The 144,179-nt window shown below is 41.0% G+C and overlaps 2 protein-coding genes across 6 annotated transcripts in view; both read left to right on the top strand.

The window, feature by feature from the left end:
* The first annotated feature begins 1,846 nt into the window (after window positions 1-1,846).
* Window positions 1,847-120,506, top strand: LOC126189012 (uncharacterized). 5 transcript variants are annotated; one of them, XM_049930828.1, is made up of 3 exons: window positions 105,810-105,849; window positions 120,095-120,245; window positions 120,294-120,506. In XM_049930828.1, exons 1-3 carry the CDS (start codon window positions 105,835-105,837, stop codon window positions 120,401-120,403), a joined length of 276 nt encoding a protein of 91 aa, XP_049786785.1. In that variant the 5' UTR covers window positions 105,810-105,834; the 3' UTR covers window positions 120,404-120,506. The 5 variants fall into 5 exon arrangements, with proteins under 5 accessions (XP_049786784.1, XP_049786783.1, XP_049786785.1 ...); XM_049930827.1 differs by lacking the exon at window positions 105,810-105,849 and adding an exon at window positions 1,847-1,863 and having other exon boundaries at window positions 120,095-120,506; XM_049930826.1 differs by lacking the exon at window positions 105,810-105,849 and adding an exon at window positions 46,476-46,497 and having other exon boundaries at window positions 120,095-120,506.
* A 17,663-nt stretch (window positions 120,507-138,169) lies between these two features.
* The window catches only part of LOC126189013 (uncharacterized), a 14,043-nt gene continuing 8,033 nt past the window's right edge, over window positions 138,170-144,179 (top strand). The window contains exon 1 of the mRNA XM_049930829.1: window positions 138,170-138,190. Coding sequence (XP_049786786.1) covers window positions 138,176-138,190 — 15 coding nt within the window. The 5' untranslated portion in view covers window positions 138,170-138,175. The remainder of the gene's footprint in view (window positions 138,191-144,179) is intronic.

The following is a 144,179-nucleotide window of genomic DNA, read 5'->3' on the forward strand; positions in this document are numbered from 1 at the left end:
TATGGTAAGAAAACGAAAATAATAATAAATGTTCAAAAACCATCCCTGGGGTATCCAACCCAAATTTAATAGAAATCATTCAAAGTAAAGTGTTTTAAATATTGCCACAGTCAACGTACCTGCAGCAGTGCTAAGAGAAAGTTTTATTATTATATCCGGCTGCCCACAGCTAATGTTATAAGTGAGGACCAAGTATGGAACACTATCGGGTACCCCAATAAACTCTTATCATACACGGCAGACACAAAAATTATCAGTCATATGTACAGCATACTCTCGAAGTAAGGTGTAGATGACAATAAAATGAAAAATAATTGGGAAATACTCATGGTGGAATAGACTGTCGTCATTTTCCGAAATACGGCAGGTGTCAATGTGCCGTTCCTGTTCGCCAGACTGTGTACTAATATTCAGAATTAAAATCTAAATTTATCTGCATGACCGTGTCGTTTGGAGCCATGCGTCACTGCTGATAATGATCAGAGTCTAGGATGGAGATGATAGTTCGGTTGCCTCCGTGTCACTAAATGCTAGTTGTTTCAGTACCAAATTTCTCCCTTTCTATCAAAACAACTCCGCCTTGTACTCTCATAGACAGAATTAACGATTACACATAAAACACAACACTTATGCAAATATAGAGAAGGATGCTAATATACAGTCTGTCAAGTATCATCGTGGTCGGGTCAATCAGAAGGGAAATGTATTTGACAACAAACTAAATCATATCCATACGTAATATAAGAACGCAAGAATGATGCAATTACAATTAATAATACGTCCAGTCATCAGCAATCCCAGGCATGCCCTAAAACAAGTTTTCCGCGTATTTACATGAAAGAGACCTTCAAATGCCTCGAATTTGCGTTGACAACTCTTTCAAACTGAATTTTGCTTGCGCTTGCGTTTTCTCCAAAAAGGTTAACAATCATGTTTCCGCTATTCAAGTCAATTTATCGATTGAGACACGTTCTTCAAAGACGTACACGTTTTAAATCAAGTTATGGCGTACTACCCTCTTTTGTACAAATGACTTCGACTTCCCCATATATTCTGACTCTCCGGCGTGACTCATTTTCGGACCTTTGGGGTGGCTGCAGAGCATTGCAGCCCCAAAACGCTACGCGTAATCTGTACTCATGTCTCTTCTTGTGTATCTCAGCAAAAAATTCAAAGTAAACTAATGCTTTTATGGACAATTCATGAAGGACAAAAGTTCCCCCTACTGGGCTGGGAAGAACTAAGGCGATATCTTTTACCATCGGTGTGTAATTCCAATCACGCTCTTACTTAACAGAGTGTAAAAGAAGAAAGAAAATCAGCCTGCATACGCGGCCGCATACTATAATTTTTGCGTTCTCCAAACTGGAGATGAACTTTAGAATGTGGAGCACCATTCACTTTCCTAAACTGAGTGAACCCCGTCACAAACTTTGCGCAACACTCGAAGAACTAGAATTTTAAACGCGTCTGCTCTAGCTGTTGTAGGCCAATTAAATATTTCATTATAATATCTATATATTTAATTTGTTACAGAAGATGTTTTATCTCGAAGATCATAAATTTCGGGGTCCGCTAGCCTCAAGGAATTAGCTCACAAGAACGCATATCAAACATGCCAGTGGAAATGTCTGCTTTTCCACAAGACAATGAGACTCTTCTTTGACACCTGTAGCCTCCCGAAAGCACCACGGCTAGGAAATCCCCGCTGAAGTCGCGAAAACAATCCACCCGGTACACTGTTTGGACAGTTAATATTTACTAAACAGCCTACAAGGTTACGATACTGTATATAAGCCACGTTCGGCCGCTAAACGCCACACGGTGTTGCTAGCTGCGAACCACGCCATGGCTAAACTGCTGGTGAGTGCCTCTCCGTCTTCGCCACGCATATACGAATAAATTTTCGTTGCCGTGATTGTCAACACTTCACTTGGAGATACTTACTGACCGTTGCTACAGGCTTTAGTGGAGACGAATCTAGTGTGGCTTTTCGCGTCGGCAGATGACATGTCACCATCTGACCGTTTCAAGAGCGTTAAAATTATCGTTTCATTATGATGAACTTATTTTTAGATTTGCTTTGTAGCTGTCTGACGCTACTGTTGAGTGTCTGCTGCTGCTGCTGCTTAGTTGCTGATCATCTGCTCACAATAGTTACTGTCCTGAACCACATTATATCGTACAACAAGAAAACTTTATCCTCTTAATACCTGAACAAATTTCGGATTGCAAGAAGAAATAGAAAAATCATTTTCCGTAACTAGTAACAGATAGTTACAGGGTACATATAGTCAGATCTAAGATATGTTATACCTGTCAGGTGTAATTATGTATTTCGCATATTTGAAACCATTGGCATTTGAGAAATTAAACACTGACAACACTTCAATTGTTAAAAGGAAACGTATTTAACATTTTGATAATACATTGATAGGACTCACATTATTAAAAATAATAACACATGGTATCATACATATTAAATCATTATGTATAACAAAAATAGCAGTATTCGTGAAATACTTGGAATCGGTTTATTCTCATGTTTTGACGTAGACGAACGTCAGTTACACTTATTGCGTACGAATATTGTGCGTCCTTTACAATTTGGCTGTAATGTGAGGCCAATGACGTACTGCACCAATTTGTGCGGAACGGATCTTCTGGGACCTGATGCTTCTTGCGTAGTAGTTATGGCTCTGTACTGGCTGAAGGCCTATCTCTCTTCATTTTTGATTTCTTTTCCCTATTTACTAACTGGTACTGCTATTCAGAATCTTAATTATAACAGACTATTGTTTTCATTAAGGTGAATTTTGGAACTGCCACATCTCTCTCCGCATGTGGTACCTACCTTTGAAATTTCCATCTCAATTTCGTGGAGCACAAAATCTGGGGATCCATCGCTATTAAAATAAAAGCTTCAGAGTATTAGTAGTTGATTAGAATTTACACATCACAATAAAGGTGACAATATCATGAATGAAACCAAGGAGCTTTACAATGAGAAGAATAGAGGGTTGTAGTCAACTATAACTTTTGGGTTGCATTCAAAATGTATTGATATAATCAATTAACCTTAAATAGAATAAGAAGCGAAATATTGCAGTCAGTTTCGACCTGAAAGTAATCACTCAAAAGAGTGTTGAGATCGAATATTGAAACGGATTATTAGAAACTTTTAATAAATTGAAGTATATGGTGGTACAAATAAACCAAGATATTTGATTTCACTTCACATCATTTCATCTCTTTCACGCGCTGACGAAGGCACATAAGCACCCACTGGTGCGTATTTTAAACATAAAGTTTTTCTCGTGTTTATTTACACGTGCAACTAGTTTGTTATATCAAAATTTGATTCACTTTGTGTGTGTGTGTGTGTGTGTGTGTGTGTGTGTTTGTGTGCGTGTAGCGAACAATGGCGCGAACGGCAAGTCGCTCAAGGAGTTCCCAAAACACTCAGGAGACCATAACACAGATCCGTTGGTAACATCGCGTAGAAACTGCAGATACACTCATTGGCACTCAAAAACAATTTACCTTCCATTCATTAGCGTCGCTTCGGTATGATGCGGATTCGCGACGCACGTCATTAAGGGATTAAGCATCAGCTGATACTGCAAAATGTAACTGTACTACAACGTACCTCCGCGTCAGTACAATTATTAGTAAGGGCACCAACCATCATTTGCGGAGAATATGAGGGACATTTTGTCGGTGCTTAGGAAGGAAATCTTTTGTGGCAGTGCGGAAAGAGAAAATACTGTTGCATAGGTGAATAAGACCAAGAGTTAACAGCCTAGAATTTTCTTAGATTTTTCTTGATGTTTATTTGGAACAGATAGTGAATACATTTTGAGACTACATTTTTACACGTTGGCCCATCAATGGGAAGCACTTTTCGAATGACTGTCTCAGTAGTCACATCGCGTTATAAAGTGCAGGTGTGTGTGTGTGTGTGTGTGTGTGTGTGTGTGTGTGTGTGTGCGTGTGTGTGTTTTTGTGAATGTAGTAGGTACGAAGAGACAGTCTCATTTTGTGAATGAACACGCGTGAAACCACAAATGCAGAGCGTTTCGGATATTCTTGATTATGTTTATGGTCAGTGTTCTTGAATGTTGTCTTCAATATCACAGACGATCTATAATGTATATTGACTTCAGCGCCACTCGGCAACCTGAAGATGTTCAAAGAAACGAAACCGTTCACAAAACGACGGAGCGAGGTGGTGCAATGGTTAGCACACTGGCCTCGCATTCGGAAGGAATAAGGTTCAAAGCTGCGTCCGGCCATCCTGATTTAAGTTTTCCGTGATTTCCCTAAATCGATCCAGGAAAATGCCAAGATGGTTCCTTTTCAAGGGAACAGTTGATTTCCTTCCTCTCTTCGACACAATCCGAGCATGTGCTCCGTCTCTGATGACCTCGATGTCGACGGGACGATAAATCCAATGTTCCTTCCATCTTCTCTTCGGTCGTAACACAATAAATGTGTAAAAATACAGCAAATTTTGTTTTCATTAATCATTAACAAAATGTTTCGGATGCGGCATTTTTGTCACTAACTTACAAAATAATAAGTAAAAGGAATATTTATTTAGATAGGTAAAAGTAAGCAAAGTTACTTTATCTGCAGAGTTGCGAACATAGCTTAAAATGTTATTTTCCACGGCATTACACCAACGAGCTTAGATTTTTAAAAAAATAGAGCATTACTGTTTCCCAAAATGCATTTGGCGTATTGGAAACGCATACACATCAATTTAATCCAAATTACTGTCAATGTGTGGAGATAGAAACATTCGAAGTTGTAAGAGTGGTTGCAACATGCTGTACATAACTGCTGTTTCCAGAAGGATGCTCCGATGTTGAAATTTTCATTAAAGTGAGATGTAAACACGAGTGCCCATTTTCCTTAATGCAGTACTCACTACTCCTTCTAAACGACCTACGGGCGAGATGCGACATTGCTGGTGCCAGGAGCGACAAGCTCCGTCGATGAGCTTTTCGAAGTAATCTAGGGTTGATTATTCCACGTGGCAGACAGAACCTTGTTTGTCCATGCATTCCGACGTGCGTTATGTACAGTAGTGTAAGGATACATTCTGCAATCTAACTGATTTCAAGCAGCTCATCGAGCTTATTATTTTGTATTGTACGTTACAGAGGAAAACACCTTACCTGAAACATCTTGGAGACACGTATCACACACAACAAGAATTGCAGCCGGAGAACAGTGGCGCTCTTAGCGAACAGTCGTGGGATTATTACTTCCTATTTTTTGTTCACTAAAATTTTTCTGAATAATTCTCAGGATGTCGTCCACTCCAATAGCCTTTTTTAGGACTTTGGCCTCTCAGTGCTGTTTCAAATCCTTCTGCAGTACCATATCTCCCGCGCCAACTTCACTACTTTCTCTTCCCTTTCCATAATAAATGTTCGCTTCATTTGTATAACCATTCTATTTATTCTTTCCACCTCTCAATCTTACATTATCTGCTTGATACAGGGTTGCCACCTGAATTCTTTAATACCGATATTGGTACAGCTGCTTCTCCTTTTTCTAAAGATTTGTTTTATTTCCCTGTAGGCTTCATCTGTGTTTCCCAAAGACAAGCATTTTCATCTACCTATTTCTGCTGTGCGGCTTTGCATTGCCAGCCTAATTTTGAAACGTATGTATTCCCTTTTGCCTGCTTTACTTGACAGGATTTTACATTTTCTCCTTTCATAAATTAAATTAACTGTCTTGTGCGTTTTCATAGGATTTCTATTGAGTCTTGTCTCTTTATAAAGGTGTTTCTCTACTCTCTTCACTATCCATATCTCAAAGCTACTCGTTCGTCGTCTTCTGTATGCCTTTTCAAAGTTGCAGTGAGTTGTTTTCTAATGCTCTCTCCAGAAATCTCAGCTACACTCTGTTGGTTTGACTTACACAGCCCATATCTTTAATTTCCTATTCAGCAATTTCTTCAGTTTCAAAGTTCACTTCACAACCAATAAAGCGTGGTCAGATGTTTTGTAGTTTAAAATGTGGTTTCGAAATCTCTTTCTAATCCTTTTACCGAGTGATTCCGTGACTATGTTAAAAACTTTCAGGGATGATAGAAAAGGGCAAATGTATCAATTTGAGGTAAGGGATCCTGGTTCGGAAACGACCGAACAGGAAGTTACAAGCGATACTCGTGCTGATAACTCTGATAGTGGACCTATTCTGCTCGAAGTTCTTTGCTTTCCATGTTTTGGGAAGAGGTATTACGGGTCAAAACAAGGAAGAATTATCTATCACACATGAGTTCGAAAATGAATGCCCTAAGAGCTGTGAGCACTTGTTCTGTAGAAGAGATAAGTTTCGCAGTAATAAAGTTGGATGAGTGCTCTGAGCTCTTAACTTATGCACTTTAGAGGCCATGTTTACAGGACATTTCTTGTTTTGGTCCATACTCCCTCCTCCCCAAATGTGGTAAGCAAAGAGCTTGTATTAGAAGAGATGCACTGTCAGAGTCATTAGAACAACTATTCCTGCAACTTTCGACATCGCTGACATTTTGTTATATCATAACTGAATCATCCTGTACAATCTATTAAAAGCTTCCGGTGTCCCCAGGTGTTTTCTCCATAATTGCCCTCATTTGATGATTCTTAAACTATCAATTGTCATTTAACTCTTCTCCGTACCCGCCAGGTTAGCCGAGAGCGGTAATGCGCAGCTTCCTGGACTCGGGTAGGCGCGCCAGCCCCAGATCGAATCCACCCAACGGGTTAACGACGAGGGCCAGTCTGCCTGCCAGCGTGGATGTGGTTTTTAGGCGGTGTTACACATCCGAATAGGTGAATAGTTGGCTAGTCCCCACGTCCCGCCACAGTTCCACGACTCGCAGACATTTGAAAAAACGTTGGCAGTATTTCATGGCTTGCACTAGACGCAGACAGTTGGGGTACTGGGGTACGCTAATTCCGTCCCGGGGGGGGGGGGGGGGTATGGGTTGGCGACAGAATAGGCATCCAGCCACCCTGCGACACTAGCGTCGCCAAATCCATAGTAACAAGGTCGACCCCGTGTTGCAGTGGGACAAAGGCCCCAGCAAACGATGATGATTTAACTTTTCTCCATGCATAATTCTACTACACTGTTTCCCCTTTCACTCCCTTCTCCCAGTCCATTTGTTCCTACTATGTTGCTTCCTTTTTCTGCTATTGAATGATAGTCCTCCATCAGTATTAAAATGTCGTCTCCCTCAAAAATCTACACAATAAATTACCTCATATATTATTTCAATTTCTTCATGATCTGTGGACCTAGTAGGGATATAAACTTGTGCTATAAGGAATGGTGCTGCCTTTGTACCTAACTTCGCTACAGTAATCCATTCACAATGCTGATTATTTCCTTATTCATTATTAATCCACTCCTGCATTACCCTTATTTGATTTTGTAAACATAATCCCGTACTCACCTGTTCAGATGCCCACTTCGTCGTGTCAACAACACACACTAATTCCTACTGTGGTGTCACCGCCAGACACCACACTTGCTAGGTGGTAGCCTTTAAATCGGCCGCGGTCCGTTAGTATACGTCGGAGCCGCGTGTCGCCACTATCAGTTATTGCAGACCGAGCGCCGCCACACGGCAGGTCTAAGAGAGACTCCCTAGCACTCGCACCAGTTGTACAGCCGACTTTACTAGCGATGGTTCACTGTCAACATACGCTCTCATTTGCAGAGACGACAGTTTAGCATAGCCTTCAGTTACATTTGCTACGACCTAGCAAGGCGCCATATTCTGAACAGATAATATTGTGAATCATGTACCGTCAAGAGCGACGTTCATCATTAATGGATAAAAGTTAAGTATCAAACTAATTACGTCCGTTTTCTGAATTGTAATTCCTTCTCATGTTCCAGACCTTACGTCAGTATAGTCCTTCCCTCCTCACGCCAGCCTGCGCGAGCTAAAACGCGTGCATTTCGGCCTCCCCTAGTAACACGGTGTTGGCTCTTCTGCCAACACAACACCTACAACACATTCCAGTGAGCTATTACACATTTTGTTTCCTGGTAGTATGTAGCTATTCCCGAAGTTCTATCCGGCTTCATTTATTCTTAAAACAGTGCTACTGATATGTCAAACTGCGCGCCAAGCATAAGTTCATAAAATCACAACTGTTTTGCTACGAACATTAAATGATTATTTTTAATAATGAACGACGAATAATGGTTGTCTACTGTACAGAAGACGATATGTTTGCTACTGTTCTCATACAAAGAAAATGTTTCAGTGATAAGCGTCTTCAAGCATGGCAAGCATTCGTGATCAAGCGCTTTATGCAAATATGTACATATTCATTGTTATCCGTATAGATTCCAAACACGGGTAGAAAAGCGCTTATTTGTGCTAGGAATATGTAGAGGTCGGATGACGACGGTGTATTAGTTGAGACTGGTGTTATTGCTGTTGTACCATAAAGAACGAAACTGGATGTGTGGCATACGGAAGTGCCGACATAAACATAGTAAGAAGAAAATAGATACTCATAGTTGCCGTAATTGAGAAACGTATTTGAAATATCTGTGATTCGCCTAAGAAGCCCAATTCTTTCACCAGTCAAACTATAATACCAGGTGAAAGACGTATTGCAATACTGGGAAATCTCATTAAAATGGTTCAAATGGCTCTGAGCACTATGTGACTTAACTTCTGAGGTCATCAGTCGCCTAGAATTTAGAACTAATTAAACCTAACTAACCTAAGGACATCACACACATCCATGCCCGAGGCAGGATTCGAACCTGCGACCGTAGCGGTCACGTGGTTCCAGACTGAAGCGCCTTTAACCGCACGGCCACACCGGCCGTCTGGAAATCTCATTAACATAGGTAGTTAAGGAGACTGCAAACACTCGTGTTACAAACGTAATACCGATGTATTGGTTTATATAGCTCATCTGTAGCTGCCACAATTTGATAAACTTCTTGATTCTTTTATCGTCTCTTTGTAGTTAGTCTGCAGGAAACGTATCGTATTAATAACGACATATTTGTCTGCACCATGTTGAGTAACTGTTGTTTGAAGTAGGTATTATACCACGTATCTGTTTGCTTTGACGTTATAGACTTCCTATGTGGGGGGTACCATTATCAGGGCTGAGTTTCCTGTGTTGGAACAAACACTTCCAGCAATTCAATACTGATATACTTTATGTCGCTATATGTAGTGTCAGTAAGGAAACTGCATCACAACTGACGTGTACATAGTTGAAATATTATGTTTAACTATGCGCGTCTTGGGAAGAGTATGTAACTGAAAGTCCGTCATTCCTGAAGCCAGTTTCAGTTACTTGCATAGCCTCGTTCATAGGTGAGGGTCCCTAACTGTTAGCAATATATAGTCAGTATCTGAATGTAGTGTGTTCTGGAGAGGAACAGCCGGCTTGCTGCCAGTGTCCGCACAAGCGGGAAGCGTTGAAGCCGTACAGAAAGATAAGAATAAAAGCCACTGATGAACTGGGATGTTTACGCGAACGCATTGTTTATAGCGACTTTCATTCGTTTCGTTCAATACGAACTACAACTCACAAGTTTTTGGTGAGAGAAATGTAACGGAGATTACAGTTTGCACACTGCACAAACGAGGAGGTGGCTATGTTACAACATGAGAGTTTTCCGATGATGACTACTTTTATGTGAGTGGTTTAGCAAGGGAATATAGCGCTCCATTCTGGACGAAGTACATCCGACACGAAAGAGATGAGCCAACGAAACGTAACAGTTTAGGTCGCGATGTTAAATAATGAAATGTCTGGTTACTTTCTTGCAATGGCACTGTAACCACAAAACAGAACTTCTCCATGTCTATCTCCAAACCACTGATGGTTTTACTCATTTGTGGAGGAGCTATTGCACTTAGTCGTGATGTTCGTGTAATGTCATAAAACTGACCAATTATAGAAGGCTCACATCTAAGTTATTAACCAACGTGTGAACCCACATTGGCGTTTTGTCGAAGGAAGGTGAACTGTGCATCTCAGGAGCACAGTTGTGTTACGATGTGAAACTACTTAAGACTTTTTCTGCTGAATCGTCGAAAATTGGCAGCTGCACCTAGAAGAAGTTGAGAGAATAAACGCAATATTTGAGACACGTTATTCGATAGGGAGCAATTCCATGCTGGAGTGATTACCGTAGTTATGGTCTTGAGACCAAAGACTTATTTGATGCAGCTCTCCACGCTGATCTATCTACTCAATCCTATTTATCTATACGTAGCTACCATTTGTACATTTGAATCTGTTCATTTAAGTCGAGCCTTTTTTTCCTCCAAAAGCTATGCCTCCAAAACCTCCTTGTATTGCCAATATAGCCGCGCGGGGTAGCTGTGCGGTTTGAAGCGTCCTGTCACGGTTCGCGCGGCTCCCCCAGTCGGATGTTCGAGTTGTCCCTCGGGCATGGGTGTGTGTGTTGTCCATAGCATAAGTTAGTTTAAGTTAGATTACGTACTGTATAAGCTTAGGGACCGATGACCTCAGCAGTTTGATCCCATAAGACCTCTCCTGTTAGTAAAATTGTGCCATAATCTTAATTTATCCTCAGTTTGATTCGGTACCTCTGCTTTACATGTTCGGCCTACCTATCTAATATACAGCATTCTTGTGTAGAGCATTACAGAAGCATGCTTTCTCCTACTGTCTGAACCGTTTATAGCCCACATTTTACTTCTCTACAAAGCTATACACCACAAAAATATATTTTCTACTTCTTGTAGTTCGTTGCTTGAGAAACCTATCGTTCTTTACTTGAGAACTTATATGAGAGGCACTGAACTGTAACTCTATGTACTGAATCTTTTTGAAATCATTCATTTTCAGCCAACCATCTGCTGATTTTTTCGAATATTTCCACCATTATTCATGTACTGTACCCAAAGTACACATAGGAAAGAATTTACTATATTTTTATTGCTTTTGCGATGAGTAGCAGTAGAGGTAAATCCTGTTAAGAAGCAAATAATACGCACTAAGACAAAAGAAAGGACGCACCAAGAAGAAATTATACGATTGGGACGAAAATCAGTAGGTGTGATGTACCTATATAGACAAACAAATGATTACAGTTTCAGAAAAAAACTGGATGATTTATTCAAGAGAAACAGCTTTACAAATTGAGCAAGTCAATTACGCGTTCGTTATGCAACCAGCTGTTCGGCTTGGCATTTATTGATACAGTTCTCGGACGCCATTCTGAGAGATGTTGTGCCAAATTCTGTCCACTTGACTTAATGGGACTTCAAAATTCCGAGCTGGTTGGATGACCCTGCCCATAATCCTCTGAAAGTTCTCAGTTGGGGAGAGTTCCGGCGACATCACTGACCAAGGTGGCGCTTGCCAAGCACAAAGACAATCAGTCTTTTGCCCTGTGCGGGAGGACATTACCTTGCTGAAATGTAAGGGCAACAAAACAGGACGTAGAATGTTGTTGACATACGGCTGTGCTGTTAGGATGCAGAAGATGATTACCAAAGGCGTCCCACCCCTGTCTGAGGCGTCTTCATACACTTCTCGGATGGTCATCAGGCTCAGTGGGAAGGGAATTAATCACTGAAGACAACTGTACTTCAATCAATAAGACTGGAGGCCGACGACGTGTCGGGAGACACTGCGGTCAGCGCTGAGATACCAGTCTTTCTGGTGGCTGGCATATGGCCCAACAGCCAGGAGTGATAGCATGTCATTTCTTTTCATGGCAGGACACTTTTGGTTGTCATGCACGGCATCCTTATAGCACAGCGATATGACAACGATGTTCTACGCCGAGTTTTGTGGCGCTTCATGGCAAGCCATCCTGGGCTTACATTTCAGCAAGATAACGCTCGTCCGCACAGGTCGAGAGTTTCTACTGCCAGTCTTCGTGTTTGCCAAACCCTAGTTTGGCCAACAGGGTCTCTCTACAACTGAGAATGTTCGGATTTTGACGATCTAATGCTCCAACTGCTCAGAAACTGGTACAATATCCCTCAGGACGACATGCAAAAACTCAATCAATACAGAGCCGAATAAATGTGGACCACCATGTTATTGATTTGCCCAATTTGTGAAGCTCTTTCTCTGGGATAAATCATCCAATTTTTCGGAAAGTTAATCATTTGTTTCTCTGCCGATTTCCGTCCGACTCAGATGATTCCTTCATGGTATGTTGTTTTCTTTTTTCTTAGAGTGTCAAATCGCACGTAAGTGGACGTTAGTATTACACGTTAGTGTTATGTTGTTTTTACCACACCTGAGAAACCACTCTGTAGGTAACCGACCTCTCACGTCGAAATCAGTAATCATTTATAAAACAGTAATCAAGACAAGTTTGTTTGTGTGGCCATCCTCCGCAGCAAGCATATAAATACTTGTTTTTCAATCATGTTGAAACACAACTGGATTGAATGTACTTGATTCGATGATGCATTCACTATTCCTCTGTCGGCAGGCACTGTTCACGCTGCTGCTGTGCGTTGCCGCCTTGGCGCATGCGCAGTTTGGCCAGGGCGGTTTCGGCCGTCCTGGCGGAGGTTTCGGGAGGCCCGGTGGTGGTGGTGGATTTGGCCCTGGAGGAGGTGGCGGCTTCGGCCCTGGAGGAGGTGGCGGCTTCGGCCCTGGAAGAGGCCGTCCTGGATTCGGCGGTGGTGGCTTCGGACCTGGAGGTGGTCGTGGCTTTGGCGGGTGAACGAAGTTTCCTTCACGAAGCTCCTTCACCACCAAAAACTGTCCACAAACTACATCGCTTCTTGATTTTTGTTAATTTGTGCGCACTTTAACAGTTAATAAAACATAACAATCGTCAATGTATTAATCACTTTGTCGAAATTTCATTACAAAGAATATTTAACTGAGGACTGAAATAACCTAACTGATGTATCTGCAAGGTGAGAATGGTAAGCCACTGCTGGTGACGTGTTGTAGTCGAGTCCATGACCAAAGCTTACATGTATGTGCGAAGCCAAAGCCTGAGGGTTTTTCAAGAACGTTGGAGTGGTCCCTTCACCACAGAACTGCTGTGGAAACACGAGAGACAACAGCAAAAGTGCTTTCTTCTCCCATAGTGGGTCAAGACTTCATTCTGCACTTGAAGTATCCTCCCCACAGAGCTGCAGTACAAAACTGTTAAGGCTTAAATCCTAGCTATAGGTGAAAAATTTTTGTTTGTTGTGGTTCAAGCATCCTTATAGCACAGAGACATGACGACGATGTTCTACTCTGAGTTTTGTTGCACTTCATGACAAGCCATCCTGGGCTTACAGTTCAGCAAGATAACGTTCATCCGCACATGTCGAGAGTTTCTACTGCCAGTCTTCGTGTTTTCCAAACCCTAGTTTGGCCAGCAGGATCTCTCCACAACCGAGAATGTTCAGATCTTGACGATCTAACGCTCCAGCTGCTCAGAATTTGGCATGAAATCCCTCAGGATGACATGCAGCTACTATCAGGTAATTTTGAAAATGCTAACTGTCATCACTACAGCTGATGTCAAAACTGATTAATTCACGTAGCAACGACAGCAAAGACGAAGTATTTTAATAACATTCCGCAGCTGGTAGCCACAGTCTTTTAATCTTGTTTATTCAACGAATCACTTTAGTGCGTTACTTTAATTGGTCTCGCTGACTGCAGTTTGTTACACTTAAGTGTACTGCTTCTGGATTTTTATATGGTTAACTTAAATTAGCTACTCACACCACGTTGCCCAAAGTCCTCAAACAAACTGAACTGGTAATGAAATGGGATCTAGGAATAGAAATTCGCTGAACAAAAATAACATAATATTAGAAGCAAAATTCTTTATTATTATCCCAGAGGGTGATTTTTTAATTACAAAACAAGTGGTACCAGCTCGCCATAGAGACTAAGTTTGAAAACAAATTTTTAGGTTCTGAGAAACCAAAATTAAGTGACACAGGAAATAACACTTATACATATGTCTGTGAATCAGGCAGGATACAGAATAGACTTGCATGAAAAGTGCCAAAAATTTAAAAACTTTCACACACAGCTGAAAGAAAAATAGAAAGAAAATGTTACCTAACTTGTTTGGACAATCAGGGAAAGCAATAATTTTAATTAATGTACATGTTCGTTAAGCAGTCTCTTACAACAAGTAAAATCAGTCCTCAGATCGGAAAATTAGCATTAAGATTTTTGAAACTTTACTTACTTGGCGGGGAAGCAGCAAAAGGAATTACAATTCCTTGATATGCATGTAAAATAATGGACACGTCCTTGAAGCAGATTTTAACACCATCAACCATAATGTTTATAAATTCAATCAAAACTTATAACGTTGTATTTACAGCTGCGAAACAACCAAAAGAAAACTTCTGTTTCACCAATACACATACTCATAGCAAGCAGAGATTTTATACATCTCTGAGGCAGATTTTCACTTTTTGACTTTACACACACAGCTGTGTAGCACCCTATTTCACTAATATGGGTAATCACAGAAAGTGAAAAATTTAGCATGTACTCATCTGTGAAGCAGACTAAGGGGTTAACCAAGTCCTTTCATGAGCAACGAAATGTCAGGCAATTAAAAGGCCTGAAGCATACGAAATAGGCAAATACAGTAAGAGATCCATTTCGGTTGACTTCCCAGACAGTTACTCGACAAATTATAAAACAAACACACAGAAAACAAATTAAACTGACAAAGCAACTGAATACTATGGAAACATGAGAGTCTACAACTAAGTCCATTTGGTCAGATTTTTCAAAAGAAGATAAAAATTAAGAGGCATTTAGATTATAGGGAAAAAGATACAAAAAAACTTCAATTTTAAGAAACAGATACGCCTCCTGAAACTGATACCCTCTTACAATTAAACGAGTATTAGACAGATTCCTATCGCCAGAACAATGATCCACACAAAAGCATCGGCCAAACACGGTCCGTAGAAAATGTCGAAACAGTTTAACATCAGAATAACACAGGACACTCACAGGTGACTCCATACGGAGAGGGTGCTGTCTCGCAAATTCCAATCAACACCTAAAAAGGAAACCAAAGCTGTTCATCGACGTTTTTGCATCAGGCCGAAGCGAATTATGGACAATGTATGAGGCCATATCTCCAGCTATGGCTTCTGGTTCAAATGGCTCTGAGCACTATGGGACTCAACATCTTAGGTCATAAGTCCCCTAGAACTTAGAACTACTTAAACCTAACTAACCTAAGGACATCACACACACCCATGCCCGAGGCAGGATTCGAACCTGCGACCGTAGCAGTCCCACGGTTCCGGACTGCAGCGCCAGAACCGCTAGACCACCGCGGCCGGCATGGCTTCTGGAGCACTCCCAAAGTCTAACTGCAATATATGGACCATCACGACACAGGCAGCGTAAAGTTGCTCGAGCCACGAAAGAAACATCAGGCGTGCAGATGCCAACAGATCCGAGGTAACAGATGGTATACTGAGCGAGGTAACATCGAAACAGCCAAACCCCAGCGATCTTGTCTAAGCTGCCTACTTGCTCAAATTTCTTGTACAGCTGCCTCATTCACCACCATTCGATGCTGAAGAAAGCCATAGCTAAGCAACGCTAGGCGAGTTTATTCAAGCAAGGAATCGATATCGCCGTTCACACGGCTTGCAGAGGGCAATATAAAATGGAACCCAACGTGGCACTAAAAAATATTCGCAACAGCCTTGAGAAATTGTGTTCACACTACGTAATCATTTTCTTCATGTGGTCACCACAGTCACATATTTGTTGATGGACATTTTGAGGTTTTCCACATCAGCTTATTTTCACACGCATTTAATGTGTGATACCTCGCACCATTGGCAAATTTCGCGTTTATAGGCAAAGAAATAGATCAAAGATGCAACAAGTATATGTTCGGCTTACTGACGATCAGAAATAATAATTTACAAGAAACAACATAAAACTTTGCTTATAAATGTCGAAGTGTTTTTCTATCTTTGTTGTTATTTCATACCCCCACACCCCATATGAGTGGGGAGGCTGTAAGTGGTACAGCCAATCCACTCCTCAACCAAATGGCAAAAGAACTAGTTGAAAGAAACAGGAAGGTTAGGTATTTACAATTAATTTAAAACTTATAAAGGTGAAATTAAAATGGAAGTTTTGATATGTACAAGAGATGTGACTTCTTGCACTCACAGTTAAAAACACTAATAATATAAGGTAAAACGATACACAATAGAGCACATCATGCTGAAACACTGAGAATTAAAATAAAGTATTTTCCTAGCACTCAAAACTGGAAGTACCTGTCCTGCAGTAGGTGGTATGTTGTTAAAGGGGAAAAGGTTGGTCGGTGGAAAGGGTAGGAATGTGGTGGTATAAGGATGGAGGACTGGTGCATAGTATCAATGGAATAGGAGTGGTTATTGGGACAAAAGACAGGATGGACTAGAGGTGGTAGTGGTGAGGCTGAAAGTTGACAGGGAAAGGCAGGGATATTAAGAAAGGCAAAAGGGGAAAAATATGTAAGGGAATATGGGGAAGGGAAGGTAGGGGGAGCCCTAAGGAGTTAGGGGTGGGGTGGACTTAGAGCTGGTAGGATGGTAAATTTGGGTCTGGGTTCCTGATCTGGGAGGGGGAGATGGTTGAAGTTGCTTTGGGGGATCACATGGACGGTGTGTAGGTTTAGAAATGGTGAGTGTCTTGGTAAAGGTGCAGCAGCATATGAAGATTAGAAGAAAAACTATAGGATTATTCGAGCCGAGGTTTCAGATGGTATAGATTGTTGAGGTGTGTTCATTCTGAGTAAGGAGAGGGAAGAATTTGATGAGCTGATAAAGGATCCTTTTGGGGGAAGTAAACAGATGCATAAAGTGAGGCAGAGTGTCTGGTGTTCCAGGATTTGGAAGGAGTTACAGAAATTGGTTGAGGTAGAGATGGAGGCAACGGTCACATAACAAAAGATGGCTTGGATCAACGTTTTGTGGGTGTGGAGGACAGTGGAGGGATGCAGTCCCAGGTTTGGCCATTTAGTAGATTTAGTAGATTCGGTCTATTGAAGCCTTCCTGTTGGATGGCTAGTAGGTAAGGTTTCCATGTTAGTTGCTGGAAATTGGTTAGTCCAAGATATTTTACTCTATTAGTTAGCTGGATAGGACAATTATAAATGGTAAAGCAGAAGTCGTGGTGACAGAAGGTGCTGGTGATGTGTCCAATAATTAGTCTGGATTTTGAAAGGGTTGATTTTGAGGTACTTTTGGTTACACCAGGAGGTAAACTAATTGTGGTGGATCTGGAGAGATCATTGAGATTTCTGGAGTGTAGGACAGAGAGTGAGGGAAGTGGTGTCTTCAGCAGAATAAGGAATGTGAAATGGTGAAGGTTGTTTGAGCATGTCACTCTTTAGAGGAGACAGAGGAGAGCAGAGGAACAGAGCTTAACAGAGCCTTTGGACAAGCCTGCAATAGAATAGAAGGTGTGGGAATTGGTTTTGTTCATGGTGACAAAGGATGGGGGGACATAATTAGGGGAGACTATCATAGTGGATTTACAGGTATTGAGCTGATGGGATAGGAGATGAGTGAGATGCAGGAGCTCGTCATTAGAAGGAGAGGTGGAAGCCGCACTGGTTAATCGGAAGGAGTTGGTGTTGGTTCAGGTTTTGATGGATGTGGTGGGAGAGGATGGATTCAAAGACCTTGATAAATGCTGAGGTGAAACGTATGGGATGGTAGGTGGAGGTATTGGTAGAGGGTTTGTGCTATTTGAGGAAGATTTTCCACACTTCGCAGCAGTAGCCATTGGAAAGGACATTGGTTTAATGGCTGCAGGTGTCACTAGGAGGAAAAGGGCATACTTTGTGGTATCAGTATGTAATGTGGTCATGCCTAGGAGATATGATTCCTTTTCTGTGAATTACATGTTTCACATCATGTGCTGTGATTGGAGTGTTTAATTCTGTTTTTGGTATCTTGTCCAAGTTCTGAAAGCTGGGTGCCAGGGATGAAATGGTGGAGTTTGTTCATTCATTGACGATAGAGAACAGGGAGTAATCAAAATTAAGGTCGTTGTGGTTGGAGAAGATGTTGGAGAAATAGGATGTAAAATTGCCAGCTCTGCACAGTTTGTCAGGTAAGGACTGACTGTTATGGAAGAGCAGGTAGTGAGAGGTGGACTGACGGCCAGTGGGACAGTGGAATGCTTTGCAGTGCTTGGAAAAGTTAATTTGGAGCACATACTTTGTATGGTACCAGTTTCAGTGACTTTTTTAGATGTCTCTCTGTATTTGTCAGTGGCAAATGAGTGTATCCTCGCTATGAGTCCTTATGAAGGAGCCATTTAAGGAATGGGATTCTTAGAGAATGAGTAGGACTTGTGGATGGAGAGTGAGCGATGGGGCTACATGGCCTTGGTAGGGATTTGGGAGGATATTGCACCTGATGTCTGCTGCAGTAAGGTAGTGGGATGGGAGATATTGTCAGTTTGTTGGAAGGTTAGGGGTGGCTTCCAGTTTGGGTTCCTATGGATTCCTGGTACACATTTAAGTTGGTAACAGAGTAGTTACGTATAGTTTTCCGGATGGAGATTGGGATGTGTTACATGGGTATAAAGTTGTGTGTAGCAGATGGTGAGTAGAATAGGCAGGTGGTCACTTCGAGAAATATTGAGGACTACTGCTGTGAGGCATCCATTGATTTTGGGAGAAGCTAGGATGACATCTGGGGTGGTGTAGCTTTCAGGACAGTGTGCTGTAGATTATGGACAGTGTCACCTTGGAGAAGTCGGAAAACAGGAGGACATTAGGACTGGTGGAGAGATTTAGGAGTTTGTCTTTCTGACAGCAGCTGTAAATCAGGACTCCTTCTGTAAATATGTGATTGGAGGAGGGAGCAGACTCTGTGAAGACTCAAATGAGGTACGTGGGACCTCAGTCATTGTAGATATAGTGGGCTGTGCAGGTCCACGTACTCGCCATGATCTCAGGACCAGCCTTCACTATGATGGCAGGAAACCTGTTGTTTCTATGGGGTAGGTAGTGTTGAAGAGAGTGAGGGAAGGATTAGGATCAAAGTTTATGTGAGGATTCGTAGAAGACCTGAGTGGAATTTGAGATCTGAAGATTTAAGGAGGATGGAATCTTTGTGGGGTATGATCTGGGTGAAGGGCATGTGAGGCACATACTTTGTATTTCAGTTGGGAGGGAGTTGACATATAGAAATTTGGGGTCAGAGAGGGATAGGACAGAGGTGTGAACAATTGGCAGAGAAAGTGCAGAGGGGTGAACAGTGCCCGCATGTTAAGTAGGATGGGGAATTGATTGTGATTGTTTGGTTACAGTGCTGGGAATGGGATATGTACTAGAGCGCTTTGGAGGTTTTTAAGAAGACAGTAGTATGGAGGGAAGGTTGAGGAACTGGAGAAGGTGGGTTATCACTTGGGGCAGGTCTTTCCAATAGGCTTGAGTAGGTGCAGTTACCTGTTGATGGTAATACAGTTTCAGGCATTGCGATGGCAGCTCGGTGAGTTGCTATTTTGGCTGGACTTTCACGGGAGATTGTTGGCGTCAGAACAATTGGGAGTGGCGGGTAGGTAAAGGATGTGGTAGAAGACGTGGAAAAGTTTGTGGGAAGAGTAGAGTAGACAAAGGAAGCGACTGCAGATGGGATGAGACTTTTGAAGGGGAGGATGGACGTAAGGTGGTGGACCAGCGGATGTGCTCTGTATAGTGAGAGCTGCAGCAGGGAAAATGGTGGTACAAATTTATATATGTTTTCACGAGAGGATATTCAGCCGCCAAATAATTTTTATAATTCATTTTAAAACCTTCACCTGTAATTTATTTCGCACAATTTACTACTAGTTTCGATCAATGACCATTATCAAACTTAGCTGCCCGGTATAATTTTCCTGCCGCCTATGCCAGCTATGCCTGATAATGGTCATTGACCGAAACTAATAGCGAATAGGCCGAAATAAATGACAGCTGAGGGTTTCACCATGAATTTTAACATGACGGTATAAGTGATGGAGATGGCGGGAAAATTTGTTCTGGCGTAAGACGCAAGGGAACTGAGTTGATGATTCTCAACGGCGAAGTGTTGCCGAGATGGTAGAGGATGACGGCAGCGACTTCTGGTGTGATGAGGTGGCAGGTGAGGATGGCGACGGCGGCGATGAAGACGGAGGCGACGAGTAGACAGCGGCTGCGGCAGTGGCAAAGGCGGCGAAAGCCAAAGCGACGATGTAAGGGAGGCGGAGGCTGTGGCAGCGGGAAGATGACGGAAATGGCGGTAGCAGCGGGGGTGGTGGCGGCGGTTGTGCTACAAGGGTGAGGCAGCGACAATGAACCATGATAAGCAAAATGATGATGTCGAACTGACATGCCTACAGACGCAGAAGAAAGTCTCGGCGACCTAAGCAACTTACACAGACGAACAGATAACAACGCAAAGCATAAGGGAGAGGCACCTGCCAATCTTTGCGATGACGATAGCAGTAAAGAACGAACACTAAACTGGCCGAATCTGTTATACAACTATACCATTAAAAACGGCGACACAGCAGATATAAAAGTGAGCATATAACGTACGAGCTTCAGAATTAAAATCAGAAAGCTCAATGCATGCATTAACAGTCATCTTATTATTAATTCTACGTCATAGGATACTGCATGTGTTCGCATCGTTACTGAACACCAAATGTCATATCTGCCCATGGGGGAAACAATTACCGCACAGATACAGCAATATCAATCAGTATGTCCATAGATCGATACAGAAGTCAGAGATTTCGCGTATTGTGTGCTATTATAAGCATATAGAAAGTTGGACGTTAATATTTCATAGGAAACTTGGCCACTGATTCTGTTTGGTGTGCACAAGCGAACTCTGAATCTGACATATTAGTATCGCGAGTAGCGAACAGGTACTGCAAGTAATCGTAGTTGGTAGTAGTCGGACGCAGTCTGCCGTGGAGAGAAGCCGCGCGACAGATGTCACTGAGACCGTGCTAATAGCGCCGGAGGAGACTGGTGTTAACTGAGGATTTTTGGTAATTTGCCTTTTTGGTGCATGTAGTTGTTGCTTGCTTGTACACTGGAGGGATTTTGTCACATCTGTGTATGCAAACACTGAGAGTAATATTTGTACCTCTGTTGTGAGCAGGTATGTGATAACTGGTTGTAAACACTGTGGAATAAATAAAGTTTTTGCCAATCAATTTTTCAAAGAGAAGGAAAGAGCTGTGTAAAGTTTGTCAATGTTTAACTCTTCAATTTTCTGAAACAGTAAATTATAAGCTATTATTGTTTTTGTTTTCATTTTTTTACTCCGCTTAAGCCTAGTTCGCCAAACCCTTACGACCCATTCAATTTCTGTATAAAAAAGCACAGTAGTTGTAGTTGTGACCATGCATTGCACTCTGCATGGACCGCAGTATTTCTTTTGAATTAGTTTAGCATGTTGTTGGATGCAGAGTATTCACGCAGTTGAAGCGGCAATACGAGGTAAGTTGTCTGTTGCATGCAAGAGCATTGTTGGTTGGTTGCTTGGTTTATTTGAGGGCGAAGGACCAAACCGCTAGGACATCGGTCCCATCAGGTTAGAGAACGATTCGAAAGGAAGTTAGCCGTGCCCTTTAAAAGGAACCATCTCTGCATTTGCCTGAAGCGATTTAGGGAAATCATGGAAAACCTAAATAAGGATAGCTGGATGCAGGTTTGAACCGTCGTCCTGTCGAAAGGAGTCCTGCGTGCCAATGACTGCGCCACCTCGCTCAGTGGAGAATTATTCTGTCAGTTTTTAGAATATGTTAGAAAATATTTTTATAATCGTAGTAAGATACAAGAGAATTTTATTTTTCATAACTAATAAAAAAATAATAAGTGTATGAATTTCTTTTGTTCTCAGTCAGAATACTCATATTGTCAGAGATGGAGCTTTACACTTTTCTGTACGTCTTTCCCCAGAACAATAATAATTACAAATACTCAAATAAACCATTTTCAGTATATGAGAAGGTCGACATTGTGCCAAGGCATCAAATGCGTCTGCAGGGTGTGCTGAAATCTAGGAAAGCAGGGAGAATGAAGTCTTTATTAAATTTGGAATGCAAAGAACTTATGAATACCCTCTGTCAGACGGTACATCGTTGGAAATATAACCTGTGATAACATAACTACACATGTATAACGTTTACTGTAGCTAGAAAGTGACATTCATGACTGGCGATAGCTTACATTCGGAGTCAGAACAGTTATGTGATACATGGCACACTGGATGACGTACAAAATATTTTTTTAAAGAAGAAAATACAAACGTAAAGAAATGTTTAAAAAAGTGACAAGAGTGTTGGCTGTAGCATAACAATGAGAAGTTGAAAAGAAAAAAGAAAAAATAACGAGTTTAAAATTTAGCATCATGATCTAAGGTCATCTTACGTAAAAGGGGCAGCAAAAATTAATTCCAGGGCAAGACACGTGACAGTAAAACGCGTAACCTGTGAGAATAGTATTTTAATCTCGTATTGTGCTTTAGGAACATCTTATATAAAGTGTTACTAGCGGTAAAAACAGCGAGAGGGAGTGATAGAGGTTAGTGGTAAACCTATTAAAAAGCATAGCAAGCAAAATCATAAGGTTATAGACATTTCAATAGTAAATAAAATATGTTTGATGCAGCAGAAGATCTGACATGAAAGCACAGTGATACAATACACAGTGAAACGACTAATACTTGATTTATAATCATTGTCTAATGTGAACTCTTCTATCAGTGTCAAACCAAAAAGAGGACAGATACTCAGTCATCTTATAGTGCAAGTCAAAATGTAACATACTGGTGACATTATTAAATATACGAAAATAGTATAACGATACCTTATTTAGCACATCGACATCGAACAATTTATGATGTATAGAGCTAAGGAGCAGTAAAAAGCAAACACAGCCTAAGAGATCTCTGGAAATCTATATGTAAGTCACAAATACGATTTTCATCAGTTACAAAACGGCAGATCATGACAGGAGACATCCAACGCCCAGTCTCTGAACTGTCACTGCAATAAATGGCTTTGCCAGACGGCAGCCGAGTAACGAAGAACAAACATAAAACTGTAGTATGAAAAGTGAAAAGAGAAGTTCGCTGTAGCAAACGAACGACATGCTGAAGAATATAATATAGCATAAGGTCGTGATCAGTTTATAATTTAGCACCATAGACCTAAGGGCAGCTTAAATAGAAGGTATTGCTGGCAGAAAAAAAAATATGGCAAATGGTCCATCAACTAAAATAAATATAACAGCCTAAAATATAATTATATAAAATGTGAACTGTGGTAGGTTGGAACAGCAAAAATGTGTCACTAGGTGTGATGCTCAAGTGATGGTAAAATATACAATATATAACATTCCTGAATATATGACATATATAACATGACACTTATTCTCGTACTATGATTTGAGAAAATGTTACATAAATTGCTTGATGTGAGTAAAAAGAGAGCACTGAGACACTGGTTAAAAGGTGTAACAGGCTAAGACATAAGATTGGAATAAAGTAAAATGTTTGAAGTGTTTAAGAAATGTGAACAATAATTGTATGCTGCAGCAAAGATAAGCAATTAGGTGTGAGTCACATAGCTTTAGAATACACAAACTGTGCGCCAGTGGCAATGAAGAAAGAGAATGGGGGACTAAGTGATGTTATAATGGCAATATGAAGGGTAATATACAAGTGATGTTGTAAAATACTAAAAGTATAAAGATATATTATTTAACTTATAAACATAATAATATCTTAATGGACAAACTCATAAACGTTAAAAGCCACACATAGCATAACGGATCACTGAAAATTAGACTATCGTCAACATCCTTGAAAGTGGGCTAATTAAGATAGTAAGACAAGCTTCGATTTATAAAGAGCATAGGTCTATAAAGTTGATGTTAAATATAAGATGTAAGTGAATGTAATAACCAAAAGAGGTAACAAGGGGAGGGAGCAGAGACTAAGAAACAAGTATATGTGTGAAAATAAGCTGAGGTCTTGCCAAAGTGTAATGATTGGTGCATGAGTACCTGGGGGTTCGCTTAACCTTATATTAATGAGACTGTAAATTACATTTCAATTTAAATTAATCTTTGTCAGATATGGCTGAAGTTACCCATTTTTTTGTTGTTGTTTCATAGATCAGTCTGTTCATTAATTATGTGTTCTTGTTGTGTTTAAAAGTGATTTCATATTTCAATTTCTTCTATTATATTCTATTTCTTCACTTTCTTTCCACAGTTTAGAATTTTTAAAGAGTTGTGTGTAGCTGGGGAAACGGTATGTTTATTATTCCTGAGGTGAGAAACGAAACTACATTAATTGTTTTCATGAAATTTTGCATGTTCGTTGAACCAAGTCCGAAAGTTCCTCCCTGTCTACCCTGTATACACATCTTCATAATGGTCATGATTTATATACCCTTGATCTTGTTAGTGGGTCTGTCCTGTTGGTATTCTTAAAAGTTTACCAGTCTGAAATCCTATCCTCACTTTGGTATTTTTGAACAGGCACACTATTTTGTTAGTGTATCTAGGTTTTTCTTTAATTAATTTCATTTTTGGTAATGTTTCGTTGGTCTTTCAGAATATGGTTATGTATGTGGATTACAGTGTCAGGATTCTAACCGTCCACTGGGGATAAATGGTGTAAAGTCGCGAGTTATTTATAAATTTCACCTTTGTCAACTTTAATAAACTAGGAAATCATGAAAATGATTGTTTAAGGGGATTAAGCTGGCAAGATTCATTGTATATTAATGAGTCTGTAGTAGTTGGCTTCCAGTAGATGCCATATTTGCGCTTGTAATTATTGTTCATGAATGTAATATCTAAGCCAGCCGGGGTGGCCAAGCGGTTCTAGGCGCTACAGTCTGGAACCACGCAACCGCTACGGTTGCAGGTTCAACTCCTGCCTCGAGCATGGATGTGTGTGAGGTCCTTAGGTTGGTTAGGTTTAAGTAGTTCTAAGTTCTAGGGGACTGATAACCCACAGTACTCAGAGCCACTTTTTTGTAATATCTAAACATACTAAACTGCTTTCAACCTCTAATTCACTAAAGAAATTTGTGTTTGGCTGCAGAGAATTAAACTATGACTGCAGGAAGCCATTTAGTAGGACCAATCTGTCATCAACATTCTGCTTGTAGATGGTAACCTTGACTGAATTTTTTTACACTGCTTGAAAAATTTCCCTTCCAAATGACTTATGAATTTGTCTCGTGGTTCCCTGAAGGATCGCCAAATTCTAATGCTGTTTGTATATCTCACCATGAAAACGGCAAGAGTTGTATGACAAAGTTACCTGCAGAAACTCGACAAATTCGCTTATTTCACCAAAGCAGGCCTTTTTATGTCTAATTACATTTTCTTTTATAATTTCACTGGTGTTGGTTACTGGTATATAGATCAGTAATATCAAGGTAACCAAATTTACCTTCCTCTTGGATATGGATGTTTCTGCTTTGATCTACTAGTTTTCCTGAGTTATGAACTGTGAATTTTCCTTCATAAGTGTAACACTCACTTTTCACATATTCAACTTTTTCTTTAATACAGATGCTGAACTATCCATACCGTTAACAATAGGATGAACAAGAATATCGTTCATGTGACATTTTGGTTGTAATCTAAGTGTATGGGTCCTAGGCTTCAAAACCATACACTCTATAGTCTCTTTCTCAGCGAAAATGAAGGTACACTTCATAAGTCTTTTGTTGATTTGGGTGTTAAATTTGTTAGTTGGATCGTAATTTAGTTTAGTAATGTTCCTACTGCTAAAACACATGAATGTTCTGTTCATAGTTACCAATTGGAATAATAACTAGGGCGTTGGCCATATTCCCTTACGATCCTATGGCTGGGTTGGTTTTCAGTTTATAGTTAATGTTACATAGAATACAACCATCATTCATTTAGTCTCTAACAGCTGCAGTATCGCGTTTAATCTGCTCAGGAACCATTCTGGCGATTTTAGCTCTGAGTTCCTTTTGTTGTAATATACTGCATTACTGTCTTAGAATCGATGTATGTTAAACAAATGTATAGAAAAGTGGTGCATATGATAGAGATTATTGGTGCTGCTAAAGTGAAAATTATTTGTAACACTTACATGGTTATGTGTAACGACAGATAGTCGACCGATATACTGGGATTTGGAAACCCGTTAATACATTAGTGCATTTCGTTGGATATCTACTAAGTCACCAGAATTTAATCTGTACCTAACAAACAGGCTCCATATTACATCACGCTATGCATGTGACAGTAATGAGCATAGACACAGTTCATCAACATGTTTTCATCTTATCGAACGAACGTAGAGAGTTAAATGAATTCTGAAAGGGTTTGATGGCTGAAGCTCATAAGTTTGAACTTCCCGTCAGTCAGACATCTCTGTAACTGCAAGTTTTCAGAGTAGCTGTTGTAGTCACGTTATTGTGAAGAGATATTCTCAGAGAAGCACTATCCCAAGCTATGTCCGAGATACTTTTGTATCAGTCTTTAAGTACGTGAATAACCCAATCAACAATTATCGTTTTGCATTTAGTACATTCGTAAATGCCAGTTCTTAGAATACATAAAGAGACTACAGCCAGTTGGAATTTAGTTCCATTTCTTATATTAAGAGAATCGCTTCAAACAAAATGCTTAATATAAAATGGCTTACCACAATTGTACATAACAAAAATTATAAAAATTATTCAAAAACCAAGATTGCACAAAATATTTTTTTATTCAAGACAAGCGGTTTCAAAAGTCTGAGCTGTTATCTTGTGGTCGTAAACACTTTTTGTGGTAAAAGACGTTCATTTTACACCGAACCTCATGCACAAGATGCCAAGCAGATAAAATTTGGCACACTAAAAACGTCTGTCGTCGCTAAAATATTTAAAAAATTTAAAAACACGCAAAACCTTGCCCAAAATGTTATGTCCATAATAAATATTGCACACACATACTTGTTACATGATTTAACTATGGTATGTAACAGCACATCTGTTTACATATGCTGGACACATACTAAACAGTGCATTCCACTATTTCAGTGGATGGATTTGCAATTAAAGGAGTTCCTTCAACTGAATGACGGAAAGGCACTATATAAATCTTCAGAATAAAGCATATAAATAGCCAAAGACGCTAGCACACCCGCCTAATATCGTTAGAGCCTCCGCGAGAACGCAGAAGTGCCGCAATACGATGTGGCGTGGACTTTGCTAATGCCTGAGGTAGTGCTGGAGGGAATTGACGCCATGAATTCTACGGGGTTGTCCACAAATCAGTAAGAATACGAGATGACGGAAATCTCTTGTGTACAGCACGTTGCAAGGCAACCAGATATACTCAATAATGTTCATGTCTGAGGAATTTGGTGGCCAGAGGAAGGGTTTAACCAGAGACAAAATGTTTCTGGAGCTGCTCTGTAGCAATTCTGGCCGTGTGGGGTGTCGCATTGTCCTGCTGGAATTGCCCAAGTCCGTCGGAATGCACAATGTACATGAGTGGATGCAGGTGATCAGACTGTATCCTTACGTACCTGTCACCTGTCAGAGCCGTATCTAGATGTAACAGTGGTCCCATATCACTCCAACTGCACACGCCCCACACTTTAACAGAACCTCCAACAGCTTGAACAGTGCCCTGTTGACATGTAGGGCCGAAGGATTCGTGAGGGTGTCTCCATAACCGTACACATCCATCCGATTGATACAATTTGAAACGATATTCGTCCGACAAGGCAACATTTTTCGAGTCATGGACAGTTCAATAACGCTGGTGATGGGCCCAGGCGAAGCGTAAAGCTTTTTGTCGGGCAGTTATCTACGGTACACGAGTGGGCCTTCGGATCCGGAAGCCCAAATCGATGATGTTTCGTTGAATGATTCGCACGCAGACACTTGTTGGTGGCACAGCATTGCAATATGCAGCAGTTTGCGAAAGGATTCACATCTGTTACGTTGAACATTTCTCTTCAGTCATCGTTCGACCTGTTCTTGCAAGATCTTTTTCCTGCCGCAGCGGTGTTTGATGTGTGATGTATTACCGGATTCTTGATATTGACGGTACACTAGTGAAATTGTCGTACGGGAAAATCCCCACTTCATCGCTACCTGGGAGGTACTGTGTCCTATCGCACGTGCGCCGACCAGAACACCTGGCACTGTAGCAGTAGTAACCGATATAACAAATGCGCCAGACACTTGTTGTCTATATAGGGGTTGCCGACTGCAGCGCCGTATTTTGCCTGTTTACATATCTCTGTATTTGAATGCTCATGCCTATACCAGTTTCTTTGGCGCTTCAGTGTAGAAGGTGAAGGACAACGAAGTGTTTGCAATTAATGGAAGACGCCAAGTCGGTGGATTTACTTCAACTGTATGAGAAAAGGCACTATGTAAGTCTTCAGAAAAACTCATACAGTTCCCATTCATTAGACATTTTGTTCTAGTAAATCTTTAGCGTGGCGTTTAATTGTGTAGACGGAAAGCTTCTATTAGCAGCCATGGTTTGATGAAAATTCACTTACACATAGTGGCATATTTACTCACCCCCTACATTACAAGATAATAAATATCACCCTAATGCTTGAATGATACTCGTTTATAGGTATACGTTTTCAACATTTTTTTTTCTTTTGGAGAAAAGATGTTTGCGTCTGGGAATTCCTCCATCTTGGCCTTCCTCTTTCAGCCGGTAATTTCCTGCATCCTGTTTTACTGTTGCAGACAAAAAAAAATTAATTCCCAATTCCGCTTCCTCGCGGTCCCTGGAAGACTGCTTCACCAAAAAGTTTCCACATGCCAAGAATCATCTTCGTTCTATTCCAAAAATGTTATTTGCCGAAAATTGCCGTCTATGTTAAGGGGATAATCAGTAAACCTCACTATCTGAATAAGGAGTATTTAGTAATGAACTTCCAAGGTTATGAAACAGTATATAACAGAGGAAAGGCAACCACCCAGAAGCGTTACTTCCCGGGACAACTTCATGGCTTGACTGCTGGTGAGTGTCTCTGTATGTTAGCATTTTATGTTTAAGTCCTTGCAGGACGCTCTTAGAACAGTTATGTTGTGTGTAACGATTCTACTACGTTTAGTAAACCTGTTTTCTACTTCCCTGTGTCTGTTGCACAGTTTGGCGTTATAGAATCTGTATGTAATCCCTATAGTCCGGATTGGTACCATATTTACAAAGGACTCATAACTGAAAAACAGGAACCCTTACCAGTATTTGATTCATATATTCGGTTGTCAGTGACGGGAGAGGTGCAGAGTACACTGACAATAGTGAAGGAGGGTTCGAAAACGAATTTTTAGTGTTTAATGTTGAATAGACTTCTGTGATCATGCATGTGAAACAGAATCGACTTTCAATTGAAGTAACAGTGACAGTAGTTGTTCGCAAGAGTTTTTTGGAAGCTCTATGTGTATCAAGCATACTAGGTCTGTACTGTGAAAATCACTGTAATATGTGGGAAATGGATAAATTTTGTGGTGACACTTATTGATGATCTTTTCCCTCCAATTCACAGAAGAGTCTGCGAAATGGTTCTTACATAGGCAGTATGAAAGCGATTCATACGAACTTTACGATGTTATTCGTTGTACTATACAAACTAGTTCCTGAAATTGTGTAGGTACTTTTCAAATGAAATTAGATGCCGTTTTTTGTATGTTGTTAAAAGTGTTTTGGTTTTTATGTAACAGACGCAAGCCAGTCAAACCAACATCCATTCCGGTTTATGATTCTAATTTTAGGATTAATATATCACACATTTTAGCAGTTTTTTCAGTAAAAGTGGTGATTAATTATCACGTTTTTAGATAATCTGCATTTCACAATTAAAGTTGATTGTTTTTACTTAATTTTTTAAACATAAATATTAACTTATTTATTCTTTAAAGGATAAGCTTTAAAGTTATTAACCTAAAATTTGCTTGTTTTGGAATATAATAGTATACTTTAAACGAGCTATCTCTACAATTACATTTTGTTTCGTATTTTATATTTTGATTTTGTAGGTATTTTAGTTTTTGTTTTAAGAGTCTTGATTTAATTTAATAATCTTTGTAATAATGATAGAATTAGTGTATTTATTTGTATAAAAATTTTACCTTGTTAACTTATTATAAGGAACTAGGCAAACTGATTTGCGCCTTTTTATAAAATGAGAATTGAAAATGTTTTAAGGTCTGCCTGAAATGAATGGCTTGATGAGAAATCAACCGTCTCTTAATAAAGTTTTGCATTTTGCTTTTAAGTCAAAAGGCTTAAATTTATCTTTAGCACTAGATGACCTTATAGAGCTTAACAGTTTACTTTCATATAGTTTATTGTTGATCTTTCTGTATTTAATGATATTTTGTTGGTTTGATATGAAGAATAAATAAACGATTCATTATTATATCATTGATATTTTTTGTTGTTTTGATCCATAATTTATGATCACAGGATTAAGTTACCTTAGGGATAACAGAGTATTTGTTTTCAAGAGCTCATATCGACAAAACAGATTGCGACCTCGATGTTGGATTAAGAAAAGTATTATGTGCAGGAGCCTAATGATTAGGTCTGTTTGACCATTAAATTCTTACATGATCTGAGATCAGAGCAGCGTGAGGCAGGTCGGTTTCCATCCTAAGATTATTTACCTATACTAGTATGAAAGGACCATGTGGTTAAAATATTTTTATATTATAATTTATATTACTTAGTTACTGTGTCGACAGACTAATCTGTTGAATTTAGAATTCATTTATGTAGATTTTTTTACAAATAGTATTGATACTTTATGATTTATTTATGTTTAAAACTTCCTGGCAGATTATTTATGTTTGTTTTGCATTTTCTTTTATTGGTTATTTGTGTTTTATTTTGTGTGGCTTTTTTAACATTATTGGAGGAAAAGGTTTTACATTATATTCAAATTCTTAAAGGTCCAAGTAAGGTAGGGTTTGTTGGGTTTTCTCAACCTTTTAGTAATGCTATTAGATCGATTTGTAAGGATGAGTCTACTTCTATTAAGTCTAATTATTTACTTTATCATTTTTCTACTGTTTTTAATTTAATAATTTCTTTGGCTGTTTGATTGATCTTTTCTTATTTAACTCACAAGTGTTCCTTTTCTTATGGTTTTCTGTTTTTTTTTATGTTGTATTAGGTTAGGTGTCTATACTGTAATAATTGCTGGTTGTTTGTCTAAGTCAAATAATTTTTTGTTAGAGTTTGCTAAAAGCAATTGTGCTTGTGAACACTTCCGTTTTTATTATTATCTGTTTGTTTTGATTTTATTTTCTTTAAATATTCGTATTTCTTCCTATCTTTTGAGATATTTAGTTGTTTAAAGTTTATTATTTTTTCCCAGAAGCTTTATTCCTTCTTATTTATTCACTTTTTCTTTGTATTATATGCAAGTCTTGTTAAACTAAATGTTCTTTTTGCAGTAATTTTATTTCATTATCAAGTTATCTTGGACTTAGCAATTGATTTAGTATCACCATAACTCGTGCCAGCAGCCATGGTTATACGATTGATGCAAGTGAATATTATTGGTTAAAACAATTATTTATATTATTTGGAATAAGATATAAACTTGTAACATGATTTTTAAAATTTGATTTATAGACCTTTTATGAATCTGTGTAATTTAAATAATAAACTAGGATTAGATACACTATTATTTTAAATATTAATTATACTTCCCCTAGGGTAGTGTTAGTTAAGGTCTATAAACCATATGAATTTGGCAGTATCTCACTCCATTCAGAGGAACCTACCCCATGATTGATAATACATGATTTACTTTATGTATATTACTTGTTTGTGTATCTCCATTGTCAGAGAATCTTTTTAGAGTTATAATTCCCAGGATTAATAATTATAATATATTTCAGGTCAAGGTATAGCTTATAATTAAGAGGAGGTGGGTTACAATAGATTTTTGTTTACAATGGCTTTGATGGTGAAATATTGTTGATTAAGGTGGATTTTACAGTAATTTAATTTATTTAATTTAACTGACATTGTGTCTGAGGTGCATACACATCACCTGTCACTCTCATTATTGATTATTCTAGAGAAATTATTTTAAGGTAGCTTCACTTTAGATCAGAAGTTTTAACATAGTAGATGTACTGTAAGGTGTGTCTAGGAAGAAGTTCAAGATATAACTTACTAGTAAAGTATTTCACTTACAGTGAAATTTTTCTGTGCAAATCAGGATGTCTTGATTATTAAGTATATTATATTGGTTTTTTGTTTATTTAATTGTTTAATGTTAATAATATTCCTACTCCTGTTTCCATATGTTTGCTTGGCATCGAGGACTCCAGTTCAAAGTCGTGAACCCTGTTTTCAACCAACTTACATTAATGAGTTATTACATTCTTTGTGTTTGAACTCGTCTTTAGTGTAACATTAATGCCTAATAATATTTTCTTTTTTTTTCTATCAAAGAAGTTACCAGCCATTACACCATGTGATACAAAGGAAACATAGCTGCATGTTAATTAATTTTTAATAAGTATTAATTTCTCATAAATAATGGTGCTTCTGTGGGAAGTCTCAGGTGTAGTTCGTTAAACAGGTAATGAAAAATAGTAGTTTTATCATACTTATGTATGGAACACCGCGAAATCATTACCATGTGCGTAACTGTTCGTTCATTCCTGTAGTAGTTGGCGGCTGTGCTGCACCTTTTTTTTTTTTTTTGATTGAGGTCAACTGTTAGGTATACCTGCTTGAAGGAGGTCCCTCTAGCTAATGAATGACCTACAGAGGACGCATTGTTTCAAATTAGAGAACGAAGTAGCATATTTCATCAAACTATAAGAGATGTTAGAGGTAAAATTAGTGAACTGCTTATAGATAATGACTGTGAGATTATTGGTATATCGGAGCACCACTTAAATAATTCGACAATTCAGACGCTTCCTTTACCAGGATACAGATCAGCTGGCTGTTTTCCAGGGAGTTCCCTGTGGGTTGGGGGAGTGGCCATGAACGTAAAAGATAGTATTACATTTGAGTCCATAAACGTATCACAACACTGCATTCAAAAGATATTAGAATGTTGTGCAGGGGAAGTTGAAGTCAGTGAAACTAAACTTCTAATTTTGGTCGTTTATAGGTCCCCTAACTCTGACTTCAGAGCACTTCTGCTCAAGGTAGAGAGGTTCACTTTATGGGATGTACCAGAAATTAATTACATGTGGTGACTTCAATATTAATTTTGTATTTCATTGCGCAAGAAAAAGGATGTTGGTAGATCTCCTAAATTCATATGATCTGATGCAGACTTTGTTTTTTCCAACTAGGGTGCACAGCCATAGACAAAATTTTTATTCATTCTTCATTACTAGAAGATCATTCTGTTAGTAAAGGTGTGAATGGCCTTTCACACCATGATGCACAATTTTTATACTAAAAAGGTTATGTGTTCAAACAAATCTCACATATAATTACAAACTATGTAGCAAAGTTAATCCAACAGCAATAGAGAGTTTTTAAAACTCGTCAAGGAACAAGTGTGGGAGCATGTTATAGTACCAATAACATAGATGACAAATATAATGCTTTCCATAACACATTTCTGATGCTCTTTGAGAGTTGCTTTCCATTAGAATGCTCTAAACGGGGTATTATCACTGAAAGGCAGCCTGGGTGGATGACTAGTGGAACAAGTGTATCGTGTTGAACAAACTGGGAATTATACCAAAATGTTAGTAATCACGATCAAGCTACAGTATTGTAAGGTATTGTAAGGTGCTTAAAAGTATTATTAGGAAGGCAAAGAGTATGTGGTATGCAAATAGAACAGCTAATTCACAGGATAAAATAAAAACCATATGGTCAGTTGGGAAATAAGTTTCCGGTTAGCAGCTCAAGGTCTATGATATGAAGTTAGTTTGTAGTAAAAAATTTCTGTTACTGATAAATCAGGTTTATGTACATTATTTAAGAATAGTTTTCTGAGCATTGCTGGTGAATTAATTACAAATTTAGTTTCTACAGGGAATTATATAACTTTTTTGAAAATGCCTTTCTGTGAGCCGGCCAGAGTGGCCAAGCAGTTCTAGGCACTTCAGTCTGGAACCGTACAACTGCTATGGTTGTAGGTTCGAATCGTGCCCCAGATGTGTGTGATGTCCTTAGATTAGTTAGGTTTAAGTAGTTCTAAGTTCTACGGGACTGATGACCTCAGATGTTAAGTCCCATAGTGCTCAGCGCCATTTGAACGATTTTGAATGTTTCTGTGATTGATGTCTGAAATACTCTTCTATGATACAGACAATGGGGAGATTGAGTCAATAATTAAATAACTGAAGACTAAGGATTCTCATCGATATGATTGAGTGCCTAGTAGAGTACTAAAGTACTGTGCTGCATATGTTAGCCATGTACTTAACCATATTTTCAATTTCTTCTTTAAAAAGATCAGTTTCTTGTACGATTAAAGTTCTCAGTAATAAAGCCACTTTTCAAAAAAGGAGAAAGGGATAATATAGACAATTTTAGACCTATTTCTATGCCATCAGATTTTGCTAAAGTTATTCAAAAGTCTGTGTACATGAGGATAATTGATCATTTTGTATCACATAATTTGCTATCAAATGTACAGTTCGGCTTTCAAAGTTGTTATATTCTCTTTTCTCTTTGAGGTACTGCATGGGTTAAACAAAAGCTTTCGAACGCAAGGCATATTTTTTGATTTAACTACAGAATACAGAGAGTAGCTCACAACTGGTTCACCTCATACTTTAACAACACACAGCAAAAGGTCATTATTCACAGTGTTGAGAATGGCTGTGAGGTGGGGTCTGAGTGGGGTATGATCAAATGGGGGAGGGGGGTGTTCCAGGGCCACGCCTGTTCCTTATTTATATAAATGATACGCCCTTTAGTATTACAGATAACCCTAAAATATTTCTGTTTGCTGATGACACTAACTTGGTAGTAAGGGATGTTGTGTGTAACATTGTCTTTGTTTCAAATAGTGCAGTTCATGACGTAAGTTCATGGCGTGTAGAAAATGAACTAACGTTAAATCACAGTAAGACTCAGGTTTTATATTTTCTAATACACAATTCAACAAAACCCTACATTTCAATTTCACAGAATGGGCATATGACTAGTGAAACTGAATAGTTCAAATAGATAGTTAATTGTCGTGGAAATCCCATGTTCAGGATCATGTTCAAAGACTTAATGCTGCCACTTTTATTATTCGTACGGTATCTAAAGTAAGTGATTGTTCGACATGAAAATTAGTCAACTTTGCTTATTTTCATTAACTTATGTCGTATGGTATTATATTTTAGGGTCGTCTTCCCATTCTAAACAGATATTTTTGGCTCACAAACAGGAGGTTTGGGCAATAAGTGGTGTTAATTTGCGAACCTCTTGTCGACCCCTGTTCACTAGTCTATTTTGACATTGGCCTCCCAATTCATATATTCTTCATTGTCGTTTCTTGCTAACAATATCAGCATATTCCCAAGGATCAGCATATTCCCAGTCTGAAATCCAACCTGCATTTGTATCGGGCTTCGTTAACTCTTGTGTAGAAACATGTGCAGTATACTGCTGCATCCGCTTTCAGTAAGCTACCACAAGAATTAAAAAACCTTAAAAGTAATCCACGAGTTTTCAAATCGAAACTGAAAAGTTTTCTCATGGGTCACTCCTCCTACTGTGTTCCTTGAAAAATTAAGCTAATTCTTATGTTATGTTGTTGACTGCATGTACTTACACTTATGGCTTGACTTTTTTGGTTTCATAAACATTTTATTTTCATCTGTTATTTCTTTTATGTTGTAATTTCATGTATTGACGTGTTCCATGACCTTGGAGATTTGGTCCTCAATTTAGTACTACGGAATTGATACATAAAAAAAAGGAATAAATGATAACTTAATGCAATATGTCTTTTCGAATTCCTGCAAATCAGTGGTAAATTTGCTAACAATGTCCATAGCAGCGTATAATACTGGTAAGATTGGGTCTGACACTCATGTGGGAGTTTTCTGAAATACATAAATTCGAAAGCCTAGTGTTTTCATCTACAACGACAATAAGTACTTGAATTTTTTTCTTTTTGAGAGTGCTGAAGGGCACTCTGGTTATTCGATACCCAAGATCGCATAAAATATTCTTTTATTTAAGACAGCCGGTTTCAACAGACTACGCTGTCATCTTCAGGTCTTAAAATCTTTTTGTTGTAAGACTTTTACATTTTACACTGACATCACACACAAAAATTGTATTAAAACAGCACATTATAAAAAATTGGCACGGCTAAAATACTTAAAAACATAAAGCACCTTGTGTAACAGGCTATATCCATATACAAATTTCTCACAGTTGCTAGCTGCATCACAAAAACGCAGAACACTAAAACACAACTGTTACTGCTGCTGGACATATTCTAAACAGTGCAGATCCACTTTAAATGGTGTATAAGGTACCTTACAGACCATTTAAAGTGGGCTGCTCTGTTTAGAATATGTCCAGCTTATGTAGACAGTGTGATAAGGTAACTTATACACAATTTTAAGTGGGTTTGCACTGTTTAGAATATGTCTAGCATATGTAAGCAGTTGTGATTTTAAGATCTCAAGATGACAGCATAGTCTGCTGAAATTCATTGTTTTCAATAAAAGAAAATATTTTATGCAATCTTGGCTGTTGAATGGTTTTCACGTAATAAATACATCATGTTCGAACGGTTAGCTAGTATAATTCATGAAGGATACAGAAACAGAAAATAAAGGTAACATTGAAGATAAAAAACCTGAAAATGTTTCTTCCGTATGCTGTTTACGTGTGTTGGGAAATGACAATTAGTATCACTGGAGACAGTTTCAACAAGAAAAACATAGAAACGTTTTGAGTGATCCACAACAAGCGTGTTAATAATGACTGTTGCTTTCTCTTCTTTGACGAGGGTTACAGTGGATGGAAGATAATTTTCGACTAACGACGTTGAGTCCTATATCAAGATTAGGAAGAAGGTCCAACCATACTTTAGTGCATCATATAAATATCGAGTATGTATACTTTGCTTACATTAGATAAGCGACACCGGCCTTAGATTAAATGCACTAACGTAATTTCACTATACGCTAAGCCTTTATTCTTGAGAAGCAGAAAGACAGCTTTCCTACCACTAGAGCAGAGGTACACTAACTTTTCCCCTGACAGAACACTATGAGAATCCTGGTAGTACGATGGAAAAGCTAGTTTATTTTGAAAGTTAATAAAAATCAACAAAATTTTAAAACATCAGAAAACTTGTTTTTCATAGCCATTATTTCAATTTTAAATCATAACTAACATCATAGAAATCATCATAATATTTTTAAAAAATAATTATTTATTTCAAACTGCTAACTCCAAGTCGATAAATTAACCCCCACTCTATTGAAGCAAAAATATCTCTGATGCATCGTGAAACAGTATAGTTAGATATTAGTTACACTTCTATTTTTTGACAACCTGCTCATCAATAGCCCATGCCATTATATCTATTACACATGGCTTAATAAGTTTTTATACATTTGAGTTAGCTTCACTATTAAGCGCAATATGGTAACTTACATGTTAAAATGCTTCAGTTACATGTTCGTTTTGAGTTTTGTAGAAGTAGTTATCTGATCAGCGCACACTCCGCTGCAGAGTGAAAGTCTCATTCTGGAAACATCCCCCAGGTTGTGGCTAAGCCATGTCTCCGTAGTATCCTTTTTTTCAGGAGTGCTAGTTCTGCAAGGTTCGCAGGAGAGCTTCTGTAAAGTTTGGAAGGTAGGAGACGAGATATTGGCAGAAGTAAAGCTGTGAGGACTGGGCGTGAGTCGTGCTTCGGTAGCTCAGATGGTAGAGCACTTGCCCGCGAAAGGCAAAGGTCTCGAGTTCGAGTCTCGGTCGGGCACACAGTTTTAATCTTCCAGGAAGTTTCAGTTATCTGATGTTCAGATTTTCCTATTGAGTCCTGCTATCTTTTCAAATAGTATCGTTTCATTTGTGATCAGCATGCATTGTTTCTAAGTGGCTGGGGTAGACGAACTGCGAGGTTTGTTTGACACAAAACACACTGCAGCAGGAGCATCTGATTCGGCAGTGCACATAAACCGAAATTTTAAATCGTACTCTCTTTTACGTCTATTTATATGTGGCACGTCTTCGTTAACGCTTCATTTTGAACAAGTCGCTCTTGCCGTATCTTCTCTTCTTCAATAGTAGATGTAACAGCTGAATTACAACCTCTATCCATCAAAGTTACCTTTATAAATATGAATACAGGGATGTAATTAATTTTAATCGCAGAAACAACAAGAATTTACTTGTGAATCAGTTATTACTCTCACAGATAATTTTCCTCCAGAATGTGGACGTATGTGTGCTAAACACTGAGCAAGAAATTTACTGATTTATTTTAATGGAATAATATTTCGGAAATACTGTCAACAGTAGGACCTACTTATGCTGCCACGTGCCATACTAATGAGCTCTTTGCCATGTGTAACGCTGACAACAGAAGAGAGAAAACCAAAGTGGTTGTAATAAATTGTAGAGTGGATTGGACGTGCGGTGAATCGACTTTCCCCGATCTTCATCCTATGCCAACACAATCGCGCCGTACAGATCACCTGGATCCCGTGAAAGTGCATCACAAGTACGTTCTTGTTGAAATATGGTGCATATTTGTGGTAATTATTATAAAATTAATTATATGGAGGCTGTTGTAACTGAATGATCCAACAAGTGAAAGAGGAATACATTTTGAACATCTATTCAACATGCAGGCAGACAGGTAGGCAGAGCAAACGACTATGGTTACAATATTAGAATGCATAGTTTGGCAGTTATTCCAATAACGACGTCTTGCAGCTTCTACTGAGCATTATTAGTAAGAAGCAAGGACCATGTTAATGGTGGTTGCGCAATATAAGCTACTTTCATGAAGGATTAAACTTAAAGAAATATCTAATGTTATTGGTAATTACAAGAATATGATGTGTCAGCAGCGCTCAATTATGAAATTTACATCCGCAGTATATATATATATATATATATATATATATATATATATATATATATATATATATATATACACCAAAAATTTGTCTAGTAAAAGATGTAAGGTTTGAAGTGGGTCATGAAGTTCAAACCAAGGTCAAGTCCATTTTTGCAAATGATGACCTCTATTCTTTATTCCATAACCATATTCTACGTCAAAAAATACGCACTGTTCGTAGTAGAACATTTTTTTCGAAAAACCAATTGTTTATCTCCAGGGGCGCTTCATTGTAACTTTCCCAGGTTACCAGTATCTCGAGAACGAAGCGAGAGCGGGATAAATTTTCAGTGAAAACTTGTATGGTTTCTGAACTTCTTCCACTGGTGAAATTTTCGTTACTTTGAAATGGCCTTGAAATTCTTCAATAGTGACTGACCAGGAAGCAAATATCGTCGGAATTAGCGGAACACAGTGAGCACCATGTGGAGGTTGCCCAGCAGACTTCGTACACTGTTAGGCCTGGAAAGGGCTGATTAACATGGTTTTCACTGGAAATTTAGGATCTCAGATGCTCGATCATCTGCCCATTTTGCCTAATGCACATTTGCACTCTCTGTCGGAAACTGGTCTCGACATCATTCAATGTTTGATGGGTGATTGCCTGGAAAACCACCACAATCATTTCTCTCGTATCTTCTTCTTCTGGCGTCGTCGGGGGAGTGGAGTATACCTTCTGTTCCAAAGCTCCCCATAACAAGAAGTCGAATGGTATTAAGTCTGGCGATCTTGGCGGGAATTCACGAACTGCGCTACCGATACCAACCATCGATTCGGGTAAGTTGTAGTAAAGTACCTTCTGATAGGTAAGGGCTGATGTGCAGGGGCGCAGTCACATTGAAACCACATACGTGCTCGTATGACTAGGAAGAAATTAGTAAAGAAAGCACCAGATTCCGGAGCATATGAAAATGGCGCAAGCCGTTCGACGTTACACCATAAAAAACAGGACGTATCACGTAGTCTCCAACAATGACCGCCCAGACAGTGATTGATCACAGTCTCTGTGTAAGGTGATCTCGTAGCCAGCGCGGAATTGCTTCCGCCCAGTACTGTGCGTTATGGAGATTGTCTCCTCTCATATTGTCGAAGTTCGCCTCGTCTGTAAAGAGAATGGGTGCGAAGAGAAAGGGATCACAAAGTATTTGCTTATCGACCCATCTACAAAATGCCAGGTGTCCCTCAGGATCCCCATGCTCAATTGCTTGCGTGATATGTGGGTGGAATTTAAAATAACTTGAAACACGAGATACCGTTGATCGAGGCACGCCATGCATTCTCTGAATCTGACGAGTCGAAAGCTGTCGATCTTCAGTGACGATAGCACGAACTCCCAGCGCAATCGACTCTCTTGGGCCCGTCTTTCGTCCGTCCCTTTTCAAAGTCTGTCGTTCAACTCGTCTTACCTAATTGTAACCTTCGTGGAATGACGGGCATCGGGATACCTTTCGGCATATAATCTTTGCGTGGTTGCATAATAATCGCGACACTCGCCAACAATTTTTATAATTCTCACTATCTGTTCAAAAGGTTCAAATGGCTCTGAACCCTATGGGACTAAACGTCTGAGATCATCAGTTCCCTAGGACTCAGAACTACTTAAACCTAACTAACCTAAGGACATCACACACAGCCATGCCCGAGGCAGGATTCGAACCTGCGACCGTAGCGGTCGCGCGGTTCCAGACTGTAGCGCCCAGAACCGCTCGGCCACCCCTGTCGGCTCACTATTCGTAACGGCGTGTAATCAGCCATTTCGGGCAGATTATAGTCGGAAAATGAATTACACTGTTCACTTTTACTATTATTGGTTTTCTTAGGTTTTTCCTTAACGAAACATCCAGCAAGCTTGTTGCAGGACAACTGACTTATTACAGTGGACGTGACCCATTTGTTTACACATGCTCGCTGTTGTTTACGTCACAACGTGAAGCCAAAACATACGGTATTCAAGTCCACTCTTTCAGAAAATGTGTCTTTCAAGAGGGCAAATTTACATATCTCGATACAGACTTTAAAAATAAAATAAAGAAATACCCCACTTTAATCCGTCCTTTTCAAATATGGAGAGAAGCAGAAACGGAAGACGGGTCCGAAAAGTTGATTGCGAGACAAGGTGACTCAGATAAATTTTTCTCTTGTAGGGTCCAAATGTTCGTTGAGAATAATTTTGCTTGTACGAATTTGGAAAAATTTCACTTCGCAGGAACTCATTAGTGTCTCGAGAGACGAGATTGTTGTGAGTCCCACGAGACGAAATTCATCAGAGTTTGTAGAGGTGGAATTTTTCTAAATCCCTTAGCACAAAGTTCATAAGAGAAAAATTTATGAGCCAAGCCAGTCAAGAATCGTTCTAAGTGAGCACAGCCGAGAAATTTTCAGTGTCTCCAAAGGTAAAATTTCTCTGAACCGCAGTCATGATGCCAAATTCCCCGACGGTGACACTTATTAATTATCCTCAAAGCTCCACCCGTCTCTTCTCTGATTGTGTCGGCAAAAGCACAATGCTGGTCCTAATTCTGCGCCCTCCAAGTGGTGCACATTGGGTTCTGTTAATGCCTATGGTATTTGCTTTAGGTTAACTCCTACTGAAGAATTTCAAGGCCATTCCTAGTCCACGAGAATTTCACCAGTCGACGGATTTCATAAACCGTACGAGACTTTCACTGGAGGTTTTTCCCGATCTCACTTCACTCTCGAGATAATGGTAAGCTGCGAAAGTTACAATGAAGTGCCCCCTGGCGAAAAACCAGTGGTTTTTCAGAAAAAAATGTTCCCTACAAACAATGCGTTTTTTTTCTTTTTTCAACTGAAAACTGAAGTTTCGTGCCCCGTGTCGTTAGATGTAATTTATACATGAATGTACTAAAAGTCAACTCTAAGACAATGTAAGTTCGGGGCTGAGATACAAGTTTGGACCTTCCTTTTTGGTCGGCAGCCCTGAGTAAGCTACGGTATCGCATTTGGGCACCTCTCACAACTAGAATTAACGTACCTACGTACCTATACTTTGACAGTACTTTTCTGCTATCCAAACGCTTTAGGCGAGGCCTTCTTGGATACCTAAGCTAGCATGGGGGGTTCTCATAGAGATCAGTTCATTTTATAATCTGTCTGGAAGCTCCAGATTGTGTACTCAACCCTATCGAGGGAAACATTTCTTTTGTGCACCTTAATTCAATTCGAAAATAAGGAACACTTTTCCTTTAAACATTATAGTCAGTATTAAAGTTCCTCTTCCACTATCCGTTTCCGAAACTGAATGTCTCTAATAGATCCTAGTACTGCAGTGGTAGACCCAAGTACTTGTGTACTGCGTATTGTGGACGTCGAACTGAGGCTGACAATGTAAGTAATGGAAGCTGAACACCAAAGACGTATTTTCAATGTATTTATTATTCGGACGACTATTTTCGACGCTGCATTTGCGTTGTCTTCAGGTCTTGTTTATCAAACTTGTACTTATATGGGTACAACACCTGCTATAACAATTTAATTGATGTAAAATGTACGATACCACACTACTTCAAAATCACCCTATGCATGTACACATCAATACATGGAAAGGTTTCAAAACATATAATTATTTACAGAACCTTGAATCATAAAATGGATAAAAGTGCACAAACATAAAAACACGCAGTAGGAAAATGTTTCACAATAATCATACGTATGGTAATTACCTTGTGTGAAAAAGCTAGAATCTTATAAGGCAATTACTGGCTTATTTTAAACCCGTGACAGTGTAAAACAACATAGTCTCAAACATATGTAAATTTTGAAAAGGGGGAAATATCAGACAGGATGCAACTGAACATATGCAGTGCTGTACAACAAACATGATATATAAAAACATATCTAAACGGTGTAATATAAGTAAAAAGGCAGCAAGGAACCCACATGGTGTAGGTCGCCCGCAAGTTAAATAAAAAGTAATAACATCTGTAAATACGCGGATACCTCCAAGGATCAGAAGTAGCTAACTGATCTGAGGCCCTTGACTACTGTAAAAGACCTGTAAATAACTGTGAATGCTGAAATCTCAGGTGTCATGCGTGCTATCTTATCTATACATAATAAATGAAACATAATAATAAATAAAAATAATAAATAAAAGACAACTAAAATAAAAATAAACGTAGAAAAAGCATCCATTTTTATCTAATCCAAATTTAATGAAAATCATCCTAAGTAAAATGGGTTAAATAATGCCATTGTCAATTTACTTGCAGTAATACTAGAACAGAGTATTACCATTATATCCGGTTGCCCATAGTCAACGCCGCATCAAAAGTAGATATCAAGTGTGGAACATTTGTCTGGTAGCACACTATACTCCTATCGTATAAGGTATACATATGATGTCATATGTATAACAGCATGTTCTCCAAGAAAGGTGTAAATGACAATAAAACTTATAAGAATTTAGGAAGTACTGATGATGGAACAGACTGTCGTCTTTTCCGAAATGCGGCAGATATACGAGTAAATGTGCCGCTCCTGTCAACCATTTTTCTGGATTCGCATCTAAATTTCGCTGCAGGGGCGTTTCTATTGGAGTCATGTGTCGCTGTTGACAATGATCGGAGTTTGGATGGAGATGCTAGTTCGGTAGCCTTCTTGTCACCTAATCGCTAATTGTTTGGGCACCAAATTTTGTCCCTATCCATCAAAACGACACCGCCTTATATTATCAGAGATACAATAAACGGTTACACATAAAAATACAACACTCATGCAAAGATAGAGATTGATGTTAATGTACAGTTTGTCAAGTAAAATCGTGGCCGGGTTAAACAGTAAAAAATTATACACACATCAACAAAAGTTTAGCATCACCCCGGTTCCCAGAAATCCTGACGACAGGCACAGTCCCTTTGACTGTTCAGAGATGTCACTAAATCCGCCCAAAGATGTAAACAATCGTGCATGAGCAGCGCCCAGTAGACGGAGGGCGTCAGTCAGCCTATTAGTTCCAGTCATTCCACCAGGAAGGAGGTACACAACTCGTGTTGTCTGTAGTTCAACCATGTCTAGACGGTCAATACCGGTTCGATCGAGTCCGCATTGTTACTTTGTACCAGGAAGGGCTCTCAATAAGGGAAATGTCCAGGCGTCTGGGAGTGAACCAAAGGGATGTTGTTCGGACATGGACGAGATACAGGAACTGTGGATCACATGCCTCGCTCAGGCCACCCAAGGGCTACTACGAATAATGGCTCGGATGAACCCAGACAGCAACGCCACCATGTTGAATAATGCATTTCGTGCAGCCACAGAATGTCGTGTTACGACTCAAAGTGTGCACAATAGGCTGTACCATGCGCTACTTCATTCCCGACGTCCATGGCGAGGTCCATCTTTGCAACCACGACACCATGTAGCGCGGTACAAATGGGCCCAACAACATGCCGAATGGACCGCTCAGGATTGGCATCACATTCTCTTCACCGATGAGTGTCGCATATATCTTCAACCAGACAATCGTCAGAAACGTGTTTTCAGGCAACCCGGTCAGGATGATCGCCTTAGACATACTGACCAGCGAATGCAGCAAGGTGGGGGCTCCCTGCTGCTTTGGGGTGGCATTATGTGGGGACGACGTGCGCCCCTGATGGTCATGGAAGGCGCCGTAACGGCTGTACGATGAGTGAATGCCATCCTCCGACCTATAGTGCAACAATATCGGCAGCAATTGGCAAGGCATTCGTCTTCATGGACTACAATTCGCGGCCCCATTGTGCACATCTTTTGAATGAGTTCCTTCAGGATAACGACATCGCTCGACTAGAGTGGCCAGCATGTTCTCCAGACATGAATCCTATCGGACATGCCTAGGATAGACTGAAGAGGGCTGTTTATGTACGACGTGACCCACCAATCACTCTGAGGGATCTATGCCGAATCGCTTTTGAGGAGTGGGACAATGTGGACCAACAGTGCCTTGATGAACTTGTGGATAGTATGCAACGACGAATACAGCCATGCATCAATGCAAGAGGACGTGCTGCTGGGTACTAGAGGTACCGGTGTGTACAGCAGTCTGGACAGCCACCTCTGAAGGTCTCGCTGTTTGGTGGTACAACATGCCATGTGTGGTTTTCATGAGCAATAAAAATGATGTTTATGTTGGTCTGTGTTGAAATTTTCTGTACAGGTTCCAGAACTCTTGGAACCGAGGGATGCATAACTTTTTTTGATGTGTATATTTGACAACAAAATAAATTTTATAAATCTTTTACATACATTATATATGAACGAAAGAAAGATACAATTACAATTAATAATATGTCCAGTCAAGTGCAGCGTCAATAATTGTTTGGAATCTCCGAGACATGCTTGAAACCAAGTTTTTCGCTTATTCACCTGGAAGAGACCTCCAAAGCGTCAAATCTGTGTTGACAGCGTTTTCAAAGTGAGTTTTGCTTTCACATGACGCAATGTTACGAATGGGTTGCCCAAAAAAAAATTAAAATCTTTTTTCCGTATTTGGATTCACTTCACTGACTGAGCCACGTTTTAAACCAATTTATAGCGCGTTACCCTCTTTTTTAAAAATGAATTTGATTTCCCGGTACATTTAGACGTCGCGGCGTTACTTATTATCGGATGTTTGGTGTGACAACCCCAAAAAGCTACGCGTATGCTGTACTCGTATCTATTCGTGTGCCTCAGCCAAGAATTAAAAGTAACCTAATGTTTCTATGGATATCAAAGACAATAGTTCCCTCAGTTTGGCTGGGAAAGAACTAAGGCCATATCTTTTACCATCTGTGTGTAATGGGGACCACGCTCATACTTAACAGACTGTAAAAGAAGAACGAAAATCTGTCTGCATACGCGGCGGATTTAATCTCTTGCGATCTCCATTCAATAAATCCATATGTTATTTTTTGCCTTGTTCATAATGGAGATGATGTTTTGAATGTGTAACACCATTCACTTTCCCTAACTGATTGAGCCCCGTCACAAACTTCACACAATACTTGTACAACTGGAATTTTAATACCATCTGCTCTAGTTGATGTAGCCAAATTAAATATTTCATTTATAATTTATCCACACGTAATGTGTTAGAGACGATGTTTTATCTTCCAGATCACAAATTTCAGTGTCCGCTAGCCTGAAGGAATTGGCTCACAATAGCGCATACCGGACGCGTCAGTGTCAATGGCTGCTTTTCCAGGAGACAATGAAACTCTTCTTTGACACCTGCTGTCTCCCGAAACCACGATGGCCAGGAAATTCCCGTTGAAGACGCGAAAACAGTCTTCCCCGTACAGTGTTTGGAAAACTAATATTTACTAAACAGCCAACAAGGTTACGATACTGTATATAAGCCACGTTCGGCTGCCAGTCGCCACACGGTGCTGCCAGCTGCAGACCACGCCATGGCTAAACTGCTGGTGAGTGCCTCCATGTCTTCGCCAATCATATTCGAATAAGCTTCCGTTGCCGTGATTGTCAACACTTCATCTGGAGTTCCTTACTGATCGTTGTGTACAGGCGCTAGTGGAGACGAATCTAATATGGCTTTCCTCCTCGAGAGATGAAATTGTCACCATCTGACCATTTCAAGAGCGTTAAAACTATCGTTTCATTATGATGAACCTATTTTTAAGTATAGTTTGGAGCGTCTGTTGCTACATAGCTATTGATCATCAACTCAAAATAGTTAGTTCTAAACCACGTCATATCTTACAACAAGAAAGATTTATCCTCTTAATACACTGACAAAATTTCTACTTGCAAGAAGACAAATCATATTCTGTAACCAGTAGGTCATTGTTATAGGGTACATAAAGCCAAATCTGACATACGTTATACCTGTCGCGAGTAATTGGGTATTTCGTATATTTGCAACCGGAGGAATTTGAGAAATTAAACGCTAACAGCATTCCATTGGTAAAAAGAAATTATTTAACATTTTTAAGATACAGTGATACGATTTACACGATTAAAAATTATGATACAAGCTGGCATTTCAAATTACTGTATATTAAAAAAACATAACCGTATTCGTCGAATTCTTGGAATCAGTTTATTCTCTTGTTTAGACACAGACGAACCTTAGTTATACTTCCTGCATACGAATATTGTCTGTCTTTTACAATTTGGTCTTGTGGTGGTAATGTGAGGCCAATGACGTACTGCACTAGTTTGTACGGAACCAGTCTTGTTGGGCGCTGATGCTTCTCGCGTAGTAGTTCTGCTTCTGTACTGCTGAATGCCTATCTCTCCTTATGTGTCATGTCTTATCTCTACTTGCGCAGTGGCACTGCTATTCCGAATTTTAATTATAGCAGACAACTGTTTTTATTACGGTTAATATTGGAATTCTTACAGTCCCTCTCCGTATGTGGCACTTAGCTTTAAAATTTCCATTTCCATTACGTGGAGCATAAAATTCGGGGATCCGTCGCTACAAAAATAAAATTTTCTGAGTAATAGCCGTTCATTAGAATTTGCAACTCGCATAAAAAATGAAAAGTAATCAGTCAAAAGAATGGTGAGGTTGCATGTTCATACCAGTTATTGGAAACTTGTAATAAATTGAAGTATGTGGTGCTACGAATAAACCAAGATATTTGATTACACTTCTCATGATTTCATCTCTTTCACGCGCCGACGGAGGCACATAAACACCCAGTGGTGCATGTTTTAAACAAACAGTTTTTCCTATCTACAGGGTGTTTCAAAACTGACCGGTATATTTGAAATGGCAATAAAAACTAAACGAGCAGCGATAGAAATACACCGTTTGTTGCAATATGCTTGGGACAACAGTACATTTTCAGGCAGACAAACTTTCGAAATTACAGTAGTTACAATTTTCAACAACAGATGGCGCTGCGGTCTGGGAAACTCTATAGTACGATATTTTCCACATATCCACCATGCGTAGCAATAATATGGCGTAGTCTCTGAATGAAATTACCCGAAACCTTTGACAACGTGTCTGGCGGAATGGCTTCACATGCAGATGAGATGTACTGCTTCAGCTGTTCAATTTTTTCTGGATTCTGGCGTACACCCGGTCTTTCAAGTGTCCCCACAGAAAGAAGTCACAGGGGTTCATGTCTGGCGAATAGGGAGGCCAATCCACGCCGCCTCCTGTATGTTTCGGATAGCCCAAAGCAATCACACGATCATCGAAATATTCATTCAGGAAATTAAAGACGTCGGCCGTGCGATGTGGCCGGGCACAATCTTGCATAAACCACGAGGTGTTCGCAGTGTCGTCTAAGGCAGTTTGTACCGCCACAAATTCATGAAGAATGTCCAGATTGTCAAAGGTTTCGGGTAATTTCATTCAGAGACTACGCCATATTATTGCTACGCATGGTGGATATGTGGAAAATATCGTACTATAGAGTTTCCCAGACCGCAGCGCCATCTGTTGTTGAAAATTGTAACTACTGTAATTTCGAAAGTTTGTCCGCCTGAAAATGTACTGTTGTCCCAAGCATATTGCAACAAACGGTGTATTTCTATCGCTGCTCGTTTAGTTTTTATTGCCGTTTCAAATATACCGGTCATTTTTGAAACACCCTGTACTTGCACGTGCAACTAGTTTGTTACATCAAAATGTGATTTACGTCTTGTCACAAACACTTTTCAGAAATGAACTTACCTTTTTATCTAGCTGTAATTGCCCAAATAATGGCGATAACATATTTGTGTCTGTGTGTGTTTGTGTGTGTGGTGTGTGTGTGTGTGTGTGTGTGTGTGTGTGTGTGTCTGTGTGTGTGTGTGTGTGTGTGTATGTGTGTGTGAGTGTGTAGCGAACAATGGTGCGAACAGCAAGTCGCTCTACGAGTACCCAAAACAAGCGGGAGAGGGTAACATGTATCACAGGCGTTAGTAGCATCGTGTAGAATCCGTACCTACCGCCACTGGCACTCAAATACAATTAACCTTCCATTCATTAGAGTAGCTTGGTCCGCAGCTCGTGGTCTAGTGGCTAGCGTTGCAGCCTCTGGATCACGGAGTCCCGGGTTCGATTCCCGGCCTAGTTGGTGATTTTCCCTGCACGGGGACAGGGTCTTTGTGTTGTCCACATCATTTCATTATCATCATCATCATCATTCATGCAGTGGTAATATTGGACTGTGTAAAAATAGAACTGTGTCAAAATTGGAAGTTTTTACGGGAGCTAATGACCACGCAGTTGAGCGCCCCACAAACCAAATATCATCATTATCGTTAGAATAGCTTTGGTATGACGCTGATTCGCGACGCATGTCATTTGGGAGTAAAGTATCATCAGCTACCGAAAAATGTAAGTGCACTAAAACGTATCTCCACATCAGTGAAAGTATTACTAATGACACAAACCACAATTTGCGGAGAATAAGAAAGACATTTTGTCAATGCTTAGGATCGAAATCTTTTGTGTCATTACGGGAAAAAATGCTGTTGCAGAGCTGAGAAAGACAGTTAACAGCTTAGAGTTTTGTTAGCTTTTTCTGGATGTTTGTTTGGAACAGATAGTGAATACATTTTTAGATATGACTTTTACGCATTGGTGTATCAATGGGAAGAACTTCGATTGTCTCAGTAGTCTGATAATGGACTACTACAGCTTTGCTATGAAGTCCAATGTGTGTGTGTGTCTGAATGTGTAGTAGACAGGGAGAGAGAGAGAGAGAGAGAGAGAGAGAGAGAGAGAGAGAGAGGGTGGGAGTGGATAGAGCGCATGATATTTTGTAGCATCTTCATACCTCATTATTGCCTTGGTGAATAAAAGTCTGGAACCACAAATGCAGAGTGCGTAGAATATGTTTGATTATGTTTACGGTCAGTGGTCTTGGATGTTGTCTTTAATATTGCAGGCAACCTATATCTTGACTTCAGCACCACCCGGCAACCTGAAGATGTTCGGAGAAACGAAACGAGTCACAAGACGTTTCGAGCGAGGTTGCGGAATGATTAGCACATTGCACTCGCGTGTGGAAAGAGTACGTTCAAGCTTGTGTCCAGCCATCCAGATTTAGGTTTTCCGTGATTTCTCTTATTCGCTCCAGGCAAATGCCGAGATGGATCTTTTGAAAGGGCACAGCCAATTTCTTTCTGCTCCTTGATTCAATCCAACCATGCTTGTGCTCCGTCTCTAATGACCTCGATGTCGACGGGACGTTAAATACAATCTTCCTGCTTTATTTCCTTTGGTCATGACACAATAAGTGTGTTAAAATACAGCTGATATGGTTTTCCTTGATCATTAACAAAATGTTTCGGATAAGGCGTTTTCCTCTGTAACTTACAAAATACTAAATGAAAGGAATATTTATTTAGATAGATAAAGGTTAAGTGATTACTCAGTCTGCAGAGTTAAAACGTAGTTTATATAGTTATTTTCTAGGGAGCTACAGCAATGAACTCTAATTTTTTTAAAAATAGAACATTACTATATTCCAAAATGCAGTTGGTGTTTTGAGAACGCATACACATTAACTTAATTCCAAATGGCTCTGAGCACTATGCGACTTAACTGCTGAGGTCATCAGTCGCCTAGAACTTATAACTAATTAAACCTAACTAACCTAAGGACATCACACACATCCATGCCCGAGGCAGGATTCGAACCTGCGACCGGAGAGGTCGCCCGGCTCCAGACTGTAGCGCCTAGAACCGCACGACCAACTTAATTCCAATTTCTATCAATGTAAGTTATCGAGCAGGAAAAGTTCAAAGTTTTAAGATTGGACGCAATATGCTGTACATAATTGCTGTTCAGAAGTATGCTCTGATGTTGAAATTTTCATTTAACTGAGATGGCCACACGATTGCCTATTTTCCTTAATGTATAACTCACTACTCCTTCTAAATAACCGACGGACGAGATGCAAAACTGCTTGTGTCAGGAGCGACAAGTTTCCTCGATGTGCTTTCCGAAGAAACCTGGGGTTGATTATTCCACGTGGCTGACAGGACCTTGTCTATGCATGCCTTCCGACTTGTCCTACGTACATTAGTGTAAGGATACATTCTACAATCTAACCAACTTCAAACAACTAATCGAGATTATTATTTTGTAAGTTACACAGGAAAACACCTTATCTGAAACTTGTTGGAGACATCGCGCACAACAAGAATTTCAGCCGGAGACCAGTGGCGCACTTAGCGATCTGTCACTGGATTATTCATGATGTAAGATACTTCCTGTTTTTGTTCACTGAAATCTTTCCCGATAATTCTAACAGAATGTCGTCCACTCCATGAGACGTTTTATGACTTTGGCCTCTCAGCGCTCTTTCAAATCCTTCTCCCACTACCACATCTCCCGCCTCCTTTTCACTATTTCCTCTACCCTATCCATAATAGTGCCTTCATCTTCATTTCATATGTATAATCCTTCTACATATTCTTTCCACCTTTCAGTCGTATGTTATCTACTTGATACTGGGGTGCCATCTGAACTCCTTAATACCGGCGATGGTACAGCTGCTTCTCCTTCCTCTAAATGGCTCTGAGCACTATGGGACTTAACATCTGTGGTCATCAGTCCCCTAGAACTTAGAACTACTTAAACCTAACTAACCTAAGGACATCACACACATCCATGCCCGAGGCAGGATGCGAACCTGCGACCGTAGCGGTCACGCGGTTCCAGACTGAAGCGCCTAGAAACGCACGGCCACACCGGTCGGCCCTTCCTCTAAAGATATCTTGTATTTTCCTATAGGCTCCATCCACCTTTCCCAAAGACATTCACTTTCTTCTACCTATTCCTGCTGTACAGCTTTGCAATTCGAGTCTCACATTTAAACGTTTGTATTCCCTTTTGCCAGCTTTACTTGATAGGTTTTTACATTTCCTTCTTTCGTCAATTAAATTAATTGTCTTGTGTGTTATCACACGATTTCTGCTGGATCTTGTCTCTCTATAAAGTTGCTTCTCTACTCTCTTCACTACCCGTAGCTCAAAGCTACTCATTCGTCGTCCCCTGTATTCCTTTCCAAAGTTGCAGTCAGTTGTTTCCTAATACTTTCTTTGGAAATGTCATTAGCACCCGGTTGCTTTGACGTACAGGGCCCCTCTCCTTAGCTTCCTATTCAACAATTTCTTCAGTTTCAAAGTTCATTTCGCAACCTGTAAAGCATGGTCAGATGTTTTGCAGTTTGAAATGTGGTTTCGAAATCTCTGTCTTACCGTTATACAGGGAGATACATTGAACATGCTACGAACTTCCAGCTATTTCCATTCTGAAATCATCCCCATGCTGTGACTAAGCCATGTCTCCGCAGTATGCCTTCTTCCATGGGTGCTAGTTCCGTAAGGTTCGCCGGAGAGCTTCTGTGAAGTTAAGAAGGTAGGAGACGTATTGACGGAATTGGAGCTGTGAGGACGGGTCCTGAGTCGTGCTTGGGTAGCTCAGTTGGTAGAGCCCTTGCCTGTTAAAGGTAAAGGTATCGCGTTCGACTCTCGGTCTGGCCCACAGCTTTAATCTGCTAGTTAGTTCCATATCAGCACACACTCCGTTACAGAGCGAAAATTTCATTCTGTGAACGACAAGTGTGTCTGCCGTCTGCTGAGTAGCTTTTGTTTAGGTTTGGTAATACACCATGTATCTGTTTGCTTCGAAATTATAGACTTCATATTCAGTGCACCGTCATAAGGGCTGAATTTCCTGTGTTGGAATAAACACTTCCAGAAATTCACGATTGATATGCTCTGTGTCGCTCCACGTGGTGTCACTAGGAAAACTACATTACAACTGACATGTTCATAGTTGGTAAACAGTGTTTAACTACGTGCGTTTTGAAAAGAGTATGTAACTGAAAATCAGTCAGTCCTGAAGCCAGTTTCAGTTACTTGCATAGCATCGTTTAGGTTGGGGCCCTTACCTGTTTACAATATGGAGTCAGTTCCATATACATATCCGAATGTAGTGTGTCTGCAGGAGAACACCCTGCACGCTGCCAGTGCTCACACAAGCAAGGAACGTTGAAGCCGGCAGATGGTTTTGGTTCGATGTCTTCAGAAAGTCAAGAATAAAAGCCAATGGTGAACTGGGATGTTTACGCCAACGAATTATTTATTACGGCCTTCATTCGTTTCATTCAACACTAATAGCAGCCAATAAGAATTTGGTGAGGGATATGTAACTGCGACTACAGTTTGCAAATTGCATGAACGAGCAAGAGACTGTATTACAAAAGAGATAATTTTCCGATGACTATTTTTATGTTAATGGTATAGCAATGAAATACCGCGCCCCATTCTGCACGGAGTACATCCGACACGAAAGAGATGAGCCAACCTAACGTAAGAATTTAGGTCGCGATGTTACATAATGGATTGTCTGGTCACTTTTCTGCAACGCAACTGTAACCACAATACAGAGCTTTACCATATATATCTGCAAACCAGTAATGGTTTTACTCATTTGTGCACGAGCTGTTGCACTTAGTCGTGATCTTGGTTTAATGTCATGAAACTGGCCACATCTAAGCTATTTACCAATGTGAGAATTTACAATGGGGTTTCGTCCAAGTAAGGTGGGGTGTACATCTCAGGATCACAGTTGTGTTATGATGTGAAACTACTGAAGACTGTTTCTGCGGAATCGTCAAAAATTGACAGGTGCTCCTAGAAGAAGTTAAGACAAAAATCAAAAATATTTCTTTGTTGGAGTGATTTCTGTAGCTGTGGTCTTGAGTCCGAAGACTTGTTTGATGCAGCTCTCCACGCTAGTCTATCTATTCAATGCTAGTTATCTCTGTGTAACTACAGTCTGTACAATCTAATCTGTTAATTTTATTCGAGCCTTGTGGTCCTCCAAAGCCTACGCCCCCAAAACCTCCTCATATTACCAACATGAGTATTCCCTGACGCTTCAGGATCTGAACCTCTCGTGTTAATAAAATTGTTGCATAATCTTAATTTTCCCCTATTTTGATTCGGTACCTCACCTTTACATGTTCGATCTACCTACCCGATCTTCATCATTCTTGTTAGGGCCTCATTACAAAATCTTGCAAATAGATATTTGCTTGGAATTGTTGATGGAGTCCTAGGATGTCATCCTGACAGATGTCGTGCCAAATTCTGTCCACTTGGCTCAATGGGACTTCAGAATTCCGAGCTGGTTGGAGGAACCTGCCCATAATGCTCCAAAAGTTTTCAGTCGGGGATAGATCCGCGGCGACCTCGCTGACCAAGTTGGGGTTTTCTAAGCACAAAAACAAGCAGTAGAAACTCTCACGTCGTGCAGGAGGACATTAGCATGCTGAAACGTAAGCCCAGGATGGATTGCCATGAAGGGTAAGAAAACTGGATGTAGAATGTCACTGACATACCTCTGTGATGTTAGGGTTCAGTGGTGATGTTAGAGTGCAGTGGTGATGTTAGGGTGCAGTGGTGATTACCAAAAGGATTCCACCCCTGTCTGTGGCGTCTCCTGAAGACTGCTAGCCGAGGACGTGTCTGGAGACGCTCGGGACAATGGTAAGATACCAACCTGACCGTCGCTTGCCATACAGCCCAACAGCTAGGAGAGATGTCCTGAGGAGCCATTTTTTTCATAACAGGACCGTTTTGGTTCTTATCCAAGGCATCCTTAAAGCACAGCGATACGTCGGCGATATTCTACGCCGAGTTTTTTGCCCTTCATGGCAAACCTTATTAGGCTTACATTTCAGCAAGTTAATGGTGGTTCGCACAGGACGAGAGTTTCTACTGCGAGTCTTCACGTTTGTGAAACCCTAACTTAGCCATCAGGTTCGTAAGATCTCCCCCAACTGAGAAAATTTAGAGCATTATGGGCAGGGCTCTCCAATCGTATCAGGATTTTGACGATTTAACTCGCTAACTGCAATCTTGTACGATATCCCTTGGGACGACTTCCAAGAACTCTATCAATCAATACCACACTGAATAACTGTTTCCACAAGGGCCAGAGATGGACCACAGTAACCACTGTGTTGTTGACTTGCACCATTTGTGGAGCTTTTCCTCTGGAATAAATGATGAAGTTTTTCTGAAAGTTAATCACTTGTTTGTCTGTACACCTAGATAACCTCTGCTGATTTCCGTCCCATTGGGATATTTCCTTCATGGTATGTAATCTTTTTTTGCCTTTGAGCGTCAAGTCACACATAAGTGCACGTTAGTATTATGTCATTATTACCACTACTGAAAACCGGATCTCGCAGCACCAGATCTGAAGACGATCGAAATCAGTATTCATTAATAAAAAGAGTAATCCAGACGATGTTTTTGATTCATTTTGACACAGTAGTACTTGATACGATTACGTTACTATTTGTCTGTCGGCAGGCACTGTTCACGCTGCTGCTGTGCGTTGCCGCCTTGGCGCATGCGCAGTTTGGTCAGGGCGGTTTCGGCCGTCCTGGGGGCGGTTTCGGCGGCCCTGGTTCCAGGAGGCCCGGCGCAGGCGGCGGCTTCGGCCCTGGAGGAGGCGGCGGCTTTGGCCCTGGAGGAGGTCGTCCTGGATTTGGCGGTGGCGGCTTCGGAGCCGGAGGTGGCCGCGGCTTTGGCGGCTGAACGAAGTTTCCATCACAGAGCTGCTGCACCATCGACAACTGTCCACAAACTACTTCACTTCTTGGTTTTAATTGACTTGTGTGCACTTTAACTGTGAATAAAGCATAATAATCGTCATTGTATTAATGACTTTTCCAAATTTCATTAAAAGCAATTGTTAACTGAGGACTGATCGAACCTAATTGACGGATCTGCAAGATGAGAATGGTAAGCCATTACACGTGACTTATTGTAGCCGAGTCTGTGACCAGAGATTCTATGTATCTGTCGAGCCAACGCCCAACGGCATTTCAAGAACTTTGGAGTGGTCTCTTCACTCCAGCACCGCCACAGAAACGCGAGAGAGTACAGCAAAAGGGCTTTCTTCTCCCATAGTTTGTCAAGGCGTCGTTACAAACTTCAAATATCCTCCCTGCATAGCAGTAGTACGAAAGTGTTGAGGTTTCAGTCCCCACTTGTCGATGTATTGAGATTTGGCTTTCGGTGCGGGATCGATATCTGTAGAAACTTTCAGAACATCACCTGACTAAGGAAAGAGATATGAGCGGTACGCTCGTAACGTGCAGACGGCGAATATGTCAGCTGCAATGCCTTACGTGCAAAACAAAACACCTAGAATGCGTTCTAGGGAACAATGTGTACTCCAGCAGTTATATGAAATGTGTCATGCAATCTAACACCAGACGAAGTGAGACGTCATACAGTGTTTCACTTAATTGCCATGCTGTGATTCCACACGAATTCTGACCTTACGTATTTTTGTCCATATTCAAAAGCAAGCCACAAATAAAAAATGTCAGTTTTAAGTACACTCCTGGAAATTGAAATAAGAACACCATGAATTCATTGTCCCAGGAAGGGGAAACTTTATTGACACATTCCTGGGGTCAGATACATCACATGATCACACTGACAGAACCACAGGCACATAGACACAGGCAACAGAGCAAGCACAATGTCGGCACTAGTACAGTGTATATCCACCTTTCGCAACAATGCAGGCTGCTATTCTCCCATGGAGACGATCGTAGAGATGCTGGATGTAGTCCTGTGGAACGGCTTGCCATGCCATTTCCGCCTGGCGCCTCAGTTGGACTAGCGTTCGTGCTGGACGTGCAGACCGCGTGAGACGACGCTTCATATAGTCCCAAATATGCTCAATGGGGGACAGATCCGGAGATCTTGTTGGCCAGGGTAGTTGACTTACACCTTCTAGAGCACGTTGGGTGGCACGGGATACATGCGGACGTGCATTGTCCTGTTGGAACAGCAAGTTCCCTTGCCGGTCTAGGAATGGTAGAACGATGGGTTCGATGACGGTTTGGATGTACCGTGCACTGTTCAGTGTCCCCTCGACGATCACCAGTGGTGTACGGCCAGTGTAGGAGATCGCTCCCCACACCATGATGCCGGGTGTTGGCCCTGTGTGCCTCGATCGTATGCAGTCCTGATTGTGGCGCTCACCTGCACGGCGCCAAACACGCATACGACCATCATTGGCACCAAGGCAGAAGCGACTCTCATCGCTGAAGACGACACGTCTCCATTCGTCCCTCCATTCACGCCTGTCGCGACACCACTGGAGGCGGGCTGCACGATGTTGGGGCGTGAGCGGAAGACGGCCTAACGGTGTGCGGGACCGTAGCCCAGCTTCATGGAGACGGTTGCGAATGGTCCTCGCCGATACCCCAGGAGCAACCGTGTCCCTAATTTGCTGGGAAGTGGCGGTGCGGTCCCCTACGGCACTGCGTAGGATCCTACGGTCTTGGCGTGCATCCGTGCGTCGCTGCGGTCCGGTTCCAGGTCGACGGGCACGTGCACCTTCCGCCGACCACTGGCGACAACATCGATGTACTGTGGAGACCTCACGTCCCACGTGTTGAGCAATTCTGCGGTACGTCCACCCGGCCTCCCGCATGCCCACTATACGCCCTCGCTCAAAGTCCGTCAACTGCACATACGGTTCACGTCCACGCTGTCGCGGCGTGCTACCAGTGTTAAAGACTGCGATGGAGCTCCGTATGCCACGGCAAACTGGCTGACACTGACGGCGGCGGTGCACAAATGCTGCGCAGCTAGCGCCATTCGACGGCCAACACCGCGGTTCCTGGTGTGTCCGCTGTGCCGTGCGTGTGATCATTGCTTGTACAGCCCTCTCGCAGTGTCCGGAGCAAGTATGGTGGGTCTGACACACTGGTGTCAATGTGTTCTTTTTTCCATTTCCAGGAGTGTATATTCAATAGCTGTTACGGTCAGGAATGGGCCATTAGAGCTTATTATAATTTAATCATTTCTGCTGCTGTTCCATCTACTGCAGATAAGTGTTACAGTTGGTACCTCTTCAAGGATCAAGTCGTGGTCCTTTAGAGCCCCTCGGGTTATGTGAGGATAAATGTGGTCTAATTTTTTTACTGATATTAGAACCAGGATTGCAGCCTAAAATTTCTGTCACATAAACATTTTTTTTCTCTGCCTTCGATAAATGATAATATGTGTGTAATCGTATGAGACTTAACTGCTTAGGTTATCAGTCCGTAAGCTTACACACTACTTAACCTAAATTATCCTAGGACAAACACACACACCGATGCCCGAGGGAGGACTCGAACTCCACCGGAACCAGCCACACAGTCCATAACTGCAGCGCCTTAGACTACTCGGCTAACCCCACATGGCTCTGCCTTCGAATCTGTGTTTCTGCCGATGCAGATTCAATCCGTGCTAGCTTTGCTGCACTCTAAGAAAATGCTGCAGCAAAACAGTGAATGATAAATTACTGATATATTCGAAATTCTGCGGATGGAACTAGCAGTCAGTTAATGAATCAACCAGTGGTACAACGACAATTCGAAAATGTGGGTTGAATAGCATCCAAGAACGGTAGTGCTCTATAGGAAAGTCACAGCTGTGTCCAAGAGTCATACAACATTGCAGCATGCAGCAATGCTCGACGACATGCATTTTTCAAGTCCTGGGGGAGACGTGGGACGACTATTACTTGCAAATCTTGTTAGAAGAAAATGTTTTAGGCGACTGTGTTTTGAAGCATGTGGAATGAGGACGTGAATAGTAACGGAAGTTGTTAATATATAATTTGATTGGCAGAACTAGAAACCTAAGCTATCCAGTGAAAAGCAAGGACACACAGAGTGTGAACTTTTGATGTACGTCAGTTGTGACAGCAGACGTCTGTACCTTGGTGTAATGCCTGAGATGAGACTCGTCTCTTTACTGTACGGTCGCTCAACATATTGGATATGTGTGTAAACGATGAGTACCAGAATCACTGCTGTTGGACGCTTGAGCCAGTCTGCCACGACTGTAAGCCACATGTAAGCAACAGCAGATACTGCTGCCTCGACTCCAGAATGCCACACATCCCTAAATGGTATCACAAAGTACGCCCTGGTAGTGGTAAACAATAAGGAACGCCTGTAAGAATCCACTTGACAGTCAAGTAACGTTCAAGAAAGTGACATTGTGATTATCATCAACAGAAAGGCCGTCTTACTGTTTTTAAATCGTGACTTTAGGCGGAAAATTTTTGGTTGTTGTGGTTTAAGCACTTCAGAATGAGGGGTCATGTAACTCTGAAAAGGCTAACTGCCATCATTACAGTCGATGTCAAAACTGAATAATTCATGTAGTAACAAAAGCAATATGACCCATTTTAGTAATTAATCACTTTAGTGCATTACTTTAATTAGTCTCGATAGCAGCAGTGTGCTACACTTTAAGTGCGCTACTTTTCAATTATTTTAGTTACTAAAAAATAAGAAATTCGTCACCACATAAGAAGTTAGCCCATAGTCCTCAAACAATGTCAACTGTTAGAGAACTGGGATCTGCGAGTAGTAGGGTTCTGAACTATAATAAAATAATATTAGAAGTAAAATTATTATTTATCCCAGAGGAGGATTTTTTAATTATAAAACGAATGATACCAGTTCGCCAAAGAGACTAAGTCTGAAAACAAATATTTATGTTAGGAGAAACCAAAGTGAAGTGACAAAGGAAATAATATATATACATCTGTAAAGCAAACAAGATACATAATAGACTAGCATGATTAAATGCCAAAAGATTTAAAAATTTTCACATATAGTTGATGAGACAAAGAGAAAGAAAGTATTATGTAACTAGTTTGGACAGTCAGGGAAAGCAGGAATTTCGGTTAATGCACACGTTAGTAAAGAAGTCTCGTACACCAAGTAAAATCAGTCCTCAGATAGGAAAAACAGTATTAAAATTTTAAAACTTTATTTACTCGACAGGGAAGCTGCAAAAGGAATCCTATTTCGTTGATAAGCATATAAAATAATGTACATTTCTGTGAAGCAGACTTTAACACCACTAAACAGAATGTTTAAAACATTCACACAAAAATTCGTCTGTTTTGAAAATCCGCATTATGCAAACACAATTACTTCATTTTTTATGTATAAAAAATAAACTAATTGTGTCTGCATAATCGGATTTTCCAAAGAACCCAATTTTTAAATCGCAAACACGGAAGAACACCAAGAGACGCTTCAAATCTTGGGTAAAATGAGTAATTCAAACAAAACTTATAATGCTATATTCACAGCAGCGAAACAACCATAGGGAAACATCTGTTTCACCAATAAGCATAATCATAGCAGCCAGAGAATTTTAACTAATGTATATCTCTGCGAAGAAGGCTTTTTCCTTCCGACTTCACACACAGGGCTGCGAAAAAGAAAAAAGGATGGGGACCCTCCACGCCCGCACCAACGTGGTGACCAAACCAAAAGTTTTACTGTCACCTCCGTATAAAATGTTAGTTTTTTTGAATCAGGAGTCACAGGATGCGGGCTGTGATGTTATCCATGCGTCTGGGTAAGATTACTCATTAACATGGTCCATCAGGAGATAGAAAGTGGACGAAAGCGATCGAAGGGTAGCGGTTGTAAGTGCAGAGGAAAAAAAGTGCCAAGGCAAGCGCCAAGGGAAAAAAAACCTCTGCGACAGTAGGACGGGTAGTAAGGGCAGTAGCGGCTTGCTATCTGCGACAGTGCATGCAAGTGTGGTTACGTTAGTGCGAGGTATCGTGCATCGTTACCTTTGTCGTTGCTGGAGCTCGTTGCGGGGCTTGCTGCAGTTGCTGCGTCCCTGCAACAGTTCAAGGTCGTAGTACATTAGTGGGCGATCGGTCATAGAACGGCTCACAGTGTAGGGGGTGTGTGTGGTAAGTTTGCGTGCTGTGTACAGTACGGTTTCCCTGCGGTTGCCTGTTTTTCGGCTGGTCGAACATCTGGGGTTACCAATAGTAGCTGTGTTGCAGGGGCTCGCCAGTACTGTCGTGTTAGCGTGCTATGGACCATAGATGTTAAGTTCCTAGCCAGTAGTGTCTTTGGTCTGTTATGCTTCCATCTGTGGTTGTGGTCGTAGTTACCCAGAGAAAGGATAAACGGGTTGCGCAAGTGTCTCGTGTTATTGTACAGTCGTGTGGAGCAACTATTTCACTAATATACGAAATCAAAGCAAGTGAAAAATTTTACATGTACTCATCTGTGAAGCAGACTGAGGGGTTGACGAAGTCCTTTTATGAGCAGGAATGTGGTCGTATAACGGTGGAGGACCGACATGTGGGACAGACGTGCTAACTGCATCCGTGGTTTAGGTATAGCGTGTTTGATTCACAATCAAAACGTTCTTGGTCCTGGATTCGAACTCTGCCAGCGTTTAAAGTTTGCTTAATAATCAGCAATGGCAGCCAAAAATTTCTGGCATAGGAAATCACCCTCATTATGGCAACCGTATTGTCAAAGATCGCACAGGAGCAGGCGGAGGTTCAGGGCACTCTCTTGTCCTTGGGGTGGGAAACTGCCCTAATGGTGGAAGAATCAGCAATGATCAATGGCATGAGAATGCAGAAGGCAATGGAAACCACTGCATTAAAGACACATGACGTGTATCACAGAACATGTGGCCTGTAATTGAAAAAGTATCATGATGATCTCTCCATTGTCAAAAGAATTAGGAATAGACCCCCATTCGGGTCTCCCAGAGTGTCTGTGAACTGGGAGGTGAGCATGAGAAAAAGACTGAATAATAAACTAGAGGATAACGTTCTACGAGTCGGAGTGTGGAATGTCAGAAGTTTGAATGTGGTGGGGAAGCTAGAAAACCTGAAAAGAGAAATTCAAAGATTCAATATACATAGAGCATAGGTCAGCGAAGTGAAACGGGCAGAAGATAAGCATTTCTGGTAATATAGTGTAATATCAACAGCAGAAGAAAATCGTATAACGGGAATAATATTTGTTATGAACAGTAGAGTGGAGAGCACGTTACTATGAACAGTTTAGTGATAGGGTTGTTCTTATCAGAATTGACTGAAGACCACCACTGACAACGATGCTTCAAGTATATATCCTGATGTAGCATGCTGAAGGTGAAGAGACAATGAAAGTATAGGAGGATACTGAAACAATGCACAGTACATAAAGGAAGATTATAAAAATGTAATAGTCGTGGGAGACTGGAATGCAGTTGTATAGGAAGGAGAACAAGATAAGGTTACAAGAGAATGTGGGCTTCGGTCAAGGAACAAGAGAGGAGAAAGACTAATTGCGTTCTGTAACAAATTTCAGCTACTAATTGGAAATAATCTGTTCAAGAAACTCAACAGCAGGAGGTTTACTTGGTAAAGGCCAGGAGATATGGGATTATTTCAGACAGAGTACCCGAAATCAGATTCTGGATTTTAAGGCGTACCCAGGAGCAGATGTAGACTCTGATCGCTATGTACACTCCTGGAAATGGAAAAAAGAACACATTGACACCGGTGTGTCAGACCCACCATACTTGCTCCGGACACTGCAAGAGGGCTGTACAAGCAATGATCACACGCACGGCACAGCGGACACACCAGGAACCGCGGTGTTGGCCGTCGAATGGCGCTAGCTGCGCAGCATTTGTGCACCGCCGCCGTCAGTGCCAGCCAGTTTGCCGTGGCATACGGAGCTCCATCGCAGTCTTTAACACTGGCAGCATGCCGCGACAGCGTGGACGTGAACCGTATGTGCAGTTGACGGACTTTGAGCGAGGGCGTATAGTGGGCATGCGGGAGGCCGGGTGGACGTACCGCCGAATTGCTCAACACGTGGGGCGTGAGGTCTCCACAGTACATCGATGTTGTCGCCAGTGGTCGGCGGAAGGTGCACGTGCCCGTCGACCAGGGACCGGACCGCAGCGACGCACGGATGCACGCCAAGACCGTAGGATCCTACGCAGTGCCGTAGGGGACCGCACCGCCACTTCCCAGCAAATTAGGGACACTGTTGCTCCTGGGGTATCGGCGAGGACCATTCGCAACCGTCTCCATGAAGCTGGGCTACGGTCCCGCACACCGTTAGGCCGTCTTCCGCTCAAGCCCCAACATCGTGCAGCCCGCCTCCAGTGGTGTCGCGACAGGCGTGAATGGAGGGACGAATGGAGACGTGTCGTCTTCAGCGATGAGAGTCGCTTCTGCCTTGGTGCCAATGATGGTCGTATGCGTGTTTGGCGCCGTGCAGGTGAGCGCCACAATCAGGACTGCATACGACCGAGGCACACAGGGCCAACGCCCGGCATCATGATGTGGGGAGCGATCTCCTACACTGGCCGTGCACCACTGGTGATCGTCGAGGGGACACTGAATAGTGCACGGTACATCCAAACCGTCATCGAACCCATCGTTCTACCATTCCTAGACCGGCAAGGGAACTTGCTGTTCCAACAGGACAATGCACGTCCGCATGTATCCCGTGCCACCCAACGTGCTCTAGAAGGTGTAAGTCAACTACCCTGGCCAGCAAGATCTCCGGATCTGTCCCCCATTGAGCATGTTTGGGACTGGATGAAACGCCGTCTCACGCGGTCTGCACGTCCAGCACGAACGCTGGTCCAACTGAGGCGCCAGGTGGAAATGGCATGGCAAGCCGTTCCACAGGACTACGTCCAGCATCTCTACGATCGTCTCCATGGGAGAATAGCAGCCTGCATTGCTGCGAAAGGTGGATATACACTGTACTAGTGCCGACATTGTGCATGCTCTGTTGCCTGTGTCTATGTGCCTGTGGTTCTGTCAGTGTGATCATGTGATGTATCTGACCCCAGGAATGTGTCAATAAAGTTTCCCCTTCCTGGGACAATGAATTCACGGTGTTCTTATTTCAATTTCCAGGAGTGTATATAGGTTGAGTCACTAATTATTGCCACCTGGAATAACACCGAAAGTATGGCAGTAGCTGAAACGATTGCGGAACAAATGTTGCATGGGACAACGGGGGCATAACACGACGTTGGTTTTTCGTTGCCAGGTGGGGTCGCGTCAGAGATATGAAGGTCAACTTGGTTTTTTTTTTTTTGGGGATGCTACAGTTTGGTTCTTATTTTCTGATGGCTGCTAGAGCCGAATCCAATAATGTGTAATGGTAAGGGCTTTGAAGGTCAACCAAGGTCAAAAAGGTGGCATGAACGTCCATTTACAGAAGGTGTTCGAAGTAATGACTATTGGTTCAAATGTGTGTGAGTTCCTAAGGGACCAAACTGCTGGGGTCATCGGTCTCTAGAATGAGACACTACTTAAACGAAGTTAAACTAACTTATGCTGAGAACAACACACACAACCACGCCCGAGGGAGGACTCGAACCGACGGTCGGAGGGGCCGCGCAATCCGTGACATGACGCCTCAAACCACACGGCCACTCGGCTCGGCTGACCATTGATATAAATGCAGTGCTGCAGTCTTCTTATCATGCATTGAGTGGTATTCCTATCACTTCCGCACTTATTGAAGCACATGCTCTGACAAGTCTCTCTCGTATATCGTGCAAATAGTAAATATTCACCGAATACGTCGCGTCCATCTACCGTGCCATTGGAATGTAAGCACCATTCGACAGTTTCACAATAAAACACTAATAGGAACAGTAAGGCTAGTATCGTCGAACCAAGCGAATGGGAATGATGTATTCCTTCGAATAAAAAGTCGATATGCTTCTCATTTACGGAGAATGCCAACGAAATTCAGTGAGAGGTAGAGACTTATACGCTGAAAGCTATCCTCAACGTACTCACCCTACACGTCGTACATTTAAATACGTGTATGTTAAATTGAGAACAACCGGATCTTTAACGCATCGGAAACATATCCGGCAAATGAAAGTTACTAATGAGGAAACGGAAATAGGTACTCTTGCCTCTGCGGTTCGAGATCCTTGTGTTAGTTCGTGTCAAATCGCAAAGGAATCTGGAACGAGACAGAATAGTGTTGTTCGTGTTGTGCATCGCCATAAATATCATCCTTACTATATCAGTCTCCACCAAGAAATAACAGGTACGGATTGTATGCATCGCATTGAATTCTGCCGATGGGCCCACCATCAGATTCAGAGGGATGACACATTTGCAAATTTGACTTTATTTACTAACGAGGCTATAATCACGAACCATGGAAATTTTAATTTGCATAACTTGCATTATTAGGCAACTGAAAATCCGTGTTGGCTGCGGCAAGTTGCACACCAAAAACGGTGCTCGGTGAATGTATGGCGTGGGATTCTGGATAGCTGAATTATAGACCCCCATTTCAGCTAAGGAAATCTTAATGATAGGAAGTACACCACATTCCTGCAAGGAACATTAGGTCTGTTATTGGATGAAATACCTTTAGAAACAAGGAAATGAATATGGTATCAACATGATGGGTGTCCCGCACATTTTTTGCTGATGGCTAGAAATGAGTTACAGAAACAATTCCTAAATCGTAGGACTGGACGCGGAGGAGATGTGTCGTGGCCGACTTGTTCCCCAGACTTGAAGCCTTTGCATTTTTTCTTGTGATGATTCGTAAAAGACATTGTTTATAAAGACGTTCCAACTGCACCTGAAGATATGCGGGAGAGAATTGTCAGAGCATGTGCTTCGATGAGTGCCGATGTGATATGGAATACCACTCAATCCATGAGAAGGAGATTGCAGCACTGCATTGATACCAATAGTCATCACTTCCAACACCCTCTGTAAATAGATGTTTATGCCACCGTTGTGACCTTCGTTGACCTTCAATGACCTTACTGTTACACATCATTGGATTCGTCTCGATAGGAGCTGTCAGAAAATAAGTACCAAACTATAGCACCCTATAGCTGGCCTTCATATCTCTGACGCGACCCCACCTAGCGACAAAAAACCAACGTCATATCGTGGCCCCCGTTGTCCTATGCGACTTTCGTCCCACAGACTTTTCGGCTCCTATCGTACTTTCGGAGATATTCTTGGTGGGTATAGTTAGTAACGCACCCTGTATATATATATACTGGAGCCTTTCCATGTACTGATGTATACATTCGTAGTGTTCTTTATATTTTTTTTGTTCCTTTTATGATGTTGAAGTAGTATGGTATCGTACATTTTACATCAATTAAGTTGTTAGAGAACGGCATTATAACTTTATAAGTAGTAATTTGATAAACAGGACCTGAAGATAACACAAATGCAGTGTTGAAAATACGGCTATGGAACCGAACTTCCATTACTTACATTATCAGCCGCTGCCCCACGTCCACAATAAGGAAGGACTAATACAAATAGTTGAGTCTACCACCTGAGTGCTAGAGACATTCTGTTTCGGAAGCAGAGAGTGAAAGAGCAAATTCAGCACTGACTATAATGTTTAAAGGAAAAGTTTTGCCCTATTTTCAAACTAAATTAAAATTTCCAGAAAAAATATTTCCCTCGACAGGGTGTTGTACACATTCTGGAGCTTCCAGGTCGATTATAAATTGAGCTACTCTTGGCATCTACGAGAATTTCAAAGCTAGCTTACGTATCGAAGAAGCATTCGTCGAAAGCGCCTGGTTAGGAGACAAGTATTGTCAGACTATAAATTGATTCCAGCTGTGAGAGGTGCTCAAATGCCTTACCTTAGCTCTATTCGGTGTTTCTGACCGAAAAGGAAGGTCCAAACTTGTGTGTCAGCCAAGAACTTACATCGTCTTGAATTTTAGTGTGTTCCTGTATAAATTACATCCAACGAAACGAAACCCGACACATCACTTCACTTCTAAGTAAAACACACACACACACACACACACACACACATATACGCACTTCACATATAATTACGCCACACGGTGTTGCTAGCTGCGGATCACGCTATGGCTAAGTGCCTGCTGGTAAGTGCCTCCGCGTCTTCGCCACGCATATACGAATAAGCTCTCGATGCCATGATTGTCAACACTTCACAAGGCGTTAATTTCTGGTCGTTGTATACAGGCGTTGGTGGAGACGAGTTTTGTGGACACAAACTATGTCTCAAAAATAAAAAAAATGTGGTGACCTACCTTTTAAATCATTATTTACAGAAAAATATAGCCCTATTCGTGAAATTCTTGGAAATAGTTTATTCTCTTGTTTAGACATAGACCAACGTTAGTTAAGCTTACTGCACACGAATATTATCTGTCCTTTACAATTTGCTCTTGTGGCTGTGATATGAGGCCAATGACATACTGCATCAGTTTGAGTGGAATCGGATTTGTTGAATCCTGATAATTCTTGCGTAGAAGTTCTGCTTTTGTACTGGCTGAACGCCTGTCTCTTCTTATTACTCATATCTTTTCCCTTCTTTCAAGGTGGCTCTGATATTCTGAATTTGAATTATAGTAGGCAATTGTTTTCCTTAATTTGAATTTTGGAAGTGTCAGCATCCCTTTCCGCATGTGGTAGTTAACTCCGACTCTTTCATTTGCATTTCGTTGAGCATAAAATTCGGGGGATCCATCGCTAGTAAAATAGAAGCCTCAGAAAATTAGCAGTTCATTACAATTTCTGCATCACAATGAAACTGAAAAGTAATCAGTCAAAACTATTGAGTTCGTACGTTCATACAGATTATTGAAAACTTGGAATAAAGTGAGGAAGATGGTGCTATGAATAAACCAAAGCATTTGATTTCACCTCGAATAATTTCATCTATTTCATGCGCCGAACTCTTTCATGCGCCGTCGATGACACATAAACGCCCAGTTGTGCTTATTTTAAACAAACATTTTTTTTCGAATTCACTTGCACTTCCAGTTAGTTTATTACATCAAAATATGATATACGTCTTGTTACGGATACTATAAATAAACTAATAGTTTTCAGAACTGAACTTAGCTCTGTATCTAGCTTTAATCACCCAAACAATGACGATAACCTCTCCTTTGAGCGCGTGTGTATGTGTGTGTGTGTGTGTGTGTGTGTGTGTGTGTGTGTGAGTGGCGAACAACTGGGCTTCAGTTCGATAAACTAGCTTCGGTACAATGCGGATCCACGACGCAAGTCATTAAGAGATTAAGTATCATATGCGACTGAAAAATATAATAGTACTAAAATCTAACAGTCTAGAATTTTTTTTGTGTGTTTGTTTGAAACAGGAGGGAATACATTTCGAGAATGCATTCTTACACATTGACCCATAAATGGAAAGCATTATTCGAAAGGCTGTCTGATAGTGTACTGCTAATACTTTGTTGAAAATTACAAGCGTATATGTGCATGTAATAGGCAGTGAGTGAGTGAGAGAGAGAGAGAGAGAGAGATAAAGAAAGAGGGAGTTGCATATAGTGAGTGAACAAAAATCACATTGAATGTATATATTTTGTACCACCTTAATGCCTCATTACGACCATGCTGAATGTAACCTGTGTGGAACCACAAAAGTTCAGTGTTTCGCATAACCTTGATAGTGTTTACGATCAGTGCTCTTAGATGTTGTCTTTAATAGTACAGACCATCTGTATCTTGACTTCAGCACCATACGCCAACCTGAAGATGTTCAAAGAAACAAAGCTCGTCACAACATTTACCTAGCAAGGTGGCGCAGTGGTTAGCACGCTAGACTCTCACTCTGGAGGACGACGGTTCAAACCTGCGTCCAGCCTTCCAGACTTAGCTTTCCGTGATTTCACGGAATGCCAGGATGGTTCCCTTGAAAGGGCACAGCCGAATCCCTTCCTCTCCTTGACAGAATCAGAGCTTCTACTCCGTCTCTAATGACCTTGACGTCGACGGAACGTTAAAGCCAATCTTCCTTCCTTCTTTCCTTCGGTCGTAACACAATAAATGTGTAAAAATACAGCTGAGGTGGTTTTCATTGATCGTTAGTAAAATGTTTCGACTAAGGGGTTTTCTCTATAATTTACAAAATAATAAAATTATTTACAAAATAATAAAAATATTTAGATATGAAAGCGTAAGAAACGTTAGTATATCTGCAGAGTCAGGAACATAGCTTATGTAGTTATTTTATAGGGAGTTACAGCAATGAATTTTTTTTAAAGATAGAACAGTATTGTTTCCCTAATTGCAGTTGCTATATTGAAAACGCATACAGATTAACATAATTCAAATTTCTATCAATGTAAGTTATCGAGATAGAAACGTTCGAAGTTTTAAGAATGGATGCAACATGCTGTACATAATTGGCTGTTTCCAGAAGGAAGATGCGAGTCGAAGTGTTCATTTAAGGAAGATGTCCAAAACGACGCCCATTTTCCTTAATGCTTAACTCACTACTCCTTCTAAACGACGTACAGCCGAGACGAGAAATTGCTGGTGTCACGAGTGACAATCTTCCTCGATGCACTTTTCGAAGTAATCTGGGGCTGATTATTCCACGTGACAGACAGGACCTTGTTTGCTCATGCATTGCGCCGCGTGCCTCATGTACAGTAGTGTAAGGATGCTTTCTAGAGTCTAACCGACTTCAAACAGCTCATCGAGCTTACTATTTCGTTATTACAGAGGTAAACACCTCTTCTGAAACATCTTGGAGACACGCACCGCACACAGCAAGAATTACAGCCAGAGACAGGTGGCACACTTAGCGAACAGTCATAGGATTACTACATGATGTAACACACTTCACGTTTTTCTTCACTGAAATCTTTCTCAGTGACTCTAAGAGAATGTCGTCCATTCGACTAGCATTGTTACGACTCTGGTCTCACAGCGCTCTTTCAAATCCTTCTCGTAGTACCATATCTTCCACCTCAAATTCACTACTTCCTCTTCCCGTTCCCTAACACGAGGTCTGTTCAAAATACACTCCTGGAAATTGAAATAAGAACACCGTGAATTCATTGTCCCAGGAAGGGGAAACTTTATTGACACATTCCTGGGGTCAGATACATCACATGATCACACTGACAGAACCACAGGCACATAGACACAGGCAACAGAGCATGCACAATGTCGGCACTAGTACAGTATATATCCACCTTTCGCAGCAATGCAGGCTGCTATTCTCCCATGGAGACGATCGTAGAGATGCTGGGTGTAGTCCTGTGGAACGGCTTGCCATGCCATTTCCACCTGGCGCCTCAGTTGGACCAGCGTTCGTGCTGGACGTGCAGACCGCGTGAAACGACGCTTCATCCAGTCCCAAACATGCTCAATGGGGGACAGATCCGGAGATCTTGCTGGCCAGGGTAGTTGACTTACACCTTCTAGAGCACGTTGGGTGACACGGGATACATGCGGACGTGCATTGTCCTGTTGGAACAGCAAGTTCCCTTGCCGGTCTAGGAATGGTAGAACGATGGGTTCGATGACGGTTTGGATGTACCGTGCACTATTCAGTGTCCCCTCGACGATCACCAGTGGTGTACGGCCAGTGTAGGAGATCGCTCCCCACACCATGATGCCGGGTGTTGGCCCTGTGTGCCTCGGTCGTATGCAGTCCTGATTGTGGCGCTCACCTGCACGGCGCCAAACACGCATACGACCATCATTGGCACCAAGGCAGAAGCGACTCTCATCGCTGAAGACGACACGTCTCCATTCGTCCCTCCATTCACGCCTGTCGCGACACCACTGGAGGTGGGCTGCACGATGTTGGGGCGTGAGCGGAAGACGGCCTAACGGTGTGCGGGACCGTAGCCCAGCTTCATGGAGACGGTTGCGAATGGTCCTCGCCGATACCCGAGGAGCAACAGTGTCCCTAATTTGCTGGAAAGTGGCGGTGCGGTCCTCTACGGCACTGCGTAGGATCCCACGGTCTTGGCGTGCATCCGTGCGTCGCTGCGGTCCGGTCCCTGGTCGACGGGCACGTGCACCTTCCGCCGACCACTGGCGACAACATCGATGTACTGTGGAGACCTCACGCCCCACGTGTTGAGCAATTCGGCGGTACCCCCACCCAGCCTCCCGCATGCCCACTATACGCCCTCGCTCAAAGTCCGTCAACTGCACATACGGTTCACGTCCACGCTGTCGCGGCATGCTACCAGTGTTTGCGATGGAGCTCCGTATGCCACGGCAAACTGGCTGACACTGACGGCGGCGGCGCACAAATGCTGCGCAGCTAGCGCCATTCGACGGCCAACACCGCGGTTCCTGGTGTGTCCGCTGTGCCGTGCGTGTGATCATTGCTTGTACAGCCCTCTCGCAGTGTCCGGAGCAAGTATGGTGGTTCTGACACACCGGTGTCAATGTGTTCTTTTTCCATTTCCAGGAGTGTATTCCGGAACTTTGTCCGCAAATTTTTCTACGCTTACTTTTTAGCAGATGTTGAATATACCGCTTCAGCTGTAAATTTCTCTATTTTCACACTATCGGTTTCAGACTGTTATAAGCCCATCTTTAGGTGTCGTAGCTGTGCTGTGGTCCCCGAGCGCCGCGTGTACCAGGCGCGGTGTGCTGCCTATGAGCGTTTTGTTTACTTACCTTTTACTTACTGTGCGTGGTCCCCTGCGAAACACTCTCCTCCACAATTGTTACTCCTCTTCCAACGCAGCTTCCACTTTCGGGAGTACTCTTGGTGCGCCTGTTTACTGGATGGCACTAAGCGCCGTCTGCGAAGTTTGTTTTATGGCGTCTGCCGTTGCATACATTCGTCCCTACAACAGGGTTCTCGACTTTGAATACCGAGCGAGGTGGCGCAGTGGTTAGACACTGGACTCGCATTCGGGAGGACGACGGTTCAATCCCGCGTCCGGCCATCCTGATTTAGGTTTTCCGTGATTTCCCTAAATCGCTCCAGGCAAATGCCAGGATGGTTCCTTTGAATGGGCACGGCCGACTTCCTTCCCCATCCTTCCCTAATCCGATAAGACCGATGACCTCGCTGTCTGGTCTCCTTCCCCAAACAACCCAACCCCCCCCCCCCCCTCGACTTTGAATATAAAAAGAAAAGTCCGCAGGGGCGAGGTCTTTAGAGTACGGAGGATGGGGCAGCACAGTGATTTCGTATTTGTGCGATAGTTACGCACCAACGGCGATGAATTTGCAAGTGCTTTATCGTGATGAAAGAACCATGAATTATTCCACCACATTTCAGGCCGTTTCCTTCTCACATTTTCTCGCAGGCTTCGCAACTCGTGCCGATTCACAGTTTGTCTCTGTACCACGACTTTCACAGTCGAAGATAACCATCAGCATGGCTTTGACAGTTGATCTGATCTGACGACCTTTTTATGGCCATAGAGAACCTTTCCCGACGCATTATGAAGATTGCACCTTGGTCTCAACATGATAACTGTAGACCCAGGTCTCATCACCAGTTATGACTCTCTTAAGGAACATCTCCTTTTCATTTGCGTGACCGAAAAGCTCTTCACAGAAAGCGCGGAAAAGGCCTTTCTGGTCTCGACTCATGAGCTATAAGACATACTTGGCGGCAACACGATGCGTTCCAAGAAGCTGTGTCATGATTTCATGACATGATCCACCTGAGATGTTACACTCTTCTGAAATCTCTTGCACAGTCTTCGATTGGCACGCACAATTTCGTCGACTTCCGTGGCGTGAGCGTCGTAGGCAGCCATCTAAGGGCGATCTGAACGAGGGTCACTTTTAACTTACACCAGGCCATTTTTAAACAGTGTGAAGCATTCATAACACCGAGTACGGCTTAAGCACCCATCACCGTAGGCTTCCTCCGTCATTTGGTGTGTCTCTGTAAAGGTTTTCTTGAGTCTTATGCAAAATCTGCCATATTGAAATTCGCAAACTGTGCGACACAACGTTCCACTCCATACAGCACTGAACAATGACTAACAGACATACAACAATGAAACTTCCGAAAGTTACACATTCAACAGAGCCATATGCTGGGCTGCCATCCGAATTTCGCTCCAACACACCATTGGCGCAAAATTACGAATGTTCCGGAATTTTTTCAGCTTACCTCGTATTGTCTTCTTATCGTTTCATTTGTATAACCCTTCTGTATATTGTTTCCACCATTCACTCTTATATTATGTGCTTGATACTGTGTTGCCATCTGAATACTCCTTACGCTAAAGGTTTCTTGAATTTCCCTATTGGCTTCATGTATCTTTCCCAAATATATACATTTTCTTATACCTATTCCTGCTGTGCCACTTTGAGTTGCCAATCGTTCCCTTTTGCCTGCTTTAGGTGATCGGTTTTTATATTTTCTCCTTTCACCAATTAAAATATGTGTCTCTTGAGTTGTCACAGGATTTCTACTGGGTCTTGTCTCCCTACAAAGGTGTTTCTGTGCTCTCTTCACTATCCATCGCTCAAAGTTACTCATTCATCGTCAGCTGTGAGCCTTTCCAAAGTTGCAGTCAGTTGTTTTCTGATGGTCTCTTTGGAACACCTGCTTGTTCTGACATACACGGCTCATCTTGTTAATTTTCTACTCAGGAATTTATTTAGTTTTAAAGTTCATATCACATCCAGATGTTTTGCAGGTTAAATATGGTTCCGAAATCTCTGTGTTAACGATAAACAAGGTGATTTTTTAATGATGGTACAAACGTTCAGGGATGATAGAAAAGTGTAAATCTATCAATTTGAGGTAAGGGACCCTCGTCTGGAAACGACCTTGTTGGAAGTTACAAGCGATAATCGCACTGGTTACTCTAATAGTGGATTTCTTCTACTGCAAATTCTTTGGCTCATTGTTTGGAGGGAGGAAACCAAACAACGAGGTCATCGGTCCCATCGGATTAGGGAAGGATGGCGAAGGAAGTCGGCCGTTGCGTTCCAGAGGAAACATTCCGGCATTTGCCTGAATGCAGCCGGCCGGTGTGGCCGAGCGGTTCTAGGCGCGTCAGTCTGGAACCGCGCAACCGCTACGGTCGCAGGTTCGAGGATAATGACTTTTCTGGAGACTAGAAATCTACTCTGTAGGAATCAGCATGGGTTTCGAAAAAGACGGTCATGTGAAACCCAGCCCGCGCTATTCGTCCACGAGACTCAGAGGGCCATAGACACGGGTTCACAGGTAGATGCCGTGTTTCTTGACTTCCGCAAGGCGTTCGATACAGTTCCCCACAGTCGTTTATTGAACAAAGTAAGAGCATATGGACTATCAGACCAATTGTGTGATTGGATTGAGGAGTTCCTAGATAACAGGACGCAGCATGTTATTCTCAATGGAGAGAAGTCTTCCGAAGTAAGAGTAATTTCAGGTGTGCCGCAGGGGAGTGTCATAGGACCGTTGCTATTCACAATATACATAAATGACCTGGTGGATGACATCGGAAGTTCACTGAGGCTTTTTGCAGATGATGCTGTGGTGTATCGAGAGGTTGTAACAATGGAAAATTGTACTGAAATGCAGGAGGATCTGCAGCGAATTGACGCATGGTGCAGGGAATGGCAACTGAATCTCAATGTAGACAAGTGTAATGTGCTGCGAATACACAGAAAGATAGATCCTTTATCATTTAGCTACAAAATAGCAGGTCAGCAACTGGAAGCAGTTAATACCATAAATTATCTGGGAGTACGCATTAGGAGTGATTTAAAATGGAATGATCATATAATGTTGATTGTCGGTAAAGCAGATGCCAGACTGAGATTCATTGGAAGAATCCTAAGGAAATGCAATCCGAAAACAAAGGAAGTAGGTTACAGTACGCTTGTTCGCCCACTGCTTGAATACTGCTCAGCAGTGTGGGATCCGTACCAGATAGGGTTGATACAAGACATAGAGAAGATCCAACGGAGAGCAGCGCGCTTCGTTACAGGATCATTTAGTAATCGCGAAAGCATTACGGAGATGATAGATAAACTCCAGTGGAAGACTCTGCAGGAGAGACGCTCAGTAGCTCGGTACGGGCTTTTGTCAAAGTTTCGAGAACATACCTTCACCGAAGAGTCAAGCAGTATATTGCTCCCTCCTACGTATATCTCGCGGGGAGACCATGAGGATAAAATCAGAGAGATTAGAGCCCACACAGAGGCATACCGACAATCCTTCTTTCCACGAACAATACGAGACTGGAATAGAAGGGAGAACCGATAGAGGTACTGAAGGTACCCTCCGCCACACACCGTCAGGTGGCTTGCGGAGTATGGATGTAGATGTAGAAGCGATTTAGGGAAATCACGGAAAATCTAAATCAGGATGGTCGGCCGTGGGTTTGAACCGTCGTTCTCCCGAATGCGAATCCAGTATGGTAAACACTGCGCCACCTCGCTCGGTGCACGTTCTTTGCTTTCTATGGATCAAAACAAGGAAAAATTATCTATTGAATACGAGCTCTAAAATGAAAATCCTAAGAGCGGTGAACACATGTTAAGTACATGAAATAAGTTTCACAATATTAAAGTTGAACTAGTGTCCTTAGCTCTTAAAATTATGCAGCCGGCCGGTGTGGCCGAGCGGTTCTAGGCGCGTCAGTCTGGAACCGCGCGACCGCTACGGTCGCAGGTTCGAATCCTGCCTCGGGCATCGATCTGTGTGATGTCCTTAGGTTAGTCAGGTTTAAGTAGTTCCAAGTTCTAGGGGACTGATGACATTAGAAGTTAAGTCCCATAGTGCTCAGAGCCATTAGAACAATTTTTTCGATATATTGCAATACCAAGAAAATTCACCAACGTAGGTAGCTACGAAGACCCCAAACACGCGTGTATACTCACATGTAACAGCGAAGTATTGGCTTATATACTCCATCTGCAGCTGGCACAATTTGATAACCTGCTTCATTCTTTTATTTCCTCTTTGTAGTTTGTCCGCAAGGAACATATCGAATTAATTAGGACACATTTGTCTGCAGCCTGTTAAGCAACTTAAAGTAGGTAGTAACTTAAAGTAGGTATTATACCACGTATCTGTTTGCGTTACGGTTACAGACTTCGAATGCGGCACACCGTCATCAAGGGTGAATTTCCTGTGTCGGAATAAACACTTCCAGCAATTCACTGTGATTTGCTTTATGTCATACCACATGGTGTCATTGCATCACAACTGAGGAGTGGTAAGTTGATAAACAATGTTTAACTGTGTGTGTCTTTGTAACCGAAAATAGACCAGTCCTGTTGCCAGTCTCACTTACGTGCGGATCCTCGTTTATAAGTTGGGGGACCTACCTGTTGGCCTGGAGAGGAACACCTGCAACCTCCTAGTGCTGGCACAAGCGGGAAACGTTAGAGCCGTGCGGAGAGTTTTGGTGCGATGTCTTCAGAAAGTCAAGAATATGAGCCACTGATGAAATTGGATGTTGCATAGCTCTTTAGAACGCCAATGCATTATTTATTACGACTTTCATTCGTTTCATTTAGTACTAACTGGAGCCCATTAGAATTTGGTGAGAGATATGTAACTGAGACTACAGTTTGCAAATTGCACAAAGGAGTAAGAGATTCTGCTGCAAAAGAGATAGTTTTCCGATTATTACCACTTATATGTGAATGGTATAGCAGTGGAATACAGCGCCCCACTCTGGACGAAGTACATCCGACACGAAAGACATGTGCCAATTAAATGTAAGAGTTTCGGTCACAATGCTAAATAATGAATTGTCTAGTCACTTTGTTGCAATGGTACTGTAACCATGGAACGGAACTATGTCACGTTTACCTCCAAACTATTGGTGGTTTTACTCATTTGTGTACGAACTATTCAACTTAGTAGTGGCATTCGTGTAATGTCATGGAACTGGCCAATTGTTGAAGGCGCACATCCAAGTTATTAACCAGTGTGGGAACGTGCATCAGTATTTTGTCAGCGGAAGGTGAGCTCAGGATCACAGTTATGTTATGATGTGAAACTTCTGAAGACTTTTTCTGCGGAGTTGTTAAAATAGGCAGGTGAACCTAGAAGAAGTTGAGATAAAAATTCCAATCTCTGACGCACATTATTCAACGAGGAGCATTTCTGTGCAACATTGATTACTGTAGTTGTGGTATCCTGTCGAAAGACTTGTTTGATGCAGCTCTTCACGCTAGTCTATCCATTTCAATCCTGTTTCTCTCTGTGTAACTACCTGAACCTACATACGTTTGACTCTGCTCATTTTAATCAAGCCTTGTGTTCCCCAAAGTTTTTGCCCCCAAACCTTCTTGTAATACCAATATTCCCTGATGCTTCAGGGTGTGGCCTAAAAAATCAATCTCCTCTCTTAGTAAAATTGTACCTTAATCTCAATTTCTCCCCAGCTTGATTCGGTAGCTCTCCTTTATATGCTCGATCAACCTATGTAGTATTCAGAATTCTTGTGCAGAACCACAATACAAATGCTTGGTTTGTCTTCCTGTATAAACTTTTTATAGCCTACGTTTCACTTCTGTACAAGACTATACTGCAGGAAAATATATTTTCTAGTTCTTGTATTCCATTGTTTGAGGAAACCATTTTTGTTACCTGTGAAGTTATATGAGAGGCACTAAACTGTAACTCTATGTAGTGAATCGAAATTCAAGGAGCATCCACTTACCACGAATCATCTGATGACGTTTTCGAATATTTCCACCATTCTTTATGTACTGTATCCAAACTACACACAATAAAGAATTCTCTATAACGTTTATTGTTTTCGCTATGACCAGAAGTAGTGGGAAACCCTATTAAGAAGCAAATAATACGCACTAACACAAAAAAAGACGCACCACGAAAAAATTATACGATTGGGACGGAATAGGTAGATTTGATATACACTCCTGGAAATGGAAAAAAGAACACATTGACACCGGTGTGTCAGACCCACCATACTTGCTCCGGACACTGCGAGAGGGCTGTACAAGCAATGATCACACGCACGGCACAGCGGACACACCAGGAACCGCGGTGTTGGCCGTCGAATGGCGCTAGCTGCGTAGCATTTGTGCGCCGCCGCCGTCAGTGTCAGCCAGTTTGCCGTGGCATACGGAGCTCCATCGCAGTCTTTAACACTGGTAGCATGCCGCGACAGCGTGGACGTGAACCGTATGTGCAGTTGACGGACTTTGAGCGAGGGCGTATAGTGGGCATGCGGGAGGCCGGGTGGACGTACCGCCGAATTGCTCAACACGTGGGGCGTGAGGTCTCCACAGTACATCGATGTTGTCGCCAGTGGTCGGCGGAAGGTGCACGTGCCCGTCGACCTGGGACCGGACCGCAGCGACGCACGGATGCACGCCAAGACCGTAGGATCCTACGCAGTGCCGTAGGGGACCGCACCGCCACTTCCCAACAAATTAGGGACACTGTTGCTCCTGGGGTATCGGCGAGGACCATTCGCAACCGTCTCCATGAAGCTGGGCTACGGTCCCGCACACCGTTAGGCCGTCTTCCGCTCACGCCCCAACATCGTGCAGCCCGCCTCCAGTGGTGTCGCGACAGGCGTGAATGGAGGGACGAATGGAGACGTGTCGTCTTCAGCGATGAGAGTCGCTTCTGCCTTGGTGCCAATGATGGTCGTATGCGTGTTTGGCACCGTGCAGGTGAGCGCCACAATCAGGACTGCATACGACCGAGGCACACAGGGCCAACACCCGGCATCATGGTGTGGGGAGCGATCTCCTACACTGGCCGTACACCACTGGTGATCGTCGAGGGGACACTGAATAGTGCACGGTACATCCAAACCGTTCTACCATTCCTAGACCGGCAAGGGAACTTGCTGTTCCAACAGGACAATGCACGTCCGCATGTATCCCGTGCCACCCAACGTGCTCTAGAAGGTGTAAGTCAACTACCCTGGCCAGCAAGATCTCCGGATCTGTCCCCCCCTGAGCATGTTTGGGACTGGATGAAACGCCGTCTCACGCGGTCTGTACGTCCAGCACGAACGCTGGTCCAACTGAGGCGCCAGGTGGAAATGGCATGGCAAGCCGTTCCACAGGACTACATCCAGCATCTCTACGATCGTCTCCATGGGAGAATAGCAGCCTGCATTGCTGCGAAAGGTGAATATATACTGTACTAGTGCCGACATTGTGCATGCTCTGTTGCCTGTGTCTATGTGCCTGTGGTTCTGTCAGTGTGATCATGTGATGTATCTGACCCCAGGAATGTGTCAATAAAGTTTCCCCTTCCTGGGACAATGAATTCACGGTGTTCTTATTTCAATTTCCAGGAGTGTATATGTAGAGACAAACAAACGATACAGGTTCAGAAAAACTGGATGATTTATGCAAGAGAAATAGCTTCACAAATTGATCAAGTCAATATCACGATCGTCCACCTCTGGCCCTTATGCAAGCAGATAATCGGCTTGGTATTGATTGATGGAGTTGTGCCTGTCGTTCTGAGGGAAATCGTGCCAAATTCTCAACAGCTGAAACATTACTTCGTCAAAATCGCGGTGCCATTGGAGAGCCCTGCCCATAATCGTGTAAACTTTCTCACTTGGGGAGAGATGACGTTTGGCAAACACGAAGGCTGGCAGTAAATACACACTCCGTGTGCGTTATCTTGCTGAAATGTAGTCCCAGGATGGCTTTCCTTCAAGGGCAACAAAATGGGACGTAGAACATTGCTGACATACTGCTGTGCTGTTAGGCTGCAGCAGATGATTACCAAAGGGCCCTCACCCCCCGTCTTGGCTTGTTATCGGCTGTGTTAGAAGGAGATTCATCTCTGAAGGCAGCTCCACTCCAATCAATGTGACTCCAGGCCGAGGAAGTGTCTGGAGACACTCTGCACAGCTGTGAGATACCAACTGTCACCTGCCAACTGTCACCTGCCCAGCAATCAGGATCGATGGCCTGGGGCGCCATTTCTTTTCATAGCAGGACTCTGCTCAGAATCTGGCACGATATCCCTCAGGACGACATGCAACAACTCTACCAATCAATATCAAGCTGAATAACTGCTTGCATAATCCCCAGAGGTTGGCTTTCTCAGTTTGTAGAGCTCTTCGTCTTGAATAAATGTGCAAGTTAACATCTCCTGATTTCCGTCACAGTCAGATGATTCATTCATTGTGCATATTTTTCTTTTATCGTAGAGTGTCAAATCACACATAAATGGATGTTAGTATTTATGTTGTTCTTACGAGTAGTGATAAACCGCGCCTTGCAGCAGCAGATACCAAGATTATCAGCTAGTCAGGTCGAAATCAGTAATCATTGGTAAAAGAGTAATCGAGACAATGTTTTTCATTCATTGTGACACACAAGTGGATCTAATGTACTTGATACGATGACGCATTCACTATTCCTCTGTCGGCAGGCACTGTTCACGCTGCTGCTGTGCGTTGCCGCCTTGGCGCATGCGCAGTTCAGCAGCCAGAGCGGTTCCAGCCGTCCCGGCGGAGGTTTCGGCGGCCCTGGTTCCGGGAGGCCCGGCGGAGGCGGCGGCTTCAGCCCTGGAGGAAGTGGCGGCTTCAGCCCTGGAGTAGCTAGCGACTTCGGCCCTGGAGTAGCTGGCGGCTTCAGCCCTGGAGTAGCTGGCGGCTTCGGCCCTGGAGGAGGTGGCGGCTTCGGCTCTGGAGGAGGCGGTCCTGGCTTTGGCAGCGGCGGCTTTGGCGCTGGAGGCGGTCGAGGCATTGGCGACTGAACGAAGATTCTATAACGAATCACCTGCACCAGCGACAGCTGTCCCCAAACTACTTCACTTCTTGGTTTCAGTTGACTTGTGCACACTTTAACTATGAATAAAGCATAATAATCATCGCTGTGTTAATTACTTTTTCCAAATTTCATTAAAACGGTATTTCAGTGAGGATTGATCAAAGCTAACTGACAGGTTTGGAAGGTGAGGATGGTAAGCCATTGCTGGAAACTTATTGTTGTCGGTCCATGACCAGAGGTTATGTGAATCTGCCTAGCCCAATGCCCCGCACTTCTATGATAATGTAAGAGAGGACAGCAAATGGGGGTTTCTACTCCGTTAGTTGGTCAAGGTGTCGTTAGACACTTGAAATATCCACTCTGCAGAGCTGTAGCAGAAATACTGTTGAGGCTTCCGTGGCCACTTTTTTTATATATTGGCATTCGGCTTTCAGTGGGGGATCGACATCTGTAGAAATTTGCGAAACGTCACCTGAATAAGGAAAGAGATATGACTAGTACATTCGTAACGCTCGATAGGCGAATATGTGGCAAAACGAAACACCTGGCATGCATTCTGGGGAACAATTTGCACTCTAGCAGTTATATAATATGTGCCACATGAATCCTAACACCAGATGAAGTGAGACGTCATATATTCTTTTACTTAATCTGTGTACTATGATTCCACACGCTTTCTGGGCTGATGCATTTCTTATTAGGTTCAAGAGCAAGTCGCAGAGAAAAGAAGGTAGTTTTAATAAATTCTGTACATGTCGCAGGCTGGAAAGGGCCATTATAACTGACTGTAATTTATTCGCTGCTGCTGCTGTTCCATTAACTACAGGTAATTGTTGCAGTTCGTACCTCGTCAAGTAGCAAGTCGTTGTCCTTTAGAGTCCCTCAGTTTATATGATGATAAATGTGGTCTAATTTTTTTACTGAGATTGGAACTAAGATATCGACTCTAAGAAAATACTGTCGCAAAACAGTGAATGATAAATTACTCAGATATTCAAAATCATTTCCATTATAGCTAGTAGAGAAGTACGGATGAAACTAGCAAACATTTAATGAATCACCCAGTCTTACAGAGACAATTCGAAAATGGCATCCAACTACGATACTACTGGAGGTGTGTCCAGGAGCCACACAACATTGCAGCAACGGTTGACATGCATTTTTCGAGTCCTGACATGGAATGACTATTACTCGCAAATTTTATGACAAGAAAATTTTTGGGGCGACTGTGTTTTGAAGCATGCGGATAAAGGACGTTAATAGTAACGCAAGTTGTTATTGGCATAACTGGAAACCTGAGCTCTCCAATGAAAAGTAAGAACACACATATACACAGTATGATTTTTTACTGTATGCCAGATGAGACAGTAGATTTCTGTAGAATGCTACTACAGGCCATCTTCTCGTCTGTTTGCTCGAAGGTCGCTCAAGATGGCAATCAGAATCAGTGCTGTTGGACACTTGATCCAGTCTGCCACCAGTGTAATCCACATGCAAGCAAGAGCAGATTCCACTGTCTGCTGGGCTAAAGGCCACACATCCCTAAATGGAATCTCGCACTCATCATTTACTGGTTGTGGTACACACTAATGAACGCTTGTAAAAATCCACTTCACAGGCAAGTAACGTTCAAGACAGTGGCCTTGAGATTATCATTAGCAGACTGGCCATCTTACTGTTTTTAAATCCTGGATTTAATTGGAAAACCTTTGGTTGTTGTGTTTTAAGTACTTTAGCGATTCAAGGAAAAAGCAATTTGGAAAAGCTAACTGCCATAATTACAGTCTATGTCAAAACTGAATAATTCATGTAGTAACAAAAGCAATATCTAGTCGTTTTGATAACATTCTTGATGTTCGTAGCTGTAACCTTTTAATATAATTTACTACAAATTAATCATTGTAGTCCATTAGTTTAATTAGTCTCGCTGACTGCAGTGTGTTACATTCAATAGCGTTACCCTCGTATTATAATATGATTAACTGAAGTTAGCTACTAAAAAATAAGAAATTCGTCACCACATATGAAGTTAGCCGAAAGTTCTCAAGCAACGTCAACTGGTAGGGAACTGGGATCTAAGAGTGGTAAGGTGTTTAGTAAAACTAAATTAATATTAGGTGTAAAATTCTTTATTATTATCCCAGAGGCCGATTTTTTAAATTACATAGCAGGTGGTATCAGAACGCCACAGAGGTTAAGTTTGGAAACAAACTGTTAGGTCACGAGAAATCGAAATTAGGTGGCATGTTAGTGAAGCAACTCTTACACCGAGTAAAATCAGTCCTCGAATAAGAAAGTTAGTATTAAAATTGTAAAACTTTACTTATGCGGATTGGAAGCAGCAAAAGGGATTACTGATTGGTTGAAATGCATATAAAAAATGTACATATCTGTGAAGCATATTTTAATATCACCAAATAGAACATTAAAAAAGTTTACACACACACAAAACTTACAACTTTACATTCACAGTAGGTAAACAACCAAAGGCAAACGTCTGTTTCACTAATACGCATAATCATACCAATCAGATAATTTTTACTAATGTTTAACTTTGCGAAGAAGACTTTTGCCTTTTGGCTTTTCACGCAGAGCTGTGAAGCAACCTATTTCACTAACATATGTAATCACAGAAAGTGAAAAATTTAACCTGTACACGTCTGTGAAGCAGACTGAGAGGTTTACTAAGTCCTTTTATGAGCAACGAAATCTCGGGCAGCCGAAAGACATACAAACTAGGCAAAGTAAGGAATCGATTTCGGCTGACCTTCTAGACACTTGCTCGACAAATTCTAAAACAAACACACAGAGTGCAAATGAAACTGACCCAGCAATTGAACACGATGTAGACATTAAGGCATGCAACTGTGTCCATTTGGTCTGATAGTATCAAAAGAAGAAAAATATTAAGAGGCACTTAAAAAAAGCAGAAAACAGATTAAAACTTTAATTTTAAGAGAGAGATACGCTTCCTGAAAGTGATACTCTCATACAATTATACGAGTATTTGTCTTTGACTTTTATCGCCAGGATGTTGATCAACATAATAGCATCGGCCAAACACGGCCAGGAGAATAAGAAGAATCAGTTTAACGTCAAAATAAACACAGGACAGTCAGAAGTGACAGTTCAGCGCGGGGGTGATGCCTTATAAATCCCGACGAACGTTAAAAAAAGAAAAGAAACCAAAGTTGTACACCGTCGTTTTTGGATCAGACCGAAGCAAATGTGTGGACATGTACGAGGCCACAACCTCAGTTAAGGCAGCAGGAAACCGCCCAGAATCTGACTGCAGAATATGACCCATCACCACACAGGCAGCGTAAAGCTACAACTTCCCAGTAAGCGACAGCTCGGGCCGCGTAGTAAATATCAACCGTGTGGACCGCCACATCTCCAAGAAACCAGACAGTATACTGAGCGAGATTCCATCGAAACGGCCAAATCCCCATCCCCCGATCTTGACAGAGCTGCATGCTTGCTCAAATCCCTTGTAGAGCTGCCCGATTAGGAACGTAAAGAAAGCCATAGCTGAGCAATGATAGGCCAAGAGTGTACTGGAATAAGGAATCGATATCGCCTCTCGCACGGCTCGCAAAGAACAATATAATATGGTAATCAACGTGGGGCTAACAAATATTCGTAACAGCCTTGAGAATTAGTCTTCACTCTACATAATCATTTTCTTCATGTGGGGAACCACAGACATATATTTGTTGGAGGATATTTGAAGATTTCCATGTCTGCTGTGTTTCACAAGCATTCAGTCTGTGATACCTACCACCATTGGCCAATTGCGGACTTACAGGTCATTTTCAGGTGCACTCTGCAAAGAAAGAGATCAAAGATACAAATATAAGCTTGGCTTACTGACAAACAAAAATAATACTTTACAACAGACAGCATAAAACTGTAGTTACATGTGATGTTACTTCATACCAACTCGCCATATATGAGTGGGGAGGGGGGGTGGGGGAGGAGACTGCCAGCAGTACAGTCAGCCCACTCTCCAACCAAATGGCAACAAATTGAGAAGAAAAACCACAAAGGTAAGGTATTTATTATTAACTTAAAACTTTTTAAAGTTGAAAATATAATGGCACTTTTTATATGTACAAGAGATATGACTTCTTGCAATTGTAACTAAAAACAGTAATAATATGAGGTAAAACGAAACGTACCTACAGCACATTTAAAAGCATTTAAAATATGATTCTGAAACACTGAAAATTAAAAGAAGTACTTTCATGGCACTAAAAACTGGACGGACTTGCCCTGAAGTAGGGGATCTGTTGTTGAAGACGCGAAGTTTAGTCTGTGAGGAGGGTAGGAATGTGGTGGTATAACGATCGAGGACTGACACATACGATATATGGGCTACGACAGCACCCATGGCCTAGAAGTAGCACTCTTTGATTAGTAACTAAAATGTTTTTCGTCCTGGGTTCGAAACCTACCCCCACATACATTTAGCTTAATGATGAGCATTGACGACCAAAGACTTCCGGCATAAGAAGTCATCCTCATTCTCCCAACCATCTTGTCATATAGGGTGGAGGAGTGGGCAGAGGTTCAGTTCACTCTCTTCTACTTGAGGTGGGAAACTGCACCTAAAAGCGGAATAATCAGCTATGACCAGCGGCATGAGGTTGCAGAAGGCAATGGAAACCACTGCGTTAAAGACACATAATGTGTAACCACAGGACGTGTGGCCTGTAATTGAAAAAGTGTCATGATGATCTCTCCGTTGCCGGAAGATTCCGGAATAATCCCCCATTCGGATCTCCGGGAGTAGCTGTCAAGTGGGAGGTGATCATGAGAGAAACACTGAATAACCAATGAAACGATAACGTTCTACGAGTCGGAGTGTGGAGAGTCAAAAGTTTGAACGTGGTAGAGAAGCTAGAAAATCTGAAAAGGAAAACGCGAAGGCTCAATCTAGATACTACAGGTCAGTGAAGTGAAATGGAAAGAAGAAGAGGATTTCTGGTCAGATGACTATAGTGTAATATCAAGAGCAGCAGTAAATGGTACAACGGGATTCGCTATGAATAGGAAGGTAGGGCGGACTGTATGTTACTGTGAACAGTTCGCTGATAGCGTTGTTTTTATCGGAATTGGCAGCAGAGATAGGAAAAGGACATAGGAATATTGAAAGAGTTATACAGTACATAACGGAGACGAAAATCTAATAGTCATGAGGGACTGGATACAGTTGTAGAGAAAGCAGTAGAAGACAGGGTTGCCAAAAAGTTTGGGCTTGTGACAAAGAATGAGAGAGGAGAAAGACTAACTTAGTTGTGTAACAAATTTCAGCCAGTAATAGCGAATACACTGTTCTATAATTACAAAAGGAGCACACATACTTGGAAAAGGCTGGGAGAAACGGGAAAATTTCAGTTGGATTATATCATGGTCAGACAGAGATTCCGAAATCAGATACTGGATTGGAAGGCGTACCCAGGAGCAGATATAGACTCAGATCACAATGTAGTAGTGGTGAAGAGTACGCAGAAGTTTAAGAGATTTGTCAGGAAGAAATTCTCTGAAACTATAGATATAGCAATAAGGGATACAGTTGAAGAAGAATGGACACGTCTTAAAAGGGCAATCATAGAGGTTGGAAAGGAAAACACGGGTACAAAGGAGGTAACTCGAAGAAACCATGGATAACAGAAGAAATACTTCAGTTGGTTGATGACAAAAGGAAGTACAATAATGTTCAGGGAGATTTACGAGAGCAAATATAGAAGTCATTGAGGAATGAAATAAGTAGTTAGTGCACGGAAGCTAAGGCGAAATTGCTGCTCGCAAAATTTGAAGAAATCGAAAAACAAATGTTTGTCGGAAGGACTGACTCAGGGTATAAGAAAGTCGAAATAACCTTCGGTGAAATTAAAAGCAAGGGTGGTAATATTAAGAGTGCAAAGGGAGTCCCATTGTTAAATGTAGAGGAGAGAGCAGATAGATGGAAAGAGAACATTGAAGGGGTAAAATTTGTATGATGTGATAGAAGAAGAAACAGGAGTCGATTTAGCAATAGAATCGAAATTTAAGAGAACTTTGGAGGACTTAAGATCAAAAAAGGCAAAAGGGATAGATAACATTCCGTCATAATTTCTAAAATTATTAGGTGAAGAGGCAACAAAACGACTTTTCACGTTGGCGTGTAGAATGTATGAGACTGGCGATATAGCAACTGACTTTCGGAACAATATCATCCACACAATTCTGAAGACTGCAAGAGCACAATCATCTTAACAACTCCTGCATCCTAGTTTATAACAAGAATAATACACAGAAGAATGAAAAGAAAATTAAGGATGTGTTAGATGAAGATCAGTTTAGCTTCAGGAAAGATAAAGGCACCAGAGAGGCAAATCTGACATTGCCGTTGATGATGGAAGCAAGACTAAAGAAAAATCAATACATGTTCGTAGGATTTATCGACCTGGTAGAAGCCTTTGAGGATGTAAAACGGTGCGATATGATTGAAATTCTAAGAAAAATAGTGTTAAGTTAAGGGACAAAACGGTTAATGCATGATATGCACAACTAATAATTGGGAACATTAAAGAGTGGAAATCAGAGAAGAAAGTCCTCAGAATGAAAAGGGCATTAGACAGCGATGTAGTCTTTCACCCCTACTGCTCAGTCTGCACACTGAAAAGCAATTATGAAAATAAAAAAAAGATTCAGAAGTGGGATTTAAGTTCAGTGTGAAAGGATATCAATGAGACGATTCGCTGATGACATTGGTATCCTGAGTAAAAGTGAAGAAGAATTACAGGATCTGTTCAGTAGAATGAACACTCTAACGAGTGTAGAATATGGACCGAGAGTGAGTCAATGAAAGACGAAACCAATGAGAAGTAGCAGAAATGAGAACAGCGAGAATCTTAACATCAGGATTGATGGTCACAAAGTAGATGAAGTTAAGGAATTCTACTACCTAGGCAGCAAAATAACCAATGACGGATGGGGCAAGGAGGACATCAAAAGCAGATTAGCACTGGCAAAAAGTGCATTCCTGGCAAAGAGGAGACTACTAATATGCAACATAGTCCTTAATTTGAGGAAGAGATTTCTCAGAATGTAAGTTTCTAGCACAACAATGTACGGCAGTTAAACATGCGCTGTGGGAAAACTGGAACAAAATCGAAGCATTTGAGCTGTGGTGCTACAGATGTATGTTAAAAATCTGGTGGACTGATAAGATAAAGAATAAGGAGGTTCTACGGAGAATCGGTTAGGAAAGGAATACATGGAAAACACTGACAAGGAGAAGGGACAGGATGATAGGATATCAGTTAAGACATCAGGGAGTGACTATTAGAGGGAGTTGTAGAGGGCAAAAACTGTAGAGGTAAATAGAAATTGGAATACATCCAGCGAATAATTGAGGATGTAGGTTGCAAGTGCTACTCTGAGATGAAGAGGTTGGCACAGAAGAGGGATTCGTGGCAGGCTGTATCAAACCAGTGAGAAGACTGAGGACTGAAAAAAAAAAGGGGGTGGAGTAGAGCGGAGTATTGGTGAGGCTGAGAGTTGATGGGGAAAGTTGGGAAGGGAAAAAGGCAGATGGGAATAAAAGGAGGCAAAGGAATATGGGGAATGGAGGGAGAGGAAGCCATAATGTGGCAGAAGGAGTGGGGTGGACATAAAGCTGATAGATCGGTTATGTTGGGCAAAATTCAGGATCTGGGAGGGTCAGGAAGTTTCTTTGAGAGAGTGTATGGAGAATGTAGGTTTATCATTGGTTGGATGTGTTGGTAATGTTGTAGTAATAGATGTAGATTTGAAAATAGAGTGGAAACACAGAAATATTGGAGACAAATCTGCAGATGTTGTAGGTCGTTCAGGGGTGTTCAGTGAGAGTGAGGAGAGGCGAGAATTTGATAAGTTTTGGGAATTAAACAGAAGTGGGAAGTGAGGTGTATTGTGTGGTCTTCCAGGATCTGGAGGGAGTTATAGAAATTGCATGGGGTAGAGATGCATGCAATGCTCATGTAACAAAGGATAGGTTGGATCAACGTTTTGTGGGTGTGGAGGACGTGAGAGGGGTGCTGTCTCCAGGTTTGGCCATTTAGTAGACTTAGTAGTTTCGTTCTATTGAGGGCTTTTATTTGGATGGTTACAAATGGCTCTGAGCACTATGCGACTTAACTTCTGACGTCATCAGTCGCCTAGAACTTAGAACTAATTAAACCTAACTAAACTAAGGACATCACACACATCCATGCCCGAGGCAGGATTCGAACCTGCGACCGTAGCAGTCCCGCGGTTCCGGACTGAGCGCCTAGAACCGCTAGACCACCGCGGCCGGCCGATGGTTACAAGGGAAGGTTTGCAGATTTGTTACTGGTCGATGAATAGTACAAGATATTTTAGTCCATTAGTTAGCTGAAAGGGCAGTTGTAAATGGTAAGGCAAAAGTCATGGAGATGGAAGGTGTTTTTGATGTGTCCTGTAATTATTGCCTGGATTTTGGGGAGGTTGATTTCGTGGAGCTTTTGTCTATACGATAAAGTAATCTAATTGTGGTGGTTATGGAGCGATCGTTTAGATTTCGGGATTGTAGGATAGAGAGTGAGGAAAGTGGTGTCATCAGCATACTGAAAGAAGTGGAATGTGGAGGTGGTTTGGGCATGTCACCCTTGTAGAGGAGAGGAGAGACAACAGAGCCTTGGGACAGACCTGAAATAGAATGTAAATAGCGTTTGTTAATGGTGACAAAGGATTGGCGATTAGAGAGAAAGAATGCAGTAAGGTGGACATAATTATTTGGAAGTGGGTTAGTCTGGAGTCTGAAAAGGATATCGGAATGTCATACACGGACATAGTACTTCTCTAGATCGAGGGAGATAAAAATAGCGGATTTGTGGGTGTTGAGCTGGTGGTATAGGAGATGAGGAAGATGCACGAGCTGGCCATTGGAAGAGGAGGGGCAGAAAGCACACTGGTTAGTGGAAGGAGGTGTGTTGGTTCAAGTTTTGATGGATGCATTAGGAGAGGATGGATTCAAATACCTTCATAAACGCTGAGGTGAAACATATGGGATGATAGGTGGATGTACTGGCAGAGGGTTTGTGTGATTTGAGGAAAAGTAGGATTTTGGATGTTTTCCACAATTTACTGAAGTAACCAGTGTTACGAGGCGGTAGTATAAATGGTTGCAAGGGCGGCTAGAAACAATGCAGATTGTACATTAAGGTGTCTGTATGTAACACGGTCAAGACTAGCGGATGTGATTTGTTTTCTGTGAAGTACTTGTTTTATATCATGTGCTGAGATTGGTGTGTCTAAATTTATTTGTAGTATATTGTCCGAGTACTGAAAGCTGGGTGGCAGGGATGGGACAGTGGTGTTTGTGCATCATGGTCGGTATGAAACAGGGAGTAATCAAAACGAGGTTCATCGGATTGGAAGAGATGTCGGAGAGATAGGATGCAAAATAGTTAGCGTTGCTCACGTTGTCAGGTAAGGGCTGACTGTTATGGCAGAGCAGGTTGAGAGGGTCGGAATGATGGCTAGTGGGAAGGTGGAATGCACTCCAGTACTTGGAAGAGTTGATGGGGAGCACAGAGTTTGTTTGGTACCAGCTCCATCGTTTCTACTTCTACATCCATACCCCGCAAGCCACCTGACGGTGTGTGGCGGAGGATACCTTGAGTACCTCTGTCGGTTCTCCCTTCTGTTCCAGTTTCGTATTGTTCGTGGAAAGAAGGATTGTCGATATGCCTCTGTGTGACCTCTAATCTCTCTGATCCTCATGGTCTCTTCGCGAGATATACGTTGGAGGGAGCAATACACTTCTTGACTCCTCGGTGAAGGTATGTTCACGAAACTTCAACAAAAGCCCGTACCGAGCTACTGAGCGTCTCTCCTGCAGAGTCTTCCACTGGAGTTCGTCTATCATCTCCGTAACGCTTTCGCGATTACTAAATGATTCTGTAACGAAGCGCGCTGCTCTCCGTTGGATCTTCTCTATCTCTTCTATCAACCCTATCTGGTACGGATCCCACACTGCTGAGCAGTATTCAAGCAGTGGGCGAATAAGCGTACTGTAACCTACTTCCTTTGTTTTCGGATTGCATTTCCTTAGGATTCTTCCAATGAATCTCAGTCTGGCATCTGCTTTACCGACGATCAACATTATATGATCATTCCACTCCTAATGCCTACTCCTAGATAATTTTTTGGCATTTGGTAAATTCCCGATGTCTCGCTGTATCTGTTGGTGGAAAATGAGTGCGTCATTGTCACTAGTCCTTAAGAAGTAGGTATACAAGCAATGGGATTTTCGGGGAAGGAGTAGGGCGTGTGGTTGGAGAATGGGTGATGGGGCTATATGGCCTTGGTAGGGATTTGGGCGGATATTGCGCCTGACGAGGTCTTCTGCATAAAGGTCGCAGCATGGGAGATATTGTCAGTGTACTGGAAGGTTAGCGGTGGCTTCCAGTCTGGGAAAGAATAGTTGTGCGTAGCTTTTGGATGGAGAATGGGATGGATTGCATGGGTATGAGGTTGAGTGTAGGGGATGGTGAGGAGAATGGATAGGTGTTCACTTCGAATTATATCGAGGACTGCTTCAGTGAGGCCTTTAGGAGATACTAAGACGACATCTAGGGTGGTGTAGCCTTCAGAACTTATGTTCTGTGGGATGGGGACAGTGTCACTTTAGAGGGAGTCTGCAAACTTATGCCATCAACAGAATTCTGTGGGGTTGGAACACCTCAAAACTGTATTCTGGAGAAACGGGTACTCGGAATGACAGATCAGACGTGCTCTGCACCCCACCTCTACAGTACAGCGTATGGAGACAGAAGAAGTCGAAATGGTTCAAATGGCTCTAAGCACTATGGGACTTTACATCTGAGGTCAACAGTCCCCTACACTTACAAATACTTAAACCTAACTAACCTGTGGACATCACAGATATCCACGCCCGAGGCAGGATTCGAACCTGCGACCGTAGCAACAGCGCGGTTTCGGACTGAAGCGAATAGAAGCGCTCGGCCACAGCGGACGGGGGAAGAAGTCATGGAGGAAGAGACAACCTCTGCCTATATACCGTATACTCGGACACTACCGAGGAAAATAGGACGAATATTGAGGAAACACCGAGTAGGAACTGTCTTTGCCCATCCAATGAAACACGAGCATTATTGGGAAGTCCGCCCCTGGTAGCTGAGTGGTCAGCGCAATGGGGTGTCATACCCAACGGCCCGAGTTCGATTCCTGGCTGGGTCGGAGTTTTTCTCCACTCAGGGACTGGGTGTTGTGTTGTCCTTATCATCGTGATTTCATCCCCATCGACACGCATATCGCCGAAGTGGCGTCAGCTTGAAAGACTTGCACCAGGCTAACCGTCTACCCGATGGAGGGCCTTGCCACATGGCATTTCCATATTATTGGCAAGTGTCAAAGACGATCTCGGGTCTAGAAGGCCGCCCTATACCAGATTCCGTGTCAGTGTGGGAAGACTTATATTAGACAGACAGTGCGCACCATCGAAGATCATTGCCAAAAACATCAGAGGCACACTCGACTTACATACCCCAACAAGTCGGCGATCGCAGAGCACTGTTTGTCCGGAAATCACAAAATGGGCTAACAACATACCAGACATCTAAGTACTATGACAGCGTCTCAGCGACCGCCGACGCGCGGCCGCGGGCGCGAACCGTGGAGAGAACGCAGGGGGAGGGGATTTAAGACGGTCGCCGTCTCTCAGGAGTTCAGTTCGTCAGCGCACCTGACGATGGCGACATGTCTGATCGCCGAAATATTGTGACTGTTGGACACTATGGACCGGCAGTACACCCGTGGACTGTTCGAGCAAGATATTTAACTAATCCGCACAGTCTATCTGAATTATTCCGCGTTTGTTTGACTAAATTATCTATCAGATTACGCAACGTAGTCTTGACAGGCCGTCGTAAAGATGACTTCACAAGCTCTTCTTGCAATAATATGACTGGTATACATATCTCAGTTATGCTCACTTAGGTGCTAAGAAATGTTTACAGAAATTACGTGATCTACAATATGTTATTTCAACAATATGAAAAAGCGAATTCGTACTGTCTTGGCATAACGCAAACTCTGCAAAAAAACAGAAAAGAAAACCAATCACCTGCCGCTACGATCAGAACGATACTATTTTCGATCATCTCTGCGACAATAATTCCTGTGAAACTAAGATATTTTCGGTCCAGTAACGATATTTAAACGTCGTTATTCATCTGTTTTTGTAGCTGTTGAGCTTACCTCTAAATTTGTGTCATTCACATTTTACAGAAAGCAATTGCAAAACCTGTTTCTGTAGCATTCGTAAAGAATTTTCTGGCAAATTTGCATGTTGGCAAAGTAATTTCTGGTAATGGCCCACAATTCGTTCCAATACATGAGAACAAATTTTGAGGCGTAGTACAATTAAAACAGTATTTACATGAATTTTTATGCCATCTTTTAACCTTTCGGAACGTATTATGCAAGAATTAGGTAAACTTTGCAGACTGTGTTGCTGTCGTTAGCGCAGAAAATGGGATTTACACTTGTCGGGTTTTCAGAGTATCATTAACGAACTACCGAATGATTCTACAACTTCGCCTCCACTCCATTTAATAAGGTATAAATCAACATCAGATAATATAAAGCAATAACAGCCTTCCCTACACAACGATGCTTAAGACTCCGTGAGGTAATCAATTTAGCACTGGAAAACGTCAACAAAGCCGCAGAGAAAAGGAAGAAGCTACAGAACCCACGAGTGAACACCAAGAGCTTACCAGTAGATCAGAAAGAGTTGCTTAATAGTCTAGGAAAATTAGGAAAAATGGGGGAAAAATTTAAAAAGTTTTGAAACTAGGAAAACACTCTTAGGTGATGAAGGAGTGAAAACAGAAAATTTCCCTGCCGTATGAGGGGAGCTTCCCCCTTAACGTAATTTACTTTTCTTTATGCAAACTTTACGGAATACGGTTCATTTAATAATGTTATCTTTTGATAGAAAATATTTCTGGTGAAATTCAACTCCGAGAAGGTCAAATACATGTTTAAGCAAGGTAATTAGTTTATGAGTGACAAAATTTGTAGGTAAAAAAAGTGAAATTTATTTTAAAACAGTCTTTTCTTTATATAGAACAATTTTGCTTTATAGTTTTTCACTTTATATTTATGCAACTTAAATTATTGGAATGAAAATCATTTTTCATGAAAATTAAGAATCAGTGTAAAAGTAATCAACAATTACTTTTCTTGAAATATGTTTACAACATGTGGACAATGAAAATACCATAATATCTATCGAACAAATAAATTCCTGTAATTTTTTTTACATAAAACCATAATCCAAATCTGTGAAATCACTGCGAGGCACAATAGTGCAGCTTTGTCCACGACAGTATTTGATCTTTGTTGTGCAAGGTATGTCAGCCCTCACACGTACATACTTTCATCTGCTGCCTTGAGTGCAGCAGCAGTATTTTCTTTGGAGCAGGTGGGCGTTTCGTGTGAATCATGGAGAGGGATGATTTTGATTCCCTCCAGCCCAAGTTTCTGGGATCCAACTTGTTCCCCAGCCATAGCTGGATTTTTAGGTAAACTCGGTAAGAGTGGAGGCGTCCTGCGTTATTAGGGAGTATGATAGCATTGTTTGCCTGACCCACATGTACGTTAAAACATTTGAATCGAATGGCATTTAAGTTATTATCAGTACCCTCTACTGTTTCTGTGTAGAGAGAGAGAGAGCATAAATTTCTCTTCTGCTTTTGCAGTGGTATCAGGAGAAAAAGCAGGTTCGCTGAATATCTGTGGAATATTATGAAGTTGGGGATACCGATTGAATAGTTGTAAATCTTGCAGCTTTGCCCTCCCAAACAAGGCTGAAGTGCTTTCGCAGCCACTTACTGCATGAAGAAACAGTACTGAATTCTTGCATCCATGAACGAGTGGGGAGTTACGCATATCTTTAGAATTGTAACATCTTGACCTGATGCTACATTTACCTTCCTTCATCAGGATTATGTCTTTGTCGTCTGGAGCAAGAGTGATAAGTAGCAGAAGGAGATCTACATCTCGAACCACTATAATTACTTGCTGGTAAAATTTTGAGGCATTTATTGCTTTTTCAATAATGTCAACATATCATCATCCGCAATCCTGGTTTCAGTACCAAAACTGTCCAGTTTTTGCACAAGCTGTGTAATAAACATTTCCTTATTGTGGATGTTACTAAGAAAGGCAGACTGTGATTCAACTCATAACGTCATTAAGGAAAATTTCTCGTGAGGTCCGCTACACCGTTCACCTTTGGCGTTTAATAGTTCTTATGTTCAGGGAGCTTTCTGAATATCCGTCAAATACAACAGCAACATCATCTTTACAATTTCTCAGAATATAGTCTATTAAGGTTTATAAATGTCACCAAAAGTTCCATTCTCGGGCCACACAACGTGGTGGATAAGAAAGCCTCCATCTATAACAAAGAACGTCGATTCATTGGCAATATTCCTTTCAGGTACTTGATTGAAAAGATTGTACAACGACGACTTTTTTGTTTTCCTTATCAATCCACTGCTGTCAAACAGACATTGGTACACTCGATAATTCGTACGCGAAGCAATCCTTTAAATCATTATGTGAATGACATGTATACAGTATTCTCTGAAATAACTGAGTTGTATCTACTTCAGTTATATTTTTTTAAGCATAACTTTTGAAATTCACATTCTCCTTACCATGCTGGATCGCTGAAGCTTCAGAGAACCAAATTTTGGCAAGACAGTAGCTGTTGTTCGAAGAGCTTCTTCACCAACAGACACAGCTTTGTAGCAGTTTACTTCCTGAGAAGTTGCTAAACCAGATCGTAATGAATACAATTGCTCCTTATAAGCAAACGGAGTGTGTTGTTGCAACCATAGCTGAAATCTTCTGCGAATTTTCTCGTCAATTTCTATCCTCTCACTCCACAGTTCAACATGTTGATCACTCGAAACCGAATGTAAATTGCAGAACTGTTCCATAGCTTCATATATGTGATGGGCTATTGGTGTACCGCAAGTCCATCAGTTCAACACACAATCGGTGAAACCTCTTCCGTGTGAAGCACCTCCAACACCCTTCAGGTTCTTCATAAGCGTTTGTTCTATCGTCATGTCTGTCCATACTACGTACCAATAAGAAGCTGTCCTTGGTGAATTTATCTAACTCCACGAGTTTCATGGTTTCTTTCAGTTTTTCCATGTCTTGGAGGCACAAATGACATACCTTAGCATAAGGAAAGTGTCAAGTTGCATTCTATATGGAGCTCCCAATTCCCCACACATTCTGCTTGGATGAAATGCAGTGTCAAGATGACAAGCTGAATGTATTGTATCCATAACTGGGAAGTTTTCCCTCTTTGTTTAATATCACCAATTGTGTTGACAAATTTATTTTTCAGCTTTCCAATCACTTAATCTTTTTACAAATCGCCGAAAGATTCACCATTTCCATTCATATCAGACATACGGTCTTTAACATGTTGTTTCTCCGTCTCCATGCCTGCCATTTCCATCAGTATCGTGGCGGAAAGAGCACACATGACTGCAGAGTGAGCCTGAATTGCCCTCGTGTATGCACGACCAGACAGTATATGGGGAATAGAAGCTGCAGCATATACAGCCTCCAAAAGTTGAGACAGTCCTCTGTCTCTCATTAAGAATCCTATACCTCCTAAAAAAGACATTATCAAGTGAAAGCCTCCTAATCAAATAACTATGTTAGTGAATAGTTCATTACCTCCATTAACCTCCACTGCAACTATATCTTCAGCTTTTATGTAGAGTGATTTATAGTACGTCACGATACGTGTTTACTGTGTGATCTTCTTACTCTCCGTGATGGCACAAGTTAAAGCAGTTATAATAGTGCTGTAATCTGTGGCCGGGTTGTTGGTGAATGGAAGCACCAATACATTTGATTGTGTATAAAATTTTCCAGTTGTGATTTTCTGCATAAAACCTGCCATGCAGGAATAGAAAGCTGTAAGAACTTTCCCATCATCCAAGTAAAATCGTGATTGCTAGGCACTGTTGCTTTAATGAATGACTGTTTTTTTCTGTTTTTTTCAGTTTCAACTCTCTTCTGCCTCTGAAATGTTAGCAGACTAATTTTTTGGACACTTGCTTTTTCAGTAGAGCTCGGCATAACAGAGAGTTTCATTATTTTCTGATGTTCTATCACTCTCCCTGGAGTCACACACCTGATTCCACCCATAGCGCGGAATGTACCTTTGCCTCTCATTGTTGCAATATTGCAATATTGCAGTCAGCCTTATCGGAAACGAACTGTGAGAACAAATGATTTGAAATATTTGGTTTCCGCTACTGAACGGCTATAGGGAGAGACGGGTCATATACAATATGTACAACAACCAAGAAGGGAATAATAAGAGTGGACGATCAAGAACGAAGTGCTCGTATTAAGAAGGGTGTAAGACAAGGCTGTAGCCTTCAATCTGTACATCGAGGAAGCAATGATGGAAATAAAAGAAAGGTTCAGGAGTGGAATTAAAATACAAGGTGAAAGGATATCAGTGATACGATTCGCTGATGACATTGCTATCCTGAGTGAAAGTGAAGAAGAATTAAATGATCTGCTGAACGGAATGAACAGTCTAATGAGTACACAGTATGGTTTGAGAGTAAATCGGAGAAAGACGAAGGTAATGAGAAGTAGTAGAAATGAGAACAGCGAGAAACTTAACATCAGGATTGATGGTCACGAAGTCAATGAAGTTAAGGAATTCTGCTACCTAGGCAGTAAAATAACCAATGACGGACGGAGCAAGGAGGACATCAAAACAGACTCGCTATGGCAAAAAAGGCATTTCTGGCCAAGAGTAGTCTACTAATATCAAATACCGGCATTAATTTGAGGAAGAAATTTCTGAGGATGTACGTCTGGAGTACAGCATTGTATGGTAGTGAATTATGGACTGTGGGAAAACCGGAACAGAAGAGAATCTCCGCAACGCTTTCGCATTTGAGATGTGGTGCTATAGACGAATGTTGAAAATTAGGTGGACTGATAAGGTAAGGAATGAGGAGGTTCTACGCAGAATCGGAGAGGAAAAGGAATATGTGGAAAACACTGATAAGGAGAAGGGACAGGATGATAGGACATCTGCTAAGACATGAGGGAATGACTTCCATGGTACTAGAGGGAGCTGTAGAGGGCAAAAACTGTAGAGGAAGACAGAGATTGGAATACGTCAAGCAAATAATTGAGGACGTAGGTTGCAAGTGCTACTCTGAGATGAAGAGGTTAGCACAGGAAAGGAATTCGTGGCGGGCCGCATCAAACCAGTCAGTAGACTGATGACAAAAAAAAAGAACTGAACGGCAGAAGCCTCAAGTAAAGCCACAGTTCTATGTGAAGAGCAGAAACCCATATTCGAGACAATTTCAAGAATGATTTTTGATCCCACTTCACGAAACAACAACACTGCAAGACCAAGTTGCAGTCGGGAGATACATGAACGAGGCCTGGTAGCTAACACAGTCTAATGGGATACTGCTGTACATTTTTTAAAGGGGACAGTTCACTACTTTTCTTTTTTGAGAAAACCACGTCCTTCGCAAATTCGTGTAAATTGACAGGAACCATAACTTCAGCATTCTCTGTCAAGTCATTGATATCTGGATAATCGGCAATACTCCAAGGAGCCATTCTTACATCTTCACAGATGATAGCTGCTGCTGCTTCTAGTATTCTCTTTCTCTCATCTTTTTCATTAACAGCTCGTTCATTGTACCATTGATTCAAAGGTTTGAGGAAACTGCCACGAAAACATACAACTGGAAGATTTTTTGGCATTGTGGAAACAAGACCCCATCACCAAAGCGTTCAGTCAGTTTATTTTTCAGTGTTTTTATAGTCATTGTCTTTCCTTGTGAGAGACATTCATTAACCTTATGCAACAAATCGAGCAGTGAAAATTGACATTCCTCTGAACTATCTATAAATTTTTATAACTCTTGAAAAGCGGCGTCGAAGTTGGTATCTTGAGGGCGGCATCTTTTTCGAATAGAGGAGGGGTTTGACACTAATTTAGCAAAGCACTCTTGATGATAACGGACTTCTGCAGCTACTAAACACAAAACACTGTTGATGCTTTCGGCACCCTTTCTACCGAAATCATCATCGCGTTTCTCTGCTTTCTCAAGCAGCGTATGTTTCACACTTAAAGAGCGAACTTCAAACACTCCACGGAGTTTGTGGAGCGAGTGTTTCATTTTCACCTCTGTGTCACACTTTTCAGCAGACATGAAACAGTCTCTTTTGAAACTGAATGGCTAAGAGGAAGAGGATCTCAAACTTTTATCATCTGCTCATGCAACATTCTGATTAATTAGTGTCCTTATATTACCTTTCTTAATATGTTCACGTCGACATACCTGATGCACTTCAACCAATCCAGCGTTCTGTAAAAGATTATGAGCCCCATCCTTCCGTTCCTTGCTGACGTGTATCAGAGTTCGCAAGCTCTTCATCACTATTGATATCTCTCCTTCAGAAGCAGATTTACCACAAAATAAAGAAAAAAACAGGTAGTAGGGTCCAGCGTTATTGTTTCCTCAGTCCAGACAAAAGAAATGAAACTAAGGAGAAGCACTTCATAACACCACAAACTGATGAATACTGTCACAAATCAGAACTCTCTGCCACTAGTTTGACAGTTCACAATATTAACCCAGCTGAAATGGACACTGGGTAGGAAGAAACGATAGCGACAATAGTGGTAGGGGAGAGCTGAGTGAATGGGAAGGGGCACTTGACGTTTTCATTGTTGGCACGAACTCCTGATTTCAACAATATTGATCGCAATAGAAATATCGTCAAGTCTATATAGAATATAGAAGAAATATCGTCAGGTCTATATAGTCCACGAAATATTTTCACACACTTAATTACGCTTTTCATTTAAATGTTTTGCTAAGCAACAAAAACTGTAAACTATCTCTTCCAATTCTTATACCTCAAACACGTTTCGTATAAATGGAAAGATGCGCAAGATCTTTTTCGTGTACAATTTTGCGAGGAATATATTTACTAATAAGAGCTCTGATCGAAAAATGAGCCCTTTTCGGTATAAATTTAAAATATCGTACAAATTGACTTTTGAAGTGGATAAAAGGGGGACGCTCCCTCTCTACGAACGGGAACTTTTCTCTTTCTTATTACTATACCCCATATGAGTATTTCCCCGACGTTTCAAAACTTAATAAATTTTTTCTCCCATTTTTTCTCCCATTTGTTACCAATTTTCCTGGGGTAGGTAGTTTGCACACATAATGAAGTTTCTTGTGACTTGTGATAACTTATGATGTGCATTTTACTTTACCTTTACCAGACATACTGTGTTATTTTTGAGGAAAGTGCATGAGATGACATTTCTTGGTGGTATATATTTTGCGAAGAGGGTCATGGATTTTAGAGGCAGAGATATCTACTGGCTCTATTTTGGATAAGAGGTTATGTATGAATGGTTCTGAATTGAGAAAGGTATTTCTGATGGGCAGTAGTTTAGCTAGCAACATATCTGACTGATGCTTGTTGTGGTGTTTATGAAGGATCTTGAAGAGTGATAATTTCAAAGTTGTTTTCATACACACAATCAACTTATTAGAATACTGTGCTATATGGATATGGAACATGATGATGAATTTTGTTTAAGAATTGCCATTTGAGGCTTATGATGTCATTATGGTTTATTATGGTGCTACTATGGTATATTATGGCGCAATTGTGGTATAGTATGTGAAGTGGATTCTGATTTGTAGGACATCATGCTGAAGGTTAATGAAATATGTTTTCTAAGCAAGACACAGGAGGCATTGTATATGCTTTAATTAGGAAACATTTTATTTGCAGCTATTTATGGAACAGGACAAGATAAGGAATGTCGATATTTGTCGAGAAATGAACGTGAAGAGTTTTCAAAGATTTTTTTTCTTTACTGCTGAATTATGTGATGTAAGTGTGAGATGCAGTTTATAGCTCTGCGAAGTTTGGGATGACGTTGTCTCAGTGAAAAATTTTGTTTCTCTACTTATTATCGTTTACACTTGTTCTACTTTACTTTTTGTGGGTGATGTGATAATAATTGAATTTTTCTCTATTGCAGAGGTGGTAAAAAGCACAGAACTGTATGCGTTTGTGTGTAGTAAATAATATTTTCCGATCGGGATGTAACGTAGATAGCGATCAAGTTACATTATAACAAGCTGCAGTGGTCTGGGAAAACTACACATTCCAGAACTACCTGCTCATGTTAAAAACGTTGATCCATTACTTTTATATAAATATCTTATGCAATTTCACAACTTTTCTTTTCAGCTTGATAAATATGTTATGCAATAAAAGAGAAGCACCAGTTTGCTTTTCTTCTACAACATATATATTCTAAATATTGTAGAACAAAAGCAAATTGGTGCTATTCATTTATTATAATGTTGTTCTACCAAGAACCGACGGAAGATTCTGTTAACATGTTATGCAATTTGGCCACTTTTTCTTTTCAGCTTGTAGTATTTGTATGCCTTGACACAAATTGATCTGTTACATTTTTATGGATGTTGTTAATAATTGTGTAAAATAAGTTCCTTCTGTACCTTAGTATTTTTCTGTTTAAACAATGTTATTTCAGAATTTCTCTTATGGTGATGAATAAAGATGTCGATTCTGCTACAGCAGTGACGCAATGCTGATTATAGCATGTTAATGACTGTAAGCTGATGGTTTCTACTCTTATCATTAAGCAATACAGACGCTCAGAAGAAGCAATTTATTTCATTTTCGATTATAAAATAATTTCTTTCAGCTAATACTGAAAACTTTGAGGATAAATCTTTTTTGTGTTACATCTTAGACTAAGTTATGCCATTACTAGCTGCTTTATAAGATATGTATTTTGAATTTTGTATCTTTTTTACTGTTGTGATCGATTACATATAGCTCTACAGTTCTGACTCCACACACAGACAAGTTGACATTTGGCATGTGACGATACTGACCTTGTGATGCTACCTGCTATTTGTTATTTGTACTGTAATAAAAATGGAGTACTTGTGATAGTCAGTGACACAATACTCCATGGATCAAAATGGTTCAAATGGCTCTGAGCACTATGGGACTTAAATTCTGAGGTCATCAGTCCCCTAAAACTTAGAACTACTTAAACCTAACTAACCTAAGGACATCACAAACACCCATACCCGAGGCAGGATTCGAACCTGCGGCCGTAGCGGTCGCGCGGTTCCGGACTGTAGCGCCTAGAACCGCTCGGTCACCCCTGCCGGCTAATACTCAATGACTGAATGTGTGATATGTTTATAAAACTGAACTAACTACGTGAACTTGAGCTCATGTCCCTCCTAATCTGTAAGAACGAACTGCTCGTATACTCACATATATTTTTTGTTAAATATCCACCACAGAAATTGGATTGTACGAGCTTCATATTTTCATTATTTACCTGTAATCTTATCATATACTTGAATGCATCTTCGATCAATGCAAATTTTCTGTTGTATGACAATTTAAATCACTTGTAATTACTACGTTTATATCAACTCTGGAATCTATGTTTGATTGTAACATTTTTTGAAATATGGCACCATTAATGTCTTTAGGCAAATCTGTATGGCATTCAGTGGAACATCGCACATTTTGCATGTTCTGGATCAAAACATGTACTTCATGGTACACTGTGTACTGTACCATCAGAAAGTGAATTTGTATATAACAAGTGTACAACCTTGTGGTGGTGGGCCTGGACTTAATATTTAGCACTGTACTTCAAGAAACTTGTCACACTTATGCAATTATCTGTGGCTGTACATATTTTGAGTTTTCAACAAGCGCTGAACTGATGTGCCTATTCACATGATGTAGATTTTATATTCAGGTGTATTTAACTTACTGTTATTCATTTATTCACTAAATTTGTTTCTGTTTAAGAGTCATATATGAGACTTTTGATCCCCTAGGTCAATTACAAGAACTTGTTTTCTCAAAGGAATTTAACTTCAATGCTTTTATGATTTTATCATGAATTTTTGATACGCAACACGGTATACTTGTGCATTATACAGTCAGTATGGATTCTGCAGAGTCTGTTTGTCTCAACATGAAAAGGAGGGAGACACTTTATAACGAATCCCTGAGTCTGCTTACACCTTAAACTATTTGTTCTCAAATGAATATACTAATATTTTGGTGCAGTTGTCAGTAAACAAAATGTATGTTGCTAGTCCCTGAATTTTCTTTCATCTCAAACTTGTGCGTCCTCAAATGAATATATTAACACTTCGCTGTGGATGTCAGTGGACAGTGTGTGATTTGCCACTGAGTGTGCTGCACTTGAAACACGTGTTTCTTTACCTGGTTTTCTATTACTAGATGATATTTTAGTCTCTTGAAGAACTGTAAATAACATTTTGTTATCTTCTGAAATGAACTACTGCTAAATATAAAATGACTTACCACAATTTTAGATAAAAAAGTTATAAAATGGACTCAAAACCCAATATCGCACAATTTTTTTTTACTCAAGACAAGCGGTTTCAACGGTCTGAGCTGTCATCTTCCAGTCGTTAACTCTTGCTGTGGTAAAACGCGTTCATCTTACGCTGAACCTCATTCACATGATGTCAAGGGGATAAAACTCAGCACACTATTATCGTTTGTTAGCACTAAACTAATTTAAAAACGCGCAGCACCTAGCCCAAAATGTCATGTCCGCATAAATGTTGCACACAGACGCTTTTTACATGATACAAATACGGTGCCCAATAGCATACCTGTTTACATATGCTGGGCACATGCTAAACAGTGCAATTCCACTTTTTCAGTCGATTTCCAATTAAAGGAAGACGTCAAATCGTTGGAGTTGCTTCAACTAAATGAGGGTAAGGCACTATGTAAGTCTTCAGAAAAACGCATATAAATAGCCAAAGACGCCGACTGACCTGCCTAATATCGTTGGGTCCTCCGCGACTCGCAGAAGTGCCGCAACACGAGGTAGCATGGACTTGACTAATCTCTGAGGTAGTGCTGGAGGGAACTGACACCATGAATCCCGCAGGGCTTTCCACAAATCCATAAGAATTCGAGAGGGCGGAGATGCCTTCTTAACAGCACGTGCAAGGCATCTCAGATACTCTCAATAATGTTTACGTCTGAGGAGTGTGGTGGCCAGCGGAAGTCTTTAAACTCTGGAGAGTGCTCCTAGAGCCTCTCTGTAGCAATTCTGGACATACGGGGTAGCACTGTCCAGCTGTAATTGTCCAAGCACGTCGGAATGCACAATGGACATGAATGGATGCAGGTGATCAGGCAGGATACTTACGTAGGTGTCACCTGTCAGAATCTAGACGTATCAAGGGTCCCAAATCACAGCAACTGCACACGCCCCACACCATTACAGAGACTTCACCACCTTGAACAGTCCTCTGCTGACATGCAGGGCCCATGAATTCATGACGTTGTCTCCATACCTGTACACATCCATCCGATTCACACAATAGGCACCATTTTTCCAGCCATCGACAACCCTATGTCGGTGTTGACAGGCCCAGGCGAGGTGTAAAGATTTGTGTCGTGCAGCATCAAGGGTACACGAGATGGGCCTTCGGCTCCGAATGCCCATACTGATGATGTTGCGTTGAATGGTTATCACGCTGACGTTTGTTGGTGACCCAGCGTTGAAATCTGCAGCAGTTTGCGGAAGGGTTCACATCTATCACGTTGAACGATTCTCTTCAGTCATCGTTCGTCCGGTTCTGGCAGTATCTTTTTCCTGCGTCAGTGATGTTGGACATTTCATGTTTTACCGGACTCGTGATATTGATGGTACACTCTTGAAATGGCCATACGCGAAAATCCCCACTTCCTCGCTACCTCGGCAATGCTGTGTCCCACCGCTCGTGCACCGACTGTAACACAACGTTCAAACTCACTTAAATCTTGATAACCTGCTATTGTAGCAGCAGTAACCGGTATAGCAACTGCACCAGACACTTGTTGTCTTATATGGGCCTTATCAACTGCATAGCCGTATTCTGCCTGTTTACGTATATCTGTATTTGAATACGCATGCCTATACGAGTTTCTTTGGCGCTTCAGTGTAGAAGGCCAAGCACAGCAAATTGTTGCAATTGAAGGAAGACGTCAAGTCGCTGAAGTTACTTCAACTGAATGAGAGTAAGCCACTATGTAAGTCTTCAGAAAAAATCATACAGCTCCCATTCATGAGACATTTTGTTCTGGTAAATCTTTAGCACAGCACTTATATGTGTAGACGGAGAGCTTCTATTAGCAGCCACGGTTTGATGAAAATTTAGTTTCCCATATTGGCAAATTTACTTACCCCCTATATTACAGGATGTAAGTAGGCTGTTTATGTTTTCTTATTGATTGGTAATGCCACGTAGCGCTCTGTATGAAAATCACTGGCTGTGCTGTGTGCAGCCTGTGGCTAGTTTGCATTGTTGTCTGCCACTGTATTGTTGGGCAGCTGGATGTTAACAGCGCATAGCGTTGGGCAGTTGGAGGTGAGCCGCCAGCAGTGGTGGATGTGAGGAGAGAGATGGCGGAGTTTTGTAATTTGTCATGAACTGCTATATATATTATGACTATTAAGGTAAATACATTGTTTGTTCTCTATTAATATCTTTCATTTGCTAACTATCCCTATCAGTAGTTAGTGACTTCCGTAGTTTGAATCTTTTATTTAGCTGGCAGTAGTGGCGCTCACTGTATTGCAGTAGTTCGAGTAATGAAGATTTTTGTGAGGTAAGTTATTTGTGAAAGGTATAATTTAATGTTACTCAGGGCCATCCTTTTGTAGGGAGTTTTGAAAGTCAGATTGCGTTGCGCCAAATAATATTGTGTGTCAGTTTAATCACAGTCATGTATAAATTGTTCTAAGGGGACGTTCCAAGGATAATAAATATTACTCTACTGCGTGAACAGTGCACGTTTATGTTGTTGTGGTCTTCAGTCCCGAGACTGGTTTGATGCTGCTCTCCATGCTACTCTATCCTGTACACGTTTATAGCTATGCGTTTTCAAGATTTTTTTTTTCGGAGAAAAGCAATTCGCGTCTGGTGATTGCTTCATCTTGGCCTTCGCCTTTCAGCCACTAATTCCTGCGTCCTATTTTACTGTTGTAAAGAAAAAAAATTAATTCCAAATTCCGCTTCCTCGCGTTCCCCAGCAAGGCTACTTCACCAACAAATTTCAACATGCCTCTTCGTTCCTCTTCTGAAAATGCTACTTGTCGAAAATTGCCGTCGATGTTACGGAAATAATCATTACGCCTCACTATCTGAGTAAGGAGTATTTATAAATAATTTCCAAGGTTACGAAACAGTATATAAACGAGGTAAGACTACCACGCAGAAGCGTTGCTTCCCGGGACATAGTCATGACCAGACTGCTGGTGAGTGTCTCTGTATCTTAACATTTTATGTTTAAGTCCTTGCCGGTACGCTCTCAGAAAAGCTGTGTTGTGTGCAGTGATTCTAGTAGATTTAGTGCACCTATTTTAACTTCCCTGTTTCTGTTGCACAATTTGGCGCAATAGAGTCTGTGTAAAATCTCTATAGTCCGGATTGGTACCGTATTTACAAAGGACTCAAAACTGAAAAAAGGAAACCTTACTAGTATTTGATTCATACATTCGGTCGTCAGTGACGGGAGAGGTGTAGAGTACAATGACATTAGTGAAGGATGTTTCTAAAGTGATTTTTAGTGTTTAATGTTGAATAGACTTTTGTGATCATGCTTGTGAAACAGAATTGACTTTCAATTGAAGTAACAGTGAAAATAGTTGTTCGCAAGAGTTTTGCTTAAGCCCTATGTGTAGCACGCAAACTGAATCTAAGTCTGTACTGTGAAAATCACTGTAATATATAGGAAAGGGTAAATTTTATGGCGAAATTTATTTATGGTCTTTTCCCTCCGAGTCACAGAAGAGCTTGCGAAACTGTAAACTACTTTGATAGTCATTAGTCATTATGAAAGCGATTAATACGAGCTATTGAATATTATTCGTTACACGCAACAAACAAGTTCCTGCAATTGCCTAGGTACTTTTCGACTGATATTAGATGCCGTTTTTCATGTATTTTCTGTGAGAGGCGAAGCCAGTCCAACCAATATCCATTCCGATTGTATTTTAGGATTAACATGTCACACATTTTAGCAAATTTTTCCGTAAAAATGGTGCTTAATTACCAATTTCTGAGATAATTTGCGATTTCGCAAGATCTCACCTATGAATTAAGATCCCTGTTGAGTACATGTACTCAGGCCTTCTTACTCCTGTTTCCATATGTTTGCTCGGCGTAGAGGACTCCAGTTAAAAGTTGGAAACCCTGTATTTAACAAACTTACGTTACAGAGTCGTTAAGTAACAAAGTTGTTACATTTCTCTGTGTTTGAGCACGTCTTTGGTGTAACGTTAATCCCAAATCATATATTCTTCTTTTTCCATCGAAGAAGTTGCCAGCCGTTACACCAGGTGATGCAAAGGGAGGTTCTTGCTGCGTGTTAATTAATAAGTATCACTTTCTCATGAATAATGGTGTTTCTACGGGAAGTCTCAGGCATAGTTCTTTAAATAGGTAGTGAAAATTAGTAGTCCTATCATACTTATTTATGGAACAAGCCGCAATCATCCATGATAACTTGCCGCAATACGGCTTTTTGAATTCCAGCAGATCAGTGGTAAATTTGCTAACAATATCCATAGGAGCAAATAATACTGGTAAGATTCGGTCTGACACTCATGTTGGAGTTTGCCGAAAGACATACATCCGATATCCTAGTGTTTTCATGTGGAATGGTAATTAGTACTTGAATTTTCTCATTTTGAGAGAGCTCAAGGGTGATCTGTTTAGTTGTAAAAAATCTTCGGCAGCCAAGATGTGTGTGTGTATATGTGTGTGCGTGTGTGTGTGTGTGTGTGTGTGTGTGTGTGTGTGTCAGTGTGTGCGTGTGTGTCAGTGTGTGCGCGCTACTGAAAAGTGAAGTGTTATGTACAGTTTCGTAGCTGTAAGTTCTACTGGAATGTGCTAAAAGTCACCTCCAAAACATTGTAAGTTCTGGGCTGAGGCAGAAGTTTGGACCTTCCTTTTTTGGTCGGCAACATCGAGTAGAGGTAAGGTGAGGCATTTGAGCATGTCTCACAGCTGGAATCAACCTACAGTCTGACAGTATTTATCACTTACCCAAACGCTTTAGATGAAACCTTGTTGGATACGTAAGTTGGCGTGGGAGTTCTCATAGACACCAAGATCATCTCAATTTGTAATCTATCTGGAAGCTCCAGAATGCGTACACCACCCTGTAAAGGGAAGCATTTGTTTTGGAAACTTTATTTTAATTCAAAATTCGGGGAACAACCTTTCTTTGAACATTACCGACAATGTTAAATGTGCTGTTTCGGTATCTGTTTCCAAAACCTAATGTTTCTGAGAGACTCTGGCATTGTGGTGCTATACTCAAGTACTTGCGTTAGTCCATCCATGTTGTGGATGTGGGACAGCGGCTGACCATATAAGTAATGGAAGTTGAACACCAGAGCCGTATTTTCAGAGTATTTATTATTCAGATGACTAGTTTCAACGCTGAATTTGCGTTATCTTTAGGTCCTGTTTATCGGCATACCTCTGTCTAATAACTTAATTGATGTAAAATATACGACACTACAGTACGTCAACATTATTTATCGATGTACACGTCTATATATATATATATATATATATATATATATATATATATATATATATATATATATATATATTACACAACCTTAAATCATAAAATGGATAAAAGTACATGAAAATAAAAACAAATAGTAGGAAAATGTTTCACAGCAATCATATGTGTGATTATTAGTATATGTGAGAAACCTGGAATCTTCTACAGTAACCACTGATATACTTTTTAACCTATGACAGCATAAAACAACACAATCTCAAACAAATGTAAATTCTGGAAAAGAGGAAAATATGAAACAGTGCCCAACTTAAAATACACTCCTGGAAATTGAAATAAGAACACCGTGAATTCATTGTCCCAGGAAGGGGAAACTTTATTGACACATTCCTGGGGTCAGATACATCACATGATCACACTGACAGAACCACAGGCACATAGACACAGGCAACAGAGCATGCACAATGTCGGCACTAGTACAGTGTATATCCACCTTTCGCAGCAATGCAGGCTGCTATTCTCCCATGGAGACGATCGTAGAGATGCTGGATGTAGTCCTGTGGAACGGCTTGCCATGCCATTTCCACCTGGCGCCTCAGTTGGACCAGCGTTCGTGCTGGACGTGCAGACCGCGTGACACGACGCTTCATCCAGTCCCAAACATGCTCAATGGGGGACAGATCCGGAGATCTTGCTGGCCAGGGTAGTTGACTTACACCTTCTAGAGCACGTTGGGTGGCACGGGATACATGCGGACGTGCATTGTCCTGTTGGAACAGCAAGTTCCCTTGCCGGTCTAGGAATGGTAGAACGATGGGTTCGAAGACGGTTTGGATGTACCGTGCACTACTCAGTGTCCCCTCGACGATCACCAGTGGTGTACGGCCAGTGTAGGAGATCGCTCCCCACACCATGATGCCGGGTGTTGGCCCTGTGTGCCTCGGTCGTATGCAGTCCTGATTGTGGCGCTCACCTGCACGGCGCCAAACACGCATACGACCATCACTGGCACCAAGGCAGAAGCGACTCTCATCGCTGAAGACGACACGTCTCCATTCGTCTCTCCATTCACGCCTGTCGCGACACCACTGGAGGCGGGCTGCACGATGTTGGGGCGTGAGCGGAAGACGGCCTAACGGTGTGCGGGACCGTAGCCCAGCTTCATGGAGACGGTTGCGAATGGTCCTCGCCGATACCCCATGAGCAACAGTGTCCCTAATTTGCTGGGAAGTGGCGGTGCGGTCCCCTACGGCACTGCGTAGGATCCTACGGTCTTGGCGTGCATCCGTACGTCGCTGCGGTCCGGTCCCAGTTCGACGGGCACGTGCACCTTCCGCCGACCACTGGCGACAACATCGATGTACTGTGGAGACCTCACGCCCCACGTGTTGAGCAATTCGGCGGTACGTTCACCCGGCCTCCCGCATGCCCACTATACGCCCTTGCTCAAAGTCCGTCAACTGCACATACGGTTCACGTCCACGCTGTCGCGGCATGCTACCAGTGTTTGCGATGGAGCTCCGTATGCCACGGCAAACTGGCTGACACTGACGGCGGCGGCGCACAAATGCTGCGCAGCTAGCGCCATTCGACGGCCAACACCGCGGTTCCTGGTGTGTCCGCTGTGCCGTGCGTGTGATCATTGCTTGTACAGCCCTCTCGCAGTGTCCGGAGCAAGTATGGTGGGTCTGACACACCGGTGTCAATGTGTTCTTTTTTCCATTTCCAGGAGTGTAACTGGCATGTACAACAAAAGTGATAGGTAAAAAAATTGTAGAAACGGTGTAAGAGACGTAAAAAGGTAACAACGAACTCACGTGGTGCAGGTCACCAGCAAGCAAAGTAGAAATCCGTAACAACATACATAAATACGATATTTTAGACAAACGGCCTCCAAGGAACAAAAGTAGCGAGCTGATTTGAAGGCCTTGATCAATGTAAAAGACCCTAAATAATAGTGAATGTTGAAATCTCAGGTTTCACGTGCTCCATCTTATCAATAAACAGTAAACAAAAAATCGTGAATGGTAAGAAAACTAAAATGAAAATAAATGTACAAAACCATACTTTTGTATCTAATCCAAATTTAATAAAAATAATTCTACGTAAAATGTGTTAAATATTGCCCAAATCAACGTACCAGCAGCAGTACTAGGACAGAGTGATACCGTTATATCCGGCTGCCCGTAGTTAATGCTGTGTCAAAAGTGGAGACCAAGTACGGAACACTATCTGGTACCCCACTAAACTCTTATGATATACGGCATACACAAAAATGCTGAGTCACATGTATAGGAGCGCATTTCCCAAGAAAGGTGTAGATAACACTGTCCGAAACGCAGCAGGTATCAATGTGCCTTTTCCGTGTACCAGTTTTCTGGATTAATATCTAAATTTCGCTGCACGGCCGTGTCGATTGCAACCATGTGTCGCAGTTGACAATGATCAGAGACTCGGTAGCCTTCTTGTCACTAATCGTGAGTTTTTTCAGCACCAGATTCATCCCTGTACATCAAAACGACACCGCCTTGTACTTACAGAGACACAATAAACGGTTACACATAAAAACACAACACTCAAGCAAAGATAGAGAAGGATGCTAATATACAGTCTGTTAAGTAAGATCGTGGTCGGGTTAATCAGTAGAAAAATGTATTTGACAAAAAACTGAAACATATCGTACACTAGACATATGAACGATAGGAAAATGCAGTTACAATTAATAATACGTCCAGCCACCCTTAGCGTCCATAATTGCTTGGCATCTCCAAGGCATGCTTGTAATCAAGTATTTCTGCAAGAGACTTCCAAACCGTCTAATTTGCGTTGACAGCTTTTTCAAATCGAATTTTGGTTGCACTTGACGTAGTGTTACGAACGGGTTTCCCGAAAAAAGGTTAAAATTCTTTTTCCCGTTTTTCGATTCACTTAACAGACTGAGCCAAGTTCTTCAAAATTCTCCACGTTTTTAAGCAATTTATAGCTCGTTACCCTTTTTAATACAAATGACTTTGATTTCCCGATACATTTAGACGCCGCGGAATGACTCATTTTCCGATCTTTGAGGTGGCTGCAGAGTAATGTAGCCCCAAAACGCGATGCGTAAGCTGTACTGTGTATCTCAGCCAACAATTGAAAGTAAATTAATGCTGTCATAGTCACTGCATGAAGGACAAAAGTTCACTCTATTGGGCTGTGAAAGAACTAGGGCCATGTCTTGTACCATCTGAGTGTAATGCCGGCCACGGCTAGACCTAACAGACCGTAAAAGTGGAATGAAATTCTGTCTGCATTCGCGGTGGATTAATCTCTTGCGATATCTCAGTCAAAATATCCAGACGTTATTTTTTATGTTCTCCGTATTCGAGGTGATGTCTTGAATGTGGAGCACCATTCACTTTCCCAAACTGGGTGAATCCTGTCACAAACGTCATACAAAGCTTGTACAACTAGAATTTTATTATTATCTGCTCTTGTTGTTAGAGCCAAATGAAATGTTTCATTATAATTTCTCCATACGTAATGTGTTAGAGACAATGTTTTACCTCATAGATGATAAATTTCAGTGTCCGCTACCATCAAGGAATTAGCTCACAATAGCGCATACTGAATGTGTCAGTAGTAAAGGCTGCTTTTCGACAGGGCAATGAAACTCTTGTTTGATAGCTGCTGCCGAAACCACCACGGCCATGAAATTCCCGCTGAAGTCGCGTAAACAACCCGCCCGGTACACTGTTTGGACAGGTAATATTTACTAAACAGCCTACAAGGTTACGATTGTATATATAAGCCACGTTCGGCCGCCAAACGCCACACGGTGTTGCTAGTTGCAGACCACGCCATGGCTAAACTGCTGGTGAGTGCCTCCGCGTCTTTGCCACTCATATAAGAATAAGATTTCATTGCCATCATTGTCAACACTTAGCGTGGATTTACTTACTGGGCACTGAGTACAGGCTGTAATGGAGACGAATCTCGAGTGGCGTCAGGAGATGATATCGTCGTCATCTTATCGTTTCAAGAGCGTTAAAATTATCGTTTCATTCTGATGAACTTATTTTTAGATTTACTTTGTAGCTGTCAGAGGCTACTTATGAGCGTCTTCTGCCACTGATGCATAGCTACTGATCATCAGCTTACAATAATTATTGGTCTAAACCACACCTTAACTTACAAAAAGAAAGCTTTATCCTCTTAATATCTGAACAAATTTCTGTTTGGAAGAAAGAATGGAAAAATCATATTGGGTAACTAGTAACGAAGTGTTTAAGGGTACGTAAGGTCAATTCTAACATGTGTTATACCTCTCAGGTGTAATTGGGTATGCCTCACGTTTGCAACCAGAGGCATTTGAGAAATATAAAGCTGACAACATTCAATTTGAAAAAAAATTATTTAACATATCGGTGATGCATTGATAGGATTTACATTGTTAAAAATAAAAAAAGTGATGTGATACAATTCAAATAACTGTATATTACAAAATATAGCCGTATTCGCGAAATTCTTGGGATGAATTTATTCTCTTTTTATACACACAGAAGATCGTTAGTTACAGTTACTGCACAAGAATATTCTCTCTTCCCTAAAATTTGGTCTTGCGGCTGTAATGTCAGGATAATGATGTACTGCATCAGTTCAAGCGGAACCAGTCTAGTTGGGCCCTAATGCTTCTTGCATAGATTTTCTGTCTCTGCACTGGCCGAATGCCTACTTCTCCTTATTTCTCATGCCATTTTCCGACTTACAAAGCGGCACTGCTGTTCTAAACTTGAATTATGGTAGACAACTATTTTTATTATGGTTGATTTTGGAACTGTCACTCTCCTTCTCCGCAAGATGTACTTAATTTTCAAATTGTCATTTTCATTTCGTGGAGCATATATTTTGGATGATGCATCGCTAATAAAATAAAACCCTCAAAGTATTAGCAGTGAAAAGTAATCAGCCCTAAATGCTGAGATCGACTGTTCATTTGAATTATTGGAAACTTGTAATAAATTGAAGTATATGGTGCTTTGAACAAACAGAAACATTTTATTTCATTTCACATAATTTCATCTCTTTCATGTGCCTATGAAGACACATAAATACTCACTTGTGATTACTTTAAACAAATAATTTTTTTGGAGTTAACTTGCACGTGCAATTAGTTTATTACATCAATATGTGATTTACTTCTTGTCATAGGTATTATAAGTAAATAAATATTTTTTAGAACTGAACTTAGCTCTGTATCTAGCCATAATCGTTCAAACAATTACGATAACTCCTCGTTTGCATGTGTGTGTTTGTGTTTGTGTTTGTGTGTATGTGTGTGAGTGTGTGTGTGTGTGTGTGTGTGTGTGTTCGTAGCGAGCAACTGCGCGAACGGCAAGTCGCTCTATGAGCACCCAAAACACTCAGGAGACAGTAAAATGTATCATAAGCGCTGGTAACATCGCGTAGAAACTGCAACCACACTCACTGGCACACAAAACCATTTAACCTTCCATCCGTTAAGAGTCGCTTCGGTATGATGCGGATTCTCAAGGAACGTCGTTAAGGGATTAAGTATCAGCTGATACTGAAAAATGTAAGTGCACTAAAACATACCTCCGTGTCAGTACAAGTTTTAGTAATGACACAAACCATCATTTGCGGAGTATAAGAGGGACATTTTGTCAGTGCTTAGGAAGGAAAGCATTTGGAGTAGTATGGGAAAAAGAATGCTGTTGCAGAGGTGAATAAGACCGACAGTTAACAGCCTAGAATTTATTCCGTGTGTCTGTTTGGGACAGGTAGGGAATACATTTTAAGACCACGTTCCCATACATTGACCTATCAATGAGAAGCACTTTTCGAATTGCTGTCTCAGTAGTTTGTCAGTGTACTACTAAGGTTTTGATGAAAAGTACAAGTGTGTGTATGTGTGTGTGTGTGTCTGTTTGTAATACACAGTGTATATGTGTGTGTGTGTGTGTGTGTGTGTGTGTGTGTGTGTGAGAGAGAGAGAGGGGGGGGGGCAGGGATAAAGAGAGAAAGTGGAAGTTGCATATTGCGAGTGAAAAAAATTCACATTGAATCTATATATTTTGTAGCACTAGTTTTACGATCACTGCTCTTGGATGTTGTCTATAATATTACACACCACCTGTATCTAAACTTCAACATAACTCGGCAAACCTGAAGACGTTCAAAGAAACGAAACCGGTCGTAACACGTACCGAGCGAGGCGGCGCAGTGGTTAGCACGCTGGACTCGCATTCTGGAGGACGACTGTTCAAACCTGAGTGCAGTCATCCACATTCAGGATTTCCGTGATTTTTCTAAATCGCTCCAGGCAAATGGCCCGATGGTTCATTTGAAAGAATACGGCCAGTTTCTCTCCTCTTATTAACCCAATCCGAGATTGTGCTCCGTCTCAAATGACCTCAATCTCGACGGGGCGTTAAACCCTATCTTTTTTCTTTCCTTCAGTCATACCACAATACCTGTCCAAAAGTAAAGCTGACAAGGTTTTCATACTCATTAAAAAGTGTTTCGGATAAGGGATTTTTCTCTGTAACTTACTAGTTAATAAATGAAAGGAATATTTATTTAGACAGGTAACATAAGAAATGTTGCTCTATCTGCAAAGTGACGAAATAGTTTATTTCGTTATTTTCCAGGGAGTTGCAGCAAGAAACTTTAATTTTTGTTACATAAAACATTATTGTTTCGAAAAATGCAGTTGCTGTATTGAAAACGCATACAGATTAACTTAATTCAAATTTACATCAATCTACGTTATCGAGGTAGAAACGTTCATAGTTTTAAGAGGAGATGCAACATGTTGCACTTTATGGACTGTTTTCAGAAGGATGCTTTGATATCGAAATGTTCATTTAAGTGAGATGTCAAAACGAGTGCCCATTTTCCTTGCGTCATAAGTCGCTACTCTTTCTAAATGACCTACAGACGAGAAGCAAAATTGATGATATCAAGAACGAGAATCTTCCTCGATGCATTTTTCAAAGTAATCTAGGATTAATTATTCCACGTCGCAGACAGAACCTTGTTTTTCCATGCATGCCATTGGGCGACGTGCCTTATGTACAGTAGTGTAAGGATATGTTCTACAATCTAACCGACTTCCAACAGCTCATCGAGCTTATTATTTAGTAAGTTGCAGAGGTAAACATCTTATCTGAAACATCTTGGAGATACGTACCGCACACAACAAGAATTACTGTCGGAGACTGGTGACGCTCTTATCGAGCATTCACGGGGTTATTACATGATGTAAGACACTTACTGTTTTTCTTCACTGAAATCTTTCTCGATAATTCTATGAGAATGTCGTCCACTCCACGAGCCGTTTTGTGACTTTGGCCTCTCGGCATCCTTTCAAATACGATATCTTCAGCCTCAAATTGATATTTCCTCTCCCCTTTCCATAATATTGTCTTTATGTTTGCTTCATTTGTATAACCCTTCTATATATTCTTTCCACCTTTCAGACTTACATTATCTGATTGATACTGCGTTACCATCTGAACTCTTTAGTACCGGTGTTGGTACAGCTGCTTCTCCTTTCTCTAAAGATTTCTTTTATTTCCCTATAGACTTCATCTATCGTTCCCGAAGACATGCATTTTCTTATGTCTATTCCCGCTGTGCACCTTTGCATTGCCAGTCTCATATTTAAACGTCTGTATTTCGTTTTGCATGACTTACTGGATAGGTTTTTACATTTTCTCCTTTCGCCAATTAAAATATATGTCTTTGGTGTTATCACAGGATTTCAAAATCTGGCTCTGAGCACTATGGAACTTAACATCTGAGGTCATGAGTCCCCTAGAACTTAGAACAACTTTAACTGACCTAAGGACATCACACTTATTCATGCCCGAGGCAGGATTCAAACCTGCGACCGTAGCAGTCGCGCGGTTCCGGACTGAAGCGCCTAGAACCGCTCGGCCACCGCGGCAGGATTTGTACTTCGTTCTTGCCTCTCTTGCCTCTCTATAAAGGTGCTTCTATGCTCTCTTCACAATCCGTCGCTCAAAGTTACTCATTCGTCGTTTGCTATAAGCCTTTTCAAAGACGCAGTCCGTTCATTCTAATGCTTTCTTTGGAAATCTCAGCTACACCCGGCTGTTGTGACTTACACGTCAAGTGTCTCTAATTTTCTGCTCAGAAATTTCTTCCGATTTAAAGTGAATTTCACAACCAATAAAGGATTGTCATATGTTTCGCAGTTTAAAATATTGTTTCGAAATCTCTGCCTTACCGTTATGCCGTGTGATTCCGTGAAGATGTTACAAACTTTCAGGGATGATAGTAAGAGGTAAATGTACCAGTTTGTGGTAAGGAGCCCTGGTCCGGAAACGACCTTGTCGAAAGTTACAATCGATAATCGTAATGATAAATCTGATAGTGGACCTCTTCTACTGCAAATTCTTTGGTTAATTGGTTGATCTGGGGGGGGGGGGATGGGGGGGAGGAGGACCAAACAGGGTGGCTATCGACCCTTTCGGATTAGAGAAGCATGGGGAAGGGAGTCTGCCGTGCCCTTTCGAAGGAACTATCCCGGCATTTGCCTGAAGCGATTTAGGGAGGTCACGGAAAACCTAAATCAGGATGACCAGACGGGGGTTTGAATTTTCGTCCTACCGAATGCGAATCCAATATGGTAATCACTGTGCCACCTTGCTCGGAGCAACTTCTTTGCTTTTCATGTTTTGGGAAGAGGTATTATGGAACAAAACAAGGAAGAATTATCTATTGAACATGGGATCTAAATGAATTCCCTAGGAGCTGTTGATGATGATGATGTTTGGTTTATGGGGCGCTGAAGTGTGCGGTCATCAGCGGCCGTACAAAATCCAAATTTTTACACTGTCCAGTTTTTTTCCACAGCCCAATCTAGCCACTGTCACAAATGATGATGATGAGGATAAAATGATGAGGACAACACAAACACCCAGTCCGCGGGCAGAGAGAATCCCTAACCCGGCCGGGAATCGAACCCAGGGGCCCCGTGACCCAGGGGCAGCAATGCTAGCCACTAGACCACGAGCTGCGAACCCTAAGAGCTGTGAACACTTCTTCAGTAGTAGAGATAAGTTTCACATTAGTGAAGATGAACTAGTGCTCTTAGATCTTGACTTATGCACTTTAGAGGCCATGTTTACTGGACTTTTTTGTTTTGATCCATAATTCCTCCTCCCAAAATTGGAAAAGTAAAGAGCTTGCAGTAGAGAAGATGTACTATCAAATGCATTAGGACGACTGTTGCTTGTAACTTTAGATTCGGTCGTATTTGGACTTGGTCCCTTATCCCCGTCATCACGGAATCATACTATGCAATTTATTAAAAGCTTCCGGTGTCCCCAGGTGTTAAACTTGTATATGGCTCATTTGGTGATTCTAAAATGATCAGTAGTGATTTAACTGTTGTCCGTGCAGAGTTCTACTAGACTGCTTCCCCTTTCATTACCAGCCCATGTATTCCTACTATTTCATCTTGTCTTCCTTTTCCTACAATTAATTTACACTCCTCCATCACTATTATAATTTCATCTCCCTTAACAATCTAAATAATTTATTCTACCTCATCTATTATTTCAGCTTCTTCATGATCTGCGGACCTGGTAGAGAAATAAACCTGTACTATAAGGAAGGGCCGGCCGGTGTGGCCGAGCGGTTCTTGGCGCTTCAGTCTGGAACCGCGCAACCGCTACGGTCGCAGGTTCGAATCATGGGCATGGATGTGTGTGATGTCCTTAGGTTAGTTAGGTTTAAGTAGGTCTAAGTTCTAGGGGACTGATGACCTCAGCTGTTAAGTCCCATAGTGCTCCGAGCCATTTTTTTACAAGGAAGGGTGTTGCCTTTTTCCTTATTTTGGCTGCGGTAATCCATTAAATATGCTGTTTACTCACATTCCTATTTTCTTATTCATTAATAATCCGCTCTTGCAGTACCCTGTACGGGACATATAATATCGTACTGTTAGGCTGCAGCGGATGTCTATCATAGGAGCCCCCTCCACACCCCCACACCCCGCGTCTTGGCTGGTCATCGGGCTCAGTTCAGAGGAGATTCACCACTGAAGACAAGTGTACTCCAATCAATGAGACTCCAGGCCGAGAACGTGTCTGGAGACACTCTGGACGGCAGTGGGATACCAACCTGACTGTCGCCTACCATATGGACCAGCAACCAGGATCGATGGTCAAGGAATTTGGCATGATATCCCCCAGCAAATCTGACATTGCCGTTGATGATGGAAGGACGACTAAAGAAAAATCATGACTTTTCGTAGGATTTATTGACCAGTTAAAAGCCTCTGAGAATGTAAAATCGTGCGATATGATTGAAATTCTAAGAAAAATAGGGTTAAGTTATGGGGAAAAACGGTTAATGCATAATATGCCCAACTACCAAGCGGGAACATTAAAGAGTGGAAATCCAAGAACAGATTGAAAAGGGCATTAGACAGCGACGTAGTCTTTTACCCCTACTGTTCAATCTGCACACTGAGGAAGCAATTATGAAAATAAAAGAAAGGTTCAGAAGTGGAATAAAGGTGAAAGGATATCAATGAGACGATTCGATGATGACATTGGTATCGTGAGTAAAAGTGAAGAAGAATTACATGATCTGCTGAACGGATTGAACTGTCTAATGAGTACATAGTATGGGTTGAGAGGAAACCGAAGAAAGACGAAGGTAGTGAGAATAGTAGAAATGAGAACAGCGAGAAACTTTACATCAGGATTGATGATCACAAATCAGATGGAGTTAAGGAATTCTGATACATAGGCTGCAAAATAACCAATGACGGACAGAGCAAGGAGGACATCAAAAGGAGACTATCAATGGCAAAAAGAGCAATCCTGGTCAAGAGAAATCAACTAATATCAAATATCGGCCTTAATTTGAGATAGCTATTTCTGACAATGTACGTCTGCAATTTGAAAATTTGTGATAAGGTCTTAAGCGACCATACTGCTGATGTCATCGGTCCCTAAGCTTACACACTACTTAATCTAACTTAAACAAACTTATGCTAAGGACGACACACACACGCCCATGCCCGAGGGAGGACACGAAACTCCGACAGGGGAAGCCGCGCGGAGCGTGACAAGACGCTCTAGACCGCGCGGCCACCCCATGTGACTGTACATCTAGAGTACAGCATTCTACGGTAGTGAAACATGGACTGTTGGAAAACTGGAATGGAAGAGAATCGAAGCACTTTAGATGTGGTGCTACAGACGAATGTTGAAAACTAGGTGGACTGATAAGGTAAGGAATGAGGAGGTTCTGCGCAGAATCGGAGAGGAAAGGAATATGTGGAAAACACTGATAAGGAGAAGGGACAGGATGATAGGACATCTCTTAAGACTTCCATGGTCTAGAGAGAGCTGTAGCGGGCAAAAAACGTAGAGGAGATTGGAATACATCCAGCAACTAATTGAGGACATAGGTTGCAAGTGCTACTCTGAGACGAAGAGGTTAGCACAGGAGAGGAATTCGTGGTGAGGCACATCAAGCCAATCTGAAGAAAGAAGAAAAAGAAATCCCCCAGGACCACATGGAACAAATATATCAATCAATACCAATCAGAATAAATGCCTGCATAAGACCCAGTGTTGGAGCACCGTGTTATTGACTTCTTCAGTTTGTGAAGCACTTCCTCTTGAATAGATCATCCAGTTTTTCTGAAAGTTAATCATTGTTCGTCTGTACAAGTCAATAACATCTGCCAATTTCCGTCCCATTCAGATGACTCCTTCATGGTGTGTATTTTTCTTTTGTCTTAAAGTGTCAAATCACACATAAGTGGACCCTAGTAAAGATGATCAGCTAGTCAGATCAAAATCAGTAATCATTAATAAAACAGTAATGAAGACAATGTTTCTTACTCATTGTGACACGCAAGTGGATCTCATGTACTTCATACATTGATGTAGTCACTATTCCTCTGTTGGCAGACACTGTTCACGCTTCTCCTGTGTGTTGCCGCCTTGGCTCATGCGCAGTTTGGCCAGGGCGGTTTCGGCCGTCCTGGCGGAGGTTTCGGAAGGCCCGGTGGTGGTGGCGGCTTCGGCCCTGGAGGAGGTGGCGGCTTCGGCCCTGGAGGAGGTGGTGGCTTCGGCCCTGGAGGAGGCGGCGGCTTTGGCCCTGGAGGAGGTGGCGGCTTCGGCCCTGGAGGAGGCGGCGGCTTCGGCCCTGGAGGAGGCCGTCCTGGTTTCGGCGGTGGTGGCTTCGGACCCGGACGCGGTCGCGGTTTTGGCGGCTGAACGATGCACCTGCACCAGCTACAGCTCTCCACAAACTACTTCACTTCTTCATTTCAGTTGACTTGTGCGCAATTTAACTGTGAATAAAGCATAATAATCATCATTGTGTTAATTACTTTGTCCAAATTTCATTAAAATCAGTGTATAAGTGAGGACTGATTGTAGCTAATTGACGAGTTTGCGAGGTGGGAATGATAAGCCATTTGTGGCGACGTATTGTAGTCAGTCCACGACCAGAAATTATATGTCTCTGTTGGTCCATTATGGCCAGGGGACATCAGCACGCATGGACTTAAAGATATTTTGTTTTATTATGAATTGACGAAACTGGTTGCTTTGAGAATAAAATAAAATATCTTAAAGTGTGTGGCTGTTGGTAAAATTTATTGATTTGAAAAGAGATTATATGTATCAGCCTAGCCAACGCCCAAAGGAGTGATCTCTTCACCACCACACTTCTATGAAATGCAGGAGAGGAGAGCTAATAGGCTTTCATCTCCCACCTGAGTAAGACAAGAGATATGATTGGTACGTTCGCAATGCACGAAATGCGAATATGTGAGCTGCAGCACCTCAGATGCAAAACGAAACACCTGGCATGCGTTCTGCTGAACAATGTGTACTCTAGCAGTTATATGGTATGTGTAATGAATCCTAACACCAGATGAAGTGAGACGTCATATAGTCCTTCAATTAATCATTGTACTATGATTCCACATGTGTTCTGGGCTTATGCATTCCTGACAATGTTCAAGAGCAAGTCACAGAGAAAAGGAGGCAGTTTTAATATATGTCTGTACCTGTTACGGGCAGGGAATGGCCATTATAACTTATCATAATTTATTCACTGCTGCTGCTGTTGCATTTACTGCAGGTAATTGTTACAGTTAGTACCTCTTCAAGGAGAAAGTCAATGTCCTTTAGAGTCCATCGGGTTATGTGATGATAAATGTATTCTTTTTTTTTTTTTTTTTTACTGAGGTTAGAACCAGGATTTCAACCTCAAATCCCTGTCCCATAGGCATTATTTTCTCTACCTCCGAATCTGTGTCTCTGCCAATGCCGGTTGAGTCCTTGCCAGCTTTGCACCACTCTAAGAAAAATGCTGTCGTCAAACAGTGAATGATAAATTACTCAGATATTCGAAATCCTTTCCATCATAGCTAGTAGAAAGAAAGAACTGCGGATGGAACTAGCAAACATTTCATGAAACATCCAGTCTTATAGCAGAAATTTGAAAATGAGTGTTAAATGACAGTCACGAACGATACTGCACTGTTGTTGTTGTTGTTGTCTTCAGTCCTGAGACTGGTTTGATGCAGCTCTCCATAGACTTGTAACAGGTGTGTCCAGGAGCCACACAATATTGCAGCAATGCTCGACATGGATTTTTCAAGTCCTGGGGGAGACATGGGGCAACTATAACTCACAAATTTTTACAAGAAAACTTTTGGGACGACTGTGTTTTGAAGCATGCAGCGAAGGACGTTAATAGTAAAGGAAGTTGTTAATAAATAATTTGATTGGCAGAACTAAAAACCTGGGCTATCCAATGAAAAGTAAGAACGTACACACAGACATACAACATAAATTTTTGCTGTATGTCAGACGAGAAAGGAGATTTCTGTACAATGTTACTGCAGGTAATGAATCCAGTCTGCCACGACAGTAACCCACACGCAAGCAACAGCAGATACTACTGTCTCGACTGCTGAATGTCAGACATCCCTAAATGGTATAACGCACTCATCATTAGGTGGTAGCGGCACACACTATGGAACGCCTGTAAAAATCCACCTCACAGTCAAGTAACGTTCAAGAAAGTGACCTTGACATTATCACTAACAGAATGGCCATCTTACTGTTTTTAAATTCTGGCTTTAGTTGGAAAGTTTTTGTTTGTTGTTGTTTTAAGCGCTTCAGAGTGAGGGATCAGGTAATTTGAAAAGGCTAACTGCAGTCATTATAGTCGATGTTATAACTGAATAATTCATGTTGTAGTAGCAAAAGCAATGACGGTAGATAGTAATAACACTCCAGCAGCTGGTAGACGTAACCTTTTAATATTACCAATTACAAATTAAACATAACTCTGATTGGTATCGGTGATTGCGCTGTGTTACACTTAAGTGCACTACTTTAGATTAACTGAAATTAGGTTTTCAAAACAAGAAATTCGTCACCAAATAAGACGTCAGCCCAAAGTCCTCAAACAAAGTGAACTGGTAGGGAGTAGTAAGGTGCTGAGCAAAAACAGAACAATATTAAAAGTGAAATTCTTTATTGTTTATCGTAGAGGGCGATTTTTTAATTACAAAACAAATGATATCACTTCGTCAGAGAAGCTAAGTTTGAATAAACCTTTGAATAAGAGAAACCAAAATTAAGTGATACGTTAATGAAGCAATCTCTTACACCAAGTAAAATCAGTCCTCAGATAGGAAAATTAGCATTAAAATTTTAAAACTTTACTTACTCGGATGGGAATCAGCAAAAGCAATTACTATTTCGTTGATATGCACTAAAATAAGGTACTTGTCTGTGAAGCATACTTTAACACCACCAAACAGAATTTCAAAAAAGTTCACACACACACACAAAGCATATAACATTACATTCACAGCAACGAAACGACATAAGGGAAACGTCGGTTTCACTAATATGCATAATCAAAGCAATCAGAGAATTTTAACTAATGTATACCTCTGCGAAGGAGACTTTTGCCTTTTCACTTTTTCGCACAGATCTGTGAAGCAACCAGTTTCACTAATATACATAATCATACAAAGAGAAAAATGTAACATGTACGCATCTGTGAACCAGACTGAGGGGTTTGCCACGTCCTTTTATGAGCAACGAAATCTCAGGCAATCGAAAGGCCTGACGAATACAAGATAGGGATATAAGGTAACGAATCGATTTCGGCTGAGCTCCTAGACACACCATTCAGTGGATGATACCTGGCACTATTGGCAAATTTCGGATTTATAGACCGTTTTCGATTGCTCTCTGGAAAGAAACAACTGTAAGTTGGGATTACTGACAAACAGAAATAATACTTTAGAAGAGGCAGCGTAAAATTGTACTTACATGTGTCAACGTGTCTTTTTTTGTGTGTTATTTCATACCCCCACATTTCATATATGGGGGGGGGGGGTGGAGGGAGATTGTTCGTGGTACAACCAACCCACTCTCGAACCAAATGGCAAAAAAATTAGATGAAGAAAACCGGAAGGCGAGGTATTTATAAGTAATTTAAAGCTGAAAATAAAAATGGAAGTTTTCATATATACAATAAATCTGACTTCTTACACTCGTAGTTAAGAACAGTAATAATAAAAGGTAAAACGAAACACAATAAGAGCACATTCAAAAACACTGAGAATTAAAAGAAGTATTTTCCTGGCTCTCAAAACTGAAGTGCCTGCCCTGGGGAAGGGGAGCGGGTGTCTGTTGTTGAAGAGGAAAATGTTGGTCGGTGAGGACAGTCGGAATGTGGTGGTATAAGGAGGGAGGATTGGTGGATAGTATCAATGGGGCAGGAGTGGCCATTGGGATAGAAGATGGGGTGGAGCAGAGGGGGTATTGGTGAGGTTGAAAGTTGATAGGGAAAGATCAGGAGGGTAAGAAAGGCAGTTGGGGAAAAAGGAAGTAAGGGAATATGGGGAATTGGTGTTGTTAGTGGTGACAAAGGATGGGTGATTAGAGAGGAAGGTCGCAATAAGGTGGACATAATTAATTGGATGTGTGCATGTCTGGAGTTTGAAAAGGAGATCGGAATGTCACAAACGATCATAAGCTTTCTATAGGTCGAGGGAGACAAAAATAGCGTATTTACGGTTGTTGAGGTGGCGAGATAGGATGTGAGTGAGGTGCAGGAGCTGGTCATCAGAAGAGAAAAAACGGGTGGAAGCCACACTGGCTAATGAGAGGTAAGTGCTGTGAGTTTAGTTTTTGATGGAGGCATCAGAAGAGGATGGATTTAAAGAGCTTGTTAAACGCTGAGGAGAGGCATTGGGATGGTAGGAAGAGTTATTGGTAGATGATTTGTGTAGTTGAAGTTGGATTTTGGTCGCTTTTAACAGTTCAGGGTAGTAACCATTTTGAAGGTTTGTGAAGGACGTTGGTATAAATGGTTGCAAGGGTGACTAGAAAGGAGACAGTACATACTTAAAGATGTCAATATGTAACACAGTTGTGACTTGGGTATGTGTCGCATTTTCAGTGAAGTACTTGTTTTATGTCATGTGCTGTGATTAGGTGGTTTAATTCTGTTTCTAATATACTGTCCAAGTACTGGAAGCTGGAAGCCAAGGGTGGGACAGAGATGTTTCTCCATTAATGGATGGAAGGGAACAGGGAGAAATCAAAATGAGGTCATCAGGGATGGAGAAGAAGTCAGAGAGATAGAATACAAAGTAGTCAGCTTTGCTCAGGTTGTCAGGTAAGGGCAGATTGTCATGGAACAGCAGGTACCGGGGGGTAGAAGACGGACAACGAGATGGTGGAATGCTTTCCAGTACTAGGAAGAATTAATGGAGAGTGTAGAGTTGAGCCTGGTGCATGTTTGGCGCCAGTCCTGGCGTTTATTAGCATTTAGTGAAGTCCTGATATTTCTCTATATTTGTAAGTGGTGAATGTGTGTATCCTAGTCATGAGTTCTTAGGGAGGAGCATTACAAATGAGAGGCTACTCAGAGGAGTAGGGCTTGTGGTGGAGACTGGGCAAAGGTTAGAGCTTGTCTTCCAGTCTGAGTGTCTATGGATTCCCAGTAGATACTCCAGTTAGCACAGAGGTAGTTGTACATAGCCTTTGGGTGGAGACTGGGAGGATGAGGTTGTGTGTAGGAGATGGTGAAGAGGACAGATAGGTGTTCACTTGGAATAGTATCGAAGACTTTTGCACTGTGGCATCCGAAGAGGTTTGGAAATGCTATGATGACATCTGGGGTAGTGTTATTTTCAGGACAAGTGTGCTGTGGGATAGGGACAAAGTAACCTTGGAGAGAGTCTGTAAACCGACGGCGCCACCAGAGTTCTGCAGGGAATGTAGAGGTCAGACGCAGTAATATAGGTGAAATTGTACAATCAGTGTGGTTGAGGAAATCATAAACATTTGTTACGTGTAAATGGTAATGTTATCACAGGTTATATTTCTAATGATATACCGCCTGGCAGAGAACATTTCTAAGTTTTTTACTTACAAAATTTAATGAAGACTTTCTTCCGTCCCCTTTTTACTGGATGTCACCACACTCCCCAGGATCAGTTGATGCTTTGGCACACTGTTGCTTCTAGATATGGTTTTTTACAATTTCAGCCTTTTAATATATGCTTATAGTAGCGCACAATACGTTACGTCTCTGACTCATGTATTGACGCGTGGTAACAATGATTCAAATTGCTCTATCTTCGCTGTAACTGTTTACTGTGTAGATGGAGGTGACTGATGGTGTTCGACGACGAAGGCGAACATATAGTGTCCTATAACTGAAACGTTCCCTTTGAAAAATTATACAAGACTGTGCTTAAACTGACACACAATATTTTTAGCGCAACGCAATCTGACTTTCAAAAATTCCCTACAAAAGAATGGCCCTGACTAACATTAATCTATACCTTTCACAAATCACTTACCTCACAAAAATCTTCATTACTCGAACTACTGCAATACAGCGAGCACCACTACTGCCAGCTAAATAAAAGATTCAAACTACGGAAGGCACTAACTACTGATAGGGATAGTTAGCAAATGAAAGATTTTAATAGAGAACAAACAATGTATTTACCTTAATAGTCATAATATATGATATCCAGTATTACAAACTTCAAAACTCCGCCATCTCTCTCCCCACATCCACCATTGCTGGCGGCTCACCTCCAACTGCACAACGCTACGCGCTGTTCACATCCAACTGCCGCTGCCCAACACTACAATGGCAGACAACAATGCTAACTAGCCACAGACTGCACACAACACAGCCAGTGATTTTCATACAGAGCGCTACGTAACGTTGCCAATAAGAAGACATAAAGAGCCTACTTACATAGCCCCCATGCTTCCCACAAAAAATTTTACAAATTGTTGTTATGTTTTACGTCGAGTTCCTGGAGTAAGATGTCCCTAATGTCTTCCATTTTTACGTAATTACTAGCTACGGCAGCTGCGTCGTCAGTTTCATAAGTACGTTTTGTGGCTGCCAGCGGTGTGAGTCATTGACTATTGTCTCTTTGTTGGCGCGCATCGTTATTGGGATTAGGAGACCTAACTTCCACAAATTCGCCTTGCCGAGAGGGCCCTGCTTTGTTTGAATCCCGCCAGTTCTGATGCAATTCAGGTCTGTCGTTACGATCATATTGTCTGTCGTCATGTCGGTAGATTCCATAGTTTCTTTCTTGTCGTTCACGTGGTGGAGAATTTCTCCCTGAATCGTAACTGCGCGCTGGACCGTTGCGTCTGAAGTTATTCTGTCTCCCGTGATAATAATAGTTCTGGTTGCCAAATTGTCTGTTTCTATGATTGTCTCTGTCATATTCATTACTACGGAAATTCGATCTTTCTCTGTAACTATTACTCTGCCAGTGGTTGTCATACGGGTGGTATCTGTTTTGGTCACGATTTACGTTGTAAGAATAGGCTTGTTGTGGAGATTTATTGTTTCTGTCGTCACGGAATTGTGACGGATGTGACCTGTAGTGATTGTTTTCCTGTTTTCGCATCCCGCAACTGGCTGTGTCAATTTCTAATTCTTGTAAGAGTCCCTGAAAAGCTTCAATGTCGTCTTTGCAACGTCCTGCCAAAATAATATGCCATAAATGTTCAGGTAATTTGATTAAGCAAATGCGGATGAGTTCTGAGGGGCTGTATGGGTTTGACAGGTACTGATTCTTGTGCAACATGTCTTCAAAATATTTGACAAGACTGGAAAATTCAGATTGTTCAAAGTGTTTCATCATCATGATGCTATGTTTTACTCAGTCTTGTGTAGCTTGTGACCAATATGCTGAGAAGAACGCATGGTAAAATTCTCCTTCACTGTGACAATCGTGAATGACCGATCGCATTCTTACAGCTGGTTCATTCTCCAAGTAGCCACACATAAATTCTAACCTGTGCTCCAATGACCAGTTGGGAGGAAAACAATGAGAGAATTGATGGAGCCACGCTTATGGATGAATGTCGTTGGCAGAATTCTTAAACATTTTGAATTTACGTGTAGTAATGAACAGCTTATAGTCAAAATCATCGTGTCGGCGAGTAGCATGTCGGTCATTGTTACGTCGTGTCGGCGGTTCCATCTCAAAATTCGGTGCACGTTTCCAATTTCTTTCATAACTTCCGAAATGCCCTGTGTTATTATTTTGTGGCTGTTCCGTATTTCTATGTCCCTCTTCCCGCATTGGGCCGCGAGTGTCCTCTGAAATACGTAATTCTTGTATTACCTGTGTCAGCTGATCTTGTACTTCCCGGATTTCTCTTTTGTACTGTGTATTGATTTGATTCAGATTTTGTTTCAGTTTCCTAATTTGTTCGCACTCTTCTGTGTCATGAAAGACTACCGGTTTTGTGTCATTCAGATTATCATCTACCTTCGTAGATAAATTATTTAGCTGATCCAAAAGTTCAACTACTTTCTCTGATAATGAACTAATTTCCTCCATGTGTCTTTCTACTGTGTCCTTTAAGTTTTCCTGAGTTTTTGCAAGTTGCGTAACCGGATCGGTAGATGCAACTGAGTCAATTTTAGCTTGCAAGGTCTCATGATTTTTATGAACAATAGTTTGCAGTTCTTTTATGGCTGCTTCGTGATTCTGTAATGCATTTTCATGACGCGAAAAAATAGGTTGGAAATGCTCACAAATTTGTGTTTTTACGTCATTACAGACTTTTTGACATTTCGATTCAATGTTATGTAACTCAGCAGTTAAATCTTCACGTGTTTGTTCGAGAGTTTGTTCCAATGAGTCTAACTTTTGAAGCTTTTGCTGTGTTTGTCTCTGATTTTGTTCCATTGTGTGTAACTCTTGCTGTGTTTGTCTCTGGTGTTGTTCCATTGTGTCTAACTTTAGAAGATTTTGTTCCATTGTGTCTAACTTTTGAAGCTTTTGCTGTGTTTGTCTCTGATTTTGTTCCATTGTATCTAACTTTTGAGGCTTTTGTCCCATTTGTTGCATTAATTGTAATAACAATGCACTGGTGTCTGAAACATGTTCCTCAGTGCTATTCGGCAATGCATTTGAACCGGCAATATTCGCAGTTTGAAAAGCAGAAAATGTGTCTTGACTTATTTGAGAAAAGGGTGAGGACGCAAAACCTGAATCTACAGTATTTGCAAGATTGTGTCCTGTCATTTCGGATTCCTGAGGCAAGCTGTTGCCGACCGATCGATCGATAATGCTTACCTGTTCACTAATTGTTCCACTGTCTACACCATTGTTTGCAGCCCGCTCCATTTCCCTATGTACAATTACCAAATTACTACTTTGAACATTAGTTAATTCATCACTCGGTGGCGCTAACACACTGCTTTCGTCTTCACTGTCATTTCTCAGTTTACTTTGGAGCCTAGTATTACGTTTTTCACACGCCATTATTGTCACAATATTTCACACGACAACACAGAAAAACACAATTTGAAGAGCAAAAATAAGAGAACACATTAACATAGCACTGAAAATAATATCTAGTTAATTGCAGCTGCGAAATACTTGGTGCAAATCTACATGCATGCCACAACTGTTTTACTGTGCAACAATGAAAAACCACAACTACAAAGGAAATTCTCTCTATAATTACGTGCTAGCAATAAACAAAAGCTACACTAATTACACAAACTACAAGAAAAAATCAGAAGATTCCAGTGAGGTATCCTTGGCTAAGGGTCCACATATGAAACGTCCCCTTTGAAAAATTATACAAGACTGTGTTTAAACTGACACACAATATTTTTAGCGCAACGCAATCTGACTTTCAAAAATCCCTACAAAAGAATGGCCCTGACTAACATTAATCTATACCTTTAACAAATCACTTACCTCACAAAAATCTTCATTACTCGAACTACTGCAATACAGCGAGCGCCACTACTGCCAGCAAAATAAAAGATTCAAACTACGGAAGGCACTAACTACTGATAGGGATAGTTAGCAAATGAAAGATTTTAATAGAGAACAAACAATATATTTACCTTAATAGTCATAATATATGATATCCAGTATTACAAACTTCAAAACTCCGCCATCTGTCTCCCCACATCCACCACTGCTGGCGGCTCACCTCCAACTGCACAACGCTACGCGCTGTTCACATCCATCTGCCGCTGCCCAACACTACAATGGCAGACAACAATGCTAACTAGCCACAGACTGCACACAGCACATTCAGTGATTTTCATACAGAGCGCTACGTAACGTTGCCAATAAGAAAACATAAACAGCCTACTTACATAACGTGGTGTTAGAAAAAATGACTATTAATGCATGCACTAAATATTCTGGTTTAAATTCTGACAATCGCACGTTATGTGCTGTTTTTCAGATTGGCAATTCGATGTTTATTAACAGGATGATTGTACTACATATTAATATCTGTAAGTGTAATTATTGGCTGTTCACTGTAAAATATTATTTTTGTATGTGAGTTAGTTATACTTAAAACTGGTGCATGTGTGATCTGTTTCTTCGTAGAGCGCATTTGAAAATGGCATTTAAGGCCGAAATTGACCGATCATGGGAGGTATAATAAACTGGGAAACGGCAGAGGTGAAAAATTTGAAAATGTCATTGGTATACATAATGATACATATGTAAGCTACGAGTACAATTCTTTCCGTTAAAAGGATGTTACCTTGTAATTAATTCCTTGTCTCAATAAAGAAATTAACGCTTTTGTAATAACATTTTCACCTTGCTTCGTTCAGTAGTTCTTAAATTACTATAAAGTTTCTCATCTTTCGGCAGATAAGCTTTCGAAGTTACCCTTATCCGCTCTGGACGTTTCTGGACAATCTGAGCGCAAGTAGATGTTTCAGGTCCCAAAGCCCTATGGCAAGCTGATCTAATGAAGCAACGTATACAGTTTGACAATGAGAGAGCTGTTGTTCAAGCTCCATGTACCCCTTGTCTATAAAATAAAAATCGTTTAAATTCTAGCAGACCACCACATCTGTCGGTGTAGAGGAATCAGTCTGACATTCACTGTATTCCTATGAAAAGAAATATGGAAGCAAATTCTATCAGCAGTGTACCCCATCTTTTATTCACAATTTTAAGAGAATTATACTCTGACTTTTTTGAATAAAACAGACGTTATTAACATTCTGCATCTTTACTATTCATGCCTGCGTATTTGCAGGCCTCTGTCGCTAGAGGGATTGGAATTGGAATGTGCAACATGATGGCGTGAAACCTAACAATGTCGGTGCGTAAGTACAGAGTGCTGTAATCGAGTTTCTTTGAGGAAATCGTCCGCACACAGAGCATCCTCATCTTCAATATGATAACGTGATAATATCATATACGATACTGTGATAATGTCATATACGATAATGTGATAATGTCATACACGACCACTGCGACATTTGCAATAATCCGAAGTCTTGGATCCACTGTCATCAATTATTCCCCATACAGTCCCGAGTTGGGCCCATCCGCTTTTCATCTGTTACCAAAAGTTAAAGAACGCCTTCGATAACTTCAGTTTGGCAGTGATGAAGAGGTGTAAGCAGATGAAAGGTTGTGCCTCCGTCAACAATGTGAAACATTAAACAGCGACAGTGTCAACAAATTGGTCTCTCGTCGCGAGAAACGTGTTTGACCTCAGAGTGACTATGTAGAGAAATAACTATGAAGACACGAAAAACAAAGATGTAGAATGTTAATAAGGTTTGTCTTATTTAAAAAGCTTTAATAGTTTTCACATTACCAATCAGGAGGCATTGCTTTTCAGCACGCCCTCGTATATACACAGCTTGTGAACAATTTTGAAAGTCTTAATGGATGACTATTTTCGTGGAGGTCACACTGACGTTGACAATGAATTAATAGATCATGTGTAACTTTACCTCTTTGAAGAGTCGGACGTATTCTCGCCAGGTACCAATAACGGAAAATCAATCAATTCGTCTCCTTTTTCTCGTACCGCCAGGAAGTATGGAACGTCACGTCTGTCTCCTGTGAAGGGTGCTTTATTCAAGTGGTCTGTACTCCACTTGTAATGCGCGTTCTGACGCAGGTTTGTTACGTCAGAATCCAGGCAGATGGGACAGCACATAAGCGAGAAGCAACGAGGGCTCGGCTCAGTTGGTTTCGCGGATACAGTACCACCGAGTCATTGCCGTATGGTGATTCGGGCGGAAAAGCTAGTGTCGTGTCCGAGACTTAACACTCTTCGGCATCTGTTGCGTGCGACAGTAAAAATCGAAGGTTAATTTGAGCAGTAAACGGAATCTATGAAGGATAAAATTAGTTTGCTGGAACTTTGTCAGTATTTCTTTAAACAAACAGTGCAATTTTGATAGGTAGACTTAAGTAGGAACCTTAGTGTTCAGTGGAACTGATCGTTGGTGTTTTATTGTGCTCCTGCTTATAGCTAGTCGATGCTCCCTAGTTTCGATGAATCACGCTAATGTGGATTCATGTGTAGTGGAATAAACTCTGTTTAAAATCTACGTCGATCCAAATGCTACATAACATATTCAAGCTGATCCACCTATTTACTCAACGCTATAAACTTTTAAACTCGCGATTGTAATTTTAGGATCAGATAATTATGACGGTGTCTCAGTACCCTTTGTTGACGCAGAAAAATTTATCCGCATACTCAGCTGTTCGAATTGGTTAGGATCAAGTGGTAAGCTAGAGAGCAGTACTCGTTCATTATCTGCGTGTCTCTGTGAAAGTGTACAGTGACGTATAAAATTATCACACAGGTAAAAGAGAAAATTGACGTCTGGGACACGCAATCATCTTAACATCTGTTTTCCTTGTAACAGGATAACTATTAGTGCATTAGTTCCACGCCACAATTCGAGATGGACGCTGCACAGCAATAGGGGCAAACCGAAAAAAATAACGATTATGTCATAATGATTACTTAAGTGAAACTGAAGTTTTGAATTAATTAAAATTTAATAAGAAATATTCTATGAGTTTAACATAGTTTTCACTTATCTTCTATCTGCAAAACATTGAGAAATGATTTTAAAATTACGAAATAAAACAAGGAAAAAAGCAGGGCACAAAGTATTGGTCTGGATCATAACGAGGTATATTCAAAAGAAAATAGGAAAAATACAAGTAGCTATTGAGGAAATTAAAATGTATGTTGCATGAGATGAAAGTGGGAAGAGGAAAATTATGGCAAAGTGCAATGTACTTCTCAAAGAGTTGAAGCAATACTGCAGAAAATTGCTAGATGGGTAGAAATGTTTCTAGGTTTTTGTAGCAGACTGAACAATTTGTAGCATATACTCTAGGTTCAAAGACATAATTACTTTCAGCTAAAAACAAAACAAAAATAAAAATCGGAGCGGAACTTACGCTTAAACAAGTATGAAACTCAGGAAGATACGTTGCCGCATAGCATAATTACATGTTTGATACGAGATAATGAAGCGCATATAAACTCATGTATTGACTATGGTCATAATAGTAATCAAGTATAATACGAAATTCAAAGAACTAAGAGGAGGCATCACCCCACAAAACTTCATAAGAAATCATAAGTTGCAATCGTAAGTACATAGGTAAAAAATTCATTGTTCAAATGGTTCAAATGGCTCTAAGCACTATGGGACTTGACATCTGAGGTCATCAGTCCTCTAGGCTTCGAACTACTTAAGCCTACTTAACCTAAGGACATCACACACATCCATGCCCGAGGCAGGATTTGAACCTGCGACCGTAGCAGCAGCGCAGTTCGGGATTGAACCGCCTAGAACCACTCGGCCACAGCGGCAGATGAGGGGAAGGTAAGAAGGAATCAGATAATTTAGACTGAATTGCAGGTAGGAGTAAGGCAGACATCCAAGTGTAGTGGTCAGCTTAGATCTAGTGTTTATATTTGAAAGAGATACATGAATATGTAGGATGTGATATCAGCAGAGGAAAATATGGAAAATAGAAACCACATTAAATAGCAAGGAATAGGAAAAAGGCTAAAAGAAAAAGATGAAGAGGATGAAGCAGAAAAGAAATTTTTGAGGTTGTTGCGTACAAGAAGATCGTAAACTATTTTAAGGAAAAGTCGGAAATGTCTTCTCATATATGTTGTCGGAAAGTGCGGTGGAAATAGCAGACAGAATCAGTGCATAAAAAGCTTGCATACATTGTGTGTGTAAAAGAGAGAAAATGTGGTATTCACAAATATAACTGATGCTAAAAATACGCGATTTAGTTCTGTGTTTCATAAGTAAAGAGAGATTTGAATTAAGGCAAGACAGCGAATGTCCACCCGTATCTGAAAGCGGTAATGGGCTGCAAACCTTCCCAAGCTATACATTCTCTTCTTCAACACATACAACGTATCAAATTAACAAATAAAAGTACATTTAAGTATCTATTTTTGTCTATAAGGAAATTCGCTGTTCAGAAGAGGTTCTTTTCAGCCATTTGTATACTGCTTTGCCGTCTCCGTTCCGTGAGACGGAATCGAGAGTGACAATTAATGTTAGAAACGTCCTTATAATATATTTAGGTTAAGAAATAAAACTACTTAAACGTTTTCTGTAGTTATTTCATCTCTCTGCAGACGTGGATAACATTAGAATGCCGTGTGATGAATAGCGGACAAACGATGAAGTAGTTGTACGGATAACACTTACGCGAGCTAGGAGTCATCATCATCATGCACAAATGATTTGGCAGAAACGTATCCACGGCTATACGTTACGTAACTGGGCATGTTTCCACAGTGATTAGTTGCTCCGCTACACCAAGGCAGACATCGTGAAGAGTTTGGGTACGAAAACGTAAGTCCTGTACGTATCCATGGAGCAAAGTAACAGTTATTTCAGTCCTCATTTACTCTAGAAGCTTGTGGTTTCTGTCTATTTTCGATTACTAAAGCGTACCTCGTTTATTCCCCAGTTATTTCATCTCGTATGACAGCCAGTCAAACGATATGCTGGAATTCGGAAACCCATATAAACATGAGTGCAGTTTCGTTGGATAGATACTAGGTGATCAGAAGTGAGCCTATACCTGACAAACAGGCTCCGTATTACATCACACTATGCATGCTACGGTATATGAGCACAGACACTGTGCATCAACGTGTTTTCGTCTTAACGAACGAACGTAGAGAACTAAGTGAATTCTAAAAGCGTTTAATAGTGGAAGTTCATAAGTTTAAACATACCATCAGACAGGTATCTCAATAGCTGGAGGTGTTCAGAGCCGCTGTTAGAGTGATGTTATTGTGAGGAGATATTGTCAGAGAAGTACTATCCCAAGATATACCTCAGATACTTTCTGCATCAGTGTTTAAGCATGTGAATAACCCAATCGATAATGATCGTTTCTCGTTTAGAATTAAATTTGTAAATGCCAGTTCTTAGAAGACGTAAATAGACCACCGCTGCTTGGAATTTAGTTCCATTTCTAACGTTACGAGAAGTGCTTCAAACAAAGTGCTTAATCTAAAATGGCTTACCACAATTTTATATTAGGAAAATTAATTGTAGCTTTATAACATTAAGTGTTTCTGACAAATTAATAGGTATATATTTTTCAAAGTTCGATTTAGCTGCCTTGAGTTAAGGTAATTCATTTTTATTCAAATATTCTAGAATGTTAACTGCAGCTAACATATGATATATACGATAATTTTGTTAGTTTGTATCGCAGATTTGATCTATTTCCGAATCAGCGATTTTATACGAAGCGTGTTTCAGACTAAGTAGTACTTCTTTACAGACGATCGTTGACTTTCCTGATATATATAGTTCTCAATTATTTTTTTCGAGTATACCAGTAAACAATTTATTCTTTAAAGAATCGGGCTCGTGTCTATTAAATACTTGAAAAAGCGTGATTACTTTATAAATGAGATACGTTGCTAAATACTTGATTTAAGCATGTTAGAGAGAAAAAAGTGTAGATAAAAGTTTGAAAGTATGCTTGAAGGTTGTTGGAAGTCATAAGGTGCTCACAATATCGAACACAGGATAAGTATAGTTTGGGTAATTTGAGGTCTCTTCTACGCAAACAATTTTTTTTCACGGGTCACAATGTTTAACTATATGTATGTATAACTATATGTCGTACAGTGAAATAATTTTGTAAGTTCATTCAGTAGTAAATGTGGCTACCGTCAGCAAAATGTGTTGGAAATAGAGTTAGTAGGAAGGCCTTGCCTGAAGCGGCAATTTGACTGCGTGAACGGAGAAAATGTAGTGAGCGATTTTTCCTTACATCACTTTGAGAGGGGGGGGGGGCATATTGGGGGTGAGGGGTCAGCAGGGTGAAGTTTGGTGTGTCAAGTTTGTTGCAAGTGCCCTCACTCTCAAATACTGGCTGGATGTATTTTGGATATTTAGCGGACTGTGAGTTACGCTGCCGTTAGGTATAATAGATATAATCACAATTTGCAACAGTAATGCTTCCCTTACTGCGTTAAACGTTTAACTTAAGATCATACCTCTTAATGGGTAGTTTGTGACAGCATTTATATTTTTAAATTAGGTCAACTATGAAATACTGAAAATCAAATTTTTGTTGCCCCTAGAAGCCATTAGGTACGTAGTTTGCAATTGGAGCCTGTGTTATGAACCGAGTTAGTCATTTGTAATATAAATGAATTCTAAAATAAGTGGATCTGTAGGCCCTAATCAGCATTAGGACCTATTCTTCGAAAGGATCCTTCCTGGGTTAGCAATGTAGGAGAAGGTATGGTAAAGTGGCCAGGACACGAAAAGTGGCCACTGCATATTCTTTGTACGTTAACGGTGCTCCCGCTTGTTGAGAAGTGTCAAACTAGTTCCAATATTCACATCAGTGCTGTCAGTGAGTTTGACAGAGGAAGCGAGCTCCATTATTTTTAGTAAACATTTTTCTGATTTTCATAATAATTGCTACGTTCTGCTCTGGCGCGGTGCTGCAACAGCGGTTCCATGTTCCGAATAAAATAGAGACTCTGTTGAAACGTTTTTTTAATTTATGACGCGTTTCACACTCTTAGGGCATCATCAGATTAACTTAAAAAGGGAGCGGAGGCGGCGTTAGAATTAAAAGCCGAAATCACAATCACCTTAGTGAATATTGTTTTTCCACGGTTTTAATATTGACTAACGTGATTGTAATCTCGGCTTTAATTCTGACACAGCCTCCACTGCCTGATGGAAAACTAAGAGTACGAAACGCATTATTAATCAATAGACACTGCAACATAGAGTCTTTTATTTGGAACTTTCTAATTGTAAGTCATCTGATGTGAGTGAAAACTACTTTATTATTCTTTTTACCTCACTTAAAAGTATACTAACAGCTTTTATGTCTTACAGATGTAATTGCTTGTTGTTTCTTACACTTCGGTAGTTTCCTCTGTGATCCAATAATGGCGAACAGGCGTCTGATCCGAAAAATGGCCACACTACTTGTTGGGAAAAGTGAACAACCTGGCCACTCTTTTCCAACAGATGATTTACCCTATTAAAAATTAGTTACTTCTGCATATCACTCCGAATACTACAGATTGGCTACTAAATTCTTTTACATACAAAGCTAAAATCCGTAATTTTATCACTTTGGGACGATTTTTAATTAATTAATCAATACTGTATGAGACCAACCTGTTCTGTTCTATTTCACCTAAGGTGAAGTTTCGACTGAACGTGGTCTGCCCCAGGCATCAATATGCCTGGAAAATACGTCCAGAAATCAGAGCAACAAACATGGGCCCTGTTGCTGTGGAAAATCCAACTGAGGCAGTAAACAATGGTACGACGTCTTCTTCTATAGCAGCAAAGCAATCCCAGGATCCATGTAATACGCTGAAAAGATCTCTAAGAAAAAATAAAGATGTGGTAAAACTATTATGGGAAGCGTATGATGTGTGTTTAATAAAGAACAAAAACCTGAAGGAGAAGCAAAACAAAGTGTTTGCAATTAAAAGAAGATGCCAAGTCTTGGCAGTTACTGCAACTGAATGAGAGTAAGCCACTACCTAAGTCTTCAGAAAAACTCAGAGAGCTCCCATACGTTACACATTTTGTACCAGTAAATCTTCAGTATGACCGTTTATAATAGGTAAATTTGAAATCTGTAAGCGGAAACCGTCTATCAGTAGCCTCGGTTTGGTGGAAATTCAGTTTTCCACCGCGGCCAATTCACCCACCACTCTCCCTCTGTATTACAATATAATAAATGTTACTCTAATGCTTGAATAATACACTTTTATAGCTACACGTAATCAACATTTTTTTCGAAAAAACAATTCACGCCTGGGGATTTCTCCCTCTTGGCCTTCGTCTTTCAGCCGGTAATTTCCTGCATCCTGTTTTACTGTTGCACAGATAAAAAATTAATTCCCAATTCCGCTTCCTCGCGTTCCCCAGCACGACAGCTTCACCACAAAATTTCCACATGACTACGAAACCTCTTCGTTCTCTTCCGAAAATGATACTTGCCGGAAATTCCCGTCGATGTTACGGAAACAATCATTACGCCTCACTATCTGAATAAGGAGTATTTAGAAATAATTTCCAAGGTTACGAAACAGTATATAAACGAGGTAAGACTACCACGCAGAAGCGTTGCTTCCCGGGACATAGTCATGACCAGACTGCTGGTGAGTGTCTCTGTATCTTAGCATTTTATGTAAAAAACCTGGCCGAAACGCTCTTACAAAAGCTATGTTGTGTGTAGTGATTCTAGTAGATTTAGCACACCTGTTTTCTACTTCCCAGTGTCTGTTGCACAGTTTCGCGCAATAGAATCTGTTTTAAATCTCTATTTTCCGGACGGGTGCCATATTTACAAAGACTCATAACTGAAAGAAAAGGAAACCTTACTAGTATTTGATTCATACATTCGGTCGTCAATGACGGGAGAGATGTAGATTTAGCCGACATTAGTGAAGAGGAGTTCGAAAACGGTTTCAGTGTTGAGTAGTTAATTGTGATCATGCAGGTGAAACAGAAATGGCTTTCGACTGAGGTAACGGTGAAAATAATTGTTCACAAGAGTTTTCCTGAATCTTAATGCGTAGCACGTATTCTAAATCTAAGCCTGTACTGTGAAAATCACTGTAATGTGTGTGAAAGAGATAAACTTTATGTTGACATTTATAAATGATCTTTTCCCTCTGATTTACAGAAGAGGATGCGAAATTCTAAATTACTTTCACAATCGTTGTGAAAGCGATACATACGAGGTATAAAATGTTGTTCGTTACACGCTACAAACTAGTTCCTGGAACTCTACGAGTATACGTGCTTATCGGTTGATATTAGATGCCGTTTTTGTTGTTAAAATTGTTTCACCGTTTCTGTGACACTCAGACTCAAGCCAGTCAAACGAACTTCCCTTCCGGTTGGTGATTCTAATTTTGGGATTAACGAATCACACATTTTAGCAAATTTTTCAGCGAAAGTGGTGCTTAGTTAACACTTTCTTAGATAATCTGCCGTTTCCCAATCTCAGACATGAATGGATATCCATGTACTTATGCCTTCTTACTCCTGTTTCCATATGTTTTACATGGCGTGAAAGACTCCTGCTCAAAGTCGAAAACTGTGTATATAACGAACTTATTACATTTATCTGTGTCTCAGCTCGTTTTTGGCGTAACGTTAGTCATGTTTCCTTCGTTTCTTACCGCACTAGTGTTACATTTATCTATGCATCAGGTCTTTTTGGACTATCGTTCATCATGGTTCCTTCTTTTCTTACCGTACAAGTTGGCAGCCATTACACCAGGTGATACAAAGGGAAAATTAGGCTGCTTGTGAATTAATATTTAATAGGTTTCATTTTCTCATAAATGATAGTGCTTCTGCGGGAAGTCTCAGACGTAGTTCGTTAAACAGGTAATGAACAACAGTAGTACTATCACACTTATTTAGTGGACACAGCGAAATCATTACCGTGTGGCTAACTGTTCGTCTATTATAACTTGCTGAAAAATCTGTGGTAAATTTACTAGCAATATTCACAGCAACGCACAATATTGGTAGGCTAGGTTCTGGCACTTTTATGGGAGTTTTCCGAAGGACGTGCATTCCGAAATCCTAATATTTTCATCTAGAATCATAATAAATACATCATTTTCGAACCGTTTTGTAGTATAGCTGACGCAGCATATAGAAACAGAAAATAAACGTTACACTGAAGAGAAAAAAACCTATAAGTTGCAGTACAGCCTGTTCCACCGATCCTTGTACGCTACAGACTACTTTGTCATTGGCCAGTGTGGGGTGCAACTAGAACTAATGTTGTGTGTCGAGTTGGAAGTTGATTATACTGTAATAACAAAGTAAAGAATTGCTTTAGAAGGTTTCATATCAACTACTCGCCCATTGTCTTACAAGTAAAATTTTTCAGCCTGGAGTGTGAAAAACCAAAGTAAATCTTTTAATTTAAAAAATTATAAATAAAAAGTAGATATTTCACTTACATCCCAAAAATCGCAGCGAAGGAATGATAAAATTCTTCTAAATATAATTTCTTGCACTACAAAGACTTAAATTTTACTGCCTCACATATTTCTCAACAGATGAAAATTGCTTACCCTTTAGACATGCAGTGCAGTGTATGAAAATATTCCTTCCTTTTGCTGTTCATGTGTGTTTAGAAATAACAACAAATGCAGCTGGAGACACAAGTTTATCATGAAAAACATAAAACACTTAGAGTGCTCCACAACAAGCGTGTGGATATTTATTGATAATTTTTGACTAAGTGCGATGTGTCTTAAATCGAAATTAGAAAGACGGTCCTAGCACCCATTAGCTTATCACATAGATATCTGGCATGTATGTCTTTATTTACATTAGATAAGCGAAACTGGCTTTACGGCTACGTTAGGCATTCGTTCTTCAAAAGCCGAGATACAACTTTCCTACCTCTAGAAAAATGGTTCCCTAACTTTTCATCTGACGGAACACTACGAGAATCCTGGTACTGTGATGGAAAACCTTGTTTATTTTGGAGGTTAATAAAAATCACAAAATTTTGAAAAACTGAGAAAACTTATTTTATTTAGGAATTTCTTCAAGTTAAATCATTACTAACAACATACAAATCACAATAAAACTTAAATTAATTATTTATTTCAAACGTATTTAGTAATTGTTTTATATCTTTTCCTTGACACTAAACAACAAATTTGAGTAAGGTTTCCAGTGGCTAATGTGATTCTGGGTGCTTAAATTACAAATTAAAGTTTGCAGTGCCTTCAATGATTTTGGGTCCTTAAACTACACATCTTCTCGACACCCAAATATAGGAAGATGAATTCCAATATTTGGTGCGGTGTCAAGCCTGTCAGTGAATTCAGACTTGGTATAAGCACAATAAAAAATCTTGCTTCACACAAATATGTAGTGGAAAACGGAAGTAAAAAGTTGCAACATGTATTAATAAATTTCAATATTCGTCTGACAAATTCGTCCAGAAATTACATAATGGCTGATCTTTGTGCTTTTGCTTTAAATGAGAGTCATTTACTATGTCAAATAGTTGTTCATACTATCTTGCATTTAAGGCTGTTGACTTAGTTGTTATAGAAAACTGATTGCCAAAACGGAAATTATGCTCACCAATCTTTGGATAATATGGTATAAGAATTTTCTTTAAGTCGTAAATACTTTGTAAACTTCTTCATCTATTTTAAAATTACTTTCAGTGGAACATTCGTGGAACGTGGGAAAGCAGTAGAAACTGTTTTCTTGAACTGAAGAAATAAGAAATTTTAGTTTTCTCTAAAAAAAACGCAATTTTATCTCGTTTATTAAAAACTGTAATGTTCTTGCCTTACAATGATAAGTTCATTCCGTGGCGCTTTGTAAAAAGTCTTCCAGATAGACGAGTTTATCAACGATAAATGTAATGTGATATCACAATTTTACAAGTTCCAAGAGATGAAATTATGGCAGCATAAGATTGTTGAAACCTCTCATCTTGGAACAATAAAAGTTTCTGCACTGTGATCGCGACGTCCGATGTATGCTCTTCATATCCAAGCTTGTTGTTATTGTTGTAGTCTTCAGTCCTGATACTGGTTTGATGCAGCTCTCCATGCTACTCTATCCTGTGCAAGCTTCCTCATCTCCCAGTACTTACTGCAACCTACATCCTTCTGAATCTGCTTAGTGTATTCATCTCTTGGTCTCCCTCTACGATTGTTACCCTCCACGCTGCCCTCCAGTGCTAAATTTGAGATCCCTTCCTGCCTCAGAACATGCCCTACCAACCGGTCCCTTCTTCTCGTCAAGTTGTTCCTCAAACTCCTCTTCTCCCCAATTCTATTCAATACCTCCTCATTAGTTACGTAATCTACCCTTCTAATCTTCAACATTCTTCTATAGCACCACATTTCGAAAGCTTCTATTCTTTTCTTGTCCAAACTATTTATCTTCCATGTTTCACTTCCATTCATGGCTACACTCCATACAAATACTTTCAGAAACGACTTCCTGACACTTAAATCTATACTAGATGTTAAAAAATTTGTCTGCTTCAGAAATGCTTTCCTTCCCATTGCCAGTCTACATTTTATATCCTATCCTCTCTACTTATACCATCATCAGTTATTTTGCTCCCCAAATATCAAAACTCCTTTACTACTTTAAGTGTCTCATTTCCTAATCTAATTCCCTCAGCATCACCCGACTTAATTCCACTACATTCCATGATCCTCGATTTGCTTTTGTTGATGTTCATCTTATATCCTCCTTTCAAGACACTTCCAAGTCCTTTGCTGTCTCTGACAGAATTACAATGTCATCAGCGAACCTCACAGTTCTTATTTCTTCTCCATGGATTTTAATACCTACTCCGAATTTTTCTTTCGTTTCCATTAATGCTTGCTCAGTATACAGATTGAATAACATCGGAGAGAGGCTACAACCCTGTCTCACTCCCTTCCCAACAACTGCTCCCCTTTCGTAACCCTCGACTCTTATAACTGCCATCTGGTTTCTGTTTCAAATTGTAACTAGCCTTTCGCTTCCTGTGTTTTACCTTTGCCTCCTTTAGAATTTGAAAGAGAGTATTCCAGCCAACATTGTCAAAAGCTTTCTCTAAGTCTACAAATGCTAGAAACGTAGGTTTGCTTTTCCTTAATCTTTCTTCTAAAATAAGGCGTAAGGTTAGTATTGCCTCACGTGTTCCAACATTTCTACGGAATCCAGACTGATCTTCCCCGAGGTCGACTTCTACCAGATTTTCCATTCGTCTGTACGGAATTCGCGTTAGTATTTTGCAGCTGTGACTTATTAAACTGATAGTTCGGTAATTTTCACATCTGTCAACACATGCTTTCTTTGGGATTGGAATTATTATATTCTTCTTGAAGTCTGAGGGTACTTCGCCTGTCTCATACATCTTGCTCACCAGATGGTAGAGTTTTGTCATGACTGGCTCTCCCAAGGCCGTCAGTAGTTCTAATGGAATGTTGTCTGCTCCCGGGGCCTTGTTTCGACTCAGGTCTTTCAGTGCTCTGTCAAACTCTTCACGCAGTACCGTATCTCCCATTTCATCTCCATCTACAGCTTCTTCCATTTCCATAATATTGTCCTCAAGTAAATTGCCCTTGTATAGACCCTCTATATACTCCTTCCACCTTTCTGCTTTCCCTTCTTTGCTTAGAACTGGGTTGCCATCTGAGCTCTTGATATTCATACAAGTGGTTCTCTTTTCTTCAAAGGTCTCTTTAATTTTCCTGGAGGCAGTATCTATCCTACCCCTAGTGAGATAAGCCTCTACATCCTTACATTTGTCCTCTAGCTATCCCTGCTTAGCAGTTTTGCACTTCCTGTCGATCTCATTTTTGAGATGTTTGAATTCCTTTTTGCCTGCTTCATTTACTGCATTTTTATATTTTCTCTTTTCATCAATTAAATTCAATATTTCTTCTGTTACCCAATGATTTCTACTAGCCCTCGTCTTTTTACCTACTTGATCGTCTGCTGCCTTCACTATTTCATTCCTCAAAGCTACCCATTCTTCTTCTACTGTATTTCTTTCCCCCATTCCTGGTAATTGTTCCCTTATGCTCTCCCTGAAACTCTCTACAACCTCTGGTTTAGTCAGTTTATCCAGGTCCCATCTCCTTAAATTCCTACCTTTTTGCAGTTTCTTCAGTTTTAATCTACAGTTCATAACCAATAGATTGTGGTCAGAGTCCACATCTGCCCCTGCAAATGTCTTACAATTTAAAACCTGGTTCCTAAATCTCTGTCTTACCAATCCAAGCTTAGAGGAATTTTTAAAAATTCAATAAAATTTTGTACTGAATTATTTTGCAGATTAAATAAGGCCATTAACTCGTTACGAAGTTCATGAAGCCCCAATAGCGTTTTTGCTCTGGACTGCGGTCTAACTTTTGCAACTAATACAAGTAATAAAAGAGCGTTATGTTTCACCACCCAGTTTGTCACACAATATTTTAAACAATCTGGACTGCAGTGGTCAAGATTTTACGTACTTTATCATTTTGATGGCTTCATTCATAAGATATTTTAAACCAGTAGGCACTTTTTTGTTACTAGAGCTTGCTTCTGCAAAATACAATGACTACTGGTGGTTCATATAAGTACCTACAGTGTAGACGATAC

The sequence above is a fragment of the Schistocerca cancellata genome, chromosome 5 (genome assembly GCF_023864275.1).
Source record: "Schistocerca cancellata isolate TAMUIC-IGC-003103 chromosome 5, iqSchCanc2.1, whole genome shotgun sequence".
Classification (NCBI taxonomy): Eukaryota; Metazoa; Arthropoda; class Insecta; order Orthoptera; family Acrididae; genus Schistocerca; species Schistocerca cancellata.